Source organism: Pristis pectinata, chromosome 14, assembly GCF_009764475.1.
Source record: "Pristis pectinata isolate sPriPec2 chromosome 14, sPriPec2.1.pri, whole genome shotgun sequence".
NCBI lineage: Eukaryota > Metazoa > Chordata > Chondrichthyes > Rhinopristiformes > Pristidae > Pristis > Pristis pectinata.
Genome location: NC_067418.1, coordinates 400,656 through 542,945, shown reverse-complemented (window position 1 = coordinate 542,945; position 142,290 = coordinate 400,656). Strand labels below are relative to the sequence as shown.

The 142,290-nt window shown below is 48.5% G+C and overlaps 7 protein-coding genes across 13 annotated transcripts in view; 3 read left to right on the top strand and 4 right to left on the bottom strand.

The window, feature by feature from the left end:
* The window catches only part of bet1l (Bet1 golgi vesicular membrane trafficking protein-like), a 46,364-nt gene extending 5,329 nt beyond the window's left edge, over positions 1-41,035 (bottom strand). Inside the window, exons 1-5 of one of the 4 annotated variants that reach the window (XR_007957434.1) lie at positions 40,984-41,007; positions 23,906-23,968; positions 14,586-14,677; positions 11,311-11,367; positions 6,717-7,422 (exon numbers count right to left, since the gene is read on the bottom strand). Coding sequence is in view for 3 of the 4 variants with exons in the window: in XM_052029271.1 (XP_051885231.1) it covers positions 7,255-7,422; positions 11,311-11,367; positions 14,586-14,677; positions 23,906-23,963 (375 nt within the window). In the remaining variant the exon portion in view is untranslated. Of the gene's footprint in view, positions 1-6,044; positions 7,423-11,310; positions 11,368-14,585; positions 14,678-23,905; positions 23,969-40,983 lie in introns of those variants that run through there. The other 3 variants (XM_052029271.1, XM_052029274.1, XM_052029273.1) reach the window with 3 other exon arrangements.
* On the bottom strand, positions 29,062-31,856 carry LOC127577747 (tigger transposable element-derived protein 1-like). Its single transcript, XM_052029268.1, has one exon. It carries the CDS (start codon positions 31,316-31,318, stop codon positions 29,078-29,080), a length of 2,241 nt encoding a protein of 746 aa, XP_051885228.1. The 5' UTR covers positions 31,319-31,856; the 3' UTR covers positions 29,062-29,077.
* An 8,142-nt stretch (positions 41,036-49,177) lies between the features above and the next one.
* On the top strand, positions 49,178-79,189 carry ric8a (RIC8 guanine nucleotide exchange factor A). Its single transcript, XM_052029531.1, has 10 exons — positions 49,178-49,282; positions 51,993-52,040; positions 56,189-56,794; positions 60,963-61,057; positions 64,188-64,338; positions 69,196-69,291; positions 70,264-70,408; positions 76,043-76,187; positions 78,700-78,819; positions 79,052-79,189. Exons 1-10 carry the CDS (start codon positions 49,199-49,201, stop codon positions 79,161-79,163), a joined length of 1,602 nt encoding a protein of 533 aa, XP_051885491.1. The 5' UTR covers positions 49,178-49,198; the 3' UTR covers positions 79,164-79,189.
* A 285-nt stretch (positions 79,190-79,474) lies between these two features.
* sirt3 (sirtuin 3) lies at positions 79,475-109,983 on the bottom strand. 4 transcript variants are annotated; one of them, XM_052029536.1, is made up of 8 exons: positions 109,422-109,937; positions 108,532-108,687; positions 105,023-105,208; positions 90,526-90,758; positions 89,190-89,290; positions 86,488-86,649; positions 85,095-85,319; positions 79,475-79,621 (listed from the first exon to the last, which is right to left on the bottom strand). In XM_052029536.1, exons 1-8 carry the CDS (start codon positions 109,448-109,450, stop codon positions 79,604-79,606), a joined length of 1,110 nt encoding a protein of 369 aa, XP_051885496.1. In that variant the 5' UTR covers positions 109,451-109,937; the 3' UTR covers positions 79,475-79,603. The 4 variants fall into 4 exon arrangements, with proteins under 4 accessions (XP_051885496.1, XP_051885494.1, XP_051885495.1 ...); XM_052029534.1 differs by lacking the exon at positions 79,475-79,621 and adding an exon at positions 84,122-84,246 and having other exon boundaries at positions 109,422-109,931; XM_052029535.1 differs by lacking the exon at positions 79,475-79,621 and adding an exon at positions 84,122-84,246 and having other exon boundaries at positions 85,095-85,307; positions 109,422-109,699.
* On the top strand, positions 99,379-102,563 carry LOC127577894 (dispanin subfamily A member 2b-like). The gene is made up of 2 exons (XM_052029538.1): positions 99,379-99,620; positions 102,198-102,563. Exons 1-2 carry the CDS (start codon positions 99,426-99,428, stop codon positions 102,354-102,356), a joined length of 354 nt encoding a protein of 117 aa, XP_051885498.1. The 5' UTR covers positions 99,379-99,425; the 3' UTR covers positions 102,357-102,563.
* A 135-nt stretch (positions 109,984-110,118) lies between the features above and the next one.
* On the top strand, positions 110,119-138,385 carry psmd13 (proteasome 26S subunit, non-ATPase 13). The gene is made up of 13 exons (XM_052029533.1): positions 110,119-110,277; positions 112,909-112,987; positions 113,074-113,108; positions 115,335-115,390; positions 116,697-116,740; positions 116,822-116,908; positions 118,112-118,283; positions 119,060-119,139; positions 119,230-119,355; positions 119,707-119,769; positions 126,442-126,522; positions 127,096-127,212; positions 137,240-138,385. The coding sequence occupies exons 1-13, from the start codon at positions 110,180-110,182 to the stop codon at positions 137,333-137,335; spliced, it is 1,134 nt and encodes a 377-aa protein (XP_051885493.1). The 5' UTR covers positions 110,119-110,179; the 3' UTR covers positions 137,336-138,385.
* A 360-nt stretch (positions 138,386-138,745) lies between these two features.
* On the bottom strand, positions 138,746-139,959 carry LOC127577849 (cytochrome c oxidase subunit 8B, mitochondrial). Its single transcript, XM_052029461.1, has 2 exons — positions 139,698-139,959; positions 138,746-138,905 (listed from the first exon to the last, which is right to left on the bottom strand). Exons 1-2 carry the CDS (start codon positions 139,815-139,817, stop codon positions 138,801-138,803), a joined length of 225 nt encoding a protein of 74 aa, XP_051885421.1. The 5' UTR covers positions 139,818-139,959; the 3' UTR covers positions 138,746-138,800.
* Between the last annotated feature and the right edge of the window lie 2,331 nt (positions 139,960-142,290).

Sequence of the window (142,290 nt, the reverse complement as noted above, 5' to 3'; positions counted from 1 at the left end):
ACTCGAGTTACGGGAAAAGCTTAGTCATTTAGGACTGAGCTGAGGAGAAAGTTCTTTATGCAGAGGGTTGCAAGTCTTGGGAAATTCTCCACTCCTGAGGCTGGGATGCTCAGTTAAACATGTTATAGAGTCCTGGAGTCACAGAGCACTACAGCACAGAAACAGGCCCTTCAGCCCATCTAGTCCATGCTGCCTGATATTTTGCACAGTACCATCTACCTGCACCCAGACCATATCCCTCAAAACCCCTCCCATCCATGTACGGCAGGCACGGTAGTGTAGCGGTTAGCATAACGCTTTACAGTGCCAGTGACCCGGGTTCAATTCTGGCCGCTGTATGTATGGAGTTTGTACGTTCTCCCTGTGTCTGCATGGGTTTCCTCCGGGTGCTCCGGTTTCCTCCCACATTCCAAAGATGTACAGGTTAGGAAGTTGTGGGCATGCTATGTTGGCGCCGGAAGAGTGGCGACACTTGCGGGCTGCCCCCAGAACACTCTAGGCGAAAGGTGCATTTCACTGTGTGTTTCGATGTACATGTGACTAATGAAGAAATCTCATCTCACCTGTCCAAACCTCTCTTAAATGTTACAGTTGAACCCACATCCACCACTTCCGCTGGCAGCTCGTTCCACACTCGCACCTCCCTCTGAGTGAAGAAGTTCCCCCTCAGATTCCCCTTAAATATTTCACCTTTCACTCTAAACCTATAGTTCTAGTCTCACCCAGCCTTGGGGTGGGGGTGGGGGGGGGGGTAAGCCTGCATGCATTCACCCTATCTATACCCCTCAGAATTTTGTATACAAGATCTCCCCTCATTCTTCTGTGCTCCAGGCAATAAAGTCCTAAACTATTTCAACCTTTCCCTGTAACTCAGGTCCCCAAGTCCTGGCAACATCCTTGTAAATTTTCTCTGCACTTTTCAAGATTATTGATTTCTTTCCTGTAGGTAGGTGACCAGAACGGCACACAATGCTCCAAATTTGGCCTCACCCACCTCTTGTACAACTTCAACGTGACATCCCAACTCCTGTACTCATGACCTGATTTATGAAGGCCAGTGTGCCAAAAGTTCTCTTTATGACTCTAACTACCTGTGACACCACTTTCAAGGAATTATGTATTCCCTTTGTTCTACCGCACACCTCAGAGCCCTACCATTCATGGTGTAAGTCTTACCCTGGTTTGTCCTCCCAAAGTGCAACACCTCACACTTGTCTGCATTAAATTCCATCTGCCATTTCTCAGCCGTTTTCCCAGCTGGTCAAGATCTTTTTTTTCTTTCTAGCGTTCGGGATAGCGGTGAGTGACTCGGCGCACTCGGCAGCGCGTGGGCGATTTAAAAGTCGGAGGGTTACCTTCAGTTTTTCTTTCCAGCGACCAGAGAGCGGAGAGTGCCGGAAATTAACGAGGAGCGATTTTTTTTTCTTTCTAGCGTTCGGGATAGCGGCGAGTGACTGCGCAGGCGTGTGACGTCACTCGGCAGCGCGCGGGCGATTTAAATAGCAGACCAACATATCTAGCGGGCAGCGTCGGAGCGGGCAGCTGAGTGAGAGGGAGCAGAGTGGGTTAGGCTTTGGCTCAACGGGCTTCGGCGAGAGCGGGAAAGAGGCGAGACTAATAGAGTTATTAGTTTATTTGTTGAACTCAGTGGTATTCAGCAAGATGCATCTGGGGTTGGTCTTATGTTTGGAGTGTCAGATGTGGGGACCCTGGGAGACTACCAGACTCCCCGATAACTACATCTGCACAAAGTGCACCGAGATGTGGCTCCTCAAGGAACGGATTGAGAGTCTGGAGCTGCAGCTCGATGACCTTCGGTTGGTTAGGGAGAGCGAGCAGGAAATAGATAGGAGTTATAAAGAGTTTGTAGACAGCACCTCTGTGGCGGTCCCCCTCAAAAACCGATATCTCATTTTAGATTCGGTTGGAGAGGATGACCTGATAGAGGAAGACCTCAGCAACCGGGACCTTGACTCCGTGCCCGGTACTGTGGTCCAGCGGAGGAAGCGAAATGCAGTGGTTATTGGGGATTCTATAGTAAGGGGTACGGATAGCAGATTCTGCGATAACGACAATGAGTCTCGGATGGTGTGTTGCCTCCCTGGTGCCAGGGTACGGGATATCATGGACTGGGTCCAGAATATTCTGAGGGGAGAGGGTGAGCAGCCAGAAGTCTTGGTACATGTAGGTACCAATGACATAGGTAGAAAAAGAGAAGAGGTCCTGAAGGAGGAATACAAGGCATTGGGGAGAAGGTTGAGAAGTAGGACCTCAAGGGTAGTAATCTCAGGATTACTACCTGTGCCACGTGTCAATGATAGGAAGAATAGAAAGCTCTGGCAGATGAATGCGTGGCTGAGTGACTGGTGCAGGGGGCAGGGCTTCAGATTTTTGGATAATTGGGACCTTTTTTGGGGGAGGCATGACCTATTCGCTAAGGATGGGTTGCACCTAAACTCCAGAGGTTCCAATATCTTGGCGGGAATGTTTGATTTAGTTGTAGGGGAGGGTTTAAACTGATCTGGCAGGGGTATGGAAACCAGGATGTTAGGTTACAAGATGCTAAGGTAAAGGAGGGAGTTTATAGAAACAAGTCCAATGAGGATGGCAAGAAGGACAGGCAAGTGAGAAGTCAGGATAATTTGCTGAATAATAGAAGTACAACGTCAGGATGTTAGGATACAGAATGTTAGGATAGGGGATGAGGTATATAGGAACATGTCTAAGGTAGTATGTAGTGAAGATGGTAAGAAGGATAGACAGGTGGAAAGCCAGGATAATCTGCTGAACAATAGAAGTACAACAAAATTAATAGCAGATACCAGACTAAACGTACTGTATTTAAATGCACGTACCATTAGGAATAAGGTAGATGACCTAGTGGCACAACTACAGGTTAATAAATACGACATTGTGGCAATCACCGCGTCATGGCTTTATGACGGATGTGATTGGGAACTGAATGTCCAGGGGTACACAGTGTATAGGAAGGATAGGCGGGTAGGCAGAGGGGGAGGTGTGGCCGTGATGGTTAGTAGTGATATAAAATCGATAGAAAGGAAGGATATTGGGTCAGAGGAGGTGGAATCCTTGTGGGTGGAGCTAAGGAATAGCAAGGGTAAAAGGACAATAGTAGCAGTCATATATAGGCCCCCTAATAGCAGTCAGCAAGTGGACGATAAGTTGCAGTTTGAGATAGAAAAAGCATGCCAGAGTGACAATGTGAAGATAATTATGGGGGATTTTAACATGAAGGTGGACTGGGAAATCCAAAATGGCGGTAGTACTCAGGAGAGGGAGTTTGTGGAATGTCTAAGGGACGTTTTTCTAAAGCAACTTGTTGAAGAGCCCACCAGGGGATCGGCTGTTTTGGATTGGGTGCTGTGTAATGAACCGGAGGTGATTAGGGAACTAAAGGTAAAGGAACCACTGGGAACCAGTGATCACAATATGATTGAGTTCAGTTTCAAGTTTGAGAAGGAGAAACTGGTAACTGGTGTATCGATATTTCAGTGGAACAAAGGAAATTACAATGGTATGAGAGAGGAGTTGGCCCTAATTGATTGGAAGAGTAAGCTGGCTGGAGGGACGGCAGAAGAGAAATGGAAGAAATTTCTACAGGAAATAAGGAAATTGCAGGATAGATATATTCCAAGAAAAAAGAAGGTTTTGAATGGAAAAAAGGCACAAATGTGGATAACGAGAGGTGAAGGCTAAAATAAAAGCAAAAGGGGCGGCGTACAAAGAAGCAAAAATTAGTGGCAAAACAGAGGAATGGGAAGCTTTTAAAAACCTGCAGAGAGAAACTAAGAAGGTCATTAGGAAAGAAAAGAGGAATTATGAAAGGAAGTTGGCGGATAATATTCGAAAGGATACTAAGAGTTTTTTTAAATACATAAGGTGTAAAAGAGAGACAGGGGTTGATATAGGACCAATTGATAACGGTGCAGGAGCTATTATAATGGATGATAGAGAGATGGCAGAGGAATTGAATGAATATTTTGCATCGGTCTTCACCATGGAGGACATCAGCAATGTGCCGGTTAGTCAGGAGTCTCACGAAATGGAATTGAGTTCAGTTAAGATTACTAGGGAGAAGGTGCTAGGAAAACTAAATGGACTAAAGACTGATAAGTCTCCCGGACCGGATGAGGTGCATCCCCGGGTTCTGAAGGAGGTGGCTTTAGAGATAGCGAAGGTATTGGCGATTATTTTCCAGAAATCGATAGATTCAGGCGTGGTTCCGGAGGACTGGAGGGTCGCAAATGTAGTTCCGTTGTATAAGAAAGGAGGGAGGCAGCATAAAGGAAATTACAGACCTATTAGTCTGACGTCAGTGGTGGGAAAGTTATTGGAGTCTATCCTCAAAGACGGGGTTACGGAATACCTAGAGGCGCAGGGCAGGATAGGTCCTAGCCAACGTGGTTTTGTGAAGGGAAGATCCTGCCTGACCAACCTATTGGAGTTTTTTGAAGAAATCACAGGCAAGGTGGATAAGGGAGAGGTGGTAGATGTTGTGTATTTAGACTTTCAAAAGGCCTTTGATAAGGTGCCTCACAAGAGACTGATTAATAAGATGAGAGGTCATGGAATTACGGGTAGGATAACAGAATGGGTGGAGCATTGGCTGGTTGACAGGAAGCAAAGAGTGGAAATAAAAGGATCTCTTTCTGGTTGGTTACCAGTTACTAGTGGTGTGCCGCAGGGGTCGGTGTCGGGACCGCTCCTTTTTACCTTGTACATTAACGATTTGGATGATGGAATAAATGGTTTCGTGGCTAAGTTTGCAGATGACACCAAGATAGGGGGAGGAGTAGGGAGTATTGAAGAGATAGGAAGGTTGCAGAGGGACCTAGACAGTTTAGGAGAATGGGCAAGGAAATGGCAGATGAGATTCAATGTAGGGAAATGTGCAGTTGTACACTTTGGAAGCAGAAATAAGCGGGCAGATTATTATCTAGGAGGAGAGAAAATCCAAAGCACGGAAGTACAAAGGGACTTGGGGGTACTCGTGCAGGATACCTTAAAGGTTAACCACCAGGTCGGATCGGTGGTAAAGAAAGCGAATGCTATGTTGGCATTCATTTCGAGAGGTATAGTGTATAAAAGTAAGGAAGTGTTGATGAGGCTCTATGGGGCACTAGTGAGGCCTCATTTGGAATATTGTGCACCGTTTTGGGCCCCACATCTTAGGAAGGATGTGTTGACGTTGGAGAGGGTTCAGAGGAGATTTACGAGGATGATTCCAGGAATGAAAGGGCTTAAGTATGAGGAGCGTTTGTCGGCTCTTGGACTGTACTCACTGGAGTACAGAAGAATGAGAGGGGACCTCATAGCGACATTTAAAATATTGATAGGAAAGGACAGAGTAGATGTGGCTAGGCTGTTTCCCTTGGTGGGTGAGTCCAGGACCAGAGGGCACAATCTTAGAATTAGAGGGTACAGTTTCAAAACAGAGACGAGGAAAAATTTCTTTAGCCAGAGGGTGGTGAACTTGTGGAACTCCTTGCCACGTACAGCAGTGGAAGCCAGATCAGTGGGGGCGTTCAAGGAGGAGATAGATAGATATCTAAATAGTCAGGATATCAAGGGATATGGGGATAAGGCCGGTAATTGGGATTAGAATAGTTTTTTTTCTTCTTCTTCCCCCATTCCCCATTTCTCATTTCTATTTCCCTTTCCTTGGAGCAGACTCGATGGGCCGAATGGCCTGCTTCTGCTCCCTTGTCTTGTGATCTTGTGATCACTTTGCAAGCTTTGATAGCCTTCCTACGCCCCCAATCTTGGTGTCATCTGCAAATTTGCTGATCCAGTTTACCACATTATCATCTAAATCATTGATATAGATGATAAACAACACCAGGCCCAGCACCGATCCCTGCGGCACACCACTGAACACAGGGCTCCATTCAGAGAAACAACCATCTACTACCACTCTCTGGCTTCTCCTGCTAAGCCAATATTGAATCCAATTGACTACTTCATCCTGAATGCCGAGTGATTTAACCTTCTGGACCAGCCTCCCACGTGGGACTTTGTCAAAGGCCTTTAACAACGTCCACTACCTTTCCCTCATTGACCTTCTTGGTAATCTCCTCAAAAAACTCTGTAAGATTGGTTAGACATGACCTACCACGCACAAAGCCATGTTGACTATCCCTCATCAGGCCCTGTCTATTTAAATACTTATATATCCTGTCCCTCAGAATACCTTCCAATAATTTACCCACAACTGACGTCAGGCTCACCGACTTATCATTTCCCGGCTTATTCTTAGAGCCTTGCTTGAACAACAGAACAACATTAGCTATCCTCCAGTCCTCTGGCACCTCACCCGTGGCTAAGGACATTTTAAATATCTCTGCCAGGGCCCCTGCAATTTCTGCACTAGCCTCCCACAAGTTCTGAGGGGACACCTCGTCAGGCCCTGGGGATTTATCCACCTTAATTCGCCTCAAGACAGCCAGCACCTCTTCATATTGGATGAGATTTTTGGGCATTCAGGGAATTGGAGGAAAGGAATATCAGATGAAACCTGGATGAGGGGCAGCATCAGCCAAGCTCTTGAATGGCAGAGCAGACCCGAGAGCTCTAATGAGTCAGCAGCATGAAGGGAAGATAAAATGAGAACGAATTGTCTGCAAAATTCAAGTGAACAGTTGTTTAGACAATTAATATTTATTCAGAGTGAAAATATACTTAAAGCACATACTAACCAAATCCAACTGTGACTCTTCGCTCTTGGAAGTGATAGTAAATTTTGGAAAAGATTTCCTTAAGATGAAGAGAATTGTTAAATCAGGAAATTGGCATTGGAGAATGATCTCTACGTAAATATATAAAAAAAAGAGAATGAAATCACTAATTTTAATGATTATAAAGGTGCTGTTCTTGGTCTGGATAGAAGTCCCGTTATCCTGTTTCTTAGTTCTGGGGGGGGTACCTTGGAGGTTAAACATACGCCTGCCTTTGTAAAAAACAAAAGTCCTCACTGCAGACTGCGACTGGTTCATTTGTTCCGCTATACACCAGTGCACGTGTGGCATAGAACAAGCAGAGCAGTGTTAAAGATCACAAGATCACATCCCTCACCAGACTCAGTGTACCTGCCTGATTCCCAGGCTGATCAAGAGAATGATCTCCAGTAAAAACCCCGATGTAAAGGAGGGAGCAGTCAGTCTTCTCAACAATGTCCATAGGAAGTTTGACAAATACCCCAGTCTGTTCCTTGTCACGTTGTGCATTGTAACCATCTCAAGTCTGAATCCTGGTGACCAGGAAGTAGAGGATGAAGAAGAGGAGAACCAGGCCGACAGACGTGTAGCACAACAGCTTCTTATTGTCCCTGCCTGATCTCACCATCGTGGAAAACCGCTTCACACTTCCTGTCAATAGGCCAGTGGTGCTCAAGAAATCAGAATCCTGAACCAAAAACAGAATTAATCAAGTCTAGATTGGAACAAAACTGCTGTAGTTAAGGCTGTGTGGCACTCTGAACACAGCTTTCACGTTTGCTGATGGTACAGAGTGAGGTAGGAGACAGCAAACACAGAGAGAGACAAACTAGTTTGGCAGGGGGGTCGGAACCCGAGTGATAGGTCGAGGATGGGGCAGTTGGTGCACAGGTTGATGCAGAGTGTAGAAAGACTGTGAGGAAGGATAGGCAGTTGAAAGGGCAAAATTGCAGTCAGTTGGATGGGCTGAAGTGTGTCTGCTTTAATGCGAGAAGTATCAGGAACAAGGGTGATGAACTTAGAGCGTGGGTAAGTACATGGAACTACAATGTTGTGGCCATTACAGAGACTTGGCTGTCACAAGGGCAGGAATGGCTGCTGGATATTCCGGGGTTTGTAGATTTTAAAAGGGACAGGGAAGGAGTTGAAAGAGGTGGGGGAGTGGCATTGCTAATCAGGGATAGTATCACAGCTGTAGAAAGGGAAGATGTCCTGGAGGGATCATCTATTGAGTCAGTGTGAGAGGAAGTCAGAAACAGGAAAGGAGCAATCACTCTATTGGGAGTATTCTGCAGACCCCCCAATAGCAGCAGAGACACTGAGCAGCAGATTGGGGAGATTTTGGAGAGGTGCAAAAATAACAGGGTTGTTGTCATGGGTGATTTCAACTTCCCTCATATTGATTGGCATCTCCCTAGTGCAAAAGGTTTGGATGGGGTGGAATTTATTAGGTGTGTTGAGGAAGGATTCCTGACACAGTATGTGGACAGGCCGACTAGAAGAGAGGCCAGACTTGACCTAATACTAGGCAATGAGCCTGATCAGGTTTCAGAGCTCTCGGTGGGTGAGCATTTCAGAGTCATAGTGACCACAACTCCCTGACCTTTACCCGCAGACAATATGGGAAAGTATTTAATTGGGGGAGGGGGAATTATGATGCTATCAGGCAGGAACTTGGGAGTGTAAATTGGGAGCAGATGTACTCAGGGAATTGCACAATGGAAATGTGGAGGTTGTTTAGACATCACTTGCAGGGGGTTCTGGATAGGTTTTGTCCCATTGAGGCAGGAAAAGGATGGTAGGGTGAAAGAACCATGGTTGACAAGAGATGTGGAATATCTAGTGAAGAGGAAGAAAGGTTTAGGAAGAAAGGATCAGACAGGGCTCCAGATAGTTACAAGGTAGGCAGGAAAGAACTTAAGAATGGACTTAGGTGAGCTAGAAGGGGGCATGAGAAGGCCTTGGTGAGAAAGATTAAGGAAAACCCCAAAGAGTTCTACTCGTATGTGAAGAACAGAAGGATGACGAGAGTGAAGGTAGGACTGATCAGGGATGGAGGAGGAAAAATGTGCCTGGAGTCGGAGGAGGTAAGGGAAGTCCTTAATGAATACCTTGCTTCAGAATTCACCTGTGAGAGAGACCTTGACGTTTCTGAGGACAGCGTAAACAGGCTCATAAGCTAGAACATGTCGATGTTAAGAAGGATGTGCCAGAACTTTTCAAAAACATTAGGGTAGATAAGTCAGACAGGATATATCCCAGAATACCACGGGAACCATAGAATCATAGAACAATACAGCACAATACAGGCCCTTCGGCCCACAATGTTGTGCTGACCTTTAAACCTCACCTAAGACTATCTAACCCCTTCCTCCCACATATCCCTTTATTTTAAATTCCTCCATATGCTTATCTAACAATCTCTTGAACTTGACCAACGCATCGGCCTCCACCACCACCCCAGGCAGCGCATTCCATGCACCAACTACTCTCTCGGTGAAAAACCTCCCTCTGATACCTCCGAAGCGAGGGAAGAGATTTCTGAGACCTTGGTGATGATCTTTGCATCCTCACTGGCCATAGCAGTAGTGCCAGATGATTGGATGGTGGCAAAAGTTATTCCTTTATTCAAGAAAGGGAGTAGGGATAACCCTGGCAATTATAGACCAGTGAGTCTTACTTCAGTGGTGGGCAAATTATTAGAAAAGATTCTTAAGGTCAGGATTTATGAGCATTTGGAGAAGCATAGTCTGATTAGGGACAGTCAGCATGACTTTGTGAGGGACAGGTCGTGCCCTACAAGCCTGATTGAATTCTTTGAGGATGTGACAAACACATTGATGAAGGTAGAGCAGTGAATGTGGTGTACGTGGACTTTAGTAAGGCATTTGGTAAGGTTCCCCATGATAGGCTCGTTCAGAAGGTCCGGAGCCATGGGATCCAGGGAAACTTGGCTATGTGGATTCAGAATTGGTTCACCAATAGAAGGCAGAGGACGGTGGTAGATGGAGTGTATTCTGCCTGGAGGTCGACGACCAGTGGTGTTCCGCAGGCTCTGTGATTTTTATAAGTGACTTGGATGAGGATGTGGAAGGGCGGGTTAGTAAGTTTGCAGATGATATGAAGGTTGGTGGTGTTGTGGATAGTGTATAAGGTTGCTGTAGGTTACCACATATGATGCAGAGCTGGCTGAGAAGTAGCAGATGGAGTTCAACCCAGCAAAGTGTGAAGTGATACACTTTGGAAGATCGAATTTGAAGGCAGAATACAAGGTTAATGGCAGGACTCTTAGCAGTGTGGAGGAACAGTGGGATCTTGGGGTGCACGCACATAGATCCCTCAAGGTTGCTGCGCAGGTTGACAGGGTTGTTAAGAAGGCGTATGGTGTGTTGGCCTTTATTAGTCAGGGGATTGAGTTCAAGAGCTGCGAGGTAATGTTACAGCTCTATAAAACTCTGCTAGACCACATTTGGAGAATTGTGTTCAGTTCTGGTCACTTCATTATAGGAAGGATGTGGAAGCTTTGGAGAGGGTGCAGAGGAGATTTACCAGGATGCTGCCTGGATTGGAGAGCATGTCTTATGAGGATAGGTTGAGTGAGCTAGGGCTTTTCTCTTTGGAGCAAAGGAAGATGAGAGGTAACCTGACAGAAGTGTACAAGATGATAAGATGCATAGAGCGAGTGGACAGCCAGAGACTTTTTTCCAGGGCAGAAATGGCCAACACGAGAAGGCATAATTTTAAGGTGACTGGAGGAAAGTACGGGGGGATAACAGAGGTAAGTTTTTTTTACACATTGAGTGGTGAGTGTGTGGAATGTACTGCCTGGGGTGCTGGTAGAGGCAGATACATTAGGGACATCTAAGAGTCTCTTAGATAGGCACATGGATGACAGAAAAATGGACGGGCATGTGGGAGGGAAGGGTTAGATTGACGTTAGAGTAGGTTAAAAGGTCGGCACAACATCATGGGCCGAAGAGCCTGTACTGTGCTGTAATGTTCTATGTTGAGAGAGAGAGAGGGGGAGGGAGAGAGAGAGAGAGAGAGGAAACAAAGGTCATTTATCTTTTAACAGTGGAGAAAATGGTAGGATGATGATCAGAGATGGTGAGAGATCACTTTGTAACAATTGGGCAGGGTCAATTCAAACTTAAAACAGGAAAATCACACTTGACAAATTCATTAGCTTTGCATACAGTAAAAAGCAGGTAGAAAAGGAAGAAACATCAATATGGCATATCTGCATTTTCAAAAGATTTGGCCAACTGTCACACAGGACCTTATTACACAAAACCAGGGTTGATGGAGGTGGGGTGCAATATATTGTGGATATCTTCCCTCAACGCTCCATGTTACCTCATCGTTAGTTAGACATGGTTTGCCTCACAAATCCACTCTGGCTTTCTCCAATCAATCGACACCCAGCTAAATGGACACTAATTCTGTCCCTGACTAATGATTCGAAAAGTTTTCCACCAATGGGTACTATTAAATTTATGCTTTATCAAATTATTTCTAAATAAATCCATGACGAGTTTTGTGTTGTGAAAATAATCCACAAAGTCCATCTACTCACCATGCCATCCAAGTATCTATTCTGGTCAACCGCCTCCTGGTCAATGTCCAGGGCAATCTGCTTGAACAGAGAACTAATTAATATCAGAAGGTAGAGAGAGAAGCCCCAGTGGTGGAAGAGGTCACTGTGGATAACGAGAAATCTGCCATTACTGAAAATGATCATCACACACTTTGCAGAGGGTTACTGACCTAAGCCTATTGTAGATCTAGACTGTTACAACTGAGGAAATGCTGCAGGAGATAGGGGCAGCAACAAAGCAGGAGTTCCACAACACTGGGAGGGGCAGAATATCATGTTGGCTCAGCTCTTATTCAATTCACATAGTCTGACCTGCTGGACATGCGCCAGAGCCTCACCATTTACAACATATTACACAAACAATTACCTGAGCCATCTGGTCTCATTCCCTTTGTTCTACACATTCCTCCCCTACCACTTCTCCTGCTTAAAACTACCCTGCATTTCTCTCTTTTCCAGTTCTGACAAGGGGCCCCAGACCTGAACTGTGAACCGTTCCACTTCCGCACACGCTGCCCGACCTGCTGAGTGTTTCCAGCAGCTTCTGCTTCTGTAGACAGAGGGATGTAAATGGTTCAAGGACTGGAGTACATTGCTTTAAAATGATGGACAAAACACAGAGAGGAGGGTGGAGTGAGGACTTTTGTTTTAGTATCTATGCAGAGCTTGTCATTTGGAACTCCCTGTAAGGCTGGTGGGACTGGAGTTAATCAGTGCTTTCTAAAGGGAACTGGACAGACACAAAGGAAAATAATTTGCGGGGTTATGGTAAAGGAGTTGAGGATTGGGACTGTCTGGGGAGCTCTGCAAGCAGCTAGGTCAAATTACTTCCTAAATGCCTTTTAACTAAATCCAGGGAAGATCAAACACATTTTAACCCCCACCATCAGCAGCAAATGATGCTAACTGTAACTCGTTCTCTTCCTTCCCCACTCACAGCATCCAGCCCAACTGTTTGCAACCTTGGCTATTCTTGAGCCAAACTCCTTATCCTCTCCATCACAAAATCACCCAACAGTGACCCCAACCCAGGCAGCTGTCCATCAAATCTCCATCCATGTCATTGTCACAACCAGGCTCAACAATTGAGTATTGTCTGATACTCCACCTTCTAGACCTCCTTCTGTAACTTCTACAATCCTGCATCTCTCCACTAAGCCTTGTCCTCATGTTTCCTCCTTGATCACCATCTTCATGAACCACCACATTGGCCAGGTGTGGAGCCAGAAGGTAAATGAACAGAATCGGAGAAGTTGGTGAAGGGGAAGATGAATGTCTAGTGCAAGCCTCAGTAAATAAAGAGGAGGTAGGGAAGTTACGGCAGAAAATGCTGGGGGACAGGATTAATGATCACTTGGAACGACAGGGTCTAATCAGAGACAGCCCACACAGCTCTGTCAATGGCAGATCCTGTCTGACCAATCTGATTGAATTTTTTTAAGAGATAACGAAGCATATTGATGAGGCAGGGTAGGAAGATGTGATTTACATGAACTTCAGTAAGGCCTTTGACAAGGTCCCACATGGGAGTCTGGTCCAAAAGGCTAGGACCATGGGAACCAGGGTAATTTGGCAAACTGGATCCAAAATTGGCTCGTCAAGGAGGGTGATTTTAGAAAATGTTGTGATTGGATGCCTGTTACTGGTGGTGTTCCTTAGTGATCAATGCTAGAACCTTTGCTGTCTGTAATACATGTGAATGATTTGGATGTGGATGCAGAAGGCATGATCAGCAAGTTCGCAGATGACACGAAGGTGGCGAATGTGGATAGTGTGAGGGTAGTCTGAGAGTGACAGACATTGACATGTAGGTGAAATGGACTGATATATGCCAGATAAATGTGAAGTGGTGCATATTCATTGAACTAATGAGATTAAGGTCTTAGGGAGCATCGATGAACAGAGGGACTTTGGAGTACAGGTCTAGAGATCCTTGAAGGTGGCAATGCAAGTAGATAATGTGGTTAGCAAGGCATTTGGGACTTTGGTCTTCATTAGCCGGGGCAACAAATATGAAAGCAGGGAGGTTATGCCCCAGCTTTATAAACCATTGGTCAGACCTCAACTGGAGCACTGTGTGCAGTTCTGATCACCACACTATAGAAAGGACGTGATGGGGCAGGAGAAGGTGCAGAGGAGATTCCCCAGGATGGTGCCTGGGATGGAGCAGTTCAGTTATGAGGAGAGACCGGAGAGGCTGGGTCTGCTCTCCCTAAGGGGTATAGACGGTAGACTGCAGGAAACTTTTCCTTGTATCGGGGTACAAACAAGAGGACAGATTCAGAAGGGATCTAAGGGGTACCTTTATCACCCAGAGAGTGGTGAGTACCTGGAACACACTGCCTGAGAGAGTGGTGGAAGCAGAGTCACTGATAGCATGTAAGTAGTGCCTAGATGAGCACTTGAATCACCCAGGGATAGAAGGGTATGGACCAAGTGTTGGGAAATGGGATTCATGTGGATGGGTGGCCACGTGTGGATATGGGTGTGGTGGGCCAGATGGCCTGTTTCCATGTTATATGTCTCCATGAATCTACAGATTTTCTGGTCTTCTCTTTCTAATTAATGTGTTCACTTCAGAGAGGTGCTTTGAACACTTTCTGTGTTGAAGTTGTGTAAATACTTGGTTTTGTTGCTATTCCTGCAGCACATTAAACTCTCTGAAGTTAATAGTCGTCAGAATTCGACTGACCACTGAGGCTCACTCTCTCCTAGAACCAATCCTGATATCTTGTAATCGCATCTTTAAATAATTGCCCAGGATCTCATCACCATCACTGTAACACACACTCCAGCAAAAATATGGACAGATATCTAAACTGTGCATCCTCTGGAATAGCTGCAGTCTACCTACAGCCAGGTCAAATTGCCCAACGCACCTCAAGTTTATGCATCTTATACTCTAAGTCAAAACATTTGCTGAACAAATACAATCAAATTTTAACTAAGATAACTGTCACAGATCTGGAGATGTGAGCAAGTCTGCAGGACACCATACCCCACATACATGTTAAAAGTAACAAAGGTTTTGAGGTTAAGTATACCTTATCATTTTGTAAACTGGTGGGTTATTGTGGAGAGGATGCAGCCAATCACAAGGGAGACTGCTCTGCTAAATTAATTAGCATCACAATTGTATGCCAAAACCATCTAATAGATGCTAAATGAGGGGAAACTAATGTACAAAAGAAGTCCAGCATTTTAAGGTCACTAATTACTCTGCAACAAGGCTTGAAAATTAAAATGTAACAAACCGATTTGAGCCGGGTCACTTTGCTGGACAAGTTCTCTGCCATGCGTTTGTTTTCTGCATCGAGTATTTGGTCCACTGCACTGGAACCGAGGCCTGAGGAGGAGAGAAATGGTCAACAGGTGAATATAGGCCAAGCCTGTCACAGACAGGCAGATTCTATAACAGACCTGGACAAATGCTCCCTCAATCTTCCCCTCAATTCTGGAACAGCTGCAGTAAATGTAACACTGCTACCTATATAGAAAACCTTATACTTGTTAGCCCCATGGTGTTGGCTAAAATGCTGGAATCCACCATTAAAAACATGTAACAGAGCACGGAAAGTCACATGGTTTGGCAGAGTCAACGTGGTTTAATGAAGGAAAACCCGTGCTCAACAAACTCAATAATTTTTCTGGAGGATGGACCTAGCAGAGAGGGGTAAGGGAAAACCCGTTATTGGAGTAAAAAAAACTGTAGAAGATGGGAATCTGAAACAAAAACATTTTTATATTTGTGAGGGGGTAACCAGTTGATGGATTATGTATATTTCAAAAGAATTTGATAAGGTACCACACAAAACATTATTATAGCAAATAAGGGCTCACTATTGGGGTGCAGACCACGGTGGCTACGTTACTGGAAGAGCCACCAGAGGCCTGGTGTATTGATCCAGAGATGAAAGTTCAAATCCAAACACGGCAGACGGGCAACTTAAATGTTAGTGATTAAATAAGTTTGGAATAAAACCTTTATATTGGTACTCATGACCAGGAACTGAACTAGAAATTGTCCCTACACAATCTGGCCTAAATGTGACCAGAATACCAGTGTCGCTGTCTCTGACTGCCCTGTGAAATGGCCCAGCACACTCCTCAGTTTAGGGGCAACTGGAGCAGACAGTAAATTCTGTTCCTGCCCATCCTGCCCGAATCCCATCAGCAAATATTGGATTAGAAGGTTCAGCATGGAATGGAGGATAGGTTAAGGACAGAAAGCACAAGGAACAGATGGGCTGGCAGATTGAATGTTGAGGTTCCAAGGGATCAGTACTGAAGCCTCAGCTATTCACAGGTTATATTAAAGACTTAGATGAGAAGACAACATGGAACACATCAAGTTTGCTGATGACATGTTGGGGCAGCAGTTAGTGCTGTTACCTCACAACTCCTGGGACCATCTCCTTCTTGTGGGTTTGCTCCCCTGTTCCACAGATGTAAGTTAACTGGGACCTGTAATTTACCCTTTAGTGTAGTTAAGTGGCAAAAAGAATCAAAGGGGAGTTGAAGAGTAAATTGCAGAGCTACAGGGAAATAAGGAGAGGGAATGGAGCTCATGGGAGCTGGCATGGACCTGATGGGCCAAATGGCCTCCTTCTGTTCTTTAATAAGTGGGTTATGATGTAAAGTCAGGTGGGAAAAACAGTCGACAGAACATTATAGGGGTATAAGCATTTGAAATGACTGACAAGATAGAGACAGACGGAGAAGGATGTCAGAAATGAGACACACACTATAACTAGGGCAGGAATACATTATTGTGTTTACACAACGAGCAAACACAGCAAGATGTGGGTGTGCTGGTTCATGGGAGGCAGAGGGTAAACATGCCACGATAGCTGTGAAAGCATTTTATCACAAGGGGAATTTTAGTGAAGGAGGCAGAAAGTTTTGTTGCGATGGACAGGGCTTCAGTGTCTCCACAATTACATTACTTTGTAAAGTTTTATTTCAGATTGCCAGCATTTTCTGATTTTCATTTTGCATAGCTTCCGTCTTCTTATCGAAGGAACATGAGGAATAGGAGCAGGAATAGGTCATTCAGACATGGTCTGCCATTCAGCACGGTGGTGGCTGACCTTCAACCTCAGTTACTTGCCCAGGTCAATCAGTTGAAGATCTGTATAGAACCAGGCCCTTCGGCCCACCATGTCCGTCCTGACTATATTACCCATCAGCACCAATCGCATTTGCCCGCAGTATGACTGTATCCTTCTGTGCCTTGCCTATTCAAGTAAATGAAAAACACTATGATGCTGGAGGAACTCAGCAGGCCAGGCCTGCTTTTCTCCACAGATGCTGCCTGGCCTGCTGAGTTCCTCCAGCATCATAGTGTTTTTCATCCAGATTCCAGCATCTGTTTCTCTAGTGTCTATGTAAATGCCTCTTAAACACAGCGACTGTCTCTGATTCCACTGCCTCCTCTGGCAGCGAATTCCAGATATCAACCACTGTGTAAAAAAAACTTACCCCTCATATCCCCTTTAAAACCCCATCCTCTCACCTTAAACACACATCTCTTGATTTTGAAACCCTTACCGGGGTAGAAGCACTGTTCCCATTTCCCTCAATTCCTCTAACATTCAGAAATCTAAAGATCTCTATCTTGACTGAACTTAATGACTGAATTTTAACACATCAAGGTAGAGTTCCAGAGTCACCACCCTCCCCAGCTCAGTCCAAACTGCCCACCCCTTACTCTGAAACCATGATCCCTAGTGTTTGACTCCTCATCCAGGAGAAACCCCACTGGATCCAACCTGTCAATGTAAGAATTTGCAAGTTTCAGTGAGATCTCCCGTCATTCTTCTAACTCGAGGATACAGGCCTATTCCACTTGCTTCACAAGGCAGATCTGCCATCCCTGGATCTATCTAGTGAACCTTTGCTGCACTCCCTCTATGGCAAATATATCTTTTTTATTTGAGACTGTGTACAGTACTCCAGGTATAGTCTCGCCTCTACTATTACACTCAAGCCCTCTTGTTATGAAGGCTAACATACCCCTTGTCCTCCTAACCACTTATTGGGCTCCAGTAACGTGTACAAGTATACTTAGGTCCCTCTGAACACCAACACCTTTCAACCTCATCCCATTTAAAAGTACTCTTCTTTTCTGTTTTGAGCAGTGGGTAAGTTACATTTCTCCACGTTATATTCAGCTATCAGGCAGTTACCCACTCATTTGGTTGTCTACATCCTTTTGAAGCTTCTTTCCATTGACAATCCTACCTAGATTCAGAAGGATATACTTGCCTCGGAGGTAGTCTGATAAAGGTTCATTAGATTGATGCCTGCAATGTGAATGCCATCCCATACGACCAAGTAGAAATGAGAGGTGATCTAATCAAGACATGCAAGATTCTAAGGTGGCAAAGCTGGCAACTCCTTCCTTTAGAATTCTCTAATCCTGGGGGGGTCCAACTCTCCTGGGGGTACATACTGGCTGTTCAGCACAGAATCACTGGTAATTCCCCACAAATTACTGGAGTCAAACAACAAAGGGTGGGTATTTGGCCTGCCAGCTCTCTGCAGAACAATGGAGTACAAGCTCCATATCAACCCCACACTCAGCATAAAATCGTCCCTCCTCACATGTAAGTCTTGTTCATATCATTAAATCTGTGTTTGTAGTCTCAGCCTTTGGCTGACAGGAACAGCCTTTGTCCATCCTCCTTGTCTAAACCCCTCAACCTTGTCCACTTCTACCAAATCTCCGCTCAACCGAGGAGAAATGCTGCAGCTAAAATTCCTTGTAACTAGAACTACTGGTAAATCTTCTCTGTATCCTTTCAAGGCCATTCATATGCTCCCAGATGTGTGGGAACCAAACACAGTAAAAACTTTAGAAAGGATCAGCAGAATTTCCCTGCTTTTGTACCCAATGGCTCTATTTAAAAAGCCCAATATCCCATTAATTTAACCATTTGCACTATCCTGTTACCAAGGGCTGGTATGATGTTCTTATATTCTAACTACAAAAGGCTCGGGAAGGGTCAGATCAGTAAATGGAGCATTTTACTACCAACACCCTTCCTGTATTCATATACCAGTCCTTTGGCAAAGTACTCAGATTTTGGGCAGTCAGGTCAATACTGGGAAGACAAGTGAAGACTACTGCCCTGTCAGAAAGGTCCGTGAATGGGTAGCTGATAGTTGCCAGAGTCAGTGGGCCGAAGGGTCTTGTTTCCGTGCTGTATCACCCCAATCAGGTCTGCACCTTAGCCCCACCCAGCTGAAATCGCCACAAAATGGGTGCACAGTGTGGATCCACATCATAGTCCGGGGCTGTTGTCATCCGGTTTCACAATGAAAACCATGGCAACAGAGACTGGTGACCAATACATAGCAAAGCAGATACCAGCCGTGAGGATGGAGCTTAACATTAAGTGTGTTCATCAAATCCAACATAATCTAGATCACTGGAAGGTAGGATTGGAAAAGCAGTGCGAAGCAGCAACATTAAACATTGACAAGGAAGCACTATTGGAGAGGACCAACAGAGGGATATTATGTTAGACTGTGCGGGTGAACACTTACAATCTTTAATTGGCAATTATGCACAAAGTGTTTGGTTAAGAGGTTTTTTCAGATTAAAGAGCAGCGGTTAACCAAAAACAGCGTTGGATTTACAAGTAAATAACACAGCTCACAGCCTCAGAACCTTGCATCTTTAGTGAGGCAGTTTTAAACAATCTTAGCTTTGCAGATCAGCCCATGGAAAGGTTCATAAAATGCCTCACAACATGGAATTATTCACAACTGCACTTGTGAAAATGACGACTGAGGAAGAGGGAAGTTCTCTGGACAAAATCTTGGATAGTCTCCACATTTTGGGTCAGCACCACCCAGAAAGGGTCCTAATGATCTACCATGACCATCTGGCCCAGCACACCCAACTGATAGCTTCACAGGTGGCTTTATTATTGGAAAGCATGGGGAAGATTATCAAGGACACCCTTGACCAAATTAGTCAAACACTAGCACAGAAAATTCTCTCTTTGGCTGCTCTGTGGATGACAAAGCCAGCAGAAGCACATGCTGGGAGTCAGGAAGCCGCAAGCAATCTCCTGGTTATGATGAGCTTCAGGTTTACTGATGAAGTTGTCCATTTGTTGATGAAGAATTTCAAGCCAGGGCACCACCCTCATGTGTACGTTGTGAAAACCCTGACCAAACTGTCAACAGAAAATCCCTATGGCACAGTGCCATTTCTTAAGCAGATCTTAGGGGACATGTTCCCAACTCTTTTTGGGACTAAGCAGGAGGAGATGAAAGCTGCATTCGCTACAGCATTGGGAAGTTTCAGCAAGAGTATCCTGATGTATTTGGCAAATGTAGAGAAAACCTCAGACCCTCCAGTAACTGTAGAGACTTTCTCTGCTGAGATCAACACCATTTATAGTCTGTTGTTTAAGGTGTGGTTGGAGAAGGAGCCCCCTAAACTGATGCTAACCATTGTGGAAGCTCTGGGCTATGTCATTTCACTGTTGCCCAAGGAGAGAATAGAAAAAGAACTCCCCAAGATAATTCCAGCCATCGTGTCTCTCTACAAGAAATATCCTGGACATTGTTCTGCCACACGGTGCCTGTGCCAGGTGCTGGACACTGCTATCGAGATAAACAATTTAGAACTGAAAACACAGATGGACAACCTACTTAAAAATCTCCACCAGCAAATCTGCCTTTCTGTAGGGTCCAAGAACCCCCTTGGTATGAAGAACCACACTGAGATTCTGCGCTGTTTTACAGTCCTAGCCCCAGCTTATGCAGACACATTGGTCGACTTCCTCCTACCCAAGTTAGACAATGCTGACCTGCAAACCAGATCAGGAACACTTAATGTACTGAGGCACCTCATAAGTTCTGTCCCTTCACACCTAGAGAGGAAGAAGGCTGCCATTGTGGCCGCCTTAAAACCAGTGCTTCTGGATAAATGCAGCAACCAGGAAAAGAAGCTGGTTGCTCAGGTCATATGTGCCATGGCCCAACAAGGTTACCTCGAGCCTGAGGATGGAAAGGCAATGGTGGAGTTTCTCATCCGACAATGTGCTGCATCTCTCGATTCAGGCACATCAGTACCACCCAATCCTCAGCCAGACCAGGTTACAGATGAGGACTTGGTCACAGTGTGTGAAACTGTGATGTTTATGATCACAAATACAGTGAAGATGGAGGATGTTCTCTGGCCCTTCCTCCTGGAGTATGTCACCATGACCCAGTACACCAAGGCCTTAACAACCATTTGTAATTGCTTAGCTCATCTCGGGAAAAAGAAACTGCAGACTAGCAGGGAATGGTTTATCTTAACATACAACATGGCCAGCACTCTGCCTAAAGCCCAGGAACTGTTGGCTCGACTTCTCCTCCTGTCTTACTGCCCGTATGAAGGGGGAAGCCGAGGAGCTGCAGCACTGAGGTTATTGCAAGTCCTGAGCTTCAGTATTCACCCATCAACAGTGGGGGAGTGGAACAGGGATCTTCCAGCATTAGTTGAGCAATTACTGGAGAATTCCAAGGAAACTCTACCTGAACAGGAATGGGAAGATAAGTTGTTACTGTTCCTGTCCAAAACCCTGAGCAGCATTAATGATGAGGAATGGATAGGTCAGCTGAGTGAAGAAATGTGTAAACAGATTGAAGCTGTCTGTCATTCACCACAGAAGGGATTTCTGTATAAAGCTCTGGGGATTGTGCTCAGCCAGGTCCACAGCAAACACGTAGAGGAAGAACTTCACCAAATGCTGCTGAGTGTGCAGCACAGTGTAAGTGTAGAGAGGGAAGGTGTAGCAATCGCCTTTGGGTTTGCCTCCATCACCCACTTTGACGATGTCCTTATTTGTCTGCAAGAATTTTCTAATTCTGACAGAATTAAGAATACCAAGTGTTTCTTCAATGTTCACGGCGACAAGCCTGATGTGGACATAGATGAAGCCAGGAGCACAGTAGTCCTGTGCTATGGGAACATGGCACTCTATGCACCTGAGGAACAGGTGCTGTCCAGAATAGAGAGCCACATTCTACCGGCTGTTATTCAATTCATTCCAAGTGGGCAAGGGGTGAAAGCTGAATGCAGTGATCGCTCACTGCAGTTCAGCCTCATACACACCATGACTCTGATAGCCAAATCCCTACAAGCAAATAACCAGAGACTTCCAGTCAACAGAAAGAGGGAGCTGTTGAAGTACATGCAAGACTTTATAGAGGCTGAGCCGGCAGAGCTGCTGCAAAGCCCCGTCCGACAGCTAGCCATGAACGCCTGCACACATCTCATAAAACTGCCCACTGAATCCAACCACACTGACACCTTGCAACTGAGCCACACTTGCCTGGCCAGTACCTTCAGCTTGCTACCTGCAGAACTGGACAGTGACACAGCTGGAACCAGTAATGTAGATACACTTTATGCCCAAACCATGAGTGCCCTGAAAGAACTTCTAAAGCAGATACTAATTCAGGACCCATCCCCTGAATGTTTCCAGGCCACACTTAAACAAGTAGAAGAGTGGATTACCTCAACAAAGGAGTATGAGCGAGAGAGGGCCATAGACACAACATTCGAGTTGCTAAAGTATTACTTAGAAGAAGTCCATGTCAGTGATGTAATGCTGCTAACTGACGTGGGGGCTGTGATTGGACGATTGATGCCACGATGTGCTGACCCATCGCTTCTTGTTCGACAGATGTCTGTAGATTCTTTATACGTAATCCTGTCCATTCAGTTATCATACCAAGAGACTTATCTAGATCAGCAAAACAGGCAGCTCGAGGTTCTAAAAGCAGTCAGAGAAGAGTTAGTGAATCCCAGCCCTTCAGTTCTCCTTCAAGCATGCTGGCAGATTGCAGAGCTCATTTGCAAGTGTTTGCCTCAGGACCAGCTGGGCAACCTGCTTTTCGCAGTGTTCACTGGGTTGTCTGACCACCAGCCCAGCTGTTCCAGTGCAGCTGCAGTGCTCACTAAAGCCATCATTAAAACACGGGGTAAGGAAACGAAAAGTCAGGTCTCTGAGGTACTCGAAGCACTGAGGGTTCAACTCCAGTCAGTCTCTCACAGGGAGGAGGTGAAACTCTCAGTTCTGCGCAGTATCGCCATTCTAGCCTCATATAACCCAAGAGCAGTCGTGGACCATCTCCTCACCTACCCTGTTCCCTTGGACAGGTACACCAGCGAGGTGTGGCGATCACTGGCAGAGGACACACAAGGGATCCCAGTCACAATGCAAGAGTTGGTGGACACACTGAAACAGCAGTTACTACTCTGGGAGAAAGGAACCCGCTCCATTCATGAGAATACAGCACATCCCTCCCTTAGGTCCCTGGCCAGCATCTGTGCTCTGCACGAAATGATAAGGACACCTGAGTCAGCACAGCTGGTAACAGAATTATTCCCCCAGTTGTTCAGCATCATCCTTGTCCACCTCAGTTCCTTTGTTGAAATTTCTTCACCCAATGTTTTTGTTCCTAATTGTCCAACAAAGCAGAAGGAATTCTTAGTCAAGCCTCAAACACTTAGAAGCAAGGACATCTGTGTGAATTGTGTGCAGGCTTTAATGGGCCTGATGGGCCAAGTGAACAATCAGCAGCTGGTGAACTGGATGGTGGAGAGTGGAGGCTGGAACCAGATGATGGACCTCTACAGGTCCCACCTGGGGGTCATCCTGCTAGCTAAAGCAATGGCTAAGTATAGCGGCCCCAGCCTGAGTGGGGTTGTCGAGCAGCTGACAGCACTCATCCCCACACTTGAGGAATGTCAGAAAGTTACTGTGGCTGCCTTCCTTGGTGAGATTTTAAAATCACCACTGGTGTCCAAACTGCAGCTCACAGATGCTCTGGTGAGCAGACTGCTCCAATGTCTGCTCAACTCTTCTCCTGTTCTCCAAACATTCTGTGTCAGGGGCCTGAGCAACTTCACAATTGGAGATCCTCATAACACTGAAAAATACTCTCGCCAAGTGCTGTGTGCAATGATTTATCTGATGGGATCTGAACAGCAGGACAATGAGGTGCTTATGTTTGAGGTACTCTCCTGCCTGGGGAAACACTTGACTCTGTTGAAAGCAAATGCCATAAAACCCTTCACAATCAAAATCTTCACCGGGATCCAAACTTTCTTCGAGGCTCCAAATGATAGCATCCGGGCTGAAGCATTTAACGTGTTTGGAAACTTGGCCAAATGTGGAACAAGGGACCCCAAATCGTTTTTGTGCCGACAGATCCACGGGAATTTGGTTCGTTTGTTACTGCAGCTCAACGCCAAGAGTGAGGACATCTCCCGGTCATGCAATTTGACACTGCATTTGGTCGCGCCCCTTGTGGCCTCAGCCAAAGCATACTCACTGATTGAGAACTATGTGGGAGAGCCCACACTAAACTACATGGAGTTCCTCAGAGTTATTTCACGGCAACTGATTAGGGACTTCCCAGAGAGAGTCCACTCTTATGTTACCGACTGTGTATCCTTCTTCAACAAGCCAGAGGAGCAAATCCGAGCAAATGCAGTAACCCTTTCAGGACTATTTTTCCAACGCCCAGAAAAACATACCCAATCTGTCCAAAAAATTACCTGATGCGACAAATTTTACCACAGCCTGAACCTCCTCCAAGGCAGACTCAGGGCTCATTCATCCTGTTCAGAATAATAAAGTATTTATGAATAAATTACTTCATTTTAAGTGACCCTGTTACATCATTGTACTTACAGGTCAAGTTGTCAGAAATGTTCTGAGGGACAACACAAGTCAGCAGTTACAAAGGCAGAGCTTTTCAATGAAACAGCATTGATTTAAGAGAAGATTGTGAGTGAATAGACCAATGTTTTTGAGGATGCAGCAAGAAGCATTGATGAGGGTTGTGCAATTGATGTGGCATACCTCAGTTTTCATGAAGTATTAGACTTGGGGCCAATCTTCCATTGCTCCACAGCTCACTGTGAGGAGCCTGTCACCCACCCCTTCAGCATGGCCCAACACACTCTGGGGTCTGTCTCAGCCCAGTCAGCCTGGAGCTCTCACACAACAGTCCCACCACCAGCCCCATCAACTGTCATTGGTATCAACCTTTGTGAATGACTTACACTTCGACTTTGTTTAAAATAATAAGTATCATTTTATAAAACAGTCATGCACTGAAACACAATGATAGGCATGGAAACTTTAAACAGGTAACTACCCTCCATGCAGCAACCTATTTCCCCCATTAATTTGGATGGGGATTGCTGTACATAGGCCATGCTGGGAAGCCCACGGGAGATCACACTGTTGGGTTTCATGAGACAACGGCCACAGCACAGGGTCAGCCACACTGGAAGCTGCCACTGACAGGCCACACCAGCACTGGAAACTGGGACCTCTGCTGGGTAAGTCCCAACATTAGTGTTGGCAGTAGGGGAAAGACCTGACATAGCTGACCATAGCAAAAGGTACAGGCCCATGATCCAAGGAAAGGTAGCACTGGATTAAAGTTAGTGGGAGAAAGCAAGGGATAATGATTGATGGGAAATTAGTAATTGGAGAACCAGTTCACCGTGGTTCTGTAGAGCTTCTACTTAGATTGTGATATAGAGTCATGCAGCACAGAAATAGCCCTTCGGCCCACCACATCCATGCTGACACTAACCATGTTTGCCCACACTAGGTTTGTATTCTTCTATGCCTTGCCTATTTAAATGCTCATCTGAATGTCTCAAGCGTAGTGACTGTATCTGATTCCACTGCCTTCTCTGACAGCACGTTCCACATTTCAACCATTCTCTGTGAAATAACCTTCCTCTCAGATCCCCTTTAAATCTCTGCTTTTGCACCTTAAACCTCTGCCCTTTTGTTTTTGACACCTCTCCCACAGGAAAAAGATTCTGACTACCTGTGCCACGTATGAATGATTTGGACCAACATAGGCACCACAATTAAGCATTTTGCCAGTGATACCAAACTAGGTGTTGTTTTTGATTGAAGACAATTCTAGGCTGCAGGGAGGGATTAACTACATGGACAGACTAACTACATGGACTACATGGTAAGTCTGGAGAAGCTGAGGTTATGCTTTGGGGAGGTCAAACAAAGCAAGGGAATACAAACTAAATGTAGGAAACTAGTTAGTGCAGGAGAACAGAGGGATCCGTCCGAAACAGTGTACCCCTTGCTCCGGAACTGTGTCCTCAGTCCTAGACTCCTCAGCTAGGGGAAACATCTTCCTCTAGCTATCCTGTATAGCTCTTTCAATGAGAAATAAGAGTCCCGATCCACTCGAACACGCCTCATACGGCAAACACACCATCCTGGAACCAGTCTAGTGAATCTTCTCTCCTTCATGCCAATTACATCCCTTCTTACGCAGAGATCAAAAACTCTACATCCTTGCAAGTACTGCCTCACCAAGGCCTATACAATTGCAATAAGACTTCCATTCTCCTTATCTCTGTACTCAAAAATTACTTATCATTTGCACCGGAACATTGGCCTTCAGCCATTTGTATACAAACAGACCCAGGTGCCTTTGAACATTAACACCACCACTCACTAACAAACACTCCACTTTTCCATTATGCCCAAAGTAAATGAACTCATGGTTTCTCACATTATACTCCATCTGCAACATGCTCACCCACTCACTTGTCCATGTTCCCCTACCATCCTCCGCCATGCTCATTAATACTATCACAGAATTGTAGAGCACAAAAACGGGCCCTTTGCCCCACCTCGTCCATGCTGACCCTGATGCGATCTACACTAATCCCATCTGCCTGCATCAGGCCCGTATCTCTTCCTCTACCTTCCTGTCCAAGCAACTGTCCAAATGCTTCTAAAACATCGTATCTGCCTCTGCCAGGCTGCTCATTTCAGATAGCCACCACCTTCTGTGTGAAAAGATTGACCCCCCCGATCTCCTTCTCCCCCTTACCTGTGTCCTCAAGTTCTAGGCTCGAGTCCTGAGTAAAAGACTGTCTATCTTACCGCTGCCCCTCATAATTTTATAAATCTCTGTAGGTTAGCCCCAGTGGGAATAAACCCAGCCTAGCCAATCTCACCTTGCAACTAGAGAAACAAAGGACTGCAGATGCCAGAATCTATATGAAAAATCAAGATACTGGAGGAACTCAGCAGGTCAGGCAGCATCCGTGGAGAAAAGCAGGCGGTCAACGTTTCGGGTCAGGACCCTTCTTCAGGACTGAAGATAGGAAAAGAGCCCAATATATAGGAGGGAAAAGCAGAACAGTGATAGGTGAATGAAAGAGGGGAGGCGGGGTGGGCACAGGGAGGTGATAGGTAGATGCAGATAAGAGATAGTGATAGGCAGGTGCGGGGGAGGAGGGGAGAGCAGATCCACCAGGGGGTGGGTCAAAGATATGGAGGCAGGCGACATGGAGGGAGGGGAGGAGAAAAAAAGAGAGAAAAATTGGCGAGGAGAAGAAAGATAGGCTAGGAAAGGAAAGAAGAGGCATGGTGGGGGGGGGGGGGGGAGAGTGCGGGGGAGTTGGTTTACTTAAAGCGGGAGAATTTGATGTTCATGCCATTAAGCTGTAAGGTCCCAAGACAGAAAATGAGGTGCTGTTGGAGATGGCAGAAGTGGGGGAGAATGTGTAGGATATGTAGGCTGGTGCATTTCATCCCACCAGTTTACATATCCAACACATCATTCTCCGCTATCTCCAACGGGACCCCACCACCAAGCATATCTTCCCCTCCCCACCTCTTTCAGCCTTTCGTGGGGACCGCTCTCTCTGTGACTCCCTAGTTCACTCCTCCCTCCCCACCCATGCCACTCCCACCCCAGGGACTTTCCACTGCTCCCGCCATAGGTGCAATTCCTGCCCCTGCACCACCTCCATCCAGGGACCCAAACAGTCCTTTCAGGTGAGACAGAGATTCACCTGCACCTCCCTTAATATCATCTACTGCATTCAGTGCTCCGTGTGGCCTCCTCTACATTGGTGAGACCAAATGCAGACTAGGTGACCGTTTCAGAGAACACCTGCGCTCCGTCCATAACCGTGATCTGCATCTCCCCATTGCCAGTCACTTCAACTCCCCCTCCCACACTATCACTGATATGTCAGTCCTCGGCCTCCTCCACTGCCAGAATTCCATATGCAAACCGGAGGAACAGCACCTCATTTTCCCTCCGGGGACCCTCCAGCCTAATGGCATAAACATCAAATTCTCCCACTCTAAGTAAACCAAACCAGCCCCCCCCCCCCCCCCCCACCTTGCCTCTACTTTTCTTTCCTTTCCTAGCCTCTCTCTCCTTTTTATCCTCAACATTTTTTTCTCCGCTTTTCCTCTCCCCTCCCCCATGTTGCCTGCCTTCATACCTTTGACCCATCCCCTGGTAGATCTGCTCTCTTCCATATCTACCTATCACCACCTTGTGCCCACTTCACCTCCCCTCTTTTGTCCACCTATCACTGCTCTGTTTTTCCACTCTATATATTGCGCTTCCCCTTTTCCCATCTTCAGTCCCGAAGAAGGGTCCTGACCCGAAATGTTGACCGTCTGTTTTTCTCCATGGATGCTGCCGGGCCTGCTGAGTTCCTCCAGCATCTTGTTGTTTTTTTACCTTATAACTACAGCCCTCCATTCCAGGCAACATCCTGGTGAATCTCTTCTGCACTCTCTATTGCTTAACCTCAGCAAAGTTGGAATGATGACCTTTGCTCCTCTCTGCCGAATCACTGATGTGGATTACCCAATCACAGATCCCTGCAGTACCCCAAGAGTCACAGCCTAACAACCTGAGAACAATACTTTTATTCCCATTCTTTGCTTTCTCTCCAATAACCATTTCTCAATCCATGTCAGTATATTACCCTAATTCCCTGTGATCTAACCTTGTTGACAAGGTTAATTAGCTATCTCGTTGGAACGGATCCTTTGGGGAAGGCTAATCATCTTTGAATTCTATGGCAGGTTTGAGACTGACAAGTCCAGAACACAATCATGGCAATTCCATAGTTCTGAGAGGGCTTAGATGGAGATGGAAAAGTTAGGGAATGATGGTAGATGAGAAGGGCACACTTTGAAAGGAATATTTGAAAATTTTCAATGTTAGGTTCCATTGAGGATAAAGCTCCACAGGAAATCTGGTTCAACCACGGCTAGCTAAAGGAGTGAGGTCAGTACTGGACTACCACAACAAAACCTGTCTTGATGTCATGGGCATACTCTGTAAATAAAAGGATAAGGATTATTTAAAAAAGATTAAACAATTGATTGAAAGGAAAACAAAAATGCAATGAGATAATACATCAGTGAGAAATATAAAGAAGATTAAGATATACGTGAAGAGAGTAATAAAGTAAATTACCCCTTTAGAGGCTGAAATGTAAGAAATTATGCTATGGAATTAATGTGATTGGGGAATAAAACAGATATTTTTTACATTTGCCCATGGTAGAGAAGACAGAATAACTCAGCACACTGGCACCTCACTTTACACCTGGCATGTGCTCTTGGGCACAAGAGTGAGAACTAAAGCCGTTCATTAAGGGGTCATTACACCTTAATTATATATCTGGAGAAACATCACTGATCCTGTTATTTTTCTACCCGTGTGTGATAAATGAGGGCTTCATTGAGGATAAATGTAAGGTACCACAGTATTATTTATTAAACAGTGAAGATACAATACGATTTAATACAAAATACAATGTAAACTGACAAAAATGAACTCACAAATGTATCAGAGCAGCAGTAGGAGTAGGAGACCAAATGGACAAGGCTGGAGCTGGCAGTGAACCAGGCTATGGCGCAGATGGGCCAGGCTGTGGCTCTTCCTTTATGATACAACCCAGGCTTAGCGGCCTTGCTTGTCTCTCCCTTTCACTGAGCATTTCCCTATAACAGGAGATACTGTCGAGCACAATTCTCCTCACCGACAAGCTGCGCTCCCAGTCTGGGTCATTCGCAGAAAATAACTCCAATCCCTCCTCAATTTTTTTGATGCCTTCCATCAGAATTGCTATGCTTAAATTTCTTTCAGCTGGAGTCTCTGTTGATTCAGTGTCCTCAGTCTGTACACACACACAGTATTGCTCCAGCTCCTGCAATTCCTCATTTGTTAGTCCATCTCCATGAGACCGCAGTAGTTCTACTACATCATCAGCATCTACTTCGTCCAGTCCCGCCTGGGCAGCAAGCTGGACAATATCACTGATGATCACTTGCTCTCCCTCCTCACATCCCACAGAGTCACCACAAACCTCTGGCCATAACTTCCGCCAAACATTGTTCATGCAAACACTGGTGACTTCTGCCCAAGATGCACTGATGTTTTCAATGGCCTTCATCATGTTGTACGACCTCCAGAATTCCCTAATTGACTGCTTATCTTGTCCATCTGTTATCTCACTGAGTTGCTTGAATATACATCGAAGGTAGTAAGCCTTGAAATTGGAAATGACGCCCTGATCCATTGGCTGGATAGGGGATGTTGTGTTTGCTGGAAGGTACACCACCTCCACAGGAAGGCAAGTTGGGAGGCTTTCAAGGTTCAGTGGGTGGCCTGGGGTACTGTCAAGCACCAATAGTGCTTTAAGCTCCAGGTTATTTTCCTCACAATAAGACTTCACTGTTGGGCAGAAATATGAAGTGAACCACTGATGGAATATGGTGATTGTTATCCAAGCCACCTTGTTTGCCCTCCAGATTAGAGGCAGATGCTCACTTGAAAACCCTTCCATCACTCTAAGGCTTCTTGCATGGTAGACGAGCATGGGTTTCAGTTTAAGGTCTCCTATAGCATTACCCCCCAGCAGAAGCATCAGGCGATCTTTGGCAGCCTTAAATCCAGATGCACACTTTTCTTCTTGGGAGATAAAGGTGCATGATGGCATCCTTTTCCAAAAAAGGCCTGTTTCATCCACATTGAAGACAAGCTGAGGAGGATAGTTACCACGCTTGATGATGGCTCTGAGCATGTCAGTATACTCCTGTGCTGCCTGATCGTCAGCACATGAGGCTTCCCCACTGATGTGAATGTTCTGCAAGTTGCTGCGACGTTTAAACCTGAAGAACCACCCTCGGCTGGCCGTGAACGTCTCCAGCGTGGATCCCTTGCCCTCTTGTTCCTGCAGGTGGGTGAAGATGCTCCTGGCTTTCTCCATGATCATGAGTTGACTTAAAGAAATGCGACGGTGCAGTTGATCTTCCACCCATATGCATAGCTCCTTCTCCATCTTCTCCAACAAGCTGCTCCTTGAACGAGTTAATTTTGTAGCACTAAATGAAGTGGTGGTTTTGCGAGAAGCTTTAATCTTTTCTGCGTTCCTCAAAATGGTTCGAATGGTCGATGTAGCTAAATTGAAATCTCGCCCAACATCGACCTGGCGCTCACCTGCTTCGAGACGCCTCAACACTTGCATTTTCACATCCAATGTGATGCTCTTTCTTGACAATTTTGACATACTATCCACACCATGACTGGCTGATCTTTTTCCAGACATGATGGCACTGAGCGTGTCAGTATACTCCTGTGTTGCCTGATCGTCAGCACGCGAGGCTTCCCCACTGATGTGAATGTTCTGCAAGTTGCTGCGACGTTTAAACCTGAGGAACCACCCTCGGCTGGCTGTGAACGTCTCCAGCGTGGATCCCTTGCCCTCTTGTTCCTTCAGGTGGTTAAAGATGCTCCTGGCTTTCTCCATGATCATGAACTGGCTTAAGGGAATGCGACAGTGCATCTGATCTTCCACCCACATGCATAGCTCCTTCTCCATCTTCTCCAACAAGCTGCTCCTTGAACGAGTTAATTTTGTAGCACTAAATGAAGTGGTGGTTTTGCGAGAAGCTTTAATCTTTTCTGCATTCTTCAAAATGGTTCGAATGGTCGATGTAGCTAAATTGAAATCTCGCCCAACGTCGACCTGGCGCTCACCTGCTTCGAGCCGCCTCAACACTTGCAGTTTCACATCCAACGTGATGCTCTTTCTTGACGTTCTTGACACATTACCCACACTATCACTTGTTGATTTTTCTTTGGGCATTTTGGGTTCAAATACTGTAACAGGAGTCCCTTCACAAAACTACAGGTACAGCAGCCTGTCAACCACTGGTAAACACAACAAAATATGTTACTGCATTCTCATTGGTCAAGCAACAACTACAAATTGTGCCTCTTGTTGGCCAAGTGTCAGACCTATCCATCTGTTCACAACACACTCAATGACTCAGCCCTCACAGCCTCCTGGAGGCAGAGAATTCCAAGATTCACCACCCTCTATGTGAACAAATTTGTCCTCAGTCTAAAATGGCCCATCTCTGATTCTGAGACAGGTCACCCCTATTTTAGACTCCCCAGTCAGGGGAAACATCCTCCCTGCGTCCAGTTGTTCAGCTGGTAACAATTTTTAAGCTTCAATGACATCTCCTCTCATTCTTCTGAACCATACGGAAGACAGGCCTAGTCACAGAGTTAGAAGCACAGAAACAGGCCCTTCGGCCCAACTTGTTCATGCCAACCAAGGTGCCTACCTGAGCTAGTCCCATTTAGAACACAGAACAGTACAGCACGGAACAGGCCCTTTGACCCACAATATTGTGCCAATCTAACTAAATTAGTAAACAAATGCCCAACTAAACTAATCCTTTCCACCTAAATATCCATATCCTTGTATTTCCCGCACATTCATGTGCTTATCTAAGATCCTCTTGAATGCCCCTATCGTACTTGCCTTCACCACCACCCCAGGCAGCACATTCTAGGCACCCACTGCTCTCTGTGTAAAAAAAAAACTTGCCCTGCACATCTCCTTTGAACTTGCCCCCTCTCACCTTAAATGCATGTCCTCTGGTATCAGACATTTCAGCCCTAGGAAACAGATACTGTCGACTCTATCTATGCCTCTCATTATCATATAAACCTCTAACGGATCTCCCCTCAGCCTCTGCCGCTCCAGAGAAAACACCCCAAGTTTGTCCAACCTCTCCTCATAGCACATGCCCTCTAAGCCAGGCAGCATCCTGGTGAACCTCTTCTGCACCCTCTCCAAAGCCTCCACATCCTTCCTATAATGGAGCGACCAGAATCCATTACTCCACATGTGGCCCAACCAGAGTTTTATAAAGCTACAGCATAACTTCCTGACTCTTGAACTCGACTAATGAAGGCAAGCGTGTCGTATGCCTTGTTTACCACCCTATCAACCTGTGTAGCCACTTTCAGGGAGCTATGAAGTTGGACCCCAAGATCCCTCTGCTCATCAACACTGTTAAGGGCCCTGCCATTAACAGTGTACTGTCCCTTTACATTTGATCTCTCAGGGTGCAACACTTCACATTTGGCCGGGTTAAGCTCCATCTGCCATTTCTCTGCCCATATCTGCAACTGATCTGTATCCCGCTGTATCCTTTGCCAGTCTTCTACACTATCCACAACACCACCAGTCTTCGTATCATCTGCAAATTTACTAACCCACCCATCTACATTTTCACCCAGGTCATTTATATACATCACAAACAGCAGAGGTCCTTACGGATCCCTGAGGAACACCACTAGTCACAGACCTCCAGCTAGAATAAGTCCCATCGACCACTACCATCTGTCTTCTATGGGCAAGCCAATTCTGAATCCAAATGGCCAACTCACCGTGGATCCCATGCATCTTAATCTTCTGGATGAGCCTCCCATGAGGGACCTTGTCAAACACCTTACTAAAATCCATGTAGACAACATCCACAGCTCTAGAGAAACAAAGGACTGCAGATGCTGGAATCTAGATGAAAAACACGATGATGCTGGAAGAACTCAGCAGGCCAGGCAGCATCCGTGGAGAAAAGCAGGCAGTCAACGTTTCGGGTCAGGAGCCTTCTTGAAGAAATTGACCACCTGTTTTTTTTCCACGGATGCTGCCTGTCCTGCTGAGTTTCTCCAGCATCATCATGTTTTTCATCCACAGCTCTACCTTCATCAATTACCCTCATCACCTCCTCAAAAAAACTCAAAAGTTAGAAGGACACAACTTGCCCTGCACAAAGCCATGGTGACTGTTTGCCTGTGCTTGGCCCATATCCCTTCAAATCTGCCCTATCTATGTACCTCATGACTTTATAAACCTCTATACGGTCACCCTTCAGCCTCCTTCACTCTCAGGGGAAACAGACCCAGCCTATCCAATTGCTCCTTGTAACTCAAGCCCTCCAGTCCAGGCAACATCCTTGAAAGTCTACTCAATCTCCTCTCATAAGGCAGTCACCATTCTGGAACCAGTCTGATGAATCTTTGCTGCACTCCCTCCATATTAAGTATTGATACATTTAGATAAAGAGCCCAAAACTGTGCACAATATTCCAGATGCAGTCTCACCAAACTCTGATACTTTGGAAGGAGGAAGTACTAGAAATATTGGAGGACATTTGGGTGGGTAAATCTATCCCAGGTTGCTAGGAAGCAAAGGAGATGATTGCTGAGAGTTTTTCCATCTTTATTGGACACAGGTGAGTGGAGGATAGCTGATATTATCCCCTTGTTCAAAAGGGTAGTAAGGATAAACCTGGAAATTACAAGGCCGGTGATCCTTGCATCAGTGGTAGGGAAGTTGTTGCAGATTCTGAGGGACAGGATTTATGTTCACTTGGAAAGGTGGGGACTGATTAGGAGGAGTCAGCACGGTTTTGTACAGGGAAGATCATGTCTCACAGGACAAAAAAGACTGCAGATGCTGGACCCTGGAATAAAAAACAAGAACTCAGTGGGTCAACCAGCATCCATGGGGAAGCCAAAGTTGTATATTGATGTTTTGGGTTGAAACCTTGCTTCAGTCCCAATAAAGGGTTTTGACTCAATACATTGACATATACCTTTTGCCTCCACAGATACTGCTTGACCTGCCAAGTTCTTCCACATTTCTGTTTCATATTCCACAAATCTGACTGAGTTTTTTTTTGAAGTACTTAAGAAAATTCATGAAAGCAGAGCAGTAAACATGGTATACATGGGCTTTGGTAACGTTTTTGACAAGGTACTGCATGGTAGGCTGGTCCAGAAGGTTAAGGCCAAGTGATCCAAGGCAAAATTGATAGGAGGCAGAGGGTAGTGGTGGAGGGTGTTTACCTGACTGTAGTCTATAACGTTATTTGTGATATATATATAAATGACTTGGCTGAGAATGCTGGTGATCTGATTAATAAGTTTGCAGATGACAAAATTGGTGGCATTGTACACAGCAAAGAAGGTTGTCCAAGGATACAGCAGGGATTATGCAACTGGGAGAAAAGATATTGAGGGCAAAATGTAGAAATCTGTGGAGATATACAAAAGGCATACAGGAGCTATCCATAGACGGGGATACCAATAACACAATAAGCAAAAGGGACAGTAGTGCCGTCAGGAGAACTTCCTTGATCAGGATATTTCCGGCTCAGAGGGAAGCAGCATTGCTGGACTTGGCTATGGAAATGAGCCGGGCCGAGTGGATTAAGTAACAGTGGAGGAGTATCTAGAAAACAGAGATCATAACACCATAAGTTTCAGAATAATTATGGCAAAGGATATAGACAAGATCTTAGAGAAGATTAAAAAAGTGGACAAAGAAGTGAAAAGAGAAAGTTGACATTTCTTTTCTTTATGCAGGGTTACTGCATCAGAAACATTAACTCTGACTCCCTCTCCGCCAATGCTGCCTTATCTGTTGAGTATTTCTTGTTGTCTATACTATCTCTGATTTCCAGCATGTGCAGTATTATGCATTGGTGTCAGGGAGGTATAATGATCCTGGGACAAAGCTCAGCAGACATTCACCAGAATGGTAGTGGCCCACAGAAGGCAGAGGGTGGTAGTAGATGGAAAGTATTCTGTCTGGAGGTTGGTGACCAGTGGTGTTCCACAGGGATCTGTTCTGCGACCCCTGCTCTTTATGATTTTTATAAATGACTTGTATGAGGAAGTGGAGGGATGGGTTGATAAGTTTGCAGATGACACGGAGGTTGGAGGTGTGGATAGTGTAGAAGGTTATCATAGGTTGAAACTGGATATAGACACGATGCAGAGTTGGGCAGAGAAGTGGCAGATGGAGTTCAATCCAGAAAGGTGTCAAGTGATACACTTTGGAAGATTGAACTTGAAGGCGGAGTACGAGGTTTACGGCAGAATTCTTAGCAGTGTGAAAGAACAGAAGGATCTTGGGGTCCAAGTCCAGGGATCCCTCAAAGATGCCGCGCAAGTTGATAGGGTGGTTAAGGTGGCATATGGAGCATTGGCCTTCATTAATTGGGATATTAAGTTCAAGAACCATGAGGTAATGTTGCAGCTCTGGTTAGACCACACTTCGAGTATTTGTTCAGTTCAGGTCACCTCATTATAGGAAGGATGTAGAAGCTTTAGAGACGATGCAGAGGAGATTTACCAGGATGCTGCCTGGATTAGAGAACATGTCTTTATGAGGAAAGTTTGAGTGAGCTAGGGCTTTTCTCTTTGGAGCGATAGATGAGAGGCAACTTGATAGAGATGTATAAGATTATGAGAGGCATAGATACAGTGGACAACCAGCAGCTTTTTCCCAAGGTGGCAATGGCTAATTCCAGAGGACATCCGTTTAAGGAGAGTGCAGGAAAATTTAGGGGAGACATCATAGGTAGATTTTTTTTTTACATAGAGGGTGGTGGGTGGCTGGAACACACTGCTGGGGGTGGTGGTAGAAGCTGATACAACTGGGACATTTAAAAGACTCTCAGATAGGCACATGGATGTAAGAAAAATGGAGCGTTACGGGCTGTGTAGGAGCGAAGGGTTAGATTGATCATGGAGTAGGTTTATATAGGTCAGCACAACATCATGGGCCGAAGGGCCCATACAGTGCTGTACTGTTCTATTAATGAAGAACTAAGCATTCACTTAAATTGAGAACAGTGTCTCCAAATAAAATTACAATATGGGCACGGGCTGATAAGCATTAAGTAACACTCATGCCACACAAGTGCTACAAAACGATTGTGTTCAGGAGTGACGAATCATCCATTCTTGACATCCAATGCATTTTCTGTATTGCCCATCATCAACATCCTGGGAACAGTCATCATTGACTAGTAACTCATAGAACACTACAGCACAGTACAGGCCCTTCAGCCCACAATGTTGTGCCGACATTTTATCCTGCTCTAAGATCTATCTAACCTTCCCTCCCACGTAGCTCCCTATTTTTCTATCATTCTATCAACTCAACTGGACCAACCACACAAACACCAAAGCAGCTCATATGCTGGGGTGTCCTGCAACAAATGATTCACCTCCTGCTACCCTGAACCCTTTCCACCACTTACAAGACAAGTCAGGAACATGATGAATACTCTCCCATCTCCACCTGCCTCGATGTGTGCAGCTCTAACAACTTTCAAGCTCGAACATTTGGCTGGCACCTCATCCACCATCCTTAATATCCCTCCCCCTCTGTGGTTGTAGTGTCTATTGGCGACAAAATATTCTCCTGTTACTCACATACATCATGGGCCGAAGGGCCTGCTCCTCTGCTGTACTGTTCTATGTTCTACATCCTACACCCAAACAGAATCATGAACCTGTTCAAGCAAGGAGCATGTTCTCCTCCAGGCCATACACCATCATGACTTAGAAGATTATTCTCACTCCTTCATCATCACTGGGTCAAACCCTGGGCCTACCCAACAATATTTGGGAGAACCTTCACCAGGAGTACAGCAGTTCAAGGAGGCACCACTTTCAAGAAACAGCTTTAGTAGACATTCAGGTGAAATACATAAATGTTACTTCATTTTTTGCCTCATTACTGTCATTGCTCTCTTTAATGATGGCGGTGTGCCGAACAGTCTGACCCTGTGTGGTAAAGCATGTTCCCTGCAGATGCTGGATGGAATTGGCGGAATTGGCAGTATTGGCCCATTATCCCAAGGGCAGTGCATACCCCTCCCAATATTGCAGCACATTCCCTACATTACCACTACATCAGTGCATCACACTTCCAGAAATGTCCCTCAGACAGTACAATACCCCCTCCGTGCTGCAGCCAACGTTTCTTTGATCCGATAGTTAAACTTTTCTCCTTTCTTTGCTCCTAGTTTTCCACAGAGTTGTAGAGTCAGAGTGGGACAGCTCAGAAACACCAACCTGTCTGCCCACCTACACACATTAGGCCCTGTCCTTCTTGTCTTTGCTTATTTAAGGGTCTATCTAAATGTCTCTCGTTGGTTTTCTCTCTACAAACAAATGGAGTGACCTGCTGACCTTTGCCCACATTCAGTCTTCTGCCCCAGCCTGTTAAGACCCACTTGCCTCCTGGAGCTGATCATTGAAAACAGTAATATCAAATTATGGTGCCACCTCAGCCTGCCATTATGCTAGGTAAACATATTGGTCAAAGAACTGGGAGCTGAGACAATGAGGCTTTGCAAAACAAGCAATGCTGGGGTTCACTCTGGTACGTTGACTTGGGAATGGGGATTGGAGACCATCGCTGGGCAGTACAGAGAAAATACAGCAGCGGGGTAGATGGAAACCAATAAGGAAAAGCAACCTTCCATCGGATCACAGGTGAATCAGACTCCTTCAGTGATCCCAGACCCCACCGACACCACTTCCACTGTGCCACACAGGAATAATTCAGTCACCTGTGTCTCCTTATACTAAACTATGCAAGCAGGACAAGGGAGAGAATTGCTCAAGATGTAATTACATTTACAGCCTTATTTCCAAGCAACAGGCAATTCAGCCTCAGAACAATACTTGTTGGTGTTTCTGTTCTATAAAGATTATACAATTAAAAAAAATGATAGTTCACCACAGATATGAGAGATATAAGACCAATTGTACTTGTACTTCCTTAATAGATTAAAACAAAACCTGAAAAGCAATTCTCACCCATAAAATTAATACCACCACCTGCTGCCACGAATTATTTACAAACACAGATATATGGCAAGTAAGAATAGAGCAAAGTGAGCACATAAATAACAGGCCATTCAACCCATAATCCTACTCCACCATTCAACAATATCAATTCTATTTTCCTGCTCTACCCCCATATCATTTGATTCCTCTAAAATCCCAAATCTATCAATCTCTTTGCCAACAGTAATCAATGACTGAGGCTCCACAGACTCTGCTGGACAGAATTCCAAAGATCCACCTACTTCTGAAATCTCTCTTCATTTGACCCTGAGGGTACAACTCCTTGTTCTCCCTGCATCTACTCCGTCGAGCCCTCTATGAATTATGTTCGTTATGGGAATATTAAAAGGTCCTGAGAACAAGGATTGCCCTGTAAAGGATTTGGAGGTGATGGGAGGAGAGGGAGTAGATTGGGTGGGGCATTAAATGGAACCCAAGAATCCTCTTATAAACAAAGCTTAAACTTGAAAAACATGTGCTCCACCAGCAGTTCTTTAATTCTGCTTGTTTGAACCCTTGGAAAATCAAGTGTCCTCATGTACTTGAAGGTGGTTCTTGAAATGTGATTTAAAGATCAGAGGGGAGGAGGAGAGACTTGAATAAAAGCCCATCTAAATTAACAAACTGACTGAAATGAGACTGGAGCTATGGTAGGAAACACAGGTCAGTGTGATTCTCCAGTTATGCAGAAAGTTCATATCCACGAACCAATAATTCTGCTCCCCTCTTCACAAATGAAGCCTAACCTGAGCTCTTCCAGGGGTATTTATTTTATTCAGTCCGCTGGTAAACTGTAAACATGAGGGGGGGAGGGCAGTTGAACCAATGACCCTCACACAAAACTTTACAAAAACAAAGCCAACATCAGCAATGCAGAACTGTGTTTCCTTCTGTAAGACACATGAAAAATAACAGCACGGCGCCTGGCAAAAACAAACAATGTAAGGGAATAGGGCGGGAGGTTGAGTGAAAAAGGGTACATGTCCTCCTGTAATTGGACAGTGAAAGATTCAGAAGTGACAGTGCAAGAAGAGGAACAGATTACCAGACCTCAGTTTGTGGTTAACAGTTGACGTAAAGTGAAGCGTCAAACTGGCAGATACCCCCAAGACATAAAGGGCAGACAACTCTCACCCAATGTCCATGACTATAGTATGTCAAATCTTTCTTGTGCTGACAAAAACAAAATCACAGTCACCATAACTGGTCAATGTAGAAAATCTGGATGTTCTAGTTCGATAAAAATTTGGCAGCACAAGGGAGCTGCAAACTAGATGGTCCACAACAAGGAAGTGCCACACTGTGGGAGGTGCAGTGCCAAGGGAGTGTTGCACTGTGGGAGGGGCAGTACTGAGGGAGCGTCACATTGGTGGGGGGGGGGGGTGCGGGGGCAGTGCTGAGGGAGTGTCGAACTGGATGATCATGAACACAGTTCCCTCACCGTCTTTGGATGAAACAGTCCACATTTACAAAACTCCCTGGATCAGGATCATTCTACAACGGAATTACGACACTATGGTGTCGCAACAACAACCTCGCACTCAACGTCAGCAAGAGCAAGGAACTGATTATGGACTTCAGGAACGGGAAGTCAGGAGAACACACACCAGTCCTCATTGAGGGGTCAGCGATGGAAAGGGTGAGCAGCTTCAAGTTCCCGGGCGCCAACATCTCAGAGGATCTATCCTGAGCCCAATGCACTGATGCCGTCACAAAGAAGGCACGCCAGTGGCTCCACTTTGTTAGGAGTGTGAGAAGATTTGGTACGTCACCAAAGACTCTTAAAAATTTCTATAGATGTACAGTGGAGAACACTCTGACTGGTTGCATCACCACCTGGTATGGAGGCTCCAATGCACGGGTCGCAAGAGGCTACAGAGGGCTGTAGACTCAGCCAGCTCCATCACGGACACAACCCTCCCCACCATCGAGGACATCTTCAAGAGGCGTTGCCTCAAGAAGGCAGCATCCATCGGTTACTACCATCGGGGAGGAGGTACAGGAGCCCGAAGACCCACACCAACGTTTCAGGAATAGCTTCTTCCCGTCAGCCATCAAATTTCTGAATGGTCCATGAACACTACTTCATTATTCCTTTTTTTTTGCACTATTTATTTATTATGTAATTTATAGTAATGTTATGCCCTGCACTGTACCACTGCCGCAGAACAACACATTTCACGTCACACCTCAGTGATGATAAATCTAAAATTGATGGGGAAGGCAATTCGGCCCATTGAACCTGTGCCAGCTCACAGAGTTCCATCCCTCAGGGCCATCGCCACCACCACCCCCCCCCGATCCTCCCACCAGCACTGGGGGCACTGGCCCTCCGGTCCGGGTGGATGACCGGGGAAGGGGGGGGGGAAACTGGACTGGGAGGGGGGTCTTCCAGCTCCGCTCCTGATCCGGATCCAACCCGGAGACCGAGGGGGAACAGAGGTGGGGAGGGGAAGAGAGGGAATCGGGGGGGAGAACGGGACCGGTGGGGGTGGGGAGGGGGGCCGGACTGGAGGTGGGGGGGCCCGGACCGGGTGGGGGGGGGAGGCCGGACCGGGGGTTGGGGAGGGGGGAGAGGCCGGACGGTGGGGGGGACCCGGGACCGGGGGGGGGGGGGGTGGACCGGACCGGGGAGGGTTCCAGCTCCGGCCCGACAGCTGCGCTCAGAGGCCTTGTGCGTCCCTCCATCCCCGGGCTGGATTAGTGTGGTGGCCCGGTGCCCCCGTCAGTCGGGCGACCGCCGGGCCCTGCCGCAGCCCTCAGTCCCCGGGCTGGATTAGATCCCCGCCGCCTCACCTCGGTTCCTCTCCGCCATCTCCGCGCGCTGCCTTCTGGGAGTGCTGATGAGGCGCTCGGTCGGGGGCGGGGCAGCTGTCAGTCAACGGGAGGGGGCGGGGCAGCTGTCAGTCAACGAGAGGGGGCGCAGCGGCTGTCAGTCAACGGGGGCGGGGCAGCTGTCAGTCAACGGGAGGGGGCGGGGAAGCTGTCAGTCAACGGGAGGGGGCGCAGCGGCTGTCAGTCAACGGGAGGGGGCGGGGAAGCTGTCAGTCAACGGGAGGGGCGGGGCAGCTGTCAGTCAACGGGGCGGGGCAGCTGTCAGTCAACGGGGGCGGGGCAGCTGTCAGTCAACGGGAGGGGGCGGGGCAGCTGTCAGTCAACGGGGGGATGAGGGGAGGAGGATGGGGGAGAGGAGGTTGAGGAGGAGGGAGGGGAGGAAAGGGGGGAGGAGGAGGGAGGGGAGGAAAGGGGGGAGGAGGAGGGAGGGGAGGAAAGGGGGAAGGAGGGGGAGGAAGGAAAGGCAGAGGGTGGAAGGAAGGGGAGGGAGGGGGGCGCAGGGGGAGGGGGAGAGAGGGAGGAGGGGTGAGTGGGTGTGGAGGGGCAGGGGGGAGGGAAGATGGGGAGAGTGGGGGAGGAGGATGGGGGGAATGAGGGACCAGTGGGCGGAGGATGAGGGAGGGGTGGGGAGCAGGAGGAGGTGGAGGAGGAAGAGGTGAGGGAGGAGGTAGGGGAGGGGCCGGAGGAAGAGGTGAGGGAGGAGGTAGGGGAGGGGCCGGAGGAGGAAGAGGTGAGGGAGGAGGTAGAGGAGGGGCTGGAGGAGGAAGAGGTGAGGGAGGAGGTAGGGGAGGGGCTGGAGGAGGAAGAGGTGAGGGAGGAGGTAGGGGTGTTCCTCAACATACATTTGAATACATTCACTGTCATTCTCTACAATGTCAGTATAATTTGCTTCATCCAGTCTACACAAGTTACACACAGCGCTAGTTTCCTGATTTAGACTGCGCCTACATCACAGCCACTATTTCAAGGCCTCTTTTAACAACTGCCACGAATGTTTACAGCCCCTGCTCCTCCAAAACAATTCCACCCAAGGTAGGTCAGAAACAGGAAGGCAGCAATCACTCTGTTGGGAATATTCTATAGACCCCCCTCCCCCCGACCCACCACCACCACCAATAGCAACAGAGACAGATTGGGAGGCTGATTTTGGAGAGGTGCAAAAATAACAGGGTTGTTGTCATGGTTGTCAAGGTTGTTGTTCAACTTCCCAAATATTGATTGGCACCTCCTTGGTGCAAAAGGTTTGGATGGGGCGGAATTTATTAGATGTGTCCAGGAAGGATTCCTGACACAATAGCTAGAAAGGCCGACTACAGGAGATGCCATTCTGGATCTGGTACTGGGCAATGAACCTGGTCAGGTGTCAGGTCTCTCAGTGGGTGAGCATATCGGAGACAGTGACCACAACTACCGGACCTTTAACCTTGCCTTGGAGAGGGGAAAGAGCAGATGGTCTGGAAAAGTATTTAATTGGGGGAGGGGGAATTATGATACTATTGGGCAGGAACTTGGGAGTGTAAATTGGGAGCAGATGTACTCAGGGAAATGCACAATGGAAATGTGGAGGTTGTTTAGAGATCACTTGCAGGGGGTTCTGGATAGGTTTGTCCCATTGAGGCAGGAAAAGGATGGTAGGGTGAAGGAACCATGATTGACAAGAGATGTGGAATATCTAGTGAAGAGGAAGAAAGAAGCTTACTTAAGGTTTAGGAAGCAAGAATCAGACAGGGCTCTAGAGAATTACAAGGTAGCTAGGAATGAGCTTAAGAATGGACTTGCATGGACAAGAAGGGGGCATGGGAAGGCCTTGGTGAGTAGGATTAAGGAAAACCCAAGGCGTTCTACTCGTATCTGAAGAACAGTAGGATGACGAGAGTGAAGGTAGGACCGATTAGGGATAGAGGAGTCGGAGGAGGTAAGGGAGGTCCTTAATGAATACTTTGCTTCAGTATTCACCTGTGAGAGAGAGACCTTGACATTTGTGAGGACAGCATAAAACAGGCTGATAAGCTAGAACATGTCGATGTCAAGAAGGAGGAAGTGCTGGAACTTTTGAAAAACATTAGGATAGATAATTACAGGATGGCCATTACAGAGACTTGGCTGTCGCAAGGCCAGGAATGGCTGCTGGATATTCCGGGGTTTAGATGTTTCAAAAAGGACAGGGACGGAAGTAAAAGAGGTGGGGAAGTGGCTTTGCTGATCAGGGACAGTGTCACAGCTGTAGAAAGGGAGGATGTCTTGGAGGGATCGTTCACTGAGTCAGTGTGGGTGGAAGTCAGAAACAGGAAGGGAGCGATCACTCTATTGGGAGTATTCTACAGACCCCCCAATAGCAGCAGAGACACTGAGGAGCAGATCGAGAGGCAAATTTTGGAGAGGTGCAAAAATAACAGGGTTGTTGTCATGGGTGATTTCAAGTTCCCTAATATTGATTGGCACCTCCCTAGTGCAGAAGGTTTGGATGGGGCAGAATTTGTTAGGTGTGTCCATAGAGCCGTAGAACCATAGAACAATACAGCACAATACATGCCCTTCGGCCCACCATGTTGTGCCAACCTTCAAACGACTCCTAAGACTATCTACCCCCTTCCTCCCACATATCCCTCTATCTTAAATTCCTCCATATGCTTGTCTAACAATCTCTTGACCAACGTATCAGCCTCCACCACCACCCCAGGCAGCGCACTCCATGCACCAACCACTCTCTGGGTGAAAAACCTCCCTCTGACATCTCCCTTGAACTTCCCACCCATTACTTTAAAGCCATGCCCTCTTGTATTGAGCATTGGTGCCCTGGGAAAGAGGCGCTGGCTGTCTACTCTATCTATTCCTCTTAATATTTTGTATACCTCTATCATGTCTCCCCTCATCCTCCTTCTCTCCAATGAGTAAAGCCCTAGCTCCTTTAGTCTCTCCTCATAATCCATACTCTCCAAACCAGGCAGCATCCTGGTAAATCTCCTCTGCACCCTTTCCAACGCCTCCACATCCTTCCTATAATGAGGCGACCAGAACTGGGCACAGTACTCTAAGTGTGGCCTAACCAGAGTTTTATAGAGCTGCATCATTACCTCGCGGCTCTTAAACTTGATCCCACGACTTATGAAAGCTAACATCCCATAAGCTTTCTTAACTACCCTATCCACCTGTGTGGCAACTTTCAGTGATCTGTGGATATGAACCCCCAGATCCCTCTGCTCCTCTACACTGCCCAGAATCCTGCCATTTACTTTGTATTCTGCCTTGGAGTTTATCCTTCCAAAGTGTACCACCTCACACTTCTCCAGATTGAACTCCATCTGCCACTTCTTAGCCCAGATCTGCATCCTATAGTTATCCCTCTGTAAGCTTCGACAGCCCTCCACACTATCCACAAGACCACCAATCTTTGTGTCGTCTGCAAACTTGCTAACCCACCTTTCCACCCCCTCATCTAAGTCATTAATAAATATCACAAAACGTAGAGGTCCCAGACCGATCCTTGTGGGATACCACTAGTCACAGCCCTCCAATCCGAATGCACTCCCTCCACCACAACCTTCTGCTTTCTACAGGCAAGCCAATTCTGAATCCACACGGCCAAGCCTCCCTGGATCCCTTGGCCTCTGACCTTCTGAAGAAGCCTACAATGCGGAACCTTGTCAAATGCCTTACTAAAATCCATGTAGACCATATCTACTGCCCTACCCTCATCAACCTTCCTGGTCACCTCCTCAAAGAACCCTATCAGGCTTGTGATGCATGATCTTACCTTCACAAAGCCATGCTGGCTGTCCCTAATCAGTCCATGATTCTCTAAATGCTCATAGATCCTATTTCTTAGAATCTTTTCTAGCAGCATACCCACCACAGACGTAAGGCTCACTGGTCTGTAGTTCCCTGGACTATCCCTACTACCTTTTTTGAATAAGGGGACAACATTGGACACCCTCCAATCCTCCAGTACCATCCCTGTGGACAACGAGGACTCAAAGATCCTTGCCAACGGTTCAGCAATCTCCTCCCTCACCTCACGAAGCAGCCTGGGGAATATTCAGTCAGACCCCGGGGACTTATCTGTCCTAATATTTTCTAACAGCTCCAACACATCTTCTCTCTTGATATCTACATACTCTAGAACATTACCCTCACTGTCCTCAGCATCATCAAGACCCCTCTCCTTGGTGAATACTGAAGAGAAATATTCATTGAGAACCTCACCCACTTCCACAGCTTCCAGGCACATCTTCCCACCTTTGTCTTTAATCAGACCTACCTTTACTCTAGCCATCCTTCTGCTCTTCACGTATGAGTAAAAAGCCTTGGGATTCTCCTTAACCCTACTCGCCAAAGCCTTTCCATGTCCCCTTCTCACTCTCCTCAGCCCCTTCTTAAGTTCCTTCCTTGCTACTCTATATTCCTCATGAGCCCCGTCCGATCCTTGCTGCTTACACCTTATGTATGCTGCCTTCTTCTTCCTAACTAGTTGTTCCACCTCTCATCACCCACAGTTCCTTCACCCTGCCATTCCTTCTCTGCCTCTCTGGGACAAATTTATCCCTAACATCCTGCAAGAGATCCCTGAACATCGACCACATCTCCACAGTACATTTCCCTTCAAAAATGTCATGTCAATTTACACTCCCAAGTTCTCACCTTATAGCCTCATAATTGGCCTTTCCCCAATTAAATATCTTCCCATCCTCTTTGCTCCTATCCCTGTCCATGACAATTCTAAAGGTTATGGAGCAGTGGTCACTGTCCCCCAAATGCTCACCCACTGATAGACCTGTCACCTGACCTGGTTCATTACCTAAAACTAGATCAAATATGGCATTCCCTCTAGTCAGTCTGTCAACATACTGTGTCAGGAATCCGTCCTGGACACACTTAACAAACTCCGCCCCATCTAAACCTTTGGCACTAAGCAGGTGCCAATCAATATTTGGAAAGTTGAAGTCTCCCATTATAATAACCCTGTTATTTTTGCATCTTTCCAAAATCTGCCTCCCAATCTGCTCCTCAGTATCCCTGCTGCTACCGGGGGGCCTATAGAATACTCCCAGTAGAGTAACTGCTCCTTTCTTGTTCCTAACTTCCACCTATATTGACTCTAGAGAGGATCCTTCTACATTATCCACCCTTTCTGCAGCTGTAATAGTGTCCCTGACCAGTATCGCCACCCCTCCTCCTCTACTCCCCCTCTTCCTGTCCTGTTTAAAACACTGAAAACCAGGAATATTCAATATCCATTCCTGCCCCGATGTCAGCCATGTCCCTGTAATAGCCACAATATCGTAGTTCCATGTACTTATCCAAGCTCTCAGTTCATCTCCCTTATTCCTGATGCTTCTTGTATTTAAGTAAATGCAGTTTAGCCCATCCACCTTACTACTTTTATAGCCTGTTCTCCGCTTCTCCTTCCTAAAAGCCTCTCTACCTGTCAGATCTGACTTTCCCCATCCCCTTCTTCCTCTGACCTACTCCTCCGGTTCCCATCCCCCTCGCAAACTAGTTTAAACCCTCCTAAACCACCTTAGCAAACCTGCCTGCAAGGATATTGGCTCCTCTCAGGTTCGGGTGTAACCCATCCTCTCTGTACAGGTCCTATTCCTACCTTCACCATCACGTGGTACTGGCAGCAATCCTGAGATTGCTACTCTTGAGGTCCTGTTCTTCAGCCTTCTGCCTAGCTCCCTAAACTCACTTTTCTGGACCTCATCCCTCTTCCTACCTATGTCGTTGGTACCAACATGAACCACAACTTCTGGCTGTTCTCCCTCCTGCTCTCAAATCCTGTGGACCCGATCAGTGACATCCCGGACCCTGGCACCTGGGAGGCAACAAACCATCTGGGATTCATGCTCACTGCCACAGAACCTCCTATCTGTTTCCCTGACTATCGAGTCCCCTATCACTACTGCCTTCCTCTTCTCCTCCCTTCCCTTCTGAGCAGCAGGACCGGTCCCAGTGCCACAGACCTGGCTACTGCTGCTTGATCCCTGCAGGTCATCTCCCTCAACAGCTCCCAAAGCGGAAAACCTGTTACTGAGGGGAACAGCCTCCGGGGTCCTCTGCTCTATCTGCCTGTTCGTTTTCTTTTTCCTTTTCCCTCCCCTGACAGTCACCCTTCTATCTACTTCCTGGACTCCAGAAGTACCAGCTCTAAGGGGGGTGACTGTCTCCTGATGTACAGTATCTACATAACTCTATCTACATATGTTGACAGGACGACTAGAGGAGAGGCCATACTGGACCTGGCTCTAGGGAATAAGGCTGATCAGGTTTCAGATCTCTCGGTGAGAGAGCATTTTGGAGACAGTGACCATAACTCCTTGACCTTGGAATGTAGGAGAATGAGTGTCGGGGTCGCCCCACATTCTCCTACACTCCAAGGACTAAAGACCTAGCCTGGCCAACCTCTCCCTATAACTCAGGCCCTCTGGTCCTGGCAACATCCTCGTAAATCTTCTCTGCACTCTTTCCAGTTTAACCCCGTCTTTCCTATAACAGGGTGACCAAAACTGTACACAGTGCTCCAACTGCGGCCTCACCAATGACTTGTACCATGTATAATGTCCCAACTCCTGTACGCAATGCCCTGACTGATGAAGGCCAGCGTGCCAAGCGCCTTTTTCCCCACCCTGTCTACCTGTGACGCCGCTTTCAATGAATTAAGCACTTGTCCCTCCATTCCATTGTACTCCCTGGCGCCCTACCATTCATAATATCGTCGGACAATGACTAGCCGGTAAAGATTTATTCTCTAGGGGCGCAGGAGAATGAGGGGAGATGTAACTGAGGTATACAACATTATGAGGGGTATAGATAGGGTGAATGCATGCAGGTTTTTTCTCCTCAGTTTGGGTGAGACTAGTACTAGAGGTCACAGGTTCAGGGTGAAAGGTGAACTATTTAAGGAGAATCTGAAGGGGAACTTCACTCAGAGGGTGGTGCGAATGTGGAACAAACTGCTAGCGGACGTGATAGATGCAGGTTCAATTGTAACATTTAAGAGAAGTTTGGATAGGTAAATGGATGGGAGGGGTGTGGAGGGATATGGTCCTGATGCAGGTAGATGGGACTGGGCAGACAACCAGGCTGGCATGGACTAGGTGGGCTGAAGGGCCTGTTTCTGTTCTGTAGTGGTCTAGGACTCCTTGACTCTTTAACGTTAATGAATAGAAGGATTATAGGGGAGGTTGAGAAGTATTCTTTCACCTAGTGGTTGGTGGGGATCTGGAACTCACCGTCCGAGAGAGGGGGGTTGAAATCCTCCCCATATTTAAAAATAACTGGGTGAACAGCTGAACTGCCACACCGTGAAACAGCTCGGGTGTAGGACTGACCTGAAGACCTCCCAGGGAGGCATGGACTCAATGGACCAAATGGGGCCATTGATTTCTTCGACTCTAATGTGCTGGTTTCATATCTAATGTTGAGGTTTGAAAGGGATTGGAACTGCATGTGGTGGGTCTGTCAGGAGTCTCGCAGTCTGAGATCCTAGGCTTCCTCCCAATGTGGTTATCTAGTATGTTCAATGCAGATCAATTCACCTTCGGTTATTGAAGGAGTCTATCAGGTGTGGGGATTGCGTGTGAACACCAAACCGATTCAGACTATCATCTGCGCAGAATGTAATAACCTTGATCCTTTCAATCAGAGTAAAATCCCAATTGTTAACACCAAAGGTCATTCCTGGAAAACCTGATCTGTCAATAGGAACAGAAGCGGTAATGTGCCTGCTGCTGAAGCCGTGATGCTGAGGGGAGGATTCAGTCAGATACGCGTCGCTGTGCCCAGCACCAAGTGTCCAGCTGACAAACGTTGGTCATTCGGGCAGAGAAGGTCAGTGAAGGAGTTTCGCCCACCTCAGGACCAGAGCCAACACCCCAGCGCCCAGACCCAGGACCCTCCCACGCGGTCTCGCCCCCACCCTGGACCCAGGACCTGCCCCTGAAGTTGTGGTGAAGGATCTTTGATTTTAATCATTCAGGAGTTTCTGTCCCCACAGGCGCTGCCCGACCCACTGTCGGATGGCGAGGGGGCGGAGCCGGTCGGGGCCGAGCCGAGGGGCGGGGCCTGTCGCTGTGGGCGGGACCAGGCCGAGGGCGGGGCCTGTCGGGTGGGCGGGGCCGGACCGAGGGGCGGGGCCTGTCGGGGTGGGCGGGGCCGGGCTCCTGCTCCCGCCGCCATGGAGCTGAGCGCGGTGACCGAGCGGGCGGAGAGCGGCGACCAGGACCGGGCGTTACCGGCGCTGCAGCGCTTCATCGCCGAGGTGAGACCCGCGCCAGCTCGGCCCCCCTGAACCCCCCCAACCGAATACCCCCGCCCCTCCCCCTCCTACCCCACCCCTCCCCCCCACTCCCCCCTCCCCCTCCCCCCCCCCTCCCCCCGCCCCTCTCCCCCTCCCCACCCATCTCCCCCCCACTCCCCCTCCCCCTCCTACCCCACCCCTCCCCCCGCCCCTCTCCCCCTCCCCACCCATCTCCCCCCTCCCCCTCCTACCCCTCCCCCGCCCCTCTCCCCCTCCCCACCCATCTCCCCCCTCCCCCTCCTACCCCACCCCTCCCCCCCACTCCCCCCGCCCCTCTCCGCCTCCCCACCCATCTCCCCCCTCCCCCCCTCCCCCTCCTACCCCACCCCTACCCCCGCCCCTCTCCCCCTCCCCACCCATCTCCCCCCTCCCCCTCCTACCCCACCCCTACCCCTCTCCCCCTCGCCACCCATCTCCCCCCCTCCCCCTCCTACCCCACCCCTCCCCCTCCTACCCCTCCCCCCCCACCCCTCCCCCTCCTACCCCTCCCCCCGCCCCTCTCCCCCCCACCCCTCTCCCTCTGACCCTAACCCAACCTCCCAAGCCCCTCTCCCCCTCCCACTCCTCTCCCCTCACCCTAACCCACACCCACCCCCTCCTCCCCCACCCACTCCTCTCCTAACCATCCCTGTTCCCCCACCCCACCCTAACCCACACCCACCCCCCACCCACTCCTCCTCTCCCACCCGCCCCTCTCCCAGCCACCCCTGTCCCCCCCACTCTAACCCACACCCAACCCCCCCACCCCTGCCCACCCGCCCCTCTCCCAGCCACCCCTCTGTCCCCCCCACCCCTGCCCACCCGCCCCTCTCCCAGCCACCCCTCTGTCCCCCCCACCCCAACCCCCTGCCCAGCCACCCCTCTGTCCCCCCCACCCCACCTGAACCCACACCCACCCCCTCCTCCCCCCAGCCACCCCTCTGTCCCTCCCACCCCTTTCCCAGCCACCCCTGTCCCTCCCCACCACTCTCCCCTCCCACCCCTCCTTCCCTGCCCCTCCTCAGATCCTCCCCACCCACCCCTTCTTACCCATTCCCCCTACACCTGCCTCTCTCCCAGCCCCTACCACCCCACCCCTCCCGCTCCCCAGATCCTTCCAATCCTCCCCCACACCCCCACCCTACCCCTCTCCCTCTCCCCTACCCCACACACCCGTCACCCCTCCCCACCTCCCACACACCCACCCTACCCCTCTCCCCTCTCCCCCTCCCCTACCCCCCACACCCCTCACCCGTCACCCCTCCCCACGTCCCACACACCCACCATACCTCCACACCCACCCTACCCCTCTCCCCCCTCCCCTACCCCCACGGCCATCACCCCTCCCCACTCCCCACACCCACCCACCCCTCCCTCTGACTGACTGACTTTGTTCCTGTAATGAATGTGCGCAGTCCTATCGTTCCTTCCAGGGTGTTAGAACACAGCACAGGAACTGGCCCTTCGGCCCATGATGTCTGTGCCGACCATGATGCCACATTAAACCAATCCCATGGTCCGTATCCCTCCATTACGTGCCTGTCTAAATGTCTCTTCAATGTGTCTGCTTCAGGGATCCACAGTGCCTTGGTAGATCAGATTCAGAGTTGGCTTAGCCGTAGGAGACGGTGCTGGTGGAGGGGTGCTATTGTGATGGGAGGTCTCTGACCACTGGTGTTCTGCAGGGATCAGTGCTGGGACCTCTGTTTGTGGTGACTAGAAATGTAGGTGGGCTGATTAGTAAATCTGCAGGCAACACAAAGATTCGTGGAGCTGTGGACAGTGAGGAAGGTCGTCAAAGGACACAGCAGGACATAGATCAGTTGGAAATGTGGGCAGAGAAATGGCAGATGGAGTTTAATTTGTACAAGTGTGAGCTGTTGGTCAAATGTAAGGGGAAAGTATTCAGTTAATGGTGGAAGCAGACACGTTAGCAACGTTTAAGAGACATTTAGACACATGAATAGGCACGGAAATGGACAGATATGGACCATGTGCAGGCAGAAGGGATTATTTTCAGCTGGCATCATGGTCAACACAGACATGGTGGGCTGAAGGGCCTGTCACTGCTGCACTGTTCTATGTTTTATTACTTTAAGTGCTAGCTATTCACCATCATATCTTTCAATTTATTTTCCCAATCGACTACAGCCAGCTCTCCCCTCAAACCTCTCTAGTTTCCTTAGTTTAGATTTAAGACCATAGTACTGGATGGAACTACATTACTTTCAACGATTGTGGTCACTTTTCACTCAGCTTTGTTGCAAGAGGACTGGAGTACGGGTGTGTGGTTGCAGCCAAGATTCACCAGAGGTTCCAGGGATGGTGGGTTTGCTGTGTGAGGAGCAATCGAGTGGACTGGGTCTGTATTCTCTTGAGGGAATGAGCTGGGGGAAGGTTCAGTCATTGACTTTATTCAAAAAACAGCTTGATACGTTTCTGGATATGCAGGGAATATCCCAAAAACTGGCATATGAGGTAGAAGATCAGGCCCCAGGGACTCGTATTCCTTATGTTCTTATGTCGTGCTCTATGCTGTGTCCTCCCATTCACAGTGTTCAGTCAGGGCAGTGATCCTCTCGTGATCTATAGTTGGTGTTCAGTTACTTGTCTACCTAGTAGCTGTGCTCGATGGGAATAATCACAGTTCCTTGTTTCTGCTCCATTGTAATCTCCCTCCCTTGTCTTCCAGAATTCACAATGTTTCCTGTTCGACGTGGAGGGGAGAGACCAGAGGCGGGTAAGGTGTGAAAATGGGAAACAGAGGTTCTGGACGCTACAGGGCAGAGTCATGGGAGCCAAGGGACTGGCATCAGCAAGGGAATGGGGAGTGGGTGTACAGGTGAGGTGGAGAATATGGATTGTACTGGCAGTGGGGAGATGAGATCAGGTGGAAAAGGGAGAGGGGATGCGCAGGATGATGGACGTGGTGTTGGACGCGTGGAGGAAGGGATGGAGATGGAGGGGGAAGAGTGCAGATCAGCGACACGGGGCAGAGCAACGGCTGCAGAGCTTTATCCAGTTTCGTAGTTGATTTCCTTTTACTTAATTTTTTTTGTATGTGAAAGACGGCAAGGCCAGTATTTGTTGAGTACTTGTCAGTAAATGTCAGTAAAAGGGATATGGACCTTTGTGTGGGCAGAAGAAATGGTTCAGTTAGGCATTTAGTACCAGATTAATTAGTTCAGCACATCGCGGGTTAAAGGGCCTGTTCCTGTGCTCTACTGTTATGTGTTCTATCTTCTAAATGGTAGGGCGTGAAGGAATGCTGCTGAACCTTGGGGTTCAAGTCCACGTTTCCCCCAGAAAAGATTTACTTGGGGTGTTACCGGGACTAAAGGGCTTGAATTATAAGAAGAGGCTGGATCGGCTGGGACTGTTTTCCCTGGAGCGAAGGAGGCTGAGGGGTGATGTTATAGAGATTTATAAAGTCGTGAGGGGCATCAATAAGGTGGATGGGCTCGGTCTTTTCACCAGGGTAGGGGAGTCTAAAACTAGAGGCATGGGTTTAAAGTGAGAGGGGAACGATTTAAAGGGGCCCTGAGGGGAAGGTTTTTTACGGGGTTGACGTCTGGGATGTGCTGGCAGAGGAGATGGAGGAATCGGATGCAATCACTGTGTATAAGAAGTGTTTAGACAGGCACTTGGCTTGGCAAGGTTCTGCCTGCACACGATCCATATCCCTCCTACTCCGAGGAACTGTCGGCCTGGAGTGGTGGTCGCAGGGCTGGTTTCTGTGCTGTACAACCCTGACTCGATTTATTGCCCATCCTGAACTGCCCTTGAGAAGACGGGGTGTCAGCTGCTGCAATACATTTCCAGCTCAGGATGCGGTGTGTCTGGGAGGGGAACCTGCAGGTAGTGCTGGTCTCCTGTGCCTGCTATAATTGCTCGACATCACCCAGGTAAAGTAATTGCTGACCAGCTCCCAATCCCCCACCTGAACCTCCACCCCCCAGCCCCTGCCATCACCAGCACACGGTGGCTGCAGTGTGCACTGCCTGCAGGCTACACTGCAGTTTCTCACCCACTCCTCTGACAGCACCTCCCAACCCACCCAGCAGGCACGAGGGAACACCACTCCATCCCCAACAGCACTGCGGGAGCACCTTCCCAGCAATGTCCAGGTCCCGGGACAGGGTTAGGGAATCCCTGCTATTTCTCTGCCATGGTTCTGCCTGAGCTTTGATGCTGGGAACCATTTCCTTGGACCAGAATGTCTTGTTCTCACTTGGGCTGTGTGTTTTATGGTGTTTGCCCCACGATGAATGTCAGACTGGCCGTGTGGGGAGCTTTAGCTCAGAGTTACCTTGAGAACAGCCAGGTCTGACGCACTCTTCTCACGAGCTTTGAAATCTTAAGCTGCTCATCCGCTGATCTTATCTCAGCATTAGGTCTGATCCTGCAGGAATCCTGAGCGTGACCCAGCTTCATCCACCGACCTAGTGCAATTCCTTGACCTCTGTGTCCCCAAAACCCCAGTCGTCAGGAATCAGGTTCTGAAGAAAGTTCATCGAAATAAAGGGACTGAAGCCAATGATTCTGTGTGGTTTGTCCCTGTGGTTGCCTGGGAGCCCTCCCCAGCCAGTGAGGTGCTGACAGAGAAGCAGGTTTGTGGGGAAAGGTGGTAACTAAACTGTGCACAGCAGGATCCCACAGAATGCCGTGTGATAATCACAGAGAACATAGTTGATATGGTAACAGCAGTGTGTCACCTTCTGGGGTCCCCACCATGGAAGCCTGTTGCAGAATCAGACAGACGACACCACTGAACATGCAGCATTCCCTCAGTACTGCCCCTACCACAGTGTGACCCTCCCTCAGTACTGCCCCTCCCTCAGTGTGACACTCCCTCAGTGCCGCCCCTCCCACAGTGTGCCCCTCCCTCAGTGCCGCCCCTCCCACAGTGTGATCCTCCCTCAGTACTGCCCCTCCCACAGTGTGACCCTCCCTCAGTACTGCCCCTCCCTCAGTGTCACCCCTCCCACAGTGTGACCCTCCCTCAGTACTGCCCCCCCCACAGTGCGACGCTTATTGTTCAGTGGCCTTGGGTTTTGGTGTTCAGTGGCCCCAGGCTTGCAGTGAGCTCCACCCCAGTTCCACCTTCATGCTGGGATTTACTGGGGCAGCTCAGGTGCAGTGACAGACAGCGGAAAGGTGCACCTCACTGAAGGTTCTTCCTCTGATCATGCTCTTAGAACATAGAAACATAGAAAAACTACAGCACAATTCAGGCCCTTCGGCCCACAAAGCTGTGCCGAACATGTCCCTACCCTAGAAATTACTAGGCTTACCCATAGCCCTCTATTTTACTCAGCTCCATGTACCTATCTAACAGTCTCTTGAAAGACCCTATCGTATCCGCCTCCACCACCGTTTCCGGCAGCCCATTCCACGCACTCACCACTCTCTGAGTAAAAAACTTACCCCTGACATCTCCTCTATATCTACTCCCCAGCACCTTAAACCTATGTCCTCTTGTGGCCACCAATTCAGCCCTGGGGAAAAGCCTCTGACTATCTACCCGATCAATACCTCTCATCATCTTATACACCTCTATCAGGTCCCCCCCTCATCCTCCGTCGCTCCAAGGAGAAAAGGCTGAGTTCCCTCAACCTGCTTTCATGAGGCATGCTCCACATTCCAGGCAGCATCCTTGTAAATCTCCTCTGCACTCTCTCTATGGCTTCCACATCTTTCCTGTAGTGAGGTGACCAGAACTGAGCACAATATTCCAAGTGGGGTCTGACCAGGGACCTATATAGCTGCAACAATACCTCACAGCTTCTAAATTCAATTCCCCGATTGATGAAGGACAATACACCATATGCCTTCTTAACCACAGAGCCAACTTGTACAGCCGCTTTGAGCATTCTATGGACTCAGACCCCAAGATCCCTCTGATCCTCCATGCTGCCAAGAGTCCTACCATTAATACTATATTGTCTGGGATCAGCCAGAGGTTTTGTTTTCCACTGACAGAGCATCTGTGGGGAGTTGCTCGTTCGTTGTCAATATATTTAAGGTTCATTAAATTGGTCCCACAGGTGTGTCCTGCCACCTGTTGTGTGTTTGTGCGGTGTTGTTCTACAGACCTGAGGTCTTGCTGTCAGGGGAGGGGGGAGCTGCTGAACCCGGCAGTGATACTTAGCACATTAATCCAACCCCTCTCCCCACTCACACCATGCCCGCCGAGTCACCCCACTCACTGACTCCAGGTGTAGGCAGAGTTTGTTAACCCAGCCGGAACAACGGATGATACGGGCTTGGTGTAGGTCAGGAGATTCTGCTGGGACATTGGAAGGCAATTGGATAAATGCTGGAAAAAGGGAGACACTGAGCTGTGGGGAAGGAGCAGGAGAGTGGGATGAATTGGACAGTTCTCCAGAGAGTTGGCACACTCTTGCTGCAAACCTGGACCAAGTGCTGAATTCCAGAGAGTGAGAGTGATTGCCCTTGATGTGGATAGCATTTGTCCAAGTGTAGTCCTGGTCAATCTGAAGTGAGTGGGTTTCAAGGGGTAAATGCTCTAGTTGTTGGAGTCAGTCACACAAAGGAAGACAGTAGTGGCTGTTCAGAGGCTAATTATCCCAGCCACAGGACATCACTGCTTCATCAGGGACCTTCCTTACTCATGGGGTCTGAAGTGGGGATGAAGCAGCCCATGTCTGCATGCAGCAAACCCAGGCTTCATTGAGGCATATTGGCTAACGTTCACACCATGTAGGTGTCAGGTTATGAGAGACTCGACTGCAGCAGTTCACCACCTCGGATGATCAGATTTGGGCAGGAAGTTCTGGCGATGTGCAGGTCCTGTGTAGGAATGTGAACAGGGATGTTTGAGGTCTGAACAGTTGTGTGTGATTCTCTCCTGAATTCTGTCTGCAGCAACTGGGACAGGCGGTGCTTCGGCTCCTGGGACAGGACGTCCAGCCGGCATGTCAGCTGGCCTGTTTGGGCGCTCTGCGCATTCTCTCCCGGGAGAAGAGTAACCTGAGGCCATTCACCAGCCCGGAGGCCCTGGAGACACTGGGCAGGCACGCTGGGATAGGCGAGGAGCGAGAGGGGGAACTGCACGACTCCGATGTGACGGTGGAGGCTCTGAAGTGCCTCTGTAATGTGGTGTTCAACAGCCCCAAGGCCCAGGAGATGTGTGCGGAGAGCGGCCTGGTGGTTGGTCTCTGTCGGCGCATCAGACCCGGTGAGAAGCAGCTGACCCCCAACATCAGGTTCTTCGACTGCCGCTTGCTCTTCCTGCTGACGGCCCTGAGGCTCGACATCCGTAAGCAGCTGGGCCGCGAGCTGCGAGGGGTGCGTCTGCTGACTGATGTGCTAGAGGCCACGCTGGCTGTACGCTGGGCCAACAGCCTGGAGGTGGCTGCCCGAGGGCAGCATGAGCCCCCACTGGCCCGGGACCAGACCGACTGTGCCATGGAAGTTCTGAAGATCCTCTTCAACATCACCTTCGACCTGAACAAACGGCAGGTGGATGAGGTGAGTGCTGCCCCGCACTCCCGAGGCTGGGAGAAGGGAGAGACGGTATTGGCATTAGGCAGTCCTGGCTCAGCACTGCGCAGTATTAGACCACAGGACAGGTGGGAATTGGCCAAGAGTTGGGGATGGGGGGCCAGGTCTGGGTTGGGTGAAGAGGATCACTGATGGAGAGTGGAGGGGTTTGGACAGAGGCTCCCCACACTGACAGCACAGGATGCTGAGGTCAGCAATCGAGGGGGACGATGTCCAATGTACAGTGGGGTGTCGTGGGGATGCAGTGGGTATTGGTTTATTATTGTCACTTGTACCGAGGTACAGTGAAAAGCTTGTCTTGCACACCGATCGTACAGGTCAATTCATTACACAGTGCAGTTACATTGGGTCAGTACAGAGTGCATTGAGGCAGTACAGGTAAAAACAATAACAGTACAGAGTAAAGTGGCAAGCTACAGAGTGCAGTGGAATAAGGTGCAAGGTCACAGGGTAGATCGTGAGGTCATAGTCCATCTCATTGTATAAGGGAACCGGTCTTATCAAAGTGAGGTAGAGCCACTGCCAGACAGCTCCAGTGACCCGTGTTCAGTCTCAACCTCGGGTGCTGCCTGCGTGGAGTCCGCACGTTCTCCCTGTGAATTCCCCGGGGGCTCTGGTTTCCTCCCACGTCCCACTGAAGCACTGATTAGTTTAGTTAATTGGCTGCGGTAAACTGCCCCCAGTGTAGGTAAACAGAGTCAAAGGTGAGTTGATGGCCTTGTGTGTGAGAGAGGACAAGGTGCAGGGAAACAATGGGATTGCTTTGCTGGGAGCTGGCATTGGACTCGATGGGTTGAATGGCCTCTGTTGTAATGAGGAAGGTGGAAGATTGGTTGACTAATGGGAAGCAGGTCAGGCATACATGGAACTGTTTCTGGTTGGCCCTGTAACTGTGCCACAGGGAGGGTCATTGGGACCTCATCATTTTATCCCTTATGTCAGGGCACTGAAGGTCCAGCTGCTAACACAAGGATGGGGAAGAGGATTGGAGAGGGTACGAAGGGAGGAAGTGTGTCTGAGTGGGCAAAGACCTATCGTAGGGAGAGTCACATGGAAATGAGAAATAAGCAGTTAAATAGGTAAGACCCCAAACGTTGACCACCTGCTTTTCTCCATGGATGCTGCCTGGCCTGCTGAGTTCCTCCAGTTTTCCACACGTGGAGCACTGTGTACAGCACTGAAGGATGTAGATGCATTGGAAACAGTTCACAGAGGGTTATCTAGACCGGGCTGTCTCTGAGGAAAGGTTGTACAGGCTGGGCTTGTATCTGCTGGAGTTCAGAGTGAGGGGGATGAGGGAGACACAAGATCCTGAGGAGTCGTCTGGGTAGATGTGGAGAGGATGTTTCCTCTTGTGGGAGAATCTCAAGTTGGGAGCCACCGTTTAAAGAATTAGGGGCTGCTGATTTGTACAAGACACGAGGCAATCTCGAGGTGATTTTAAGGCAGAGGTGGACAGATCCTCGATCGGCATGGCGTGCAAGGGTACCGCAGGGAGAGAAAATGCACACATCAGCCCCACCGTCACATTGAATGGCGGAGAAGGTTGAGGGGCCGAGTGGCCTCTTCCTGCTCATTTCTACGTTCCTATGTTGTGGGGCAGTCTCCATTACTGTGTCTGCATCTTTTTTTCCAAATTTAATTTCCCAGCTGTGGTGGTGGGATGTGAATCCCAGATGTTGAACCAGGGAACAGATTGTTGGCATCAGAGGAGGTGGGTCATTGTACCATTGCAGCGAGTGGGACAGGGTTCTAGACGGGGCGTGAGACTGATTAGGCGGGGAGGGTTCTAGACGGGAATCAGAAAGAAATGAGTGAGTAGTGACATGGGATGTTGACGTGGAGAATGTACATCTGGGTGTGACTGGAAGGGGAAGAAATGTAAACTAATGTGTGGTGGAAAGTGAATCTGGAATCGGTCAGGACTGTAAGAAGTCCAGGCTGAATGGATGTGGCATGTGCAACAGGACAGGTGAATTGGCAGCACAAACAGTGATAAATAAGTTTGATCTGTGATTCATTAGAGAGAAGGTTGCAGAATGACCAAGACGGGGTGCTCGACATTCCAGGATACTCCGTGTCCTAAAAGGATAGGCGAAGCAGGTAAAGGAGGTGGGTAACGTCCGTCAGGGAAGGAATCGGTGCAGTGGTGGGGCACAATGTGGATTGGGTTTGGGTGGAAATAATGAACAGCTGGAGAAAGAAGATACAGTGAGAGGAGTTTACAGATGTTGCTTCTCAGTATAAAGCATAAATGGGAAAATATCACGGGCATGTTAGAGGGAACTGGGATTGTCAGGGGTCATTCAATCTGCACATTGATTGGACTCATCCAAGTGACAAGAGTAACATGAAAGGGGAATTTGTGGAGTGTAACAAGGATTGTTGCTGAGCGTAAAATTACAGAACCTACCCAAGTGCAGGCTGTCTTAGGTTTGATCACGTGTAATGAGGTAGGACTAATAAAAGATGTTGTGGTTAAGGATCCCTGAGGAATAGTGAGCACAACACAGTGAATGAGAACAAAGGAGGTCAGGGAAATATTAAAATGAAGTGGCAAGGGCTGATGGTAGACCAGAGGACTGGGAATGTTTCAGGAACTAGCAGCAAGCTACAAAGGAGTTAAAGAGGGAGAAAATGGATTATGAGAGAACTGGTGAGCAAGGGCTGCTGTGGAGAAATGAGAAGGAAGGAGGTGACTAGGTAAGTGTGGGACCTTTGGGAGTGAGACTGGGGAATTAATGGCGGGACGTAGGAAATGGCAGATGTCGAGCCAACACTTTGTATCATGGTGTACAACTCTGCAAACATCCCAAAGATTTCTGATGGGATAGTTCCAAGTAGCATGGAGGGATTTGTGACGATCCTATCGTGAGGTACACGGTATTAGAAAACTAGTGGGATTAAGGGGCAGACAAATCACCAGGTCTTGATCACCTGCGCCTGGGGGTTAAAGGAAGTGGCTGCAGATGTAGGGAAGCTATTGGTTGAAGTTCTTCATAGTCACTGAGTTCTGGAAGGTACCAACAGATTGGAAAATGACCAACGGGACTCCCTTGTTCAAGAAGGGAGGAAGTCAAAATGTGGGTAACTATAGGCCTGTTAGTTTAACACTCTTGGCCAGATGCTGGAGTCCATAATCAAGGAAAAAACAGCTTGTCATTTAGAGAAGCTTAATGTAATCACACCAAATTGACAGGATTCTGTGAGATCTAAAACCTGTTTGACAAATAGAGATAAGACGGGGCAGATTCGACAGTGGGGAACCTCAGATGTGCTGCATTTGGATTTTCAAAAGGCATTTGTCAAAGTGCCACATGAAAGGCTGGTGCTCAAGAGCTCATGGTGTTGGGGGGAGAGTCAGTGTGGATTTAGGACTGGTCATTGGGGGTGGGGTGGTGGGGGGGATTGTGTGTGGATTCAGGATGAGTCACTGGGGGGTGTCGGTGTGGATTCAGGACTGGACATTGGGGGGGGTGTGTGTGGATTCAGGACTGGTCATTAGGGGGGTGTTGGTGTGGATGGTCATGGGGTGTGGTCAGTCACAGTGTTATGGTCAGTCTGATGGTCAGTTGCAGTCAGTCCTGGTGGTCAGTCGTAGTGTTGTGGTCAGTCCTAATGGTCAGTCGCGGTGTTACGGTAAGTCGTGGTGTTGCAGTCACAGTGTCGCGGTCAGTCCTGGTGGTCAGTCGTGTGTTGCAGTCAATCACAGTGTTGCGGTCAGTCCTGGTGGTTAGTCACAGTGTTGTGGTCAGTCGTGGTGGTGTGGTCAGTCGTGGTGTTGCGGTCAGTCCCGGTGGTCAGTCGTGGTGTTGCAGTCAGTCGCAGTGTTGCGGTCAGTCAGTGTTGCGGTCAGTCCTGGTATTGCAGTCAGTCCCAGTGGTCAGTCGTGGTGTTGCAGTCAGTCGCAGTGTTGCGGTCAGTTGCTCTCAGTCCCGGTGGTCAGTCATGGTGTTGCAGTCAGTCACAGTGTTGTGGTCAGTCATGGTGTCGCGGTCAGTCCCATGGTCAATCCTGGTGTTGTGGTCAGTCCCGGTGGTCAGTCGTGGCGTTGTAGTCAGTCGCAGTGTTGTGGTCAGTCCCGGTGGTCAGTCGCGGTGTTGCTGCCGTTGAACCCATGTTCCTCCCTCTGCAGGAAGACGCTGCTCTCTACCGGCAACTGGTGGCCATCCTACGGCACTGCCTCCTGACCACAGTGGACGGAGAGGACCGGACCGAGGAGCTGCACAGGTGGGCGAGGGGCCCCCACCTCCACAACACCTCCCATCCTGCACCCACAACAAACAGCCCCATCCCCCTACAGCCCCTCCCCCAAAGCCCCTCAAACCCCACCCACTGACACACCCCCATCACCCCTCCCCAGCAGTCACAGCACTACAGCACAGAAACAGGCCTTTCGCCCCATCTAGTCCATGCCGACCTGATCTCCTGCCCAGTCCCACTTACCTGCACCTGGACCATATCCCTCCAAACCCCTCCCATCCATGTACCTATCCAAACCTCTCTTAAATGTTACAACTGAACCCACATCCACCACTTCTGCTGGCAGCTCGTTCCACACTCACACCACCCTCTGAGTGAAGAAGTTCCCCCTCAGATTCCCCTTAAATATTTCACCTTTCACCCTAAACCTATGACCTCTAGTTCTAGTCTCACCCAACCTGAGGGGAAAAAGCATGCATGCATTCACCCTATCTACACCCCTCATAATTTTGTATACAAGATCTCTCTTCATTCTCCTGAGCTCCAGGGAATAAAGTCCTAACCTATTCAACCTTTCCCTGTAACTCAGGTCCTCAAGTCCTGTGTAAATTTTCTCTGCACTCTTTCAAACTTATTGATATCTTTCCTGTAGGTAGGTTACCAGAACTGCACACAATGCTCTAAATTCGGCCTCACCAATGTCTTGTACAACTTCAACATAACATCCCAACTCCTGTACTCAATGGCCTGATTTATGAAGGCCAATGTGCCAGAAGCTCTCTTTACGACCCCATCTACCTGTGACGCCACTTTCAAGGAACTATGGATCTGTATTCCCAGGTCCCTTTGTTCTACCGCACACCTCAGTGCCCCACCATTCACTGTGTGAGTCTTACCCTGGTTTGTCCTCCCAAAGTGCAGCATCTCACACTTGTCTGCATTAAATTCCATCTGCCATTTCTCAGCCCATTTTCCCAACTGGTCAAGATCACTTTGCAAGCTTTGATGTCCTTCCTCGCTGTCCACTACGTTTCCAATCTTGGTGTCATCTGCAAATTTGCTGATCCAGTTTACCACATTATCATCTAAATCATTAATATAGATGCTAAACAACAACGGACCCAGCACCGATCCCTGCGGCACACCACTAGTCACAGGCCTCCAGTCAGAGAGACAACCATCTACTACCACTCTCTGGCTTCTCCCGCTAAGCCAACATTGAATCCAATTAGCTGCTTCATCCTGAATGCCAAGTGACTTAACCTTCTTCTTAAAACTCCATTAGGTTGGTCATACATGACCTGCCACACACAAAGCCATGTTGACTATCCCTAATCAGGCCCTGTCTATCCAAATACTTATATATCCTGTCCCTCAGAATACCTTCCAATAATTTACCCACGGCTGACGTCAGGTTTACCGGCCTATAATTTCCTGGCTTATTCTTAGAGAGCCTTAACAACGGAACAACATTAGCTATCCTCCAGTCCTCTGGCACCTCAGCCATGGCTAAGGATATTTTGAATATCTCTGCCAGGGCCCCTGCAATTTCTGTACTAGCCTCCCACAAGGACCGAGGGGACACCTTGTCAGGCTCTGGGGATTTATCCACCTTCATTCACCTCAAGACAGCCAGCACCTCCTCTTCCATAATCTGGATACAGTCCATGACCTCACTACACCTTTGCCTCAGTTCTATAGTCTCTGTGTCTGTCTTCAGAGTAAATACGGATGCAAAAAATCCATTTGCGATCTCCCCCATCTCTCTCAGCTCCATGCTGATCTTCGAGGACCAATTTTGTCCCCTGCTACCCTTTTGCTCTTAATATAGCTATAGAAACCCTCGGGATTCTCTTTCACCCTGTCTGCCAGAGCAACCTCGTGTCCTCTTTTTGCCCTCCTGATTTCTCTCAAGTGTTCTCTTGCATTTCTTGGACTCCTCAAGCACCTCATTTGATCCTAACTGCCTGTACCTGATATACACCTTTTTCTTTACCAGGGCCTCAATATCCCTCGATAACCAAGGTTCCCTAAACCTGTTAGCCTTGCCTTTTATTCTAACAGGAACATACAGATTCTGTACTCTCAATATTTCACTTTTGAAAGCCTCCTACTCACCAAGCATCTCTTTGCTGGAAAACAACCTATCCCAGTCCATGCCTGCCACGTCCCTTCTGATGCCCTCAAAATTGGCCTTCCTCCAGTTTAGAACCTTAACCCTAGACCAGTCCCATCCTTCTCCATAATTATCTTGAAACTAATGGAATTATTTAAAACTTTATTTACAACATGGTCACAGGCCCTTCTAGCCCAACGAGCCCGTGCTGCCCAGTTACACCCATGTTAACCTACCCAAACGTCTTCAGAATGTGGGAGGAAACCGGAGCACCCGGAGGAAACCCACACAGACACGGGGAGGACGCACAAACTCCTTACAGACAGCGGCAGGAATTGAAACCCGATTGCTGGCACTGTAATAGCATTACGCTAACCGCTACACTATTGTGCTGCAGAATTATGATCACTGGATCCAAAGTGTTCCCCTACACATACTTCTGTCACCTGCCCTGTCTTGTTCCTTAACAGGAGATCCAGTATTATGCTTTCTCTAGTTGGGACCTCTACATATTGAATAAGGAAACTTTCTTGAACACATTTGACAAACTCTATCCCATCCAATCCCTTTACAGTATGGGAGTCCCAGTCAATATGTGGAAAGTTAAAATCACCTACTATCTCAACTTTATATTTCCTGCAACTGCCTGCTATCTCTCTACAAATTTGCTCCTCTAAATCCCACTGACTATTGGAAGGTCTATAATATATTCCCATTAATGTGATCATCCCTTTCTTACTCCTCAGTAGATGAACCCTCCAGCATGTCCTCTCTGAGCACTGCTGTGACATTTTCCCTGATGAGTAATGCCACCCCTCCCCCTTCAATACCTCCCCCTCTATCGTGTCTAAAACAACGGAACCCCAGAACATTGAGCTGCCAGCCCTGCCCCTCCTGCAACCAAGTCTCACTAATGGCTACAACATCATAATCCAACGTGTGGGGCATCAGCCTGGGATAGGCAGGGTTTGGGTGTGGGATGTTGCTGTGCTGTGCGCCCCGCGGTGCGCACGCTGCACCCCTGACTCTCCTCGTGTGCAGTCACACAGTGAACCTGCTGGGGAACCTGCCCCTGATGTGTCTGGATGTCCTGCTCACACCCCGCGTGCAGCCTGGCTCAGTCGAGTATCTGGGAATGAACATGGATGCTGTGGACGTGCTGCTGGATTTCCTGGAGAAGAGAGTGGACCGGGTGAGCATTGCGATCTGCTGAAATTCCTGCGATCCACCGAGATTCCTGGTGTGGGAGGTTGGAGGAACAGGAGAGGGCACCAGCTCACGTCTCACTGCCCTGGGTTCCAAACAATCTCGGCCTTGAACATGCTCCGTGTTGGGTCTCCTGCATCAGGTGACCTCGACTGCCTGGGCTCGCTCCCTTTCACAGATTTCCCTGTTCTCTCTCGGCCTCCCACTCTCTGCATCATAAAGCACACTTCCACTGAAGGGCCATTGACTTTGTTTCCCTCCCAACAGATGCTGCCTCACCTGCTGGGCTCTAGCCCCGTTCTCTGTGTCTGGGTTCCACCATCAGTACAGATTTCCTGCTTTGTCCAAGCACTCCCAGCTCTCGCTCTCCTTTAATGGTGTCACACCATTTCATGATCTTCCCACAGCGCAGTGAGCTGGGGTTCACCACCACGATGCTCCACCTGCCCCGTCTATGGGTACTCACCCGCCCCACCTTTCCCTCGGCATGGACGTTGCCTCCTCTCTCTGTGACGTCTGCAGACGAGGCTGCACTGCAGCCGGTCCCTCGACCTCACCAACAGCTTGTGGGTGTTTGAGGCCGCAGCCCTGACCTGTTGATCACCACTGACTGTGCCCTGTTTATCCCAACAGTGCCTTGTCTTTGAATTGTCCTTGCTCCATGCTGATGTAATACTTTAAATACCATGAGCTATGTAACAACACAAGAACTAGTGGCAGCAGGATGCTCTCCAGCTGCTCAAGAGTGTAAAAGTCAGGAGCTTGGAAAGTACAGCACAATACAGGCCCTTTGGCCCACAATGTTGTGCCAAGCTTTAAACCTTGCCTAAGACTGTCTAACCCTTTCCTCCCACATATCCCTCTATTTAAATTCCTCCATATGCTTATCTAGTAATCTCTTGAATTTGACCAATGTACCTGCCTCCACCACCGCCCCAGGCAGCGCATTCCATGCCCCAACCACCCTCTGGGTAAAAAACCTTCCTCTGATATCTCCCTTGAACTTCCCACCCAATACTTTAAGGCCATGCCCTCTTGTATTGAGATTTGGTGCCCTGGGAAAAAGGCGCTGGCTGTCCACTCTATCTATTCCTCTTAATATTTTGTATACCTCTGTCATGTCTCCCCTCATCCTCCTCCTCTCCAAAGAGTAAAGCCCTAGCTCCCTTAGTCTCTCCTTATATTGCATACTGTCTAAACCAGGTAGCATCCTGGTGAATCTCATCTGCACCCTTTCCAACGCCTCCACATCCTTCCTATAATGAGGTGACCAGAACTGGACACAGTACTCCAAGTGTGGACTAACCAGAGTTTTGTAAAGCTGCATCATTACCTCGCGGCTCTTAAACTCGATCCCACGACTTATGAAAGCTAACATCCCATAAGCTTTCTTAACTACCCTATCCACCTGTGAGGCAACTTTCAGTGATCTGTGGATATGAACCCCCAGATCCCTCTGCTCCTCCACACTGCCCAGAATCCTGCCATTAACTTTGTACTCCGACTTGGAGTTTGTCCTTCCAAAGTGTACCACCTCACACTTCTCTGGATTGAACTCCATCTGCCACTTCTCAGCCCAGCTCTGCATCCTATCAATGTCCCTCTGCAATCTTCGACAGTTCTCTGCACTATCCACGACACCACCAACCTTTGTGTCGTCTACAAACTTGCTAACCCACCCTTCTCCCTCCTCATCCAAGTCATTAATAAAAATCACGAAAAGCAGAGGTCCCAGAACCGATCTTTGTGGGACACCGCTAATCACAGCCCTCCAACCTGAATGCACTCCCTCCACCACAACCCTCTGCTTTCTACAGGCAAGCCAATTCTGAATTCTGAAGTGAGTGTAAAAGTTGGGAATTCATGTTGCAGCTGTATAAAACTTTGGTTGGGTCACATTTGGAGTATTGTGTTCAGTTCTGGTCACCCCATTACAGGAAGGATGTGGAGGCTTTGGAGAGGGTGCAGGAGAGGTTCATCAGGATGCTGCCTGGATTGGAGAGTATCAGTATCTTTTACCCAGGGTGAAAATGTCAAATACTAGAGGGCATAGCTTTAAGTTGAGAGGGGGAAAGTTTAAATTGTGAGGCAATTTTTTATAGAGAGGCGGTGGGTGCCTGGAATACACTGCCAGGGGAAGTGGTGGATGCAGATATGATAGCGACATTGAAGAGACATTTAGACAGAGGCAGGGAATGGAGGGATTATGTGCAGGCGGAGGGGATTAGTTGGATTAGCATCATGGTCGGCACAGACATGATGGGCCAAAGGGCCTGTTTCTGTTCTGTTCTGTGTCTGCTCCCACATTCATCAGGTTCATGGCTAATCCATCTCAGCCCCATTTCCCTGCAGTGCCCCCACGTCCTTCCCTCCCTTAATATCCAGAAACCTGCTGAGCTCGGTTATGAATGAGCTCGATGACTGAGCTCCAGTGTCGGTCGGTGCAGTAAGAGGCAGCAACGAGCGGCAGGCTGTAAACATTCCCCACTCTGAAATCAGCCCAACTCCAGGTGTGGTACAGAGTCCAGGGTGGATCCTGAGACGAGATTCCCTGACTGATTCCAGCTCAGGATCCTGTGCTGTCACTCGATCCCGAGACCGTGACTGATCCAATGCTGTCATACAGCATGCAAACAGGTCCTTCGGCCCAACTGGTCCAGGCTGGCCCATTTGCTAGGGTTTGACCCAGCCCATATCACTGTAAACCTTTCCTGTCCATGTACCTGTCCAGGTGACTTTTTAATGTTGTTAATGTACCTGCCTCAACCACTTCCTCTGGCAGCTCATTCCATATACTGACCACCCTCTGAGGTTGCCCCTAAGATTCCTATTAAATCCCTCCCTTCTCACCTTAAACCTATGCCATCTAGTTCTTGATTCTCTGACCAGTGGAAAAAGACTGAGTGCATTCACCCTGCCTATGCCTCTTGTGACTTTATGCATCGCTATAAAATCACCTCTCAATCTCCTATACTTCAAGGAAGAAATTCCTAGCCTCTCTCAATTACTCAGTGCCTCGAGTCCTGGTAACATCCTTGTAAAATCCTTTCTGCACTCTTTCCAGTTTAATAACATCTTTCCTGTAGCAGGGCGACCGAAACTGAACACAATACTCCGTGCGGCCTCACTGACATCCTGTACAACTGCAACATAACATCCCAACTCCTGTACTCAGTGCCCTGACTGAGGAAGGCCAGCGTTCCACATGCCACCTTCACCACCCTGTCTACCTGTGATTCTACTTTCAGGGAACCATGTACCTGTACTCCAAGGTCCCTCTGTTCTACAACACTCCCCAGGGATCTACCGTTCACTGTGAAAGTCCTACCCTCATTTGTCTTCCCAAAATGCAACACCTCGCACTTATCCAAATTAAACTCCATTTGCCATTCCTCGGCCCACTGACCCAGCTGATCAAGATCCCCCTGTAATTTTTGATCACCTTCACTGTCAACAATACCACAACAATGGGCCTGGCACCGATCCCTGGGGAGCACCGATCCCTGGGGAACACCACTTGGTTACGGGCCTCCAGTCCGAGAAACAACCTTCCACCGTCACCTTCTGCTTCCTACCATTGAGCCAATTGTATATCCAATTAGCCAGCTTTCCTTGCATTTCATGCAATCCAACCTTCCAGAGCAGCCTACCATGTGGAACCTTATCAAACGTCTTACTTGTAAACCCCATCTACAACCCTGCCCTCATTGATTTTCTTGGTCACTTATTCAAAAAAAAATTCGAGATATGATCTCCTGTGCACAAAGCCACGCTGACTATCCCTAATCGACCCCTGTCTTTCCAGATGTACATGTATCCCTCAGAATCCCCTCCAGAAACTTGCCTACCAGAGATGTTAGACTTACTGATCTACAGTTCCCAGGTTTTGCTTTGCCGCCCTTCTTAAATAAAGGCACAACATTCGCTGCCCTCCAGTCTACCGGCACCTCACCCGTCGCTAATGATGGTGGAAATATCTCAGCCAGGGCTCCAGCAATTTCTCCTCCAGCCTCCCACAGTGTCCTTGGTCAGGCCCTGGAGATTTGCCTACCTTCATGCGTTTTAAGACATCCAGCAACTCCCCTACTATAATGTGGACTATCCTCAAGACCTCCGCATTTTACTTTCCCTAATTCCAAAGTCTTCATGTCTTTCTCCAGGAGAAATATTCATTAAGGACCTTGTCCATCTCCTGCAGGTCCATACAAAGATCCCAGATGCCTGTACCTGACCATGCCTCCTCCTTTTTCCTGGCCAGAGTCCCAATATCCCTCATCATCCAGGGTTCCCTACTCCTGCCAGCCTTGCCCTTCACTCTAACCAGAACATGCAGACCTTGAACTCTCAAAATCACAATTTTAAAAGCCTTCCACTTGCCTGTGGTCACTTTGCCCCCAAACAACCTCCTCTAATCACTTGATCGCTAGACCGCGAGTGATCGAGTGTCGTTACTCGGTCCCTGGACCGTGAGTGATCGAGAGTCGTTAGTCCCTGGACCGTGAGTGATCGAGTGTCGTTACTCGGTCCCTGGACCGTGAGTGATCGAGAGTCGTTACTCAGTCCCTGGACCGTGAGTGATCGAGAGTCGTTAGTCCCTGGACCGTGAGTGATCGAGTGTCGTTACTCGGTCCCTGGACCGTGAGTGATCGAGAGTCGTTACTCAGTCCCTGGACCGTGAGTGATCGAGTGTCGTTACTCGGTCCCTGGACCGTGAGTGATCCGGCCGTGCCTTGGGAGGGAAGGGAAGAGCTTGCACTCAGTGGTGTTTCTCTGGGATATTTATCTGCAGCCCAAGGGCTCCTCCTCTCCAGAATAACCAGGGACTTGTCTCCTCCCTGTGCAGGGACACCGGCTGAAGGAAATGGTGACCCCTGCTCTCAACCTGCTGACCGAGAGTGCCCGGGGTCACCGGGAGACCAGGAAGTTCCTCCGGATGCGGGTAGGTGTTCCCTGGAGCGAGCTGAAGCTGTCCCTGATCCGTGCATCACTGCACACTGGCCCTACCTTACACCTCCCATGTTCCCACCACTTCCAGTCAATGGAAGTCACTGCCTAAACCATCACGTGGGGTGCATGTGCCTTGTGCATGTCTGTTGCCTGTCGCTATGTGTGGCTGGAAGCTGTGCGGTGGTTGCCCAGTGATTAGGTTACTGGCCCTGATGCAGAGGAGATGCAGATCTCACTAAGGTGACTGTCATGGACTCGCACAGCACAGAAACAGGCCCTTCGGCCCATCAAGTTCATGTCAGCCATCAGCCACCATTCTCACATCCCACTTCCTTTCTGCAATGCCGATTGTGGGATTAAAGTAACCAGTGGCGGTGTTGGTGACCACAGAAGTGTGTACTGTTGTAAAATCTACCTGGGTCCTGTACTGAAATCTCTGCACCCCCCAGCCTGGGCTCACCGTGACAGAACCACCGAATGGTCCACTCACCACTGTCCCGAAACATCAGAACCATACACTCGGGCGCAGTCACGCAGCCTGGCAGATGTGCCGCATCCTGTACATGTGTGTGCCATATACACGTGTCGGGGTATGTGCGTTGAGTACTTGTGTCAGGGTGGGTGTGTACACGTGTCGGGGTGGGTGCATGTGTCAGGCTGTGTACATGTGTCGGGGTGGGTGCGCGTGCTGTGTACGTGTCGGGGTGGGTGCGCGCGCTGTGTACGTGTCGGGGCGGGCGCGCGCGCTGCGTGTACGTGTCGGGGCGGGCGCGCGCGCTGCGTGTACGTGTCGGGGCGGGCGCGCGCGCTGCGTGTACGTGTCGGGGCGGGCGCGCGCGCTGCGTGTACGTGTCGGGGCGGGCGCGCTGCGTGCACGTGTCGGGGCGCGCTGGTTTAGTTGGGTGTTGCTGCAGTCTCAGGTCCCATTGTCTGTGACCGCTGATGGGGGGTATTGGACATTCAGGTGCTGCCCCCGCTGCGTGATGTCCAGACACGTCCCGAGGTGGGGAACCTGCTGCGGAACAAGCTGGTGCGGCTGATGACTCACATCGACACCGACGTCAAGCACTGCGCCGCTGAGCTTCTGTTCGTCCTCTGCAAGGAGAACGGTGAGAGAAACCAGTTCCTCTGTCACCTTCAATCCTCCCACTCATCCTCAGACCCTTCGGTCTTCAGTGCGTGGCTGCAGGTAGGATGGACATCGTGGGGCACTGGCACCAGTACTGGGCAAGGAGGCAGCTGATCCGATGGGACGTGCTCCACGTGACGGGAACCACACTGGGACCAGGGTCCTGGCCAATCACATAACTAGGGCTGTGGGTAGGGCTTTAAACTTAATAGTAGGGGCGTGGGGTACTCCGAATAGTAGCCAGGGTGTGGGGTACAAATTACAACAGGAGATAGAAAAGGCATGTAAAAAGAGCAATGTTACGGTGGTCGTGGGGGATTTCAATATGCGGGTAGGTTGGAAAAGTAAGATATCTCTATTAGTCACATGTACATCGAAACACACAGTGAAATGCACCTTCTGCATAGAGTGTTCTGGCGGCAGCCCGCAAGTGTCGCCACGCTTCCAGCACCAATGCCATGCTTCAGGTTGGCACTGGATCCCAAGAGAAGGAATTTGTAGGATGCCTACGAGATGGCTTTTTAGAGCAGCTTGTGGTTGAGCCCACCAGGGAAAAGGCAATTCTGGATTTGGTGTTGTGCAATGAACCAGACTTGATCAGGGAGCTTCAGGTAAGGGAGCCCTTAGGAGGCAGTGATCATAATATGATAGAATTCACCCTGCAGTTTGAGAGGGAGAAGCTGAAATCGGATGTATTGGTATTACAGAAGCGTGAGAGAGGAGCTGGCCAGAGTTGATTGGAAGGGGACCCCGGCAGGGATGACGGTAGAGCAGCAATGGCAGGGGTTTCTGGGAGTGATTCTGAAGATGCAGGATCAGTTCATCCCAAAGAAGAAGCAGCATTCTAAAGGGAGGGTGAGGCAACCGTGGCTGACAAGGGAAGTCAGAGACAGTATAAAAGCAAAAGAGAGGGCAGACAATACTGCAAAAATTAGTGGGAAGCTGGAGGATTGGGAAGCTTTTAAAAACCAACAGACGGCAACTGAAAAAGCAATAAGGGGAGAAAAGATGAAATATTCAGGTAAGCTGCCAATAATATAACAGAGGACACCAGAAGTTTTTTTCAGATATATAAAGAGTAAAAGAGGCAAGAGTGGACATGGGGCTGCTGGAAAATGACGTTGGAGAGTCAGTAATGGGGAGCAAAGAAATGGTGGACGAACTGAATAAATACTTTGTGTCAGTCTTCACTGTGGAAGACACCAGCAACGTGCCAGAAATTCGAGAGAGTCAGGGCGCAGAAGTGATTGCAGTCGCTATTACTAAGGAGAAGGTGCTTGGGAAGCTGAAAGGTCTGAAGGTAGATAAGTCACCTGGACCGGATGGACTACACCCCAGGGTTCTGAGGTAGCTGAAGAGATTGTGGAGGCATTGGCAGTGATCTTTCAGGAATCACTAGAGCCAGGAATGGTTCTGGAGGACTGGAAAATCGCAAATGTCACTCCGCTCTTTAAGGGAGGGAGGCAAAAGACAGGAAATTATAGGCCGGTTATCCTGACTTCAGTGGTTGGTAAGATGTCAGAGTCCATTATTAAGGATGAGGTTTCAGGGCACTTGGAAGCACGTGACAAAATAGGCCGAGGTCAGCACTGTGTCCTTAAGGGGAAATCTTGCCTGACAAATCTGTTGGAATTCTTTGAGGAAGTAACAAGCAGGATAGACAAAGGGGAGTCAGTGGATCAACGTGCACAAAATGCTGGAGGAACTCAGCAGGTCAGGCAGCATCTATGGAGGGAAATGAACAATCAATGTTTTCAGGCCGAGACCCTTCATCGGGATTGAGTCAGTGGATGTTGTTTAGTTGGATTTTCAGAAGACCTTTGACAAGGTGCCGCACATGAGGCTGCCAAACAAGATAGGAGCCCGTGGTATTACAGGACAGGTACCAGCATGGATAGAAGATTGGCTGACTGGCAGAAGGAAAAGAGTGGGAATAAAGGGGGCCTTTTCTGGTTGGCTGCTGGTGACTAGTGTTCCCCAGGGGTCGGTGTTGGATCCACCTCTTTTCACGTTATATATTAATGACCTAGATGACGGAATTGAAGGCTTTGTGGCCAAGTTTGCAGATGATGCAAAGATAGGTGAAAGGGCAGATAGTGTTGAGAAAGCAGGGAGTCTGCTGAAGGACTTGGACAGGTTGGGAGAATGGGCAAAGAAGTGTACGGTCATGCACTTTGGTAGAGGGAATAAAGATGTAGAGTATTTTCTAAATGGGGAGAGAATTCAGAAATTGGAGATGCTTGTGAGTTTCACCTTGCAGGGTCGGGAGTTGGAGCCAGATTTGTAGCAGGACCTTCGAAAAGAAGTGAGTCTCTGTGCCTGAGCTTGTGGTTTCACCTTGCAAGTAGTAGTGTAAGAAGTAGGGCAGGCGTGGTAGTGTAGCGGTTAGCGTAACGTTTTACAGCACCAGCGACCCGGGTTCAATTCCGGCTGCTGTCTGTAAGGAGTTTATACATTCTCCCCGTGTCTGCGTGGGTTTCCTCCGGGTGCTCCGGTTTCCTCCCACATTCTAAAGACATACGGGTTAGGAAGTTGTGGGCATGCTATGTTGGCGCCGGAAGCGTGGCGACACTTGTGGGCTGCCCCAGAACACTCTACGCAAAAGATGCATTTCACTGTGTGTTTTGATGTGCATGTGACTAATGAAGATATCTTATATCTCATAAAGAATCTAAATGAGGCACATTTGCAAATTGTTAGCAGTTGATTTGCTGATTAACAGCAGCAGATAAAGGTAAAGCAGGTATAAGCAGAGTGGCCATTGTGTGCGTGGACTAGTGTTGGAGTGGGGGACTGAGGCTTTGGCTCAAGAGGCTTCGGCGAGAAGAGGCAAAGGTAAGTTTCTGTTAAGTTTCTTTCTTTCTTGCTTTGGTGTTTCATTTAGTGCCAGGCCAGAGTAGTGAGAATGGCTCCAGGCTCGGTGGTGTGTTCAGCTGGTGAGATGTGGGAGTTCTGGGAGACCTCCAGTCTCCCTGATAACTACCTGCCCCCTTCTAGCTCTCCCAAGTCCTTTCTTAAGCTCTTTCCTGGCTACCTTTTAATTCTCTAGAGCCCTGTCTGATCCTTGCTTCCTGAACCTAAAGTAAATTTCTTTCTTCCTCTAGACAAGATATTCTAATCTCTTGTCAACCATGGTTCCTTCAACCTACCAGCCTTTTCCTGCCTCAGTGGGACAAACCTATCCAGAACCCCCTGCAAATGATCTCTAAACAACCTCCACATTTCCATTGTGCATTTCCCTGAGTACATCTGCTCCCAATTTACACTCCCAAGTTCCTGCCCAATAGCATCATAATTCCCCCTCCCCCAATTAAATACTTTCCCATATCGTCTGCTCCTATCCCTCTCCAAGGCAAGAGTAAAGGTCAGGGAGTTGTGGCCACTGTCTCTGAAATGCTCACCCACCCAGAGATGTGAAACCTGACCAGGTTCATTGTGCAGTACCAGATCCAGAATGGCCTGTCCTGTAGTCAGCTTGTCTACATATTGTGTCAGGAATCCTTCCTGGACACACCTAACAAACCTTTTACACTAAGGAGGTGCCAATCAATATTAGGGAAGTTGAAATCACCCATGACGACAACCCTGTTATTTTTGCACCTCTCCAAAATCTGCCTCCTGATCTGTTCCTTAGTGTCTCTGCTGCTATTGTGGGGTCTGTAGAATACTCCCAATAGAGTGATCGCTTCCTTCCTGTTTCTGACTTCCACCCACACTGACTCAGTGGATGATCCCTCCAGGACGTCCTCCCTTTCTACAGCTGTGACACTGTCCCTGATCAGTAAAGCCACTCCCCCACCTCTTTTACCTCCGTCCCTGTCCCTTTTGAAACATCTAAACCCTGGAATATCCAGCAGCCATTCCTGCCCTAGTGACAGCCAAGTCTCTGTAATGGCCACCACGTTGTAGTTCCATGTACTTACCCACAATCTAAGTTCATAACCCCTGTTCCTGATACTTCTCACATTAAATTAGACACATTTCAGCCCATCCAGCTGACTGCAATTTTGCCCTTTCAACTGCTGGACCTTCCTCACAGCTTTTAACATGCTGCATCTACTTGTACACTAAATGAACCAAGCTCTGACCTATCACTCTGGTTCTCGTCCCCCTGCCAAACTAGTTTAAACCCAACAGCTCTAGCAAACCTGCCTGCAAGGATATTGGTCCCCCTCCAGTTCAAGAGTAACCTGTCTCTGTTGTACAGGTTTTACCTTCCCCAGAAGAGATTCCAATGATCAACAAATGTGAAACCCTGCCCCCTGCACCAATTTATCTGCCATTCATCTGCCAAATCATCCTCTTCTTACCTTCACTGGCACGTGGCACAGGCAGCAATCCAGAGATTACTACCCTTGAGGTCCTGCTTTTCAGCTTCCTACCTAACTCCCTATATTCCCTCTTCAGGACCTCATCCTTTTCCCTACCTACGTTGTTGGTACGAATATGTATCACAACCTCTGGCTGTTCACCCTCCCCATTCAGAATGCTGTGGACCCGATCTGAGACGTCCCTGACCCTGGCACCCGGGAGGCCACATACCATCCAGGAGTCTCTTTCATGTCCACAGAATCTCCTGTCTGCCCCCCTAACTATGGAGTCCACCCTCCTCCCCACTTCCCTTCTGAGCCACAGAGCCAGACTCAGTCCCAGCGACCTGATCACTGTGGCTTTCCTCTGGTAGGGTGTCCCCTCAACAGTATCCAAAGCATATACCTGTTATTGAGGGGAACGGCCACAGGGGTGCTCTGTACTCTCTGCCTGTTCACCGTCCTTCTCCTGACAGTCGCCCAGCTACCTACCTCCTGAAACTGAAGTGTGGCTGCAGTTCTTATCTACCCCCTCCTCATTCTCCTGTAGGAGCCGAAGGTCATCCAGCTGCAGCTCCAGTTCCCTAACTGTGTAAGAAGCTGCAGCTGGATGCACCTTGTGCAGATGTAGTTATCAGGGAGACTTGAGATCTCCCACATCTGGCAGGAAGAACCACTGACCCTGGATCCATTGTCACTAGTTTAGCTGGGCACCAGAGGCCGAGAGTGCCGCCTCTGACTCCAAGTCATGACCCTCGCTACCTGGAAAAACACACAAGGTGCTGATGGAACTCGGCGGGTCAGGAGGCGTCTATGGAGGGAGATGGACAGTCGAGTCCCTTCATCTGGACTGAGGGATAAGGGGGGAGGAAGCCAGTAAGAAGAGGTGAGGGGAAAGGGTGGAGCAAGAGCTGGCAGGTGGATTTTACACTGACTATCTCTGTCTTTCCGTCCTGATGAAGGGTCTCGACCCAAAATGCCGACTGTCCATTTCCCTCCACAGACGCTGCCTGACCCACTGAGTTCCTCCAGTGTTCCAGCCGGCTGCAGTCTGCTGATGTTTGAAGGTTTGATGAGTGGGGTTGATGGGAGCACTGACAGTCGGGTTCAGTCTCTGGGTGGTGTGGTGTTGGATCTAACAGGGACCGGGCTGTGTCCATCCTCTGACCTGTCCCATTTGGTCCATTTCTGGAGCTGGGGATCGGTGTTGCGAGATCCTCACCCCGGATCCTCCAGCTGTCTGTTAGGGATGGAAACTCACCCTTCTGCCTTTCTGTGACTCTCTCCCTCTGGTCTTGGTGCAGTGACGCGATTCGTCAAGTACACTGGGTACGGGAATGCAGCAGGTCTGCTCGCCGTCCGAGGGCTGATGGGAGGCTGCTCGCCCGAGGGAGCCTACTCCGAGGATGAAGACACAGACACCGAGGAATACAAGGAAGCCAAAGCCGAGTGAGTCACACACCTGGAACAACAGAAACTGCGGGAAACGTTCAGCAGGTCAGGCAGCGTCTGTGGAGAGAGAGACAGTGAACCTTTCGGGTCAGACTGTTCATCAGAACTGGGATAGAGATCAGGTAGCAGTGAGGGTTGGGATGGTGCCAACCTAATGTGGCAATTAAAGGGCACTGAGTCGGCTTAAATTTCGGTGTGGTGTAACATAAGGACTTAAGAAATATGAGCAGGAGTCGGCAATCTGGCCCATCATGCCTGCTCCGCCATTCAATGAGATCGTGGCTGATCTGTCCGTGGGCTCAGCTGCCTTTTCCCCATAACCCTTAATTCCCCTACTATGCAAAAATCTAACTGTGTCTGAAACATATTTACTGAGGTAGCCTCTACTGCTTCCCTGGGCAGAGAATTCCACAGATTCACTGCTCTCTGGGAAAAGCAGTTTCTCCTCAACTCCGTCCCAAATCTATTCCCCCGAATCCTGAGGCCATGTCCCCTAGTTCTAGTCTCACCCTCCAGTGGAAACAAGCTTCCTGCCTCTATCTTATCCCTTCCATAATTTTATATGTTTCTATAAGATCCCCTCTCAATCTTCTGAATTCCAGCAAGTATAGTCTCAGGCGACTCAACCTCTGCTCATAGGTTAACCCCCTCATCTCTGGAATCAACCTGGTGAACCTCCTCTGCACCGCCTCCAAAGCCAGTATATCTTTCCTCAAGTAAGGAGACCAGAACTGCATGCAGTACTCCAGATGCAGCCTCACCAGTACCCTGTACAGTTGCAAAATAACCTCCCTGCTCTTAAATTCAATCCCTCCAGCAATGAAGGCCAACATTCAATTTGCCTTCTTGATAACCTGTTGCACCTGCAAACCAACCTTCTGTGATTCATGCACAAGCTCTCCCAAGTCCCTCTGCACAACAGCATGCTGCAATCTTTCACCATTTAAATAATAATCTGATCCTCTTATTTTTCCTTCCAAAGTGGATGACCTCGCATTTACCAACATTGTACTCCATCTGCCAGACTCTTGCCCACTCACTTAACCTATCTATATCTCCCTGCAGACTCTCTGCATCCTCTGCGCAATTTGCCTTTCCACTCAATTTAGTGTTATCAGCAAACTTAAATACGCTGCACTCAATGTGTATTGTGAACAGTCCTTAGGGTTAGGGCCAACCCCAAAGCCCAGCACCAACCCCTGTGGCACCCTGCTCACAACTGATTGCCAACCAGAGAAACACCCATTTATCCCAGCTCTCTGCCTTCTATTGGTTAAATAATCCTCTATCCATGCTAATACATTACCCCCAACTCCATGCATCCTTATCTTATGGTTAAGTCTTTATGTAACACCTTATCGAACGCCTTCTGGAAATCCAAGTATACAACATCCACCTGTTCCCCTCTATCCACTGCACTCGTTTTATCCTCAACAGGACCTGCCCTTCCTGAATCCATGCTGTGTCTGCCTGATGGAACCACTTCTATCCAGATGTCTCACTCTTTCTTTCTTAATGATAGCTTCAAGCATTTTCCCGACTACAGACGTTAAGCTAATTGGCTGTAACCTGCCTTTTGCCTACATCCTTTTTTAAACAGTGGTGTGACATTCGCTGTTTTCCAATCTGTCGGGACCTGCCCAGAGTCCAGAGAATTTGGGTAAATTATCACAAATGCCTCTACTATAACTTGTGCCATTTCTTTCAGTACCCTGGGATGCATCCCATCAGGACCAGGGGACTTGTCTACCTTTAGGCCCACTAGTTAGCTCATCACTACCTCTTTAGTGAGTGTATCAGCGAGGCTGTGACAGAGAATGGTACAAGAACTGACAAGGTGATGACCAGCACCATGACCAGTTCTGGCACAGAGAGCGAGTTCCCCAATGGTGAAGAGTTCGAGGCTGCACCCTCGCCAGACAGAAGGCGAGGGCTGTCAGGGCTCAGTGTCACAGACAGGAGGCTGGGGAGAGGGGGGGTGGAATGGGAGGGGTCTCTGCCATCTAAACTAACCTGCTTACTCTCTCTTCTGATGAAGGGTCTCTGACTGTTTCTCCACAGACGCTGCCCAACCTTGGTGCTTCTGACATTTTCTGTCTTTGCTTCAGATGTCCAGTATCAGCAGTTTTACTGGGGGGGAGTCAGTGAGAGATGGAGGGCAGAGTAAGTGAGGGTGGTGGGTGTAGGAGAGGGAGTGTTGAGGGAGTGGGGTGGAATTGTGGAGTGGAGTGAGGGAGATGGGGATGTCAGGGGTGTGGGGAGGGGCGAGGGGGTGTGGGGAGGCGGATGGGGTTGTCAGGGGTTGTGGGGTGAGGGGGTGTGGGGAGGGGAATGGGGGTGTGGGGAAGGGGGATGGGGGTGTCGGGTGTGGGGAGGGGCGGGGGGTGTGGGGAGGGGATGGGGGTGTCAGGCATGTGGGGAAGGGGGATGGGGTGTCAGGGGTGTGGGGAGGGGGGCAAGTGTTGGCCAGTTGTGGGCAGAGGAGGGGGTGACTTCCCACGTGTTGCAGCATCAACCCAGTGACAGGGAGAGTGGAGGAGAGAACAGCCAATCCCATGGACACCATGACCGATGAGCAGAAGGAGTACGAAGCCATGAAATTATTCAACATGTTTGACAAGCTGGCCAGGTGAGAACCATTTATTTTTATTTTTCCTTCTTTAGGATCAGCTCGAACTGAATGTATGGGCGAGTACGTGGGCTTTAGGAAATCTGCCGAACCTCCCCATCAAGGCTACTTTGCCACCTAAATCTCCAGTGATGGCTGTGGGCCTTCTGACGAGTTCCTGTTACATGGTTCCCAGCGGTGGTGACGTTGTTATTGGGAATTTGCCATTAATGCTCTTTTCTTTCATCTGTAGGCAGCAGATAATTCAGCCAATGAGCTTGGCCCCGGATGGAAAGCTGGTCCCTCTGGAGGAGGTGATGCATCCGTTGGTGGAAGTGTCCGAGTCAGACTCTGATTCAGATTGAAATGTTGGGTGCCCAGGAAAGCATTGGTACTGCCCTGGTCTCTTGCCGCCTGTTGACGGGTCCAGAACGCCTCCGGTTGTAGCACCAAATTCATTGGAGTACATGATAATCGCTTGTAGCTGTTTTGTGGAAGATACTAGGGCAAGCATTAGCAGGGTGTTTATGAAGGGATGAGGTTGTGTTGTACCAGCATCAGCAGGAAGGCTGTGTTCCCAAGGGCAGCACCTAACACTGGAACCCCAGGATGGACCTTCTCTCTCGGGGCCCATCGTGGAACCCTTGTCCTTCCTCCTGCCCACTCCTGTCATCGTTGGCACCCTTGCTCTCCGCGTCTGTCCCTTGGTGAGATGGAGATCGAGGAGATGGCCGGGGAGGCAGCGTTTGCTGCCTGTTCTCTCATCGTTCCTATTTCCATTTAAAAAACGAAATGCTGGAAGAACTCAGCTAGTCAGCAGCGTCTGTGGTAAAGGAAACAGTTAATGGTTCAGGTGGGAGAACCGAGAGAGAGAAATCAGGTTAGTCTGGGTATCAGAGAAAGTGGTGGAGACTATGGGTGGAGTAATGGGGGAAATACTGGAGCCGTTGAATGGATGGTTAAACTGTTGTTGTGATGTCCAGGTGACACTGCAGTCTGGTTGACTGCGCTGTACCCCGCGGGCTGGGATATACTGACAAAGGGTGAGTGCACATGTCCAGTCCTTGTACAAACAGAGAGGGAGGTATCTAAAGGTGGAGGGGTCACTGTTGAGTCCAGAAGGCTGCAATAAGAGCCGACAGAAGGTGAGGAGCTGTTCCTCGCTGTAGCAGTGTCACCGGATAGGTCAGAGTGGGAGGGAGATGTGGAATTAAAGAGGCAGCATTGGGAAGCTGAGGGACACCCCTGTTGGAGCTCTCCACTGGTCACCTGATTTACGTGTGGTTTCTCCAGAGTAGGGCTCACATCGTGAACACCCTGCTCTGTTCCCACCCCCTGCTCTGCTCCCTCCCTCCTCCCTGGTCTGCACTCCCCCCCCACCCCCCCCAACTCTCCATGCCTTTTCCAGCGATAACCCCTTTGTGCCTCAGGGCTCCCGGTGTTCTGTGCTCCCTGTATTCAGTGGCCCCGGTCTCCCGGTGTTTCGTGGCCCCGGGCTCCTGGTGTTCTGCGCTCCGTGTTCAGTGGCCACGGGCTTTTGGTGTTCTGCCCTCCCAGGTTGCAGTGAGCTCTGCCCCAGTTCCATCTTCATGCTGGGGTTTACTGAGGCAGCTCGGGTGCAGTTACAGATGGCGGAGGGGCTGGGGCAGCTCGGGTGCAGTTACAGATGGCGGAGGGGCTGGGGCAGCTCGGGTGCAGTTACAGATGGCGGAGGGGCTGGGGCAGCTCGGGTGCAGTTACAGATGGCGGAGGGGCTGGGGCAGCTCGGGTGCAGTTACAGACAGAGATTTTGTTTTCCACTGACAGTGTGTCTGTGGGGAGTTGCTCGTTCATTGTCAATGTATTTAAGGTTCATCAAATTGGTCCCCCAGGTGTGTCCTGCCACCTGTTGTGTGTTTGTGTGGTGGTGTTCTACAGACCTGAGGTCTGGCTGGCAGGGGAGGGGGGAGCTGCTGAACCCGGCAGTGATACTTAGCACATTAATCCAACCCCTCTCCCTACTCACACCATCCCCGCTGAGTCACCCCACTCACTGACTCCAGGTGTAGGCAGAGTTTGTTAACCCGGCCGAACAACAGATGATACAGGCTTGGTGTAGGTCAGGAGAAGCTCGGATAGAGCAGGAGAGTGGAGCAGATTGGAGAGTTCACCAAAGGCTGGCACAGGTATGATGGGATGAATGGACTTCTCCCTGGGGATTCTGGGGGTGAGCAGGGAAAGTGGTGAAATACTTCACCATGAGGATTATCCCCAGGGAGTGGAGGGAAATGTGGTTTAATGGAGAGTTAGAACATAGAAAATGTACAGCACAATTCATGCCCTTCGGCCCACAAAGCTGTGCTGAACATCTCCCTTGTTTAGAAATTACTAGGCTTATCCATAGCCCTCTATTTTACTCAGCTCCATGTACCTATCTAACAGTCTCTTAAAAGACCCTATTGTATCCGCCTCCACCACTGTTGCCGGCAGCCCATTCCCCACACTCACCACTCTCTGAGTAAAAAACTTACCCCTGACATCTCCTCTATACCTACTCCCCAGCACCTTAAACCTGTGTCCTCTTGTGGCCACCAATTCAGCCCTGGAGGAAAGCCTCTGACTATCTACCCGATCAATACCTCTCATCATCTTATACACCTCTATCAGGTCACCTCTCATCCTCCGTCGCTCCAAGGAGAAAAGGCCGAGTTCCCTCAACCTGCTTTCATAAGGCATGCTTCCCAATCCAGGCAACATCCTCGTAAATCTCCTCTGCACCCTTTCTATGGCTTCCACATCCTTCCTGTAGTGAGGCGACCAGAACTGAGCACCATACTCCAAATGGGGTCTGACCAGGGACCTATATAGCTGCAACATTACCTCTCGACTCCTAAATTCAATTCCCCGATTGATGAAGGACAATACACCATATGCCTTCTTAACCACAGAGTCAACCTGTGCAGCTGCTTTGAGCGTCCTACGGACTTGGACCCCACATTCCCTCTGATCCTCCACACTGCCAAAAGTCCTACCATTAATACTATACTCTGCCATCATATTTGACCTACCAAAATGAACCACTTCACACTTATCTGGGTTGAACTGCATCTGCCACTTCTCAGCCCAGTTTTGCATCCTATCTATGTCCCGCTGTAACCTCTGACAGCCCTCCAAACTATCCACAACACCCCCAACCTTTGTGTCACCAGCAAACTTACTAACCCATCCCTCCACTTCCTCATCCAGGTCACATAAAAATCACAGAGTCCCAGTACAGATCCCTGAGGTACACCACTGGTCACCGACCTCCATGCAGAATACGACCCTTCAACAACCACTCTTTGCCTTCTGTGGGCCAGCCAGTTCTAGATCCACACTGCATTGTCCCCTTGGATCCCATGTCTCCTCACCACCTCCATAAGCCTCGCATGGGGTACCTTAGCAAATGCCTTGCTGAAATCCACATACACTACATCTACTGCTCTCCCTTCATCAATGTGTTTAGTCACATCCTCAAGAAATTCAGTCAGGCTCGTAAGGCAGGACCTGCCTTGACAAAGCCATGCTGACTATTCCTAATCATATTATACCTCTCCAAATGTTCTTAAATCCTGCCTCTCAGGATCTTCTCCATTAACTTACCAACCACTGAAGTAAGACTCACTGGTCTATAATTTCCTGGGCTATCCCTACTCCCTTCTTGAATAAGGGAACAACATCTGGAACCTCTCCCTTCCCCATTGATGATGCAAAGGTCATCGCCAGAGGCTCAGCAATCTCCTCCCTCGCCTCCCACAGTAGCCTGCGGTACATCTCATCCAGTCCCGGCAACTTATCCAACTTGGTGCTTTCCAAAAGCTCCAGCGCATCCTCTTTCTTAATATTTACATGCTCAAACTTTTCAGTCTGCTGCTGGTCATCACTACAATCACCAAGATCTTTTCCATAGTGAATACTGAAGTATTCATTAAGTACCTCTGCAATTTCCTCCGGATCCATACACACTTTCCCACTGTTACACTTGATAGGTCCTATCCTTTCATGTCTTATCCTCTTGCTCTTCACGTAGTTGCTGAGGTTGAGAGATATCCAGTGATTCAGGGAGAGGGAGATTCTTCTGAGTTAGCACCAATTGGTGTGGGGGTCTGGCTGGCCTCTTCCTGTGCCGAAGATGCTTTGGTCTGGCTACAGCATTTTTGTCTGCCAGCAGCCTCGCTGAGCACAGAGGTCTGCCCACTGAAAGCTTCCACTCCAACCCTTCCAACAGTGAGGACAGACCTTTGCCTTCCGGTTGGTTTCTGTGGAGGGCACCCAGCTCCTTCTGAACTGACACCTCACTCTGTCTCTTGTACTGGACACCGTGTGTGTCATCGCTGAAGTCTGTGGGGCTAAAGCAGCTGCAGAGCACAGACGGATGCTGGTGAAAGGACAGAGGCAGAGCGGTGGGTCTTGGGTTGGAAGGGTGTCGTTGGAGCAGGGGTGACAGACTTTACCGTAGCCCTGAGCAACATTGCAAGTATCATTTCTTCAGAGAAACTGTCACTGACCCGGAGCCTGAAACTCCAAATGTTGTTTGACTCAACTTCCACTACCCTGAACTTTGAACTACACATTCATGTGTCTGCACGAGTCCATCCAGAGCAGAGCCACAGTGACGATCCATGTGTCCCCCCCACACGCGCGCGTGTGCGTTCCATCCCTTATCCACACACGCTCCGTTCCCCCACACACACACATCCTCCCACTGGTCCATCTCTCCCCCCTCCCCCCCCCCCCCCCCCACACACAGTTCCCCCACACATGCACTACCTTTCCCCTTTTCACACACACCACTGTTGTACCCCCCCAACACACTCTCTCTGCCCCCCCCCCCCCACACATACATGTGCATGCTCCACACTCCTCTTCACAGACAGTTAATCAGGGCTAATCACAGTTAAGCACAGCTCTCGGTCTGTGCTTTACTGCACACATTGCCCACACCAGAAAAACCTCTCCAAACCTGTGAGACATGAGTGTGCAAATCCCTCCTGATGTATCTCACACACACACCCCCAAGAGCAGGTTTACCGACACACAGCCAAACAAACCAACCACCTTCATCAGAGGGTGGGCAATCACCATGCTGGTCTTGCTATCAACATCCCCACACCCAGAATGAATGGAAAACACCTTGTAAAGGAGATGTGGCCTTGGAATTGTCAGCGAGTTACAGCACGCAGACAGAAATAACTGGCATTGCCGACTGCCAGGAATTCCACGGAGCTGAGATTCCTGCGTGCTCCCAACATGGCATTGGGGTGGGGCAATTGTCACCTGCAGCCTCTGACTGAGATGTCACACCTTAAATTTACTTCATTTTAATAAAAGCTTCAACATTCTGTTTTATTTCAAACACGTCGTATCTGAGTGAAGTTCATAGACCCATCAGTGAGAGGGAGAACTTTCAACGTGGTCCTGATCCTCTAGCTGTGGAAACAAATTACAGATGTTCAGGGTGGAGTGTGAGGCCAATCAGCCCATCGAGTGTCCTGAGACTCTCTCTTCATTACCGCACAAAGTGATCCACAATCTGTGTGGTACCCTAGCTCCCCTCACAGGGTGGTACTGAGGGAGTGTCACACTGTGGGAGCGGCAGTACTGATGTGCCATGTGTACACAGAATGCGAGAGGCTGCAGCCCCTCTTTGCGTATCTGAGGGGGCTGCTGCTTAAGTTCTGGCTGCACTCCAGCCCGACTATGTTGGTATACGGCCACCCGGTGCAGCGTGGGGCTGGGCGTGTGGGAGGTCTGATGGGTCTTCTACTGGGCCTGGCCAAGCTGGCCATCCACGGGACGTGGCGGCAGGTGGCCGACGGTCCTGGCCGGTCTGCCTGCCTGCCCTTCTTCCGTGCTTACATGCGCGCACGGGCCTCTTTGGAGAGGGAGCACGCGGTCTCTGTGGGCACCTTGGCTGAGTTCTGCGCTCGGTGGGCTCCTCAAGAGATAGCGTGCGTCGTGGATGATACCAATACGATTTTGATATGAAATATTGAGGGTTGCGGTACTGGACGTAGTGACGTGTGTGGGCTCTCGCGGGTGCCAGTTTACAATAATCTCTGAAGTTATGTAGTTGATTAGATGATCTTTTCTGTATTAGATGTACACATTCGATATTTGTAGTCTTTTGTAGTGCTTTTAACTAATAAATGTTTTATACAAAAAAAAGGGGCGGTACTGAGGGAGGGTCACACTGTGGGGGTAGTACTGAGGGAGGGTCACACTGTGGGGGGGGAGCAGTACCGAGAGTACCGCATGATGGGAGGGGCAGTTTATACCTCGCTGTGCTCTCTGGTGAGCAGTTCATTAACGTCGTCGTCCCAGCCCAGCAGGTCAGAAAATCTTTTCACTCCCCTGACCACGTCCCCCAGCTCCACAACATCTCTGGTCCTCAGTGGGTTCCGAGTGAGTGATCCCACCACATCCTGGTTGATGAGGATTCGGGGAACTGAATTCCTCACCATCTCGGAGAGACTGGCAAATGGCTCCACCTGAAAATGGACCTGGTATGAGTGGGTCAGACTGCAGACCCCGACGGTTCACACTCTGGCTCCCCCATCCCAGAACCATGGGTCCCTGATCCCGTCCCAGAGACACCAGCTTACTGAACTCTGCTCCGTCCCACACACCTTTCCCCCCCCCCCCATCCCCGGTTAGCGTAATAGTAGTTAGTGTAACGCTATTACAGCGCCAGCGACCCCCAGGTTCAATTCCGGCTGCTGTTTGTAAGGAGTTTGTACGTTCTCCCTGTGTCTGCGTGGGTTTCCTCCCACATTCCAAAGATGTACGGGTTAGGAAGTTATGGGTATGCTACGTTGGTGCCGGAAGCGTGGCGACACTTGCGGGCTGCCCCCAGAACACTCTATGCAAAAGATGCATTTCACTGTGTGTTTCGATGTACGTGTGACTAATAAAGATCTTCTATCTCTAAAAATTGGTGAGGGTCATCAGGAACATGCTGAATTTTCTTAGCCTTCTGAGGAAGTAGAGTTGGTGAGCTCTCCTGTCTGTAGCGTCCATGTGGTTGAACCAGGACAAATTGTTGGTGCTATTGACACAAAGGAACCCGAAGTTCTCAACCATCTCGATCTCAGCACCACTGATAGACAGGGGCCTGTACTCCACACCACCCGTCCCCCCCTTCCTGAGGTCAGTGACCAGCTCTTTTGTTGACATTGAGGGAAAGGTTGTTGTCATGACACCATGTCACTATGCTCTCTATCTCCTTCCCTTACTCCAACTCATCATTGTTTGAGATATGGCCCACTACGGTGGTGTCATCTGCAAACTTGTGGATGGAGTTGGAGCAGAATGTGGCCACACAGTCATGAGTACATAGGGAGTAGAGGGCTGAGGACGCAGCCTTGTGGGGCACCAGTGTTGAGGAGAATCGTGCTGGAGGTATTGCTGCCTATCCTCACTGATCGCGGTCTGTTAGGAAGTCGAGGATCCAGTTGCAGAGGGAGGTTGTACCTATCACCTATCCTGCCTCATCACTCCTATACACTAGTTATCTTGCCTCTCAGTCCTGATGCAGGGTCTCAACCCGAAACGTCGACCATCCCTCTGTCTCTACAGACGCTGCTCAACCCACCAATAGAACGTTGTTGCCGTGGTCGGGAGGTGATGCTTCAGGTTAGGGTTGGGCAAGGTCAGGACCTGAGGTCTCACCTCAAGTGAAGTCCCCAGGATGATCAGCAGATCAGCGAACGGGAAGTCGATAAGGTGTTGGTAGAAATTCCGCGGCAGCTGTTCCCCGAAAAAGACGATGTCAGGTTTGATGACTCCGGAGCACAAGGAGCAGTGCGGAACCTTTCCCTCCATAACATCCCCCTGTAGCAGGTGCAAGGAAAACACCTACCGCCGTCAGTCTCAGCTCCTCTTCCTTCCCCTGCACCTGCCCCTCCCCTGCCCCCCTCCCCCTCACCTCCCACCCCTCCCCACTCCAACCCCCTCCCCTGCACCTGTCCCCTGCCCCATCACTGCCCCCTCCCCACTCCAACCCCCTCCCCTGCACCTGTCCCCCTGCCCCATCACTGCCCCCCTCCCCATCACTGCCCCCTCCCCTGCACCTGTCCCCCTGCCCCATCACTGCCCCCTCCCCATCACTGCCCATCCCCCCTTGTCCCCCCAGCTGTTGCCCCCTCCCTCCTGGCCCCCCAGCCCACAGCTGGTTGCCCACCTCCTGCCCCCCCAGCCCACAGCTGGTTGCCCACCTCCTGCCCCCCAGCCCACAGCTGGTTGCCCACCTCCTGCCCCCCCAGCCCACAGCTGGTTGCCCACCTCCTGCCCCCCCAGCCCACAGCTGGTTGCCCACCTCCTGCCCCCCCAGCCCACAGCTGGTTGCCCACCTCCCTCCTCCGACTTGTTAGGGAGAAGAAGGCAGCATACGAGGGGTATAAGCAGCAAGGTTCAGACAGGGCCCGTGAGGAATATAGGGTAGCGAGGAAGGAACTTAAGAAAGGGCTGAGGAGAGCTAGAAGGGGACATGAAAAGGCGTTGGCTAGTAGGGTTAAGGAAAATCCCGAGGCCTTTTTCAAGTACGTGAAGGGTAGGAGGATGGTTAGGGTGAAGGTAGGTCCGATTAAGGACAAAGGTGGGAGAATTTGCCTGGAGGCGGCGGAAGTGGGAGAAGTTCTCAATGAGTACTTCTCTTCGGTATTCACCAGGGAGAAGGGTCTTGATGATGCGGAAGGGAGTGCTGGTAGGGGTAATGTTCTCGAGGTTGTTGATATCAAGAGAGAGGATGTGTTGAAGTTGTTAAATAATATTAAGACAGATAAATCTCCGGGGCCTGACGGGATTTTCCCCAGGCTGCTTCGAGAGGCTAGGGAGGAGATTGCTGAACCGCTGGTAAGGATCTTTGAGTCCTCGTTGTCTACGGGGGTGGTGCCAGAGGATTGGAGGATTGCGAATGTTGTCCCCTTGTTCAAAAAAGGTAATAGGGATAGGCCAGGGAATTATAGACCGGTGAGTCTCACGTCTGTGGTGGGTAAGCTGTTAGAAAGGATTCTAAGGGATAGGATTTATGAACACCTTGAGAATCATGGACTGATTAGGGACAGCCAGCATGGCTTTGTGAAGGGAAGATCTTGCCTCACAAGCCTGATAGAGTTCTTTGAGGAGGTGACCAGGAAGATTGATGAGGGCAGTGTGGTGGATGTGGTTTACATGGATTTTAGTAAGGCATTTGATAAGGTTCCTCATGGTAGGCTTCTTCAGAAGGTCAGAGGCCAAGGGATCCAAGGAACCTTGGCTGTGTGGATTAGGAATTGGCTTGCCTGTAGAAAGCAGAGGGTTGTGGTGGAAGGAGTGCCCTCGGATTGGAAGGCAGTGACTAGTGGTGTCCCGCAGGGATCGGTTCTGGGACCTCTACTTTTTGTGATATTTATAGATGACTTAGATGAGGGGGTGGAGGGCTGGGTTAGTAAGTCTGCAGACGACACTAAGATAGGCGGTGTTGTGGATAGTGTGGAGGGCTGTCGGAGCTTACAGAGGGATATTGATAGGATGCAGAGCTGGGCTGACAAGTGGCAGATGGAGTTCGATCCAGAGAAGTGTGAGGTGGTACACTTTGGAAGAACAAACTCCAGGGCAGAGTACTGGGTGAATGTGTGGAGGAGCAGAGGGATCTGGGGGTTCATATTCACAGTTCGTTGAAAGTTGCCTCACAGGTGGAAAGAGCAGTTAAGAAGGCCAATGGGATGTTGGCTTTCATAAATCGCGGGATTGAGTTTAAGAGCCGCGAGGTGATGATGCAGCTTTACAAAACTCTGGTTAGGCCACACTTAGAGTACTGTGTTCAGTTCTGGTCGCCTCATTATAGGAAGGATGTGGAGGCATTGGAGATGGTGCAGAGGAGATTTACCAGGATGCTGCCTGGATTGGAGGGTATTGAATATGAGGAGAGGCTTAAGGTGCTAGGGCTTTATTCACTGGAAAGGAGGAGGATGAGAGGAGACATGATAGAGGTATATAAAATATTGAGAGGAATAGATAGAGTAGACAGTCAGTGCTTCCTTCCCAGGGCACCAATGCTCAAGACGAGAGGTCATGGCTTTAAGGTTACGGGTGGGAGGTTCAGGGGAGATGTCAGAGGGAGGTTTTTCACCCAGAGAGTGGTTGGTGCATGGAATGCACTGCCTGGGGTGGTGGTGGAGGCAGATACATTGGACAGGTTCAAGAGCTTGTTGGATGGGCATATGGAGGAACGTGAGATAGAGGGATGTGCGGGAGGAAGGGGCTAGGTAGTGTGAGGGTGGTCTGATGGACGGCACGACACGGTGGGCCGAAGGGCCTGTTTTGTGCTGTATGGTTCTATGGTTCTCCTGCCCCTCCAGCCCACAGCTGTTGCCCCCCCCCCCCTCCATTACCCGGAGCCGCTCCCAGGTGAATCTCTCTCGACACACGGTGCACGTTGCAGTGGCGAACGATCCATGAGCTTCCACCAGCTTCTCCGGTGGGATCCCCGCCCCTGGAACAGCATGGGGCAGCGGTCAGTGATTGGACAATAACCCCATCACCCAGACTGTGATTGGACAATAAACCCCGCAACCCAGACAGTGATTGGATAATTAACAACTGAGTCAGTGATTGGACGATAAACCCCTGTCACCAACCCCCCCCCCCCCGCCCCACATCCAGCAATTGGATCAGAACTCCGATCCAGCAGTGTCAACGATTGCGCTGGGTGGGGCAGGGTTTCGGGGAGATCAGGGGGTCAGAGGGAGACCAGGGGTCAGTAAGACCTTGGACATGGGTCAAGGAGAGAATTGGCCATAAAGGAATTGGACAGATGAGGGTATACGAGCGGACAGTGGGGACACAGGCAGTGGTGGGTCTGATAGGAGAGCACAGGTTGACGGGCCGAACTGGCAGCTCCCATTGCTGGTTCCTGAGTGACCAGAGCTTCCGTCTGGATACCGTCTCTGCCCTGCCCCAGACCAGCACAAACCCCAACTGTGGTCACTGACCGTTACTGACCGTTGTAACTGCAGCCGTTCCGTCAGTCCCCGAACCTTCTGATCACAGAGGGTCAGTGTGTGACCATGGAGGTGGGTCAGTGTGTGACCACGGGGGAGGTCAGTGTGTGACCATGGGGGGGGGGGGGGGGCCAACCCCACCACTCACCCTCCACCTATCCCCCCACCCTACCCACACCCCCCCGCCCCCTTCACTCCCCACCCCCCCACCTCCTTCACTCCCCTCCACTGGAACGGAAGGTTGTTTCCACTGGTAGGTGAGACTAAACTAGGGGACATTGCCTCAAGATTCGGAATAGATTTAGGACGGAGATGAGGAGAAACTGCTTTTCCCAGAGAGCAGTGACTCTGTGGAATTCTCGGCCCAGGGAAGCAGTAGAAACTACCTCAGTAGATATGTTTAAGACACAGTTAGATAGATTTTTGCATAGTAGGGGAATTAAGGGTTATGGGGAAAAGGCAGGGAGGTGGATCTGAGTCCACGGCCAGATCAGCCGTGATCTTATTGAATGATGGAACAGGCTCGACGGGCCAGATGGCCTCCTCCTGCTCCTGTTTCATACTCACCACGTCAGTCAGCGCCTGGACAGAGAGAAACAGTGAATGTTGGAACAGGGTCTCCAACAGACGTTAGCTCTGGGTCTCTCTCCACAGACACTGCCTGACCTGCTGAGTGTTTCTAGCAGTTTCTGGGTCTTTATTCCAGCCGCCCACATCTTCCACTCACTGCGTTCCAGACCGTCGATGTTCTGTGTGTACATTCGCAACAACAGCCCCTTCTGATGCAAGAGCCTGACGAAGTAGTGAATGTAGTTGGGTTTGCAGTGACCAGGGTATAGCTGCTTGGCCAGAGCAAAGAATGGCTTTGGATTGTGCGCAAAGTAATTGATGTCAAAGATGGCTTCAGGATAGGGCAGATCGTACTGCTGTAGGTTATCGTACAGTCCACTGCCCGCTGACCTGAAACAACAAACAGTCCACAGTTCAACCACTCGCCCGACCACCGGCAGGGCTCACGGACTTCCTCTCCTTTCCATCTTGCTCAAACGTCACATCAACAAACTGAAAGACCAACCTGAGAAGCCAACGGGAAACCAGTCGCTTGCCACTGTCCTTCCTGGAGAGGGGGAGGGGGTGGAGGGTGGAAGCGATAAACTGAGCTCAGTGTACGGACGGAGCTGGGAGAGAGGTGGCACAGTGGTTCGGCGGGTAGTGCTGCTGCCTCACAGCTCCAGAGACCCAGGTTCGATCTCAACCTCAGGTGCTGGATTACTAGTTCAAATTCCATCTGCAAACTCACCAACGACACCACTGTTGCTGGATGAATCACAGGTGGTGAGGAGTCAGCGTACAGGAGTGAGGTCGGACACCTGGCTGGGTGGTGCCACAACAACAACCTCTCGCTCAATGTCAGTAAAACTAAAGAGCTGGTTGTTGACTTCAGGACAGGGAAGGAGGTGAACGTGCACCAGTCTACATTGGGGGATCAACGGTGGAGAGGGTCAGCAGTTCCTGGGCGTTGATATTTCTGACAACCTGTCCTGGGCCCAGCACAGAGATGCAACCACAAGGAAAGCACGCCAGTGACTTTACTTTCTTAGCAGATTCAGCTTGTCACTGAACACTCTGACAAACTTCTACAGATGTACTGTTGAAAGTATTCTGACTGGTTGCATCATGGCCTGGGACGGCAATTTGAATGCGCAGAAACGTAAGAAGCTGCAGAGTAGTGGACTCAGCCTAATACATCACGGGCACATCCCTCCCTACCATCAGTGGTATGTACAGGAGGGGCTGCCTCAAAAAGGCAACATCCATTATCAAAGATCCCATCATCCGGGCCATGTCATCTTATCGCAGCTCCCATCGGGCAGGAGATACAGAAGCCTGAAGTCCCACACCACCAGGTTCAACAACAGCTACTTCCCTTCAACCATTCTGTTCTTGAACCAACCAGCACAACCTAGTAATTTCTAAGCTGTTCTGTGTTCTTTCCTGTAAAAATTGTGTATAATTTATGTTTAATTAATTTTTTTCCTGTGAATGCTGCTGATCTGAGGCTCTGTGCCTGTGATGCTGCTGCAGGTAAGTTTTTCACTGCACCTGTGCACACATGGACTTGTGCACATGACAGTAAACTTGACTTTGACTTTGGTCAGATATCTGGATTAGGGGTCTAAACCTTTCATTTACTAGTTCTGTATCTGACGTACTGCAGAACCCACATTCATTCTTACTTCGAAGTTCATCAGCATTTATTTTGTCTCAACTGATGAAAGAGTCAAACGGGTGAGGGGAACAGTGCAGATAACTGGAACCCTCGTGTTTCGTTGCAAGCAGCCCAAGGAAACAGTGGGGGATAGGAGTGGGTAAATCCACATTCACACCCACTCGATAGTCAGTTGGTACAGAGAGAGAATGGCTAGGAGTCGGGCAGCACAGAAACAGGCCTTTCGGCCCACCACGTCTATGCTAACCGTTTTGCACAGCTGCGCGCTAGGCCAGTTCTACACCTTGCCTACTTAAGTGCCTCTAAATGCCTCATAACCACAGTGACTGTCTCTGATTTGACCACTTCCTCTGGCAGTGTTCCAGATATCAACCACTCTGCGTAACAAAACTTTCCCCTCAGATCCCCTTTAAATCTCCTTCTTCTCCTCTTAAACCTCTACCTCTTGTTTTTGACACCCTACACTTTCTGTTCCATCTCTACCTCCCAGATTATAATTTTATACTTCTGTCAGAATTAATTACATTCATCAATCTTAATTACCTCTCCAAAAAACTCAGTCAAATGAGTGAGGTGGGATTTCCGCATAAAGCAATGCTGACCATCCCCAATCAGCCTCTGCCTTTCCAAATGTACCATGAACCTTATAGTGGTGTGGAAATTACTGGAGAGAATCCTAAGGGATGGGATGTATGTACATTTTAGAATTGGATTTATTTTCACGTCATAATGAGGAAGCGAAGGGTTAAGAATTGCAACCATACCTATAACCGGCAAACAAAATATATATATGCATTTATATTTCTTTAGCAAGGACTAGCGAGCTGCTGACCCACTAGTTAGGTTGGAATGTTAAGTATGTTAACTGCCTTTGTTTCAGGTAACGAACCATTCCGATATGTCAGACGGTGGCGATACTGAGTGTAATTAACATTGAGGTGAAGACTTGGTCTGAACAATGAAGGGTGATACCTGCCTTTGAAAGCATTGATTATAACTCAATTATACTAAGACAAAAGGTATGATAGCTGTCTCGGGATCTCTATAGCTTGACCGAAACTGGCGGCGCCGTTTGCATGGGATGTGCGTGACAATTCCTGTATAAATGTCTGTCTGCCCTTTGTTCGGGAAGAACTCGGGAAGCGACTCTTAGCGAGTGCTGAAGAGAATTCTCCTAGCGGTGCACTGCTAATAAAGGTACTTGTTCAAATCGACCTCGTGGCACTGTGTTATTTACAGCGGACGGAAAGGGAAATTGATTTCGGGACGACAATAAGACAGTGTTAATAAATCTGATTCTGAAACGTACACATCCTATCGCTTAGGATTCTCTCCAGTAATTTCCACACCACAAACATAGGTTCACCAGCCTGTAGTTCCCTGGCTTATCCCTGCTGCCCTTCTTAAAGAAAGGAACAACCTTTGCTATCCTCCAGTCTTCTGGCACCTCACCCGTGGCTACTGAAGATGCAAATATCTCCACCAGGGCCCCAGCTATCTCCTTACTGAAGGAGAACGATGGAACTGGGCCATAGATAAACCATGACCTCATAACGTGGCAGAAGACCATAGAACCATAGAGCACAAAACAGGCCCTTCGGCCCACCATGTTGTGCCGTCCATCAGACCACCCTCACACTACCTAACCCCTTCCTCCCGCATATCCCTCTATCTCAAATTCCTCCATATGCCTATCCAACAAGCTCTTGAACCTGTCCAATGTATCTGCCTCCACCACCACCCCAGGCAGTGCATTCCATGCACCAACCACTCTCTGGGTGAAAAACCTCCCTCTGACATTTCCCCTGAACCTCCCACCCATAACCTTAAAGCCATGACCTCTCGTCTTGAGCATTGGTGCCCTGGGAAAGAGGCGCTGACTGTCTACTCTATCTATTCCTCTCAATATTTTATATATCTCTATCATGTCTCCTCTCATGCTCCTCCTTTCCAGTAAATAAAGCCCTAGCACCTTAAGCCTCTCCTCATATTCAATACTCTCCAATCCAGGCAGCATCCTGGTAAATCTCCTCTGCACCCTCTCCAATGCCTCCACATCCTTCCTATAATGAGGTGACCAGAACTGAACACAGTACTCTAAGTGTGGCCTAACTAGAGTTTTGTAAAGCTGCATCATCACCTCGCGGCTCTTAAACTCAATCCCGTGATTTATGAAAGCCAACATCCCATTGGCCTTCTTAACTGCTCGTTCCACCTGTGAGGCAACTTTCAACGAACTGTGAATATGAACCCCCAGATCCCTCTGCTCCTCCACACTGCCAAGTACCTTGCCATTCACCCAGTACTCTGCCCTGGAGTTTGTTCTTCCAAAGTGTACCACCTCACACTTCTCCGGATTGAACTCCATCTGCCACTTGTCAGCCCAGCTCTGCATCCTATCAATATCCCTCTGTAAGCTCCGACAGCCCTCCACACTATCCACAACACCGCCTATCTTAGTGTCGTCTGCAAACTTACTAACCCAGCCCTCCACCCCCTCATCTAAGTCATCTATAAATATCACAAAAAGTAGAGGTCCCAGAACCGATCCCTGCGGGACACCACTAGTCACTGCCTTCCAATCCGAGGGCACTCCTTCCACCACAACCCTCTGCTTTCTACATGCAAGCCAATTCCTAATCCACACAGCCAAGCTTCCTTGGATCCCTTGGCCTCTGACCTTCTGAAGAAGTCTACCATGAGGAACCTTATCAAATGCCTTACTAAAATCCATGTAAACCACATCCACCACACTGCCCTCATCAATCTTCCTGGTCACCTCCTCAAAGAACTCTATCAGGCTTGTGAGGCAAGATCTTCCCTTCACAAAGCCATGCTGGCTGTCCCTAATCAGTCCATGATTCTCAAGGTGTTCATAAATCCTATCCCTTAGAATCCTTTCTAACAGCTTACCCACCACAGACGTGAGACTCACCAGTCTATAATTCCCTGGCCTATCCCTATTACCTTTTTTGAACAAGGGGACAACATTCGCAATCCTCCAATCCTCTGGCACCACCCCCGTAGACAACGAGGACTCAAAGATCCTTACCAGAGGTTCAGCAATCTCCTCCCTAGCCTCTCGAAGCAGCCTGGGAAAAAATCCCGTCAGGCCCCGGAGATTTATCTGTCTTAATATTATTTAACAACTTCAACACATCCTCTCTCTTGATATCAACAACCTCGAGAACATTACCCCTACCAGCACTCCCTTCCGCATCATCAAGACCCCTCTCCCTGGTGAATACCGAAGAGAAGTACTCATTGAGAACTTCTCCCACTTCTGCCGCCTCCACGCAAATTCTCCCACCTTTGTCCTTAATCGGACCTTCACCCTAGCCATCCTTCTACTCTTCACGTACTTGAAAAAGGCCTTGGGATTTTCCTTAACCCTACTAGCCAAAGCCTTTTCATGTCCCCTTCTAGCTCTCCTCAGCCCTTTCTTAAGTTCCTTCCTTGCTTCCCTATATTCCTCACGGGCCCTGTCTGAACCTTGCTGCTTATACCTCACGTATGCTACCTTCTTCTCCCTAACAAGTCGTTCCACCTCTCTCGTCACCCACGGTTCCTTCACTCTGCCATTCCTTCTCTGCCTCACCGGGACATATTTATCCCTAACATCCTGCATAAGATCACTGAACATCGACCACATCTCCATGGTACATTTTCCTTCAAAAAGGACATCCCAATTTACACTCCCAAGTTCTCTCCTTATAGCCTCGTAGTTTGTCCTTCCCCAATTGAAAAATGTCTTGTTCTCTCTGCACCTGTCCCTGTCCATGACAATTTTAAAGGTTATGGAGCAATGGTCACTGTCCCCCAAATGCTCACCCACCAATAGATCCTTCACCTGTCCCGGTTCATTTCCTAAAACTAAATCTAACATGGCATTCCCTCTAGTCGGCCTGTCAACATACTAAATCAGGAATCCCTCCTGGACACACTTAACAAATTCCGTCCCATCCAAACCTTTGGCACTTAGCAGGTTCCAGTCTATATTTGGGAAGTTGAAGTCTCCCATTATAACAACCCTGTTATTTCTGCTTCTCTCCAAACACTGCCTGCCAATCTGCTCCTCTATATCTCTACTGCTACCGGGGGGGCCTATAGAATACTCCTAGTAGAGTAACTACTCCTTTCTTGTTCCTTAATTCCACCCATACGGACTCTAGAGATGATCCTTCTACAACATCCATCTTTTCCACAACCGTAACAGTGTCCCTGACCAGTATCGCCACCCCTCCACCTCTTCTCCCCCCTTCCCTATCCCTCTTAAAACACCGAAAACCAGAAATATTCAATATCCACTCCTCTCCTGACGTCAGCCACATCTCAGTAATAGCCTCGATATCATAGTCCCCCATACTTATCCAAGCCCTCAGTTCATCCCCCTTATTCCTGACACTTCTTGCACTTAAGTAAACACACTTCAGTCCATCTACCTTACTACTTTTATAGCCTGTATTCTGCTTCTCCTTCCCCAAAGCTTCTCTACCTGTTTGATCTAACTTTTCCCCATCCCCTTCTTCCTCTGACCTACTCCTCCGGTTCCCTTCCCCCTCACAAACTAGTTTAAACCCTCCCGAACCACCCTAGCAAATCTCGTCGCAAGGATATTGGCCCCCTTCTGGTTCGGGTGTAACCCGTCCTCTCTGTACAGGTCCCACCTTCCCGAGAAGAGATCCCAATGATCCAGAAATCTAAAACCCTCCCTCCTGCACCACCTTCTCAGCCACGCATTTATCTGCCACCTCCTCCTATTCCTACCTTCACTATCACGTGGCACTGGCAGCAATCCCGAGATTGCTACCCTTGAGGTCCTGTTCCTCAATTTTCTGCCTAGCTCCCTGAACTCACTCTTCAGGACCTCATCCCCCTTCCTACCTATGTCATTGGTGCCAATATGGACCACAACTTCTGGCTGCTCTCCCTTCCACTCAAGAATTCTGTGGACCCGATCAGTGACATCCCAGACCCTGGCACCTGGGAGGCAACATACCATCCGGGATTCATGCTCACTGCCACAGAACCTCCTGTCTGTTTCCCTGACTATCGAGTCCCCTATCACTACCGCATGTCTCTTTCCCACCCTTCCCTTCTGAGCAGCAGTACCAGTCCCAGTGCCAGAGACCTGGTAACTGCAGCTAGGCCCCTGCAGGTCATCCCCCTCAACAGCTTCCAAGGCAGAAAACTTGTTACTGAGGGGAACAGCCTCCGGGGCTCTCTGTTCTGTCTGCCTGCCTGACTTCTTCTTCCTCTTCCCTCCCCTGACAGTCAGCATTCTATCTGCCTCCTGAACCTCAGATGTACCTACCCTAAGGGGGGGGTGACTGTCACCTGATGCACCGTGTCTACATAACTCTCTCCCTCCCTTATGCTGCGCAGTGTTTGTGGCTGCGACTCCAGCTCATCAACTCTGAGCTGAAGTTTGTCCAGCCTCAAGCAGTTACTGCAGATGTGGCCATCGTGGACCGCAGCAAGGTCCACAAGTTCCCACATCAAACAGCTGCAGCACACCACCATGTCCTCCATCTGACTACCTTTCTTTTTTCCCTAGTTAGTCCCACCTACAAATCTATAATGAACAAAAGGTAAACCTTGCCTTTACCTACTTACCAGCTACTTACCCTCCTTGCCCCTTCATGCCGAAGCCCCTTGAGCCGAAGCCCAGAACACTCCGCTACCACTCACGCCGCTGCCCGCTCCGACGCTGCCCGCTCTATAGACTGTTTGCTTTTTAAGCTGCCCACGCTGCGCCTGCGCAGTCCAGCCCCCACTCGACTACTTAAAAAACATTAAAAAATCTAAACCTTACACTAAAAACCCTAACAAAAACTAACCCTTACACCCAAAAACCCTAATAAAAGTGATAAACAGGGAAAACACTTAGCTGCTCCAAAGTCTTCCGAACCGAAGCCCGAGTCCTCCGAAGTTCCTCTGAAGACGCTGAGGAAAGAACACCAGCTCCTCTACTTCCTCAGGAGGCTAAGGAAATTCAGCATATCCCCATTGAGCCTCACCAATTTTTACAGATACACCACAGAAAGCATCCTATCTGGATGCATCACGGCTTGGTGTGGAAACTGCTCTGCCCAAGACCTCAAGAAATTGCAGAGAGTTGTCAATACAGCCCACTCCATCAGGAAAACCAGCCTCCCTTCCATTGACTCTGTCTAAACTTCTTGCTGCCTTGGTAAAGCAGCCAACATAATCAAAGACCCCACCCACCCCAGACATTCTCTCTTCTCCCCCTCTCATTGGGCAGAAGATACAAAAGCCTGAAAGCACGGACCACCAGGCTCAAGGACAGCTTCTATCCTGCTGTTATAAGACCGTTGAACGGTTCCCCAGTACAATAAAATGGACTCTTGCATCTTATTGTCTGCCTGCACTGCACTTTCTCTGTAACTGTGACACTTTACTCTGTATCATTTTACCCTGTACTACCTCAATGCACTGTGTAATGAATTGATCTGTATGACCGGTTTGCAAGACATGTTTTTCACTGTACCTCTCCACATATGACAATAATAAACCAATTCCTTATGTATGGGCCTGAGCGTTTGGGAGACTGGGGGGAAGGATTTGTCAGCTGCTGTGGCTGCAGCATCTTCTACTGTGTGGGGACTCAGTTCGTGGCAATATCTGAAGGGTTGAGGTAAACACCCCAGTTTAAATACATGTGGCCCTTGGCTGGGTCATGGTTTTATTTAAATATGTCTGACTTGTGAACACTTCAGGTTACGGACAGTTCCCAGGAAGGGAACCCTGACACAACCTGGGGAGGACCCGTGTGACCCAATGATGCTCCAAGCGTTGGGCTTGGCAGTGACACAGTGTGTGGGGTCAGGCTGACATCAAGCATTCTGTGATACTTGGCACTGAGCCCCAGACTGTGACTGTCACTTTAAACTCTCCGTCTGTTTGTTACTGAAACTTCAGCTGAGTCCCCACGAGGCGCCAATCAAACACTGGAGTGAATGAGAACAGTGAACGTAGGACAGAGCCACACTGTTCTATGTTCTAACACACAAAGTGCTGGAGGAACTCAGCAGGTCAGGCAGCATCTGTGGAGGGAAATAAACAGTCACCAGGACTCTGACACACACTTTTTGTGTGTGTTGCTCCAGATTCCAGCATCCTCAAAATCTCTTGTGTTTCTGTTCCATCAGTTGTGGAGAGATAATTGGTTTCAAGGACAGAGCCTGAGATATAGTGAGGGAGAACCAATCATCCTCTGCTGCCTCAGCACACACAGCTGAAGGTTGTTGATCACAGGGTGTGGTGTTAATTACTTCGTGCAGCAACATGCACAAAGAGTTTGCTGACACCCTTTATATTGACGTCAAACCTCCCCACTTCCTGCCTACTGACTAGAAGCTGCAATAGAGTTCAAAATGACTGAGCTATTGCTGGAGAATGAACTGGCTTCATTGCCCAAATCCCAGCATCGCCCTGAGGTGCCGTCGACAACAATCACTCTCGGGACAGCTGCTCTACCCGTCAGGGACCACTTTCTCTGGTCACTTTTCAACTTTGCTTACTGCAATTTCTGTTGCCTTGGTTTCCTGGCTTTGGTCTTCTCTGTTAAGGTGAGTTTGTAACTTTAAACATTAACCTGTGACCTCTGTTTCCAGTGGTTGTTCAGTGACCTGAGTTCATTAGTGCCTGTTGGAGGTGTGACTTTCTTTGCTCATGTACTGAGGTGTCATGGGCTGGGACGTGGCCCTGTAGGGGAGGTGTAGGTAGGACAATTGTTTGAACTTGGCTCCTTTTCCCTGTTGGGAGTTGCGATGTTACAGCGGCTGCTTCCACTCGCAGAAAGTCAATCCTTGTCCTGCTCTGGAATGAAATCTTCCCGAGCCACTTAACTGGTTGGGTGGGTCTTGGGTCTCAGTGACGATTAATGTGCGATAATGAGTTACAAGAGAAGGAACAGGTTCTGTATTGACCCAGATCTGTAGTCTGATTTCCAGAAGAGATCTGATAAGGTAGTGGATCAGATTTTATGGGAAATAACTGCTTGTGTACAGCAGGAAACATTTGTGTTCAGAAGACTGACTTTCCTGCTCTCCAGCCAGAGTCATAGAGCAACACAGCATGGATACAGGCCTTTGGCCCAACCAGTTCATGCTGACCATGGTGCCCACCAGCTAGACTCAATTTCCTGTGTTTGGCCCAGAAGAAGCATAATTCAGTCTTCTGATTGACCATATGTAACCAGGGGTGTGCTGCTGAGACCAGGGCCTCGACCTCCCCAAATTGTAGAAATGAAAGTACTGCAGCTAAATTTGTTGACAAAGGTCAGTAGGAAAGTAGCGTAGGAGGTAGAAAGGCAAAGATCTGACTATAATGTGGGAAAGTGACATTCTCATTTGTGATAGGGGAAGTTGGAAGAGCAGCATGTTATTTAAATGGTGAGAGATTAGAGGGATCTGGTGACTTGCAGAAGGCTGGTATGCATGTACAATAAGTAATTAGGAAAGCTACTGATGTTGTTTGATGCTTGGGGGAATTGAATGCTATAGGTGGGAGATGTACTTCAGTATGTAGGGCTTTGGTAAGACCACATGGGGACTGTGGATGGGACCCATCAGAATCGGGTTTATTATCACTGTGACATGAAATTTACTGTTTTGCAGCAATAGTACAGTGCAAAAACAAATCTACAGGTTTAAAAAAAATCAATAGTGCAAAAAAAGGAATAATGAGGTAGTGTTCATGGATTGTTCAGAAATCTGATGGTGGAGGGGAAGAAGCTGTGCCTGAATCATTGAGAGTGGGTCTTCAGGCTCCTGTACCACCTCCCTGATGGTAGTAATGTGAAGAGGGCATGTACTGGGTGGTGAGGGTCCTTAATGAAGGATGCTGCTTCCTTGAGGCACTGCTGCTTCTTGAAGATGTCCTCTATGGAAAGGAGGGTTGTGCCCATGATGGAGCTGGCTGAGTCTATGACCCTTTACAGCCTCTTGTGATCCTGAGCACTGGAGCCTCCATACCAGTCAGGATGTTCTCCACTGTACATCTGTAGAAATTTGTAAGTCTTTGACATACCAAATCTCTTCAAACTCCTAATGAAGTAGAGTGACTGGCATGCCTTCATGATTGCATCAATGTGTTGGGCCCAGGAACTTGAAGCTGAAGACTACTGGTTTATTTAATGTTTTAGAGGTTGTTTGAACATGTATACTAGACTAATGGCTGGAATGGGCAAATTGCCTTGAGAAAGGCCTGGGCTTGTATCTGCAGAGTCTAGAGGTCTGATGCTGGGAAATATTAGAACTAAAGCACCATACAGATCTCCTGACTTCATGGCTATTCATGACTATTCCCAATTCCCCTTGGAAGGTTGTGGTGAGCTGCTCTCTTGAACCACTGCAGTCCTTCTACTGAAGATACATCAACAGTGCTGTTATAGCACAGGCCCTTTGGCCCATGTCTGTGCTGGCCATCAAACCAATTGAAACTAATCCCATCAAGACGCATGTGGTCTATATCCATCCATTCCTTGCATCTTGTCCCTGTGTAAATATATCTTGAATGTTGCTATTGTATCTAGCAGTGCACTGCAAGCACCTACCACTTTTTTAAAAAAAACACAATTTGCTTTGCACATCTACTTTTAAACTTCCCTTTCTCACCTTAAACCTATGCCCTCTACTATTTGACATTTCCACCCTGGGGAAAAAGACTGACTGTCTACCCTACCTATGCCTCTAATTTTATGTACCTCTATCAGGTTGCCCCTCAGCCTTGGATGCTCCATAGAAAACAACCAAGTTTGTCCAACCTCCCCTTGCCCTCTAATCCAGGCCACATCCTAGTGAACCTCTTCTGCACCCTCTCCAAAGCCTCCACATCCTTCCTGTAATGTAGTGACTGGGACTGCACACAATGCTCCAAATGTGGCCTAACCAAAAGTTCCTGTTGGAAGGATCCAACGGTGATTTTAAAAAGATGTGACTATTTTCAAGGAAGAACAGTGGTTCCAGTGCCCTGCCCTTCTACAGGCATTCTGTTTGGCAGATGTTTGTCTGTTGTGGCAACGTGGGTGGGAATGCTTCAGTCAGTTTGCTGGAGGCTGTTGGGTTTCCATGATTTCCAGCTGCAGTGAGTGCTGCTGAGTTCTGGAGCCTCGTGTACTGATATTCTTTCTGTTCTATCTGCAGGCCAGAGACCAGAAAGTCTTGGGAGATATTTACAGCGCAAACCATTATGGTTCCACATCCAAAGCACTGAATCTGGCAGCCACAATTCTGTCTGTCCTCATGTTTGTGATTGTTTTTGGGCTGCTGGTTGCTGGGGTGATTAACATCCACCCTAAATGAGGACTGAGATCGTCAGTCGGTGATGACCCACCAAATGGGTTGATGAGAAGTAGTTCCGGGCTTCCCTTCTCCTTCTGCATGTGTTTGGATGGTGGAATTTCTGCTGAGCTACTGACTTCAGAGTTCCAAATGACTTAAAATCTACACTGTCATCTGGAGATGCTGTACACTGTAGTTCTAATAAACTACCATATGTCAAAATTAAAATGGTGCTTATCAGGTGTTTGTACAGCACAAATATAGCCTACAGTATAGATATTCCAATCCCATTTATCAGCGTTTGGTCTATTATAATCTGTACATTGGTGATTAGTGCTTGTGTGTTCTGAGTCTCTGCACCATCACCCACTTGGGAATGTGTTCCAGATTTCAGCCTCTCCTCTGGGTGAAGAAAATTCCTCTTCAGATCTCCCAAACTTCTTGTTTTTGCCCTAGATCTATGGCCTCTAGTTATGGGCACTTCTGGTATGGGAAACATTTCCTAAGGGTATCGTTAGATAGAGAGAACTTTGTGGGTTTATTCAGTCTGAGCTTGAGTTTCGCCTTGCAGAGTCAGGAATTGCAGCCAGAGTTGGAGCAGGACCTTTGAACAGAGGTGAGTCTCTGTGCCTGAGCTTGAGTTTCATCTTGCAGGAGTCTAAATGAGGCACATTTGCAAATTGTTACCAGTTGATTGGCTTTATTAACAGCAGCAAATAAAGGCAAGGCAGATGTAAGCAAAGCAGCTATTGTTGTAGTGGCTCAAGAGACTTTGGTGTGAAGAAGTGAAGGTAAGTATCTGGTAAGTTTCTTTCTTGCTGTGCTGTTCCCTTTAGTGCCAGGACAGTAGTGAGAATGGCTCCAGGGTCAGTGGTGTGTTCAGCTTGAGATGGAGTTCTGGGAAACATCCAGTCTCCCTGATAACTACATCTGCATGTGGTGCATCCAGCTGCAGCTGGATGACCTTTGGCTCCTATGGGACAATGAGGAGTACATAGTTAAAGAGCTATAGGAAGGCAGTCACTCTGAAGCTGCAGGAGGCAGGTAGCTGGATGACTCAGGAGAAGGATGGAGAATAGGCAGGTAGTGCAGAGTACCCCTGTGACCATTCCCCTCAATAACAGATACCCCTTTGGATACTGTTGTTGGGGGGGGGGGGGAAGTTGGCCTACCAGAGGAAAGCCACAGTGACCAGATCTCTGGCACTGAGCCTGGTCATGTGGTGCAGAAGAGAAGAGGGCAGTGGTGATAGGGGATTCCATAGTAAGGGGGGCAGACAGGAGATTGTGGACATGAAAGAGACTCCCAGATGGTATGTTGCCTCCCTGGTGCCAGGGTCAGGGACATCTTGGATTGGGTCCACAGCATTCTGAAGGGGAGGGTGAACATCCAGAGGTTGTAGTACATATTAGTACCAATGACATGGGTAGGAAAAGAGATGAGGTTCTAAAGAGGGATTATAGGGAGTTGGGTAGGAAGCTGAAAAACAGGACCTCAAGGGTAGTAATCTCTGGATTACTGCCTGTGCCAATGAGGGTAAGAATAGGATGATTTGGCAGATGAATGTGTGGCTGAGAAATTGGTGCAAGGGCAGGCTTTCAGATTTGTTGATCATTGGGAAGGTACAACCTGTACAAAAGGAACAGGTTACACCTGAACTGGAGGGGGACCAATATTCTTGCAGGCAGGTTTGCTAGAGCTGTTGGGGAGGGTTTAAACTAGTTCAGCTGGGGGATGGGAACCCAAGCAATAGGTCAGAGGTTGGTGCATTTAGTGTACAAGTAGATGCAGTGTAGAAAGACTGAGGGAGGACAGGCAGTTGAAAGGGCAAAATTGCAGTCAGTTGGATGGGCTGAAGTGTGTCTACTTTAATGCGAGAAGTATCAGGAACAAGGCTGATGAACTTAGAGCGTGGGTAAGTACATGGAACTATGATGTGGTGGCCATTAGAGACTTGGTTGTCACAAGGGCAGGAATGGCTGCTGGATATTCCAGAGTTTAGATGTTTCAAAGGGGATAGGGATGGAGGTAAGAGAGTGGCTTTGCTGATCAGGGACAGTATCACAGCTGTAGAAAGGGAGGACATCCTGGTTGGATAGTCCACTGAGTCAGTGTGGGTGGAAGTCAGAAACAGGAAGGGAACGATCACTCTATTGGGAGAATTCTACAGCCACCACCCACCCCCACCCTGCCCCATTAGCAGCAGAGATGCTGAGGAGCAGATCGGGAGGCAGATTTGAGATGTGCAAAAATAACAGGGTTGTCATGAGTGATTTCAACTTTCCTAACATTGATTGGCACCCCCTTAGTGTAAAGGGGATAGATGGGGTAGAGTTTGTTAGGTGTCCAGGAAGGATTCCTGACTGTGTGGACAGGCTGACTAGAGAAGCCATTCTGGACCTGGTACTAGGCAATGAGCCTGATCAGGTTTCAGAATCTCTTGGTGTAGAGCTCCCTCTACACCATCCCATCACACAGTCTGAGGATTGGCACAGCACAGATTGGACACTATTCCCCCTGTTCTGTCCTGTCACTCTGAGGGCAGTAGATACACTCACCACCTGTGCATGATGATCAGGCTTGGGCAAGCATCTGATTTCATTGGCTAATATTCCCAGTCAGAACCGTCAGTCATGCATTTTGCCCTCCCACTAGAACCCACAGCTGGTCAGCTTTGACTCTTGTACCTGAAATCAGGGATTCCACTGGGCGTACTAATCCCTGCACCACACATCACCACGACCTTGCTGCATTTCTTGCTCAGAATGAGCCTCGTTATGTCTTGCAGTGACTGCACCTTCTCATCACTGCTGCTTCCACTGAAGATGTACCGGACCGGAGGGGAGATCAACTGAGAGTTCACACAGTGGTTTCTGTAGAGAGAAAATATTCAGCTGATGCCAATGGAGAGAGAATAAAACAGGATTGGTGCAGACTTGGAATGAAAGGAAGTTGGATAGGGAATTGACAAAACAGACTGGGAGGGATGTTCCCTGGGATGTGCAGGGACCACTGCTATTTGTTGATGGGACCCGAATATGGGGGCACAGGGTAGTAAAATTTCAGGATGTTCAGATGATAGACATTGAAGTGTGATTGAGTAAGGTGAAAAGACACTGCAAGAGGTGGGCAGAATGGGTGGGGAAAGGTAGCTGGAATTCAGCAGGTTCATGGCAGAAAGAACAACATTGATCAATGGGCACAGAACTAATGGGTGTGGAGCAACAGGACAGGAGGGCACTTGGTAAAGCAGATGTCTTCCTGGGCTTTAAGGGGAGACAAGTGCATGTTACACTGAACCAGCAGTGCATTGGTTAAACCACAGCTAGAGTTCTACCTCCAGATCTCGGCACCACACTTGAAAGGATGTGAATATTGCCATGGGGACATGAGAAGTAGGTGTCATGACGACAACCTTTCCCTCAATGTCAGTAAAACAAAAGAGCTGGTCATTGACCAAGAAAGGGGGCAGTGTACATGCAGCAATCGATATCAACGGTGCTGAGGTTGAGATGGTTGAGAGTTTCAAGTTCCTAGGAATGAACATCAATAACCTGTCCTGGTCCAACCACGTAGATGCCAGGGCTGAGAAAGTTCACCAGTGCCTCTACTTCCTCAGAAGTTTGGCATATCCCCTTTGACACTCACCAACTTCTATTGATGCATAGCAGACGGTTATAGGCTCAGCCAGCTCCATCATGGGCACAACCCTCCTCACCATTGATGACATCTTCACAAGGTGGTGACTCAAGGCAGCAACATCCCTCATTAAGGACCCTCACCACCTGAGACACACTTTCTTCATGTTACTACCATTGGGGAGGAGGTACAGGAACCTGAAGACCCACACTCAATGTTTCAGGAACAGCTTCTTCCCCTTCCCCCCATCAGATTTCAGAACGGTCCATGAACACTATCTTGGTATTCCTCTTGCACTATTTTTTGGTAATGTAGTAATTTGTCTTGCACTGTACTGCTGCTGCAAAACAACAAATTTCACAATGTACGTCAGTGATGATAAATCTGATACAGGCCCAGACATCAAAGGCTCTTTGCACATTCATCCTTTCATTCCTGGGATCATTCTTCTGAACCTCCTCTGCACCCTCTCCAGGACCAGCACATCTTTCCTTTGATGCAGGGTCTGAAATTGCTCTCAATAACCCCACCCACTTCTCTCTTATAAACCACACCTTGCTATACCCTTTTATACCCTTGCCCATCAGGTCACCCCCCCCCCCCCCCCCCCCCCCCCCCCCCCCCAGCCTCCCTTGCTCCATGGGAAGAAAACTTAGCCTATTTAATCTCTCTCTGTAACTAAACTGCTTCAATCCAGGTAACACCCTGATGAGACACAAGAGACTGCAGATGCTGGAATCTAGAGCAAAAGATAAACTGCTGAAAGAACTCTGGGTCAAGCAGTGTCTGTGGAGGCGAAGGGATGGTTGATGTTTTGGGCTGAGACCCTGCATCAAGACTGTCCAAGTCCTGATGAAGGATCTCAACCTGAAAAGTACTTCCGCAGAATCCAAGGATTTTTGGAAGATTACAACTACTACATTCACTTTTTAGGGTCACTAGGTAAGGAACATCAGTCTTCAGGCCCATTATGTTGCCTGATACCAAATCTCCAGTGAGGCTGATTTTGTGTAATTCCTCTCATTTTTAAAGTCTTATTATTATAACATGAAAGGTCATTTGGCCCATCAAGTCCATGCTGGGCCACAGAACATTCCTGTCAAATCCCATCGTCCCAATGTTCCTGTCACCTATTTTCTCATTCATGTCCATTAAGTTCTCCACCCCTCCCTGACCTCCTCTGCTTCTTCTACCACCACCCACCTATACTAGGGGTAATTAACTACCACCCCACACGTCTTTGGGATGTGGGAGGAGATCGGAGCACCCAGGGAAATCACCAGAGAATGTTCAAACTCCACATAGACAGCATTGAAGGTTGGGATCAAACCCAGGCCATTGGAGCTGTGAATCCAGGGACAAGGGAACAGCAGCTCCAGGTTAGATTGCAGAAGCTGTGGCTTTGCAGCAAATACAAGCTTTAGCAGATGTGGTACAGAGAAGAGAATGGAGGACGGTTGTTCCTGGTCCTCTCCAGCCTGTCCTGGTCAAATCACGTGGATGCCATGGCCAAGAAAGCTCACCAGCGCCTCTACTTCCTCAGGAGGCTGAAGAAATTTGGTTTTTCCTCTTTGACTCTCACCAACTTTTACTGAACTTGCACCATAAAAAGCATCTTATCTGGACATATCACGGCTTGGTACGGTAACTGCAGAGTTGTGGATGCAGCCCAGTGCATCATGGACACCAGCCTCCCCTCCTTGGACTCTGTCTTTACCTCTCGTTGTCTTGGTGAAGCAGCCAGCATAATCAAAGACCCCACCCGGGACATTCTCTCTTCTCTCCTCTTCCATCGGGTAGAAGAGACAGGAGCCTGAGGGCACATACCACCAGACTTAAGGACAGCTTCTGTGATAAGACTATTGAATGGTTCCCTTATACAATGAGATGGACTATGACCTCACGATCTACCTTGTTGTGACCTTGCACCTTATTACAGTGCACTTTCCCTGTAGCTGTGACACTTTACTCTGTACTGTTATTGTGTTTACCTGTACTAACTCAATGTAACTGCACTGTGCAATGAATTGACCTGTACGATCGGTTTGTAAGAAACTTTTCACTGTATCTTGGTACAAGTGACAATATTAAACCAATACCAAGAGCTGATGGTCAAGGATAAAGTGCCAAGTTTTATTTTACCGATTTTTCTGAATTCAGTGGAATGAATAGAGAAACTTTAAAAGAACAAAGTTACTATTCTTGGAAATTCACTATCTGCAAGGCAGGTGTAAACCAAATCAATTGGGACCTTCCAAAGGGAAATGGATTGGCATCAAAGGAACACAGGACAGTGGGGAAAGGCTGGGGGCTGCAACTGACCATTTTGTTTTAAATAGGAGCTGGGGCAAGAAACAGTACCTATGAATTGGTGCAGTACAACAACAGGACCTGGGTGTACACAGAGTGTGAGAAGGCAATGTTCAGAGGTCAGTTACTGACCTTATCCTGGGTTTCATAAACAGAAAAAAAGAGTACGAATTCAGAAAGGTCGTCGAAATTGCAAGAAACACTGGCGAGGCCACAACTCTGTCTGTGCTGTGGAGATTCTACGTACCTTGAAGTCTTCCTGTGCGACTGTCTGTCTGGAGTAGCTTCAGACAAAGTCTCAGCTCGGAAATGCTGGAAACGGCTGAATTTACACTGCAACTGCGGAGGGACAAATAGACGCGGCGGAGTGCAGAGAATTCGAAGACAGATTGCAAAACGCATCCTGTAAACGGGAACAAAGACAATTATTTCACCCGGGTATCAGCTGTGCCTCAGAGGGACACGGTCTCAAGTCGAAGTCCCACTCTCTTCACCACAAAGTCACTCCCGTGCAGTGCGGCACCGTTGCTGGGGCAGCGTGTACTGCCCATCTGATCGGTGCTGTTGGGTAGAACTTGCCCAGCAACTTCGTGACGGTGATGAACTCAAAACACGCAGCTGAAACTCAGCGACACAGGACTTCGGTCTGAAACTGCTGCAATACTCAGCTGCTGCAGGTTCAAAGTTGACCACAGCCTGTGCGGAGAAAATAACCAGCGATCTCCCTCAGTGCGGCGCTCCCTCACTGCGGCGCTCCCTCAGCACCGCCCCCCCGCACAGTGCGGCGCTCCCTCAGCACCGCCCCTCCCTCACTGCGGCGCTCCCTCAGCACCGCCCCCCCGCACAGTGCGGCGCTCCCTCAGCACCGCCCCTCCCTCACTGCGGCGCTCCCTCAGCACCGCCCCCCCCCCCGCCCAGTGCGGCGCTCCCTCAGCACCGCCCCCCCCCCCCCCGCACAGTGCGGCGCTCCCTCAGCACCGCCCCCCCCCCGCACAGTGCGGCGCTCCCCCCGCACCGCCCCCCCCCCCCCGCACAGTGCGGCGCTCCCTCAGCACCGCCCCCCCCCCCGCACAGTGCGGCGCTCCCTCAGCACGGCGCGGCGCTCCCTCTTTATGCTCAGTCACGGCTCGTTTTTACCTCCGACTCTGCAGGGCTCCCGGTTGCATCACGTGACAGAACGCCGACCTACCGTAAATCCCCAAGACACGCCGCCCAACAACAAGACACAAAACACAACATACGCGCTGTAATAGGAATACTTTCGTTGCATTTAATGACGTTAAAGAACGGGCTGGGCCCAGGCCTGGTGTGTTTCATTGGACATTGTCTCCGCTGTTTTTGTTGTACGGGATTAGGTTAATTACGGATGTCGGTGTTTTACGGTACTTGTTTATTTCGCCTCCTGCGTCGCCCCCTCTCCAGGTCACATTCACTAGGTAGATTACGGTAGTTCACACAGATCCCGATCTGTGCGCATGACGGTACAGCAGAAGGTCAGTTAAATCAGCAGACCCATCAGCTCCTACACGCTATGGATTACGGTAGAACAGACTCTCTATGCCTGTACTAGGTAGATTACGGTAGAACGGACTGACGGGCTCCTGTAGTGGGTGGATGACTCATCAGACCCACTGTCCCTATTATCTATGGATTACGGTAGTGTGGATTGACGGGCGCCTGTAGTCGGTGGATTACGTCATCAGACCCTTTTGCCCCTTCTCTCCATGGATTACGGTAGGACGGGCAGCGGGCGCCTGTGGTGTTTGGATTACGTCAGCAGACCCTTCTGCCCCTATACTCCATGGATTACGGTAGGACGGGCAGCGGGCGCCTGTGGTGGGTGGATTACGACACCGGAAGCTGGTCCTTCTTTTCCGGTACGGACGGCAGGCGCCATGCGGGATGTCAGCAGTTTTCTGCAGCAGCAGCAGAGCGGCGGCGGCGCGGAGCTGGGCCGGGAATGGCACTGCATGGAGGAGCTGTACAACAAGAAGTGAGCGCCCGCCCGAGCTCCCCCCGCGGGACTCCGCGCTCGGCCTCCTCTCGGCGGCCCCGGGTCTGGTCACTGGGCTGGGGCTGGGCCCGGGCCCAGGGGGAGCCCGGGGCCCGGGGGGGGTCCGGGGGCCTCTGCCCCTCTGCCCCTCTGAACCCTCCTGCCCGGGAACCTGTCCCGGTGCCACATCAGTGCTGACGTTCCTGCCTCGCCCTCCGCACACGGGCCACCCTCGGGTCCCGATAGAACCTCTCACCTTAAACCTGTGCCCTCTGGCTCTTCATTCCCCAACCCTGGGGAAAGACTGAGCGCACTCACCCTGTCTGTGCCCCTCATGATTTTACACACCTCAAAATGAAACCCCTCAGTCTCCTACTCAACCTCTCTCCATAACTCAGTGCCTCGAATCTCGGCAACATCCTCATCAATCTCTGCGCTCCTTCCGGCCTAATGACATCCTTCCTATAGCAGGGTGACCAAAACTGAACACAATACTCAGTGCAGTCACACCAACATCTTTTACAACTATGACATAACATCCCAGTCCTTTACTCAGTGCCCTGACTGATGAAGGCCAGCGTGCCAAAAGCCGTCTTTGCTAACCTGTCTACCTGTGACTCCACTTTCAGTGAACTATGTACCTGTACTCCGAGGTCCCTCAGTCCCACAACACTCCCCAGGGCCTGACCATTCACTCGTACAAGTCCCACTCTGGTTTGACTTCCTGAAATGTAACACTTGCCACTTACCCGAATTGAAAGCCATTTGTCAATCCTCAGCCCATTTACTAATCAAGAACCCCCTTCTTCACTGTCTACTATACCACCTATTTTAGTATCATCTGCAGACTTACTAACAATGCAATGTACATTCACATCCAGATCATGTATATAAATAATGAGCAACAAATGCCCCAGCACTGACCCCTGAGGTACACCACTGGTCACAGGTCTCCAGTCCAAGAAACAACCTTCAACCATCACCCTCTGCTTCCTACCACTGAGCCAATTCTGAATCCAATCTACTATCTCTCCCTTGATCCCATGCGATCTAACTTTTCAGACCAACCTACTATGAGGGACCTTGTCAAATGCCTTGCTAATGTCCATATTGACATCCACTGTCCAAACCTTTTGGTTACCTCTGAAAAACTAACAGATTTGTCAGATGTGACTTCCTGCTTACAAAGCCGTACTATCTCTAATCAGACTTTGTCTCTCCAACTGCTGGTACACCCTGTCCCTCAGAATCTCCTCCAGTATGTTAGCCATCACTGATGTCAGACTCACCAGTGTGTAGTTCCCTGGTTTGTCTTTGTTGCCCTTCATAAAATAAGATAAGCTATCTTTATTAGTCACATGTACATCGAAACACACAGTGAGATGCATCTTTTTGCGTAGAGTGTTCTGGGGGCAGCCCACAAGTGTCGCCGTGCTTCTGGCGCCAACATAGTATGCCCACAACTTCCTAACCTGTATGAATGTGGGAGGAAACCGGAGCACCCGGAGGAAACCCACGTAGACACGGGGAGAACATACAAACTCCTTACAGACAGCAGCCGGAATTGAACCTGGGTCGCTGGCGCTGTAAAGTGCTACACTAACCACTACACTACTCTGTTCTTCCGGAGCTTCACCTGTGGTTAAAAGTGAAAAAAATATCTCTGCAAGAGCCTCCGCAACTTCTTCCCGAGCTTCTCACAAGGTCCGAGGATGCACTCGGTCAGGCCCTGGGGATTTATCACCTTAATCTGCTTTAAGACTGCCAATATTTCCTCCTTTGTAATTTGTATGTGGTCCAAGACATCACCACTTGGATGCACTATAGAAAGTATCCCTTCAGCTTGTCTCTCAGCCTGGTATGGTAACTCTCAGCTCTGGACCGACAGAACCTGCAGAGAGCGGTAAACACTGCCCCGTCCGTCACAGGCTCCTCACCTCCTTCCATCCAGTCCACCTTCACCGTGCGTTGCTTCAGGAAGGCTGACAGTGTCGTCAGGGACACCTGCCACTTGGTCGTTCCCTTTTCTCTCTCCTACCTTCTGGGAGAAGATACAGGAGCTTTAAAGTCTGGACGTCCAGACTTCTTTCCCACTGATATCGGATTCCTGAACTAATCACCCCTTTCCCAGTGGTGCTGCCACATTCTCGGACTCTTAACTCCACTCTCATTTATTGCCTTATTGTCACTTCAGCATTTCTCTTTGTACGACCAGATTGCACTAACGGTCTACGCCATTTCCATTGTTTTTGCACGTTGTATTTATTATTACTGTTACACGAACAAGGAATTTCATTGCACCCTGGTGTATATGACAGTAAACTAATCTGATCCGTCAGCTGAGCCAATGATGATGGATGCTAATTTGGGGGAGTTTTCCTCCCCCCCCATGTTTGACCCGTTACCATAACCACCACTACCACACAGACCTTGGGGTTGGTGTTGATGCCACCCAGGATCACTGCCTCTGGTGGGTCTGTCCTGTTGGTGGGATCATGTGTTGTTGTGAGGTTCCCTTGATTTCACAAGGAGAGGGTGGGTCTGTCTTGCATTTTCCGCATCCACGTTGTGCTGTGTTGGGTTTTGCTGCTGTTTTTCTGCTCTTTCTCACACTGCCCTTTCGAACCGCAGACTCTGGCACCAGCTCACTGTCCAACTGCAGAACTTTGTCCAAAACCCCTGCTTTGCCACTGGCGATGGTTTAATTAAGGTAGGCAGCTTGGTCAAGATGCATTTTTAAATAATTATTTTAACTTGCTCTTTCTACTTCTATAATTAGATTGTTTTCTTTTTCAGCTGTATGAAAATTTTATTAGTGAATTTGAACACAGGTGAGAGGTTTATAGCTCTTAATTCATGAATTTTATGCTGTGAAAATTACTGCACAATTCCCTTTCAAGGCCTTACAGAAAAACCTCAAAGTCATGAATTTTCAGCACAGAAACTGGCCCTTTCAGCCCATCTCGTCCGTGCCGACTGTGCTGCATGCCTGTCTATGCTAATCCCACTTGGCCGCATTAGGCCCATGTCCCTCTCCCTTTCCTCTCCATGTACTTGTCCAAATGTCTTTTAAATAGTGTCATTCTGTCTGCCTTCACCACCCCTTGGGCACTTGTTCCAGGTACTCACCACCCTCTGTGTGAAAGACTTCCCCTATGCTCTCCTTTAAATTTATCCCCTTTCATTTTAAACATGTGCCCCCCAGTTCTAGACTCTCATGAAAAGCATTCTAACTATCTTATTTTTTCCCCTTTATAAACCTCTAAAATGTCACCCCTCGGACTCCTGCGATCCAGTGAGAACAACCCCAGTCTCTCCTTAAAACTACAGCTCTGCATTCCAGGCAACACCCTGGTGAATCCCTCCTGCACTCTCTCTATTGCTCCCATGTCCTTGGCCATACCGAGGCAGGCTCGGGACCTTAGTGTCAGATGAGCAGATGTTTTTGGATTAATGCACACTACTCTAATTCGCTTTATAAAAATGTGTAACAAATATGATGCCTCATTCAGTGAACCAGGTAATGCATCGTGGAAAGGGGGGCCCCGGTGGGGGTGGGGAGGGGAGTGTGGGGAGTGGGGCCCTGTGAGTGGGAGGGGAGGGTGGTGGGTGGGAGGGAGAGGGGTACTGTGGTTCTGGGGGAGTGGATGGGGAGGCAGTGGGGCCCAGAGGGAGTGGAGGGGGGGGTGGGGCCCAGGGGGAGTGGAGGGGGAGGGAGAGGGGTGCTGTGGTTCTGGGGGAGTGGAAGGGGAGGCAGTGGGGCCCAGGGGGAGTGGAGGGGAGAGGTGGGGCCCACGGGGAGGGGAGGGGGACGGAGAGGAGAGGGAGAGGGAGAGGGGCGCTGTGGTTCTGGGGGAGTGGATGGGGAGGCAGTGGGGCCCAGGGGGAGTGGAGGGGGGGTGGGGCCCAGGGGGAGGGGAGGGGAGAGGTGGGGCCCACGGGGAGGAGAGGGAGAGGGGCGCTGTGGTTCTGGGGGAGTGGATGGGGAGGCAGTGGGGCCCAGGGGGAGTGGAGGGGGGGGGTGGGGCCCAGGGGGAGGGGAGGGAGAGGGGCGCTGTGGTTCTGGGGGAGTGGATGGGGAGGCAGTGGGGCCCAGGGGGAGTGGAGGGGGGGGTGGGGCCCAGGGGGAGGGGAGGGAGAGGGGCACTGTGGTTCTGGGGGAGTGGATGGGGAGGCAGTGGGGCCCAGGGGGAGTGGAGGGGGAGGGAGAGGGGCACTGTGGTTCTGGGGGAGTGGAAGGGGAGGCAGTGGGGCCCAGGGGGAGTGGAGGGGGAGGGAGAGGGGCACTGTGGTTCTGGGGGAGTGGAAGGGGAGGCAGTGAACATCATCTGATGAGGTAGATGCCAAACCATTGGGATTGCTGAGTGGTCAGATAGTGGATTATTGGAGTTTTACAGCATCAACGGAGAGAGTTGTTGAGACCAATCCCATCTTGGTTCATCACCTTCTGTAACTGAGTGCTGCAGGTTAAATGTTGTGGGGGTTCTCTCTCCACCTCCCTTTCAAGCAGTGAGTACCGGCTCCACCAGTCATCCTCAGGTGAAAAATTCCCCTCCATTCCGCTCTCATCCTTCCCCTTATCTTAGGTCTGGTTACTGACCTTTCTGCTAAAGGGGACGGGTTCTTCCTGCTTGTAAATTTGCACTTTTGGGGATCTCTGTGTTTGAATCCCAGACCGTGTTTCCCTTCCTCTCCATGTCTGCCCCCAGACGCTGGGCCACCCCGTCTGCTCCCTGCTTTCAGTTGCTGTGGGAGCTTACTGTGCACAAATTGGGTGCTGCATTTACTACATCATAACTGGGGTTACGCTTCAGAAAACTTCAGCTACAGTTCACCTTTTGGTGTTGTGACCAGGGCTGGTGTTTACGTCCACATATTCCCAGCTCTACAGACAGGGAAATGTAGATTAGGCTGACAGCTCACAGGATTTTGAGCTGTAAAACCCTTGGAATGAGAGTGAGGGGCAGACTTGGAATGGCAAAATATATTTTGCTGAAATATTGTTCCTGCTGTAAATCTAAACTCTGGATTAAAGCTTTTGCAATGTGCTGTTACAGGATTAACCCTCTGTCCCTTGTGGAGATCGTTCTACATGTGGTGCGGCAAATGACAGGTGAGTGTTTCTCTGGCCAGAGGAAGAGCAAAAATCTACCAACATAAGCTCCAGGACATCAGTGGATTGCAGCGTTCAGTGTTGGAGGGGAGGCTTTCCTGATCCCGTTGCCCTCTGTATGGGGAAGTTTCCTGGAATTACTGGATTGGCTCAGCTATAGTTCTGAGATTCCATCCCTTTCCTCTGGATTCCTCCATTCTGGGATCAATTCTGTTAATCACTTCAAACACTTTTGTTCATTCTTTGAGGAACAGAAACCCAGTCTGTGCAGCCTATCCATGTCAGTTAACCCTTTGGGTTTTCTAGATACTGCTAGATCTGTGTTAAAACATAGAACATTACGGCACAGTACAGGCCCTTCGGCCCACAATGTTGTGCCGCCATTTTATCCTGCTCTAAGATGTATCTAACTCTTCCCTCCCACATAGCCCTCCATTTTTCTATCATTCATGCGTCTATCTAAGGGTCTCTTAAATGTCCCTAATGTATCTGCCCCCACAACCTCTGCCGGCAGTGTGTTCCACGCACCCACCACTCTCTGTGGGGAAAAAAAACTTGCCCTAACATCCCCCTTATACCTTCCTCCAATCACCTTAAAATTATGTCCCCTCGTGTTAGCCAGTGTCGCCCTGAGAAAAAGTCTCTGACTGTCCACTCGATCGATGCCTCTTATCATCTTGTACACCTCTGTCAAGTCACCACTCATCCTCCAATTGATCCAATCAAATAATGGGATCTGGCCATTTTAAACCCCCAAATTAACCTACCCGTACATCTTTCGAACGTGGGAGGAAACCGGAGCACCCGGAGGAAACCCACGCAGACATGGGAGAATGTACAAACTCCTTACAGACAGCGACGGGAATTGAACCCCGATCGCTGGTGCTGTGATAGCATCGCGCTACGCTATCATGCCACCAGTTTCTCACCAGTTGATCTTCGTCAAGTTTATTATTTTCCGGTCCACTTGGACCTTTTCAGATTTGAAGGAATTTTGGATGCACCATCTCTGTAGCCACATGTTTACAAGCCCTAAGGTGCAGACCCTCTGGTTTCGGGCAGTTGTCATCCTGTCATCCCATTCATTTACCCTTTTCTCTGTTATAATAATTATAACAGTATATATAATTATAAAAGATGAGAATAATTATAAGAGATATCAGGAGTTTAACGTGGTGTTGTAGTGTTCGGTACTAGGTTAACAGTAGTGCACAAGTGGGTGTTGTTGATTAGAGATTTTATTTATCCTAATAAGTAGCTTATCACTATCCTCAAGTGCCTTCTGATGTGCTTTGTTTAACTGCAGATCCTAATGTGGCTTTAACATTTTTGGAAAAAACTAAAGAAAAGGTCAGTGTTTTGATCTCTGTTGCACTTATTTTATTAGGTTCAATTCTATTTTATTTATTTTGCTCATTTTCATTTATTTAGGTCAAATCCAGCGATGAGGCAGTAATTCTGTGCAAAACCGCGATTGGTGCACTGAAATTAAATGTTGGTGATCTCCCAGTGACAAAGGTAGAGTTAAAAAAAATATATTGTTCTCCGATAGACTAGCAAGCAGTGAGGTTAAGCAGTTGCCCAGATACGTCCTTTTTACAAAAGTAGGATAAATCCAGTCCAGTTAATTATCACCCTATCAATGTCACCTCTACCAAAGGGTCGGAAGGTGTTGTCAACAGTGCTGTCAAGTGGCGCTTACTCAGCAGTAACACATGCTTCCATAGAAGTCAGAAACAGGAGAATTTGTAATGGGGAGCCAAGAAATGACAGAGCAGTTAAAGGGAATTTGTATTAATTAAAAATAGTGGTGGAGAAATTAATGAAAGCTAATAAATACCCGGGGCTGATAACCTGCATCCTGTGTACGGAAAAAGGTAGCCATGGAAATGATGCATCACAATCTGCTGGAGGAACTCCGTGGGTCAGGACTATGCAGGGTTTCGACATGAAACGTCAACAATTGCATTCCTTCCACAGATGCTGCATGACCCACTGTGTTCCTCCTGCAGATTGTGTGTTGCTCCAGCTTCCGGTGTCTGTAGTCTCCTCTGTCAGCCATGGGAATGGTGGTTGCATGGCCAAGATTCTATAGATTACAGAACCGTTCTTAGAGATCAGGGTGGCAAATGGAACCTCCCCGTCTGAAAAGGAGAGGGGAAAGATGGGAACTGTGACCAATTAGCCTAACACTGATAGTGACGAAATGCTAGAACCTATAATAAAGGAGGTGCCGACACTTGGAAAATGTCAGTGGAGTTAAACAAAGTCAATGTGGATTTATGAAGGGTGACTGTGTTTGATGAGCCAACTGAAGTTTTTTGAGGATGCGACATGGGGAATAGACAGAAGACGCTCCATCTATCACCACCCTCTGTCTTCTATGGGTGAGCCAATTCTGAATCCACACGGCCAAGTTTCCCTGGACCCCATGCCTCCTGACTTTCTCAATGAGCCTTCCATGAGGAACCTTACCAAGTGCCTTACTAAAATCTATGATTCAAATCCTGCCCTGGCCAGAGGGTGGGGGTCAGCTTTAATCGGGATACATGTCCCACGGGGGATGTTGAGGTGGGTGACTGTATAACTTGCGAATATTTGGAACCCATTATCCTCCCAGCATTTGGCCTTGGACCTGTTGGGTTATTGTTGATTTGTTCCTGTTGTCACAAGTGTACATGTATTTCAGAATGACTTCGACCTTCATTGGTTCTCTTCCAGAAAACAATTGAGGAGGTGGACGAGATGCTGACCAACCTCCCAGGCATCACCTCAGTTCACGGCCGCTTTTACGATCTCTCTAGCAAGTATTATCAGATTGTTGGGAACTACGCTTCTTACTACAAGGATGCCTTGAGATTTTTGGGTTGCATTGACATCAAGGATCTTCCAGGTAAAGACAGCAGTCGAAAGCCTTGCCGGGGGGGTTTGATGCTGATCCACGTGTGCTTGTGAAAGCTAACACTGCAGTTAATCACCAGCTGCAGCCCTCCGACTGTTCCTTCAAGAAGAGGGACAGCTGTCCCGCCTGCTCTTGGAGTGCCCCGAAGTTGGTGATGATACCCACCTCTGCCCGTGCAGTAATGTAGGTGCAGGCATGGCAATACTTCATCTTCCCTGGCACTGTTACTTGGCATAAGCAGGAGACTGCCCTTCAGCCCCTTGTGTCTGCTTCGCCATTCAGTAAAATCACTTTCCTACACTTACCCCATAGTCCTTGATTCCCCCAGTCTAAAATCTCCTGCTCTGTCCTCAGTGACTGAACCTCCACAACTTCCAAAGGTCACCACCCTCTGGTGTTCTTCTCAGCTCAGTCCTGGATGGCCAGATGGTCACTTTGAGACTGACCCCTGTTTCTAGACCCCCTGGTCAGAGGAAACCTCCCCACACCCACCCTGTCATCTCTGAATTCTGTATGTTCCAATGAGATCCCCTCCATGTCCACCCCCTCGCCCAGTGTGAAGGGAAGCCCTAGAGGTACAGCAGGAGGGGGCCATTCACCTGTTTGTGGGTGGAATATCGCCATGTCTCATCCCCAGTGACTCCATGCTGCGGTTCCGTTGTGGGATCTTCCATTGATCTCCACGTGTTTTCTGGAAGTGGCGCTGCCTCCGTGTTACTGGCAACAGACGTAGAACTCACGGGGAACCTTCCTATGTACTTATGCAGTGGCTGAGCATCAGGAACGAGCTTTCACCCTGGGACTGGCAGGGCTGTTGGGTGAAGGTGTCTACAACTTCGGAGAACTGGTGAGTAAATCTGGGGGATGAGAGTTTAGCTGCTTATAGCTATGCTGTGGTGTGTGACACTGGGAAATTTCCTATGTGTTCCCCCTCCAGCTCATGCATCCGGTGCTGGAATCGCTCAGGAGCACAGACAAGCAGTGGCTGATCGACACATTATATGCCTTCAACAGTGGGAATGTTGAGAAGTTCCAAGCTCTGAAAACATCTTGGGGTCAGCAGGTACGATGTTCGGGGGGAGGAGGTGGTGGGTGGGTTGTCAACGGTCCAGGGGAGGGATTGGGGGAGGTTGGTCAGGAGGTGGTGTGCACGGTTGGTCAGGAGGAGGTTGGAGGGGGTGGGGAGGTCAGAGAGAAGCCGGGTTGGTGGTGACAAGATTCTGGGGAGGTGGGAGGGCTGATGGTGGTGGGTGATGGAAGGGAGACGGGCTTGGAGGAGATGGGGACATTGTGGGGGGAGGGAGGGGGGAGAACTGGGAAGAGTTGGGTGATGGGACACAGAACATGGAGTGGGCTGGATATCTAGGCAGGTCCCTGACCAATGGTCTAATTCAGCTTTCCCGTGTGATTCCAGCCAGACCTGAGGGCCAACGAACTTCGGCTGATGCAGAAAATCCAACTGCTCTGCCTCATGGAGGTGAGTGAAGTGTCTTGTCTCTGTCCTGAGCAAACTAACCCCCCGAGCAAACCTCAGTTACTGCCAGTTATAATTGAGGAAAACCATACGATCGGATTTGTTTTGCCAATGCTGTTACTTTGTTTAAGAGTGGCAATAGGAATAATCCAGGAGATTATAGGCTGGTGAGCCTCACATCGGTGGTGGGGAAGCTGGTGGAGAGGGTTCTTAGTGGTAGGATTTACATATGATAAAGCATGGCCTGCTTAGGGCCAGTCAGTGTGGATTTGTGTGGGGTAGGTCATGTCTTACAAACTTGGTTGAGTTTTTGTTTTCTTTTTCAATCTTTTTATTAGTTTCCAAATTAATACATATTGATGTATAACATCGATGATTGTACATTTAATACAAAGAGATTAAGAGAACAATCATGGCATGAGTAATCATAAAGAGTAATAAAATATAAAATAAATCTTTAGATCTCACGATCTCTTAGCAGATGAATATAATATAAAAGAAGAGAAAGAAAAAGATTTATTGTGTATATAAAAGAAAAAAAATCCCCAAATCAATAATGAAACCAAACTAAAAAGAAAATTTCAAAAAAAAAGACAAAAAAAAAGAAAAAAAGACTGGACTGAAATTTCTCAATAGAAACAGAGCAATATTATGTTGTCAACTCCGTTCCTCTAAATTGAAACGTTATTGGAAAGGGATCTATATCATATGAAAGTATTGAATAAATGGACTCCAAATGTCTTCAAATTTAAGCAAAGGATCAACAGTACCACTCCTAATTTTTTCTAAGTTTAAAGATGATATAGTTTGAGAGAACCATTGAAAAGTAGTAGGGGGTATTGGATCCTTTAAGCAAAATGGATTGTTTGGCCATTAATGTGACAAAGGCAATCATACGGTTAGTGGAAGCAGATAAATGGCCAGACTCTATCCTTGGTAATCCAAGAATTGCAGTAATAGGGTGAGGTTGTAAATCAATATTCAATACAGTTGAGATAATGTTAAAAATGTCTTTCCAATCCAATATTTTTCCAAAAGAGGACAGGACCAAAACATACGTGTCAGAGAAGCCACATTGGATTTACGTCTGTCACATATGGGATTTATATGATGATAAAAACGGGCTAGCTTATCTTTTGACATATGGGTCCTGTGAACTATCTTAAAGTGTATCAAAGAGTGTCTGGCACACATTGAAGATGTATTAACTAAATGAAGAATTTTCTTCCATGTCTCTGTAGGTAGAGATGTCTGGAGTTCACTTTCCCATTCATTCTTAATTCTGTCCAATGATTCTAGACATATTTTCATAATTAAGTCATAAATTATTGCTATCAAGCCCTTCTGATAAGGATTAAGACCTAAAATTTTTTCCGTAATTTCAGTTTTGTAAGGTGTCAGAAAAGAGGGTATAGTAGTTTTTAAAACATTTCTAATCTGCAAATATCGAAAAAAAGTGTGATCTAGGCAAATTGTATTTGTTAGGCAATTGTTCAAAAGATGAAAAACAGTTATCAATGAATAGATGATGAAAACACACTGTTCCCTTCCTCTTCCATATGGAAAAAGCTGAGTCAACTCTGGATGGATGAAAGAAAAAATTAGATTGAATGGGACTTGACAAATTAAATTTATTCAATCCAAAAAATTTACAAAATTGAAACCATATTCGTATTGTATGTTTAACTGTTGGGTTAATCATTTGTTTGCTCAATTTGGTATTTGCAAAAGGGAGTGAAACTCCTAAAATAGAAACTAATGAAAATCCTTGTACTGATTGGGACTCAAGGTGTACCCAGTTGGGGCATTGAATTATGTCTAAATCTTGTATCCAAAAAATTAAATATTTGATATTAATTGCCCAATAGTATAATCTAAAGTTAGGCAAGGCCATACCGCCATCCTTTTTTTAGCTTTTGTAGATATTTCTTACTTAACCTTGGGTTTTTATTCTGCCAAATATATGAAAGAATTTTAGAATCAATAATGTCAAAAAAAGATTTCAGGACAAAAGTTGGAATCACTTGAAATAAATATAAAATTTTTGGTAAAATAGTCATCTTATCAGCATTAATTTGGCCTACCAATGATAAAGACAGTGGGGACCATTTACTAAATAATTGTTTAACATGGTCAATTAAAGGCAGTAAATTAACTTTAAATAAGTCCTTATGTTTCTTGGTAATTTTAACACCTAAATACATAAAATAGTTACTAATTTAAAAGGTAATTGCCTGTAAATTGGGGTTTGCATATTTAATGGGAAAAGTTCATTGTTATTAAGATTTAATCTATAGCCAGAAAAAACACTAAACTGATCTAGTAGTGGTAGTACTGCGGGGATAGATTCCTCCGGATTAGAAATATAAAGTAACAGGTCATCTGCGTAAAGAGATATCTTATGACTCTTCTGTCCGCGAGTAATGCCACATATATTTGAAGAATCCCGGAGAGCAATAGCCAAGGGTTCCAAAGCAATATCAAATAATAAAGGACTTAAAGGGCAGCCTTGTCTAGTACCTCAAAAAAGCCTAAACAAAGGGGATCTTTGATTATTAGTAAGTATTGAAGCCATAGGTGTATAATAAATCAGTTTGATCGCAGATATAAATTTAGAGCTAAAATTAAATTTTTGAAGTGTAATGAATAGATATTCCCATTCGACTCTGTCAAACACCTTTTGAGCATCTAGTGAGACAACACAATCCGGAATTTGGGATGAATATTTAATATTCATTAATCTCCTAATATTAAAATGTAAATAACGATTCTGAATAAATCCTGTCTGATCTTCAGAGATAATTTGTGGAAGAACCTTTTCCAATCTAAAGGCCAATATTTTGGAATCTACATTTAGTAAAGAAATAGGTCTGTAAGATGCACATTCAGTGGGATCTTTTTTAAGAATTAAAGAAACAGTTGCTTTGTAGAAGGACTGTGGTAGTTTACCCACTGATAGGGCATCTTTAAAAATTTTTGCTAACCAGGGAACAAGAATATCAGAAAAGGATTTTAAAAATTCAACTGTATATCCACCAGGGCCGGGTGTTTTACCCAAGTTCATTAAAAATATTACTTTCTTTATTTCTTCCTCCGAAATGGGTGCGTCTAATATAGAACGTTCATTTAAAGATAATTGGGGAATCTTCAAATCTCTTAGAAATTCATTCATTGATGTAGAGTCCTCAGGGGATTCTGATTGGTATAAAGGAGAATAAAATTCTTGAAAGGACTTATTAATTTGAACATGATCTATCATGTAGGTATCATCTGGTTTACGAATTTTATTAATCTGACGTTTAGTTAAAGTAGCTTTCAACTGGTTGGCCAATAATTTACCAGATTTGTCACCATGTATATCAAATTGACTTCTGGTTTTAAGTAGTAGATTTTCAATTGAAGATGTTAATAATAAACTATGTTGTAATTGGAGTTCTGTTCTCTTTTTATGAAACTCCAGATTAGGAATATCAGTATATTTTTTATTTATTTCTTTAATCTTGTCAGCTAACGTAGGTATTTCATTATTAGTTCGTTTTTTCAACCAGTGGAATATGAAATAATTTGACCACGGATATATGCTTTAAAAGTATCCCATATTATCCCACTGGAGATTTCTTCAGTGAAATTAGTTAGAAAGGAAAACGAAATCTGTTCTTTAATAAACTGGACAAAATTTAAGTCTTGTAAAAGAGAAGGGTTAAATTGCCATTGTCTGACACCAAAGGGATACATCTGGTAATTTAATTGATAATTTCAATGGTGCATGATCAGAAATGGCAATTGCATCGTACTTACAGTCCATAGTAAGTGGAGCTAATCTAGCATCAATAAAAAAAATCAATCCTCAAGTAATTATGGTAGACATGAGAAAAAAATGAAAATTCTTTATCATGTGGGTGTAGAAATCTCCAAACATCTAAAATTCCGGATTCAACTAAGAAGGAGTTAATAAAGGCAGCGGATTTGTTTGGAAGTGCAGGATTTGACAGATCTATCCGTCAAAGGGTTTAAACAGCAGTTGAGATCTCCTCCCATAATCAAAGTGTATTCATTTAAATTAGGAAAAAATGCAAACAGATGCTTAAAAAATTCTGGGTGATTTACATTGGGTGCATAAACATTAACCATAACAGCTTTTTTATTATGAAGTAAACCGGTAATTAATAAAAATCTACCATTTGGGTCTGATATTGTCTCATGATGAACAAATGAAATTGAGGAGTCTATAAAAATATTGACTCCTTTGACCTTTGCTTGTGAATTTGAATGGAACTGTTGACCCCTCCAAAATCTAACAAAAAATGTTGATTATCTTCCCTCCTGATATGAGTCTCTTGGGCAAAAATGATCTGAGCATTAAATCTGTGAAAAACTTTAAAGATCTTCTTGTGCTTGATCAGATTGTTTAAGCCGTTAGTATTCCATGAGATAAAATTAATAGTCTTATCCATTTTAACAGATTAAAAAAACATATGGTATGTAAAGGGTTAATCTTGCTATACTAGAGGCCCACTAGCAGGAAGAAATAAAAAAGTTCAAAGAGGAAGTGGATATGACGGCAATTTAGACATATTTGTAGTTCATCAGTCCAGAAAAAAAACCTAAAACCAGCCCCACCCCCCTCCCCCAACAGCCCAAAAACTGGCCAGTAGGCAGCCAGAAAGCTAACCTCTAATTGAACTAACCCCAGTTCTATTGGTGGCAGATGTCCAAGTTGGAAAAGTATGTAAACCACCCTCGGTGAGTCTAAACAGGCTATCGACATAGTCGAAATGGTGTTACCAAACTAACAACAATAGTTGTGAAATTGAAACAGAGCCAAAGGGCGTTAACCATCGACATTTAAAAAATGCAGTTTTATAATTATTTCGAAAAGAAAGCAAACGATCTGTCATTTGTTAAATTCTTAATTATTATTAAAAGAAAACGTTAAAAATATTAAAAGAAAGAAAAGGAAAGGTTTAAATCTAAAAATTAATTGCTTAATAAACCAAGTAGGTAGTAAATCAAAGGAAGAACACTATATCTCTTCCACATTTCTTAAGCTTCTAAAGTTAAAAGCTAGTTCATAAGAAATTCTTCGGCCTCTTGGACAGATTTAAACCATTTGCGAGATTTATCAGGTAGAGTAGTTCTCAACCTTGCTGGGAATAATAATGCAGGATAATAATTGCTTTGATAGAGATGAGCCATAATTGGTTTGTAAGTCAGCCTTTCTTTCATAACTTCAGAGGTGTAATCTTCAACTATTCGAAACTTCCATTATTTAAATTGAATCATTCCACGTCCACAAGCAGTACGAATCAAGAGTTCCTTGATGCTGACATAATGAAATCTCAATATTACTGGCCGAGGTTTTTGGTCCGGGGCAGGTTTGGATCTTATTGCTCGATGAGCTCTATCAAGAATAGGCTGAACAGGAACCAAACACATTGACCAGAAGTTCAGAAAAGAAATCCATAGGGTTACCGGTCTCGGTGTTCTCTGGAAAGCCAATGATTCTTAAATTTCTTCTCCGGCTGCGCCCTTCCAGGTCGATGATCCTCTGTTGTTGCTTTTACGGGTTTTGCTTGGTCATAATTGTCTTTTTCAAGTGATTGGAGTTTGGCATCTCTCTCTTTACCAGCTTGGTCAAGTTCAGCAACTAATTGCTTTTGTTTAGCGTTTTCCTGGATAAGTGTATTTTGTCTGTCTTCAAGGCCCTTTAAAAGGGACTTCAATTCGGCAAAGCTCCGGTCAAACTTTTTATGCAGATTAGAAATAGCTTCCAAAGTAGGTTGGTCTCCATTACCTTTGCCATTAGCTGACACTTTAGCTCTCGTGTACATTTCAACAGTTAAAAATCAAAATTAAACTTGTGGCAGTATTATAAAAGACTTATTAAAGGGTGGTATATGAAAGATTAAAAAGTGACTGGAGCAAAGCCAAGTTGTGACTTACTCCATCGAGCGCCACCAATAGACTCCTGGCTGAGTTTTTGAGGAAGTGATGAAGATGATTAAGGAGGGTTAGGGTAGTGGACATTGTCTACGTAGACATTAGGGCATTTCACAAGGTCCCTCATGGGCAGAGCATTTGATGTTCTTAGCCATAGAGTTACAGAAACAGGCTCTTGGGCCCAACTCATCCCTGTCAATCAAGGTGCCTTCTTGAGCCAGTCCCATTTGACCCATATCCCTACAAACCTTTCTTATCCATGTACCTGTCCAAATGACCTTTGAATATTGTCATTGTACCTGCCTTTACAGCTTCTTACGGCATCTCTATATGCCCTCCACCTTCTGGGGAAAACCTGCCCCTCAGATCTCCTTTGAATCATTCCACTCTCATCTTGGTTCAAGGAATTTGACAGTGATCAGGAATGAAAGCCAATGGCAAAGAGCAAAGGGTAATGGAATTTCAGAGATGTTGGGCTACGACAGTAACGTTAAGACAGACATGAACAGGCAGGGACATCAAGTGGACCGTGTGCAGGCAAATGTGTAGTTTAAATTGGCACCATGTCCGGCACAGACATCATGGACTGAAGGGCCTGTTGCTGTGCTGTACTGTTCTGTAACAGCACAGAGGGACTGCAGGGTGGGTGGATGTGGTTAACTGGTGGGTTTGTGGTTGGGATGTCTGGTTATTGAGTGTGTCCCAGTGTGAGGAAGGAATGTTCTTTGTGTTTAGATGACCTTCACACGTCCAGCTAACCACCGACAGCTGACGTTCAAGGAGATCTCTCAGATTGCCAAGGTTCCTGTTAGTGAGGTGAGCTGTTCTGTAGTAACTTTGTACCAATTAATTTAAAATGTGTAGATCGTTAAATGTAACAAGTAAACGAGGTTGACAGTTGTCTGTCCATCTGGAGAAGCTGTTGTCTCCTGCCAGGCTGGCTTCATTCAGTGACACAGTCTGATCCTCAGCTCCTCTCTGGTCCCTGAATCCCATAGCCACAAGGCCCTACCTCTGTACCTTGGTCCTGCATATACTTGGTGATGGAGCCTTCTGAGAATTTTACAAAGAACCTGTGGCCCTCAGTAAAGCAACTTCTCTCCAACCCTTCAGACTGTTCCCAGTTCTAATCCAGCCAATGGAAATGGCATCTTCCCTGCCTGAGAATCTTGTGTCTTTTACTGAGCTCTCATCCTCATGAATGTGGCTCATTCTTTCTGGATCTTTCCAGATGGAGTAACTCCTCATGCTGGGAGCCACTCGTGTAAACCTGCACTGGACTGAATCCTTGTGTAAGGAGCCCAGGACTGCTCCACCTCCGATCTCCCTGACTCCACTATCTCTCATTGGCCGAGTTTGTCTGGTGTGTGACCATTGCTGTGCCCACAGGTGGAACTGCTGGTGATGAAGGCGCTGTCTGTGGGTCTGGTGAAGGGCAGCATAGATGAAGTGGATGAGCGAGTTCACATGACGTGGGTCCAGCCCCGAGTGTTGGATCTGCAGCAGGTAAATGCTGAATCTCCAGGGAACTGGAGAGTGTTTCAGTAATTAGTACGTGATCAATCACTTCGCTGAAACTTGGTTTAAAAGTTAGAATTCCCAGAGAAAGTTTTCTATTGTGATTGCAATGCCGACCTCTTGATTTAAACTAATGATGTTGATGTCTGTCATAGAGCAATACAGCATGGATACAGGCCCTTCGGCCCAACCAGTCCATGCCGACCACGGTGCCCACCCAGCTAGTCCCAATTTCCTGCATTCGGCCCATATCCCTCCAAGCCCCGCCCCTCCATGTACCTATCCAAGTGCTTCTTAAATGATCCTGTTGTACCTGCCTCTCCCACTTCCTCTGACAGCTCGTTCCATGTATTCACCACCCTCTGTGTGAAAAAGTTGCCCGTCAGGTCCCTTTTAAATCTTTCCCCCTCGCCCTAAACCTATGCCCCCTAGTTCTTGACTCCCCTACCCTGGGGAAAAGACTGTTACCGTCCACCTTATCTATGCATCCCATAACTTTAAACATTTCTATAAGGTCGCCCCTCATTCTCCTGCGCTCCAAGGAATAAAGACCCAGCCTGGCCAACCTCTCCCTATAACTCAGGCCCTTGAGTCCTGGTAACATCCTCGTAAATTTTCTCTGCGCTCCTTCCAGTTTAACCCCGTCTTTCCTATAACAGGGCGACCAAAACTGTACACAGTGCTCCAAGTGCGGCCTCACCAATGACTTATATGCTGCTACATAATGTCCCAGCTCCTATACTCAGTGCCCTGACTGATGAAGGCCAGTGTGCTAAACACCTCTTTCACCACCCTGTCTACCTGCGAGCCGCTTTCAACAAACTATGCACTTGTACTCCTAGGTCCCTCTGTTCCATTACTCCCCAGTGCCTTACCATTCATAGTATAAGTCTTACACTGGTTTGACTTTCCTAAATGCATCACCTCACACTTATCTGTATTGAAATCCATTTGCCACTCCTCAGCCCACTTCCCTAACTGATCAAGATCCCCCTGTAATATACAATAACCTTCTGCACTATCAACAACACTTCCTAATTTCATGTTATCCGCAAACTTACTGATCAAGCCTTGTGCATTCACATCCAAATCATTTTTATAAATAATGAATAACAAGGGTCCCAACACCAACCCCTGCAGCGCACCACTAGTCACCGGCCTCCATTCTGAGAAAAGAGGGTGGTGCCTTCAACCACCCTCCTCTGCTTCCTTCCTCCGAGCCAATTTCAAACCCACCTAACTAACTCTCCCTGGACTCAATGATACCTAACCTTCCAGACCAGCCACCATGTGGGACCTTGTCGAAGGCCTTTAGCGAGTCCAAATAGACAACATCCACTGCCCTACCCTCATCTACTTTTTTTGTTACCTCTAAAAAAAAAAACTCTGAAAGGTTTGTCAAGCACGACTTCCCTCACACAAAGCCATGCTGACTCCTCCTAATCAGACTGTTGATCCAAATGCTGGTAGATCCTGTCCCTCAGAATTCCCTCCAGTAACTTCCCCTCCAGGCTGGCTGGCCTGTAGTTCCCTGGCTTGTCTTTGAACAATAGAACATGAGTCACCTTCCAGTCCTCAGGAACTTCACCAGTGGCTAACAATGAAAGAAGTAGCTCTGCAAGGCCTCTACAATTTCTCCTCTGTCCGTGGATGTACTTGGTCAGGCCCTGGGGTTCACCTTAATGTGCTGTAAGGCTGCAAATACCTCCTCCCTGATGATACGAATTTCCTCCAAAACACCTCATCTCTTGAGCAACCATGATTTCTCTTCAGTGAACACAGGGGAGAAATATTCATTAAAAAACCCACCCATCTCCTGCAGCTCGAGACACAGGCAGCCCTGCAGATCTCTAAGAGGACCCACTCTCTTCCTGGCCACCCTTTTAATATATCTATAGAACTTCTTGGGATTTTCCTTAACTTTACTTACCAGATCCATCTCATATCCTCTCTTTGTCCTCCTAATTTCCTTCTTAAGAGTATTCTTAATCTTTTTATAGTCATCACGGATGCACTTGTCCCTGACCTCCTAAACCCAATGTATGCTTCCCTTTTCTTAACCAGAGCCTCAATATCTCTTGCCAGCCAGGGTTTCCTAAACTTGACAGGTTTACCCTTCACCTGAACAAGAACCTACTGCTCTTGAACCCTTAATATCACATTCTTGAAAGCCTCCCACTTGCCATTCATTCCTTTCCCTTCAGACAGGCTCACCCAATCGACCTCTGTCAGATCCTGCCTAATTCCCCCAAAATTAGTCCTGCTCCAGTTTAGGACCCTAACCTGTGGGTCTGTCCCATCCTTTTCCATCTGAAAACTAATAGAATTATAGTTACCAGAGCCAAAGTGCTCCCTGACTGCAACTTCCGTTACTTGCCCTACCTCGTTCCCCAAAGTCCAGTATTGTACCCTCCTGAGTAGGGAAACTATTGACTCAGGAAACTTTTATAGAACCATAGTACAATACAGGCCCTTCGGCCCACCATGTTGTACTGACCTTCAAACCACATCTAAAACTATCTAACCCCTTCCTCCCACATATCCCTCAATCTTAAATTCCTCCATATGCTTATCTAACAATCTCTTGAACTTGACCAACGTATCAGCCTCCACCACCACCCCAGGCAGCGCATTCCATGCACCAACCACACTCTGGGCAAAAAACCTCCCTCTGACATCTCCCTTGAACTTCCCACCTATTACTTTAAAGCCATGTCTTCTTGCTTTGAGCATTGGTGCCCTGGGAAAGAGGTGCTGGCTGTCCACTCTATCTATTCCTCTTAATATCTTGTATACCTCGATCATGTCTTCCTCATCCTCCTGCTCTCCAATGGAAGCCCTAGCTCCTTTAGTCTCTCCTCATTATCCATACTCTCTAAACCAGGCGATTTACATCCTGGTAAATCTCTGCACCCTTTCCAAAGCTTCCACATCCTTCCTATAATGAGGTGACCAGAACTGGACACAGTATTCTAAGTGTGGCCTAACCAGAGTTTTGTAAAACTGCATCATTACTTCGCGGCTCTTAAACTCGATCCCACGACTTATGAAAGCTAAAATCCCATAAGCTTTCTTAACTACCTTATCTACCTGTGAGGCAACTTTCAGTGATCTGTGGATATGAACCCCCAGATCCCTCTGCTCTCTACACTGCCCAGAATCCTGCCATTTACCTTGTACTCCGCCTTGGAATTTCTCCTTCCAAAGTGTACCACCTCACACTTCTCTGGATTGAACTCCATCTGCCACTTGTCAGCCCAGCTCTGCATCCTATCAATATCCCTCTGTAAGCTTCGACAGCCCTCCACACTATCCACAACACCACAGATCTTCGTGTCGTCTGCAAACTTGCTAACCCACCCTTCCACCCCCTCATCCAAGTTATTAATAAATATCACAAAAAGTAGAGGTCCCAGAACCGATCCCTTTGGGACGCAACTAGTCACAGCCCTCCAATCCAAATGCACTCCCTCCACCACAACCCTCTGCTTTCTACAGGCAAGCCAATTCTGAATCCACACGGCCAAGCCTCCCTGGATCCCTTGGCCTCTGACCTTCTGAAGAAGCCGGCCATGCGGAACCTTATCAAATACCTTACTAAAATCCATGTAGACCACATCCACTGCACTACCCTCATCAATCTTCCTGGTCACCTCCTCAAAGAACCCTATCAGACTTTTGAGGCAAGATCTTCCCTTCACAAAGCCATGCTGGCTGTCCCTAATCAGTCCATGATTCTCTAAATGCTCATAGATCCTATATCTTAGAATCCTTTCTGACAGCTTACCCACCACAGACGTAAGGCTCACTGGTCTGTAGTTCCCTGGACTATCCCTACTACCTTTTTTGAATAAGGGGACAACATTCGCTACCCTCCAATCCTCCGGTAACATCCCTGTGACCAACGAGGACTCAAAGATCCGAAGCAACGGTTCAGCAATCTCCTCCCTCGCCTCATGAAGCAGCCTGGGGAATATTCCATCAGGACCTGGGGACTTATCTGTCCTAATATTTCCTAACAGCTCCAACACATCCTCTCTCTTGATATCTACATACTCTAGAACATTACCCTCACCCACACTGTCCTCAGCATCATCAAGACCCCTCTCCTTGGTGAATACTGAAGAGAAGTATTCATTGAGAACCTCACCCACTTCTACAACTTCCAGGCACATCTTCCCACCTTTGTCTTTAATCGGACCTACCTTTACTCTAGCCATCCTTCTGCTCTTCACATACGAGAAAAAAGCCTTGGGATTCTCCTTAACCCTACTCGCCAAAGCCTTTTCATGTCCCCTTCTCGCTCTCCTCAGCCCCTTTTTAAGTTCCTTCCTTGCTACCCTATATTCCTCACGAGCCCTGTCTGATCCTTGCTGCTTACACCTTATGCATGCTGCCTTCTTCCTCCTAACTAGTTGTTCCACCTCTCTTGTCACCCACGGTTCCTTCACCCTGCCATTCCTTCTCTGCCTCACCAGGACAAATTTATCCCTAACATCCTGCAAGAGATCCCTGAACATCGACCACATCTCCATAGTACATTTCCCTTCAAAAATGTCATCCCAATTTACACTCCCAAGTTCTCACTTTATAGCCTCATAATTCGCCTTTCCCCAATTAAATATCTTCCTGTCCTCTTTGCTCCTATCCCTGTCCATGACAATTCTAAAGGTTATGGATCAATGGTCACTGTCCCCCAAATGCTCACCCACCAATAGATCTGTCAATTGTCCCGGTTCATTACCTAAAAGTAGATCTAATATTGCATTCCCTCTAGTCGGCCTGTCAACATAGTGTGTCAGGAATCTGTCCTGGGCACACATAACAAACTCTGCCCCGTCTAAGCCTTTGGCACTAAGTAGGTGCTAATCAATATTTGAAAAGTTTAAGTCTCCCATTATAATAACCCTGTTATTTTCGCATCTTTCCAAAAACTGCCTCCCAATCTGCTCCTCAGTATCCCTGCTGCTACCGGGGGGCCTATAGAATACTCCCAGGAGGGTAACTGCCCCTTTCTTCTTCCTAACTTCCACCCATATTGACTCTAGAGAGGATCCTTCTACATTATCCACCCTTTCTGCAGCTGTAACTGTGTCCCTGACCAGTATCACCACCCCTCCTCCTCCCCCCTCCCTCTCCCTTTTAAAACACTGAAAACCAAGAATATTTAATATCCATTCCTGCCCTGATGTCAGCCATGTCCCTGTAATAGCCACAATATCGTAGTCCAATGTACTTATCCAAGCTCTCAGTTCATCTCCCTTATTCCTGATGCTTCTTGCATTTAAGTAAATGCACTTTAGCCCATCCACCTTACTATTTTTATAGCCTGTACTCTGCTTCTCCTTCCTCAAAGCCTCTCTACCTGTCAGATCTGACTTTTCCCCATCCCCTTCTTCCTCTGACCTACCCCTCTGGTTCCCTTCCCCCTTACGATCTAGTTTAAACCTTCCTGAACCACCCTTGCAAACCTGGCTGCAAGGATATTGGCCCCCCTCATGTTCAGGTGTAACCCGTCCGCTCTGTACAGGTCCCACCTTCCCCAGAAGAGATCCCAATGATCCAAAAATCTAAAACCCTCCTGCACCAACTTCTCAGCCACACATTTATCTGCCATCTCCTCCTATTCCTACCTTCACTATCGCGTGGCACTGGCAGCAATCCCGAGATTGCTACCCTTGAAGTCCTGTTCTTCAGCCTTCTGCCTAGCTCGCTAAACTCACTTTCCAGGACCTCATCCCTCTTCCTACCTATGTCGTTGGTACCAACATGAACCACGACTCCTGGCTGTTCTCCCTCCCGCTCTAGAATCCTGTGGACCCGATCAGTGACATCCCGGACCCTGGCACCTGGGAGGCAACATACCATCTGGGATTCATGCTCACTGCCACAGAACCTCCTATCTGTTTCCCTGACTATCGAGTCCCCTATCACTACTGCCCTCCTCTTCTTCTCCCTTCCCTTCTGAGCAGCAGGACTGGTCCCAATGCCGTAGATCTGGCTACTGCTGCTTGATCCCTGCAGGTCATCTCCCTCAACAGCTCCCAAAGCGGAAAACCTGTTACTGAGGGGAACAGCCTCCGGGGTCCTCTGCTCTATCTGCCTGTTCGTTTTCTTTTTCCTTTTCCCTCCCCTGACAGTCACCCTTCTATCTACTTCCTGGACTCCAAAAGTACCTGCTCTAAGGGGTTACCTCAATGGTATTTCATGGACACATTTCACAAATTCCACCCCGTCCAGGCCCTAACACTCTGGGTAGCCCAGTCAATACCAGGGATTTTAAAATCTCCCACTAATACAGCCCTATTATTCTTACAACTATGAGCAATTTCTCTACACACCTGCTCCTCAAGGTCCCGTTGACTACTGGGTGGTCTATAATGCAGCCCCACTAGAGGGACCCTCCCATTCTTGTTTCTAAGTTCGACGCATATGGCCTCACTGGACGATCCCCCAGAACGTCGTCTCTAAGCACTGCTGTTATGTCCTCAAAAAGGCAAAACCCCCTCCTCACTTACCTGCACCTCTGTCACACCTGTAGCATCTGTATCCTGGAACATTGAGCTGCCAGTCCTGCCCTTCTCTCAGCCATGTTACTGTTCTGCCTACAACATCCCAGTCCTCAGATCCAATCCATGCCCTGAGGACATCCACCTTACCTGTTAAACCTCGTGCATTGAAATAAATGCATCTTAACTGGGTATTCCTTTCCCTGCCTTTACTGTACCCCTGGTTATCCTGATCACTAAACTTGCTCTCGCTGGCTGCTGCTTTATCCCATGCTTGCTCCTGTTCGGAGTCCCACCCTCCCACCAATCCAGTTTAAATCCTCCCATGTCGCATTAGCAAATTTCCCTGCAAGGATATTGGTCCCTCTGTGGTTCAAGTGCAACCTGTCCCCCTTGTACAAGTCGCCGCTACCCTAGAAGAGATCCCAATGGTCCAAGAACCTGAATCCCTGCCTCCTGCACCAGCTCCTCAGTCACAACTTCATCTGGCTTATCCTTCTATTTCTGACCTCACTAGTAGGTGGCACCGGAAGTAATCCGGAGGTCACTCCCCTCGAGGTCCTTCTTCTTAACTTCTTGCCTAACTCTGTACTCATTCTGCAGGACCTCATCCCTTGAGCTACATATGTCATTTGTACCAACATGTACAACGACTTCTAGCTGTTCACTCTCCCCCTTGAGTATTTTCTACTCGGAGACATCCTTGACCCTGGCACCCTGGAGGCTTGAAGTCCTGAGTTACAGGGATAGGTTGAATAGGTTAGGACTTTATTCCCTGGAGTGCAGGAGAAGGAGGGGAGATCTTATAGAGGTATACAAAATTATGAGGGGTATAGATAGGGTGAATGCATGCAGGCTTTTTCGCCTCAGGTTGGGTGAGACTAGAACTAGAGGACATAGGTTTAGGGTGAAAGGTGAAGTATTTAAGATTAAATATCTTTATTTGTCACATGTACGTTGAAACACACAGTGAAATGCATCTTTTGCGTAGAGTGTTCTGGGGGCAGCCCACAAGTGTCGCCACGCTTCCGGCGCCAACATAGCACGCCCACAACTTCCTAACCCGTACGTCTTTGGAATGTGGGAGGAAACCGGAGCACCCAGAGGAAACCCACGCAGACACGGGGAGAACGTACAAACTCCTTACAGACAGCGGCCAGAATTGAACCTGGGTTGCTGGTGCTGTAATAGCATTAAGCTAACTGCTACACTGCTGTACTTGGTTGATCTGAGGGGGATCTTCCTCACTCAGAGGGTGATGCGAGTGTGGAACGAGCTGCCAGCGGAAGTGGTGGATGCGGGGTCAATTGTTAGACTTAAGAGAGGTTTGGATAGGTACATGGATGGGAGGGGTTTGGAGGGATATGGTCCAGGCGCAGGTAGATGGGACTAGGCAGAAAACCAGTCTGGCATGGACTAGGTGGGCCGAAGGGCCTGTTTCTGTGCTGTAGTGCTCTGTGACACCGTCCTGGTAACTCTGCTATGGCCATAGACTCTCCACCTGTCCCCCTCACTATCGAGTCTCCTATCACTATCGCCCTGACTGACTGCTCGCTTTCTCTCAGAGCCGGTCACAGTGCCAGAGACCTGACTGCAGCTGCTACCCCCCAAAAGATCATCCCCCTCAACAGTATCCAACGAGGTCTACTGTTAGTGAGGGGAATGGCCACAGGCCACTGTCTGCCTCCTGCCCTTACTTCTCATGGTGGTCACCCATCTATCTGAAGCCTGAACCTGAGTGTGAGCACTTCACTAAAACTCTCAGCTTCCTGGATGATCCCGAGTACATACGGCTCCAGTTCCTTGACCCAGTCTGTCAGGAGCTGCATCTGGGTGCACTTCCCACAGATGTAGTCATCAGGGAGTCCATGAGGTTCTCTGACTTCCCACATCTTGCAGGAGGAAGCATTCTTCTGCCATCCTATCTACACTGATTAAGGATCAACAGCAATATAAAACATTACCTGTGCCTCACAAGCCTGATAGGGTTCTTTGAGGAGGTGACCAGGAAGATTGATGAGGGTAGTGCAGTAGATGTGGTCTACATGGAGTTTAGTAAGGCGTTTGACAAGGTTCCACATGGTAGGCTTCTTCAGAATGATCCCAAGGGATCCGGGGGGGCTTGGCCTTGTGGATTCAGAATTGGCTTGCCTGTAGAAAGCAGAGGGTTGTGGTGGAGGGAGTGCATTTGGATTGGAGGGCTGTGACTCGTGGTGTTCCACAGGGATCGGTTTTGGGACCTCTACTTTTTGTGATATTTATTCATGACCTAGATGAAGCGGGGTGGAAGGCTGGGTTAACAAGTTTGCAGATGACACAAAGATCAGTGGTGTTGTGGATAGTGTGGAGGGCTGTTGAAGCTTGCAGAGGGATATTGATACGATGCAGATCTGGGCTGAGAAGTGGCAGATGGAGTTCAATCCAGAGAAGTGTGAGGTGGTACACTTTGGAAGAACAAACTCCAAGGCGGAGTACAAGGTAAATGGCAGGATTCTGGGCAGTGTAGAGGAGCAGAGGGATCTGGGGGTTCATATCCACAGATCACTGAAAGTTGCCTCACAGGTGGATAGGGTAGTTAAGAAAGCTTATGGGATGTTAGCTTTCCTAAATCGTGGGATCGAGCTTAAGAGCCACAAGGTAATGATGCAGCTCTACAAAACTCTGGTTAGCCCACACTTGGAGTACTGTGTCCAATTCTGCTCGCCTCATTATAGGAAGGATGCGGAAGCGTTAGGAAGGGTGCAGAAGAGATTTACCAAGATGCTGCCTGGATTAGAGTATGGATTATGAGGAGAGACTAAAGGAGCTAGGGCTTTACTCATTGGAGAGGAGGAGGATGAGGGGAGACATGATAGAGGTATACAAAATATTAAGAGGAATAGATAGAGTGGACAGCCAGCGCCTCTTTCCCAGGGCACCAATGCTCAATACAAGAGGGCACGGCTTTAAGGTAATGGGTGGGAAGTTCAAGGGTGATGTCAGAGGGAGGTTTTTCACCCAGAGAGTGGTTGGTGTATGGAATGCACTGCCTGGCGTGGTGGTGGTGGAGGCTGATACATTGGTCAAGTTCAAGAGATTGTTAGATAAGCATATGGAGGAATTTAAAATAGAGGGATATGTGGGAGGAAGGGGTTAGATAGTCTTAGGCGTGATTTAAAGGTCGGCACAACGTGGTGGGCCGAAGGGCCTGTATTGTGCTGTATTGTTCTATGATTCTCCTCACCCAAGCTCTCATTCCCCATGCCTGCGCCACTTGCTCTGCCTCTTCACGCCAAAGCCTCAGCTGCCCACTCTAACACTGGCCCACGGTCACAATGGCTGCACCACTTGACTCTACCTTTTCATTGGCTGCTGTCAATTAGCTAATTAGCCAATCAACTGTTAACTAATGATTTGCAAACTTGCCTTTTTTTTGAGTCCTGTGAAGTGAAACTTGATTTATGATGTTTTGTCTCCTGTCAGCTGTGGATCCTCGCGGGTCTGATAATCCCTGCTCTGCTTTACAGATTAAAGGGATGAAGGAGCGATTGGATTACTGGTGTGAAGATGTGAAGAATGTGGCTCTGCTGGTGGAGCACCAAACACAGGACATCTTAACCTGAGCCCAGCGACCACCCTCTACACACCAGTCCCATCACAAGCACCAGTGATATCACTGACGTGTTCTGGAACCATATATTTTAAAGATTTATTTGTTTGGGGGGGGGTGGGTGGGGGGAGATGGGGGTGGCTGTCATAGATGGGATTTGTATGAAGTAGTTTGATTTGTGTCCCTTCACACAAATTTACCAGGAGGAGTCACCTGGTTCAGTGATATCTCAGAATGTTCCTCAAGCTGTTTGATTCCAGCTCAGGTGAGCACTCCCACCAAACCCGTCACTTACCTCTCCAGATGCTGTCTCACTCGCTGTGTTGATTGGTTGTGAGGCGAGCTTGTTGTGAGCGACACCTGACACGGTTTTGAGCAATTGTCTCAGAGGCTCCTGTTGTCTGCTGACTTGATCCCCAGAGCCCTCTCTCTGCCCTGCTCCCTTTTAATGTACAGTGGCCTCTAGGTTGCTGCAGTGGCAATATGGGTTAAATCTAATCATCCCGTGAACCCATTCAAATTTTCCTGGGCGGTTTGAGAACCTGGATGTTTTCTTCATTAATCTTGTGTAGGGAGGGAGGTTTCAGCTCATGTTCTGTCTCCAGTCCACACTAACCTGGTGACAATGAGATCCACCGTCACATCAGTCGTCAGGTGGGCAGCCCACCAGCTGGATGCCAGTGTCACTGATACACCCCCTGAGGGAGGGGTGGTGACTGGGTCCTGTCCGCAGATGTGGAGCGAGGTGTTTCTCTGGGAACTGCGCTGTGTAAATGGGTCAGTCTACCTGTTGAGGTGAGTGTGGGGGGCGCAACCCCTCACCCCTCTTTTAAAACAATTTTTTAGATGTCAGGACTGAAGTTTTTGTGAAATCAGTGGGGGGGGCTATTAGTGAGGGGGGTGGGATCAGCATGTGGGGGCAACCCTTGTAGTGGAAGCAACCCTTGTAGTGGAAGCAACCCTTGTAGTGGAAGCAACCCTTGTAGTGGAAGCTGCGCTGGGAGGAGTTGCAGCATCACTTGTTTGTGAGTGGACAATGCTTTTTAATAAAGTGTGACCCTTCTGCACCCCCCTCATTATTCGTCAGTGACCCCTCCCCCCCACCGGTTGGGCCGAAGGGCCTGTTCCCTGCTGTGTCCATCACTCTCTGGGTGAGCTCCTCTGTCACCACTTCCCCTTCTCTAGTCCCCCCTCCACCCACTGCCCTGCCCAGAATCTGGGGGTGGGGGAGAGGGGCAGGGAGGTGCTGGGGAGAGGGCGAGGGGAGGGGGTAGGGAGGTGGGAAGGCAGGGGGTGGAGGGGGTAGGGAGGTGGAGTGAGGTAGATGGGGTGGGGGAAGAAGGGAGTGGAGGAGGGGGGGCTGGGGAGAGGGAGGAGGTGAGGGAGAGGGGGGAGGGGTGAAGAAGCTGAAACGGCACCAGGGTTGCGATTCGGAGGGTTTTATTGGGGCGACTCCCGGTGCGGCTCCGGCCGCCTCTTCACGGACCCTTCATCCTGCGCCGGTGGGGCTCCAGGTGAGCGAGAACCCAGCCCGAGGGAATCAGCATGCAGGCGGTCAGCACCGCAAGTCCGGTCACCTGCTCCTGTAGGGCAAGTAACATCTGGCGTGAGGGCGTCCCCGCACTGGCAACATCTGGCGTGAGGACGTCCCCGCACTGGCAACATCTGGCGTGAGGGCGTCCCCGCACTGGCAACATCTGGCGTGAGGGCGTCCCCGCACTGGCAACATCTGGAGTGAGGGCGTCCCCGCACTGGCAACATCTGGCATGAGGGCGTCCCCGCACTGGCAACATCTGGAGTGAGGGTGTCCCCGCACTGGCAACATCTGGCATGAGGGCGTCCCCGCACTGGCAACATCTGGCGTGAGGGCGTCCCCGCACTGGCAACATCTGGAGTGAGGGCGTCCCCGCACTGGCAACATCTGGCGTGAGGGCGTCCCCGCACTGGCAACATCTGGCGTGAGGGCGTCCCCGCACTGGCAACATCTGGCGTGAGGGTCTGTCGTTGCACAGAACAGCCAGACGTGGCACTCACTCACCCCCAGCCTGTACCTCTCGCCGCCCCCCCCTCCCCCCACCTTATTCCGGCTTCTGCCCTCTTCCTCCCAGTCCCGGTGAAGGGTCTCGGCCCGAAATATCGTCTGTTTATTTCCCTCCACAGATGCTGCCTGACCTGCTGAGTTCCTCCAGCACTTTGTGTGTGTTGCTGCCCTGGATGTAAACAGCTGGACTGAGGGCCCATCGCACAGAACATATGCAGTGTCCACCCCCGGGTGGTCAACATCTGGAAGGCGCACCCCTGGGTGTGACCATCCGCAGGGACCCCTCCCTCACCCCACGACCACCCGCCCCCTCCCGCGGTGACTCCAGCCTTACCATCGCTGTCAGCTCCTCTTTGCCGGGTTTGGAGACGATCCTGGCGGCGGGGACGCGCTGCTGGAGCCGGGGGAGCAGGAGCCGCAGGGCTCGGCCAGCGGGGACACACACCCTCTGCATCTCGCTGCTGAATGGGTCTGGATGGCGGCCGCGGCTGGAATTTCAGCCGCCCCAAGGTCACTGGCAAAGGCACCGAGTTAACGCACAACTGGCACTAACTATTATTGCAGAGACTTGGCTCGGCTCGTCCCCCGTGACCAATGGAGCAGGGTCTAGTCGGGTGTTACCTAGTAGGGTATTAACTCAGCTCACTGGTGACGTTCTGACTGTGAGGGACGTGCTGTTTGGTTTGGAATGAATTTGGAGAAGGCACCTATTGCAACAGTTGGCGGGATCTGTTTGCAGACTCATGCTCCACATTTTAACGCACTTTGAACCAATAGATTGTTTCCCAATCGACAACAGCTTGTTCCCGGGCCCCTGCCCCCACCATAGACACAACTACAGGAAGAGGGGAGGCCATTTAACCCTTTCAGTGAGGTCACGATTGATCTGTGCTCCAACTCCACATTTCCCTCCACCAACATCTGCAAGTCCCAATTCCAAACCTCGGCGTCTAGACAACGCTCCTGACACCCGGACTTTGATCTTCAGGTCTCGCCAGTCATTGAAAGCAGTTCCTCAAAGTGTTGACAATTTCACCCCTTGGTGTAAATTCCAGGGAATATTGTCCTAGTTTGTGGAATCTCGCTGGCATCACAGGTAGACAGGGTTATAAAGAGAGCTTTTGACACATTGGCTTCATAAATCAGGGCATTGAGACAGGAGTTGGGATGTTATGTTGAAGGTGAGGCCGAATTTGGAGCATTGTGTGCAGTTCTGGTCACTTACCTGCAGGAAAGATATCAATAAGCTTGAAAGAGTGCAGAGAAAATTTACATGGATGTTGCTGGGATTTGAGAATCTGAGTTACAGGTAAAGGTCGAATAGGTTAGGACTTTATTCCCTGGAGCGCAGGAGAATGAGGGGAGATCTTATAGAGGTCTACAAAATTCTGAGGGGTAGAGATAGGGTAAATGCATGCAGGCTTTTTCCCCTAACTTAAACCTTGGGGTTCAGGAGTCATTCTGATCAATCTTTGCTGCCCCTTCCTGTCAACCAGCTGGACATCCACAGGACAGCAGCAGGGCAAAGGGAGTCAAAGGAGCAGTATTCCTGAAATGCAGTTCCCGTGAGAACATTTCCTCAACAACACACTCTGGGCCCATGGGAGAGAGGGGGAACTGGACAGTTTTACTGAGCAAGGAGAAAGTGTAGCAGTGGGGAGGATGTTGGGACAATGATCAGAATTCACTTCAATCTGGCACATTAATGGAAAAGGACAAAGGAAGAAAATTTTCAAACAGACAATTTTGCTGGAATGGGATAGAGTTTAGCAAAAATGAACGGCAAGCTAAATCAATGTCAGTGGGAGGCATTGGAGGAGGAGAGAAGGGGGATTTGGAACATAGAATCCCATTAAGAGAAAGAGGAGGAGCCCCAATTATCAACACAGGATGTCAGGAAACATGAGGGCAGGATACAGTGTAAAAGGGGAGCTTATGACTTGATACAAGCCTTCAGCCCCACTGAAAGCCTGGGGGCAGAGTTTGCATGGAAAATTATCAGCAGGTAAAATCAAGAAAGGTTGTAAGATACTTCACAAAGTCAGGAAAGCGTGGGCCCTTTCAGAGAGCAGAATGGCAGCGTCAGGGCAGAGGCAGAAGATGTGTGAAGTTGTACCTGTGTCAGATCATTGTAACTGTCAAGTATCAGATATGATGAACATTGAGAGTGTGAATATTTTAATGGGTTTGGTATCTTTAAATATGGACTATGGTCTCAAAAGAGAGGGAAAGGGGGAAATAGGGCAGGACCTGGCTACATTTCCCCAGTTCTTTGGCTTCAGGTTCGGTTCTGGGGGACTGGGAGGTTGCTGGTGTGGTACAGGAAACTACAGCCTGTCCACCTGACAATACAGTTTAACCAAGGACTGGCAGCAGGCATTGTTGAAGGAAGCAACACACAAAACACTGAAGGAACAGCAGGTCAGGCAGCATCTATGGAGGGGAATGGACAGTTGACATTTCAGGTTGAAACCTTTCAGCAGTCCAGATGAAGGGTCTCGACCCGAAACCTGCTGAGTTCCTCCAGCATTGCTCCAGATTCCAGCATCGGCAGTCTATTGTGTCTCCACATTGTCGAGGGAAGGTTGAGTCTAATTAATGTTTGCCTCTGGACTATGATCCTATCATATGTCTAGGTCACAGGTCAGGGGTGCCAGGGTCAGCGGACACATTCAGAGGCAGAGTGAGATGAGCAACTGTGTGTAAAGCAACTACTGAATGAATTGATTGCATCAGGAACAGGCAGCAAATTAGGGGAATGTAGAAGCAGCTTTGGCTTTCAATTTTTCTTGAACCAAGAGCTTGGGCCTCTACCTGCCCCTGTACCACCAGTCAGAGGTTGAGTACCCTATCCTGTGCAGTGGAAGACTCCTCAGAGGACAACTCCCTGAAAGTGCGTGCAGATCTTAACTTTGTGTCAATGATTC

Coding starts and splice junctions, on each gene's coding strand:
- sirt3 (XM_052029534.1), bottom strand. CDS start 109,450: ATGCAACCGGGAGCCCTGCAGAGTCGGAG. Junction 108,688..109,421: donor GGAGCCCTGCAGAGTCGGAG/GTAAAAACGAGC, acceptor TCCCGTTTACAG/GATGCGTTTTGCAATCTGTC. Junction 89,291..90,525: donor CATCGACGGTCTGGAACGCA/GTGAGTGGAAGA, acceptor ATGCTGTTCCAG/GGGCGGGGATCCCACCGGAG.
- LOC127577849 (XM_052029461.1), bottom strand. CDS start 139,817: ATGCAGAGGGTGTGTGTCCCCGCTGGCCGAGCCCTGCGGCTCCTGCTC. Junction 138,906..139,697: donor AAGAGGAGCTGACAGCGATG/GTAAGGCTGGAG, acceptor CTTGCCCTACAG/GAGCAGGTGACCGGACTTGC.
- LOC127577747 (XM_052029268.1), bottom strand. CDS start 31,318: ATGCCCAAAGAAAAATCAACAAGTGATAGTGTGGGTAATGTGTCAAGA.
- psmd13 (XM_052029533.1), top strand. CDS start 110,180: ATGCGGGATGTCAGCAGTTTTCTGCAGCAGCAGCAGAGCGGCGGCGGC. Junction 119,140..119,229: donor TCTACAACTTCGGAGAACTG/GTGAGTAAATCT, acceptor TTCCCCCTCCAG/CTCATGCATCCGGTGCTGGA. Junction 119,356..119,706: donor AAACATCTTGGGGTCAGCAG/GTACGATGTTCG, acceptor GTGTGATTCCAG/CCAGACCTGAGGGCCAACGA.
- LOC127577894 (XM_052029538.1), top strand. CDS start 99,426: ATGACTGAGCTATTGCTGGAGAATGAACTGGCTTCATTGCCCAAATCC. Junction 99,621..102,197: donor CTTTGGTCTTCTCTGTTAAG/GTGAGTTTGTAA, acceptor TTCTATCTGCAG/GCCAGAGACCAGAAAGTCTT.
- ric8a (XM_052029531.1), top strand. CDS start 49,199: ATGGAGCTGAGCGCGGTGACCGAGCGGGCGGAGAGCGGCGACCAGGAC. Junction 52,041..56,188: donor AGGGGAGAGACCAGAGGCGG/GTAAGGTGTGAA, acceptor TTCTGTCTGCAG/CAACTGGGACAGGCGGTGCT. Junction 69,292..70,263: donor GGAAGTTCCTCCGGATGCGG/GTAGGTGTTCCC, acceptor TTGGACATTCAG/GTGCTGCCCCCGCTGCGTGA.